At 35.3% G+C, this 144,179-nt stretch overlaps 6 protein-coding genes and 7 long non-coding RNA genes across 13 annotated transcripts; 3 read left to right on the plus strand and 10 right to left on the minus strand.

Moving 5' to 3' along the window:
• Positions 1-3,295: 3,295 nt before the first annotated feature.
• Positions 3,296-4,384, minus strand: LOC130050010 (uncharacterized). The gene is made up of 3 exons (XR_008798370.1): positions 4,274-4,384; positions 3,697-3,971; positions 3,296-3,591 (listed from the first exon to the last, which is right to left on the minus strand). It is a non-coding gene; the product is annotated as an uncharacterized LOC130050010 (long non-coding RNA).
• A 10,808-nt stretch (positions 4,385-15,192) lies between these two features.
• On the minus strand, positions 15,193-16,137 carry LOC130046562 (uncharacterized). Its single transcript, XM_056148316.1, has 3 exons — positions 15,961-16,137; positions 15,376-15,650; positions 15,193-15,278 (listed from the first exon to the last, which is right to left on the minus strand). Exons 1-2 carry the CDS (start codon positions 16,022-16,024, stop codon positions 15,376-15,378), a joined length of 339 nt encoding a protein of 112 aa, XP_056004291.1. The 5' UTR covers positions 16,025-16,137; the 3' UTR covers positions 15,193-15,278.
• Positions 16,138-22,379: 6,242 nt separating this feature from the next.
• On the minus strand, positions 22,380-23,466 carry LOC125656992 (uncharacterized). The gene is made up of 3 exons (XM_048887625.2): positions 23,385-23,466; positions 22,798-23,084; positions 22,380-22,680 (listed from the first exon to the last, which is right to left on the minus strand). The coding sequence occupies exons 1-2, from the start codon at positions 23,446-23,448 to the stop codon at positions 22,798-22,800; spliced, it is 351 nt and encodes a 116-aa protein (XP_048743582.2). The 5' UTR covers positions 23,449-23,466; the 3' UTR covers positions 22,380-22,680.
• Positions 23,467-33,481: 10,015 nt separating this feature from the next.
• Positions 33,482-34,636, minus strand: LOC125657012 (uncharacterized). The gene is made up of 2 exons (XM_056148312.1): positions 34,526-34,636; positions 33,482-34,204 (listed from the first exon to the last, which is right to left on the minus strand). The coding sequence occupies exons 1-2, from the start codon at positions 34,587-34,589 to the stop codon at positions 33,930-33,932; spliced, it is 339 nt and encodes a 112-aa protein (XP_056004287.1). The 5' UTR covers positions 34,590-34,636; the 3' UTR covers positions 33,482-33,929.
• Positions 34,637-44,377: 9,741 nt separating this feature from the next.
• On the minus strand, positions 44,378-46,916 carry LOC130050011 (uncharacterized). Its single transcript, XR_008798380.1, has 2 exons — positions 46,377-46,916; positions 44,378-45,687 (listed from the first exon to the last, which is right to left on the minus strand). It is a non-coding gene; the product is annotated as an uncharacterized LOC130050011 (long non-coding RNA).
• A 3,898-nt stretch (positions 46,917-50,814) lies between these two features.
• On the minus strand, positions 50,815-54,962 carry LOC125657110 (uncharacterized). The gene is made up of 2 exons (XR_007363189.2): positions 54,475-54,962; positions 50,815-51,165 (listed from the first exon to the last, which is right to left on the minus strand). It is a non-coding gene; the product is annotated as an uncharacterized LOC125657110 (long non-coding RNA).
• A 25,661-nt stretch (positions 54,963-80,623) lies between these two features.
• On the minus strand, positions 80,624-84,141 carry LOC130050006 (uncharacterized). Its single transcript, XR_008798362.1, has 2 exons — positions 83,695-84,141; positions 80,624-82,096 (listed from the first exon to the last, which is right to left on the minus strand). It is a non-coding gene; the product is annotated as an uncharacterized LOC130050006 (long non-coding RNA).
• A 2,548-nt stretch (positions 84,142-86,689) lies between these two features.
• On the minus strand, positions 86,690-90,134 carry LOC125657100 (uncharacterized). Its single transcript, XR_007363187.2, has 2 exons — positions 89,994-90,134; positions 86,690-87,659 (listed from the first exon to the last, which is right to left on the minus strand). It is a non-coding gene; the product is annotated as an uncharacterized LOC125657100 (long non-coding RNA).
• Positions 90,135-101,264: 11,130 nt separating this feature from the next.
• On the plus strand, positions 101,265-103,835 carry LOC125656977 (N66 matrix protein-like). The gene is made up of 2 exons (XM_048887606.2): positions 101,265-101,393; positions 103,394-103,835. The coding sequence occupies exons 1-2, from the start codon at positions 101,333-101,335 to the stop codon at positions 103,777-103,779; spliced, it is 447 nt and encodes a 148-aa protein (XP_048743563.2). The 5' UTR covers positions 101,265-101,332; the 3' UTR covers positions 103,780-103,835.
• Positions 103,836-111,249: 7,414 nt separating this feature from the next.
• Positions 111,250-115,090, plus strand: LOC125656882 (putative uncharacterized protein DDB_G0286901). Its single transcript, XM_048887509.2, has 2 exons — positions 111,250-111,371; positions 114,415-115,090. The coding sequence occupies exons 1-2, from the start codon at positions 111,314-111,316 to the stop codon at positions 114,978-114,980; spliced, it is 624 nt and encodes a 207-aa protein (XP_048743466.2). The 5' UTR covers positions 111,250-111,313; the 3' UTR covers positions 114,981-115,090.
• Positions 115,091-120,822: 5,732 nt separating this feature from the next.
• On the minus strand, positions 120,823-122,514 carry LOC125656936 (uncharacterized). The gene is made up of 2 exons (XM_048887557.2): positions 122,331-122,514; positions 120,823-121,432 (listed from the first exon to the last, which is right to left on the minus strand). Exons 1-2 carry the CDS (start codon positions 122,383-122,385, stop codon positions 120,960-120,962), a joined length of 528 nt encoding a protein of 175 aa, XP_048743514.2. The 5' UTR covers positions 122,386-122,514; the 3' UTR covers positions 120,823-120,959.
• A 3,977-nt stretch (positions 122,515-126,491) lies between these two features.
• On the plus strand, positions 126,492-128,426 carry LOC125657092 (uncharacterized). The gene is made up of 2 exons (XR_007363184.2): positions 126,492-126,986; positions 128,077-128,426. It is a non-coding gene; the product is annotated as an uncharacterized LOC125657092 (long non-coding RNA).
• A 12,980-nt stretch (positions 128,427-141,406) lies between these two features.
• On the minus strand, positions 141,407-142,371 carry LOC125657085 (uncharacterized). The gene is made up of 2 exons (XR_007363183.2): positions 142,217-142,371; positions 141,407-141,684 (listed from the first exon to the last, which is right to left on the minus strand). It is a non-coding gene; the product is annotated as an uncharacterized LOC125657085 (long non-coding RNA).
• Between the last annotated feature and the right edge of the window lie 1,808 nt (positions 142,372-144,179).

Consider the following 144,179-nt stretch of genomic DNA (forward strand, 5'->3'; position numbering starts at 1 on the left):
TGGACAGATGACAGACAAAAGGTGATCAGAATAGCTCGCTTAAGCTTTCAGCTCAGGTGAGCTAAAAAGGATTCACATATGTCACATCTACATAATTTTGGGAGATTCAGTGCCTTCTTCTGACGAAGTGCTGAAACGTATTTAGGTTCTGGAGATCGGAAGGAAATATGTAATTCCAGAGTTCACAGAGGTGAGAGGCCGTGTGATTTTGAGCGCGATGCTCTAACCACTCGGCCACGGAGATAGAACGTCGTCGATATATCTAAATGTCACATTGAAGTCCACATCAAGATATTTTTTTCTTCTCATGTAGAAGTTTTTGAATGAATTTTGCTTGATATGAATATAAAACATGTCAGCTAACAAAGGAATACAATTCGTGCCCATTGGAATTCCAACAGACTGTTGAAAGACCTGATCACCAAAGACCACGAAGATATTGTCAATGAGGAACTCCAGCATATTTTTAATATCAACTTCAGAGTACTTGTGCGGGGAATCAGAGTGGTGTTTAACACAGGAATTTTTTGGATGACTAATCACTAGATAGGACTATTTCCTTTTCCATTTTTTTTCACGAAGTAACTGTCTATAATATCAAAAAGTCTAGTCTTTAATTCATCGTGAGGAATGGTCGTGTAAAGTGTTGAAAAGTCATACGTTTTGATGTTGTTGGGTGGTTTTTTTTTTTTAAAGAAAAGCTTTCCGATTTCAAGTTTAATAAAAGTTTTTTAGAATGTTTTAGAATCCACACTTCGTTTACACCACTTCTGGCATATGTAGTAGTACAATATATTTGAAGTTTCTCCTTCACAGCTGTTAATATTTTTGTGAGGAGGAAGGATAGAGGCTTTGTAAAACACTTCCGAGATCCAGCAATGTATCGTTGTTTGTATGAGTTTTTATGAAGTTTGGGAATCTAGCATACATGTAGGTGCGTTAACTCATATTGACTGGGATATTAAATGTGTCTAAAACTGAAGCATGATGTTGAAGAATTTCATCTTCTGAAAGGACAGTTGGTGTTTAAGTACGATTACCATAAGGGGGATTAATGCCAAATTCGTTTAAAATACAGTTGTAATAATGATCCTTACAAACAAAGACAATGATGTTACAAGCTTTGTCAGCTGGAACCAAAACATGGTCCTCATGTCATCTTTCTAGTTGTTTTATCACTTGTGGGTTACTAAACACAGGATAGATGGTACGCGGTTTTGTTTTGATGTGTATAATGCGGGATTGTAATATTCCTTATTTTCTTTTAATCCATTCTGACAATGCATCAAGTTCTTTTTCATATTTAGCCCATCGTCTGGCGTAATCCTCGACAGAATTCATAGCTGAGACGAAGTTCTGTAGCTAATTGAACGACTGATGTTCTCTGTATTTAGTACTTTTTAAAATAAGTGAGTTGAGGTTCTCATATTCAACTATATCAACATCACCAGACATGACATGTTCAACTGGACTATAGTTGAAAGAAGACGAAGAACACGTAGGTGGATTAAATATAAGAATGTATATATCTAGGCACTGCAAAGTGTGTTTAGAATTAAAAATTTTATGCAATAGTAGAAGTATATATGACCCGCGGTGGTTTCAAGAGCCTGTGATTGGCAATATCCATAATCATAGAGTTCAGTCTATATTCTGGTGTTGAATATAATCTCTGTATTTTAAACGACGGCTCAAACACTTCTCTTCATCCAGGCAACGGTTCATATTCTTCAATCGATATAAGTATAGTGGATCCCTCTTTACTTTTGGATTTAAACTAGTGTGTACCTGATGATTTGTGCAGAAGCCATCATTTCCCTATTATTGTTAAAGTAAACAATCCTATCAAAAACCGGAAACTCGACAAAGATAATTGGACATGTTTCTAGGCATTGTATCTACAAGATATCTCGGTTGAAAAGCTTGAAAACCGCCCAGACCCCATTCAAAATTTTACCAAACTTTCATTACAGATACATTATGTAACAAAACACCACAAAATTCTACTAAAATAAAATTTTCAAATCCATGGTTTATAGAAGAATGTCATGAAGCAATTAAAGCTTGCGAAAAGATCACCATCTTATTTAAATCTGAGCAGTTTTTGCATATATCGAGTAACGACTCGTACAACCATTAAACGAAAATCCTGCAAAAGATTTGTTTTGAGTCAAAATTCGCATAGCCCTATGAATAAAGTTTCGAATGCAATAAGGAAAATACAAGGAAACGATTCCGGAAAAAATATCAACTTCTGAAGGTAGGGAATCAAATAATGAAAGGTGAAGATAACGAACAGTGATCAATCTCAACTCTTATAAGCAATACAAAATAGCTCGTTGGGCAAACACGGACTCCTGGACACAGCAGAAGTGGGAGCAGGTCCCTAGGAGGACGAAGCATCCCCTGTCGACCGGTCACAACCGTCGTGACCCCTATATCCTGATCTGGTAAACGGAGTTATCCGTAGTCAAAATCAGTATGCCAAAAACGGCCTAACAATCGGCAAGAAACACGTCAGACAGCATTTGACCCAATGATAGGTTGTATCGACGAACTAGATCGTTATAATCATAGATAAGAAAAATATATCTAACAATATAGCAAATATCATTTCTAAAAACTCATCAAAAGACAAGAGGAGCCCAAATTTAATCTTGAACAAAATGGTTTGAAGAGATAGTAAATGTAGCTTGAAATCATTCAACTACGTGTGCGTTGAAGAATGATTCCAAATGATTTTAAATACTTATAAGCAAACGAGAATTATTTGATTTGAATAAATCAGTTTAGGAGTAATTTTGTTTAAGTTGTTAGCATTAAAGAAACAATGTCGGTTTGTAATTCTTGTAACGAAATTGGAGTAGATGCCCCGTCCCTTCCGTTGTGACTGGAAGATAATACGGTATTGAGTATATCACAGGCAATAATTACGAGTTATTATACCTCTTCAAACAAAGGTTGGGGTATGTTGATTTCACTTTGTCCGCCTGTATATAGACGCTTTTTTGAGAGGTTGTTCATTTATTTCTTACAAAATCAATTTTTTTTATATTACGTAAACCTGTGTGCCTGGTATTTTCAGATTTAAGTCGTTCAACTTTGAGAAAGTTGTGGCCATTTGTAGTTATTTTTCATAATATTTCTATACAAACTGCCAGTATCGCACAAACAACTTTTAGAGTTTCAATAGTTTCACGATAGCTGTCCGTCTTTTCATGCATCCATTTGTTATTGGGACAATAATTGTTTTTACATATTTCGTCCATGTGTATCTCTCTGCTTTTCGTTCAGTCGGCTGTTACTGGGGCGTTGTGAAATGCATCAAAGATATCTGTTTCTGTATTTGAAATGTCGCTTTTCACAACAGATGCTTATAATATACCCAACTATATGTTGCAATCAACCACGTGGGAACATTTGTCCCTTTAGGGCAGGTTTGGTATGGACGTGAGTCATCTTAGAACAAATCATCAAACAGAAGTTATTTTCAGACTTTTATTTTGAACATTTAATTGAACATAATAAATACCGCCCTTAAAATTGAAATAAATAAATAAATAAGAAGATGAAAACTCCACTTATATTGATCTGAAAAAAGGAAGAAAAAAAACATGTCATTAAATTCTACTGCGAAAAAGAATAGCAAAACTTAAATCAATTTTTTTTGGTTAAATATCCCATGCATGTTTTTACCTATTTACGTCCGTATTGGTTACAACCATAGGGCCCACATCCGTGACCACCCCCGTTGATCCTCCCTTGTCCTCCGCCAATATGTCCGCCTCTGGGACCACCTCCGATGATTCTTCCTATTCCACTTCCAATGCCAGCACCGTGTCCTCCTATTCCTCCTTGGCTAGACCACTGCCGACTAGAGCCCCACTGACTTCCGCCTCTACCGATGATGCCACTGCCGATACCACCACCATGTCCAGCTCCAATGTGACCACCGGGAATGTAAGCACCGGCTGCAAGGGAAGGCGTGTAATTTCAAATGAATTTCATTAAAAGTAGTTAAAAATATCAAATGCAAATAAATTTATTAATTGGATAACATTTTACAATCATTCATTTCCACTGCTATATTCACTTTTATCTAATTCATGGAGGGTTAAATTCTGGAATAAACGTGTGCAAGAAAAACATGAAAATGAAATTCTCGTGATTTTTTTTTTCATTTAAGAGTTTGTAGAATATCAAATTTACTTAAACTACTTTACTCAGAGAGAGAGAGAGAGAGAGAGAGAGAGAGAGAGAGAGAGAAACTTACGCTGGTATCCGGCGGAGTACGCCATAGCGACACAGACACTGAGGAGAACGAGAACTCGGATCATGGTTGTTGATTTGTTATGGATCTGACTAACTGTGAGGTGGACATCGAAGTGTTCATGTATTTATACAATTTGAGCACAAAGAAATTTGAATAAATACCTTTAATGCGGTGCATTTTCAGTACATTTTTATTTATAATGAGATGATTAAATACACATATTTCTGCTTAGATTTAACGGATTTGTGTTTTAAAAATGAAATTTCAGGAAATCATTTTAATGAAGAATGAATTTGGAGCCATATCGAATAAACCCTGAATTCAATTACACGCATTTTATGAATTAATTAAAGTGCCAAGTACGATTGCTTCCTTTATTCATTAATATTTTATTTCCCTCCGCAGAGGATCATGACATGACATGCATAATCATAACATTACAAAGATACTAATGGAGTAGATATACAATTAGAAAGAAGTGAAATAATAACAAAGGTATAAATATATGTACATAGTGGTGAGGAAAAATAAATGAATAGATACGTAACATATACAGCCCTTTTTCTGTGTTAATGAATGATATTACTTTGTTGTACAGAGTTACAGAGTTGTGCAGGAGCCTGTATTTCAGCATGCGGAAGGACACATTTGCAGAATTACAATGTTGGGTAAGAGTTTGTCGAGCAAGTAGAATTAAAAACAGACCGTTTTCTGTAACTGCGCATAACTCCATTGTCAACCGTAGGTCTAAGAAACGCATTAAACAAACTTGTGTTTCATTGCGTTTCCGGGTTTGGAAATACATTTACACAAGCTGATTTCATTGCAATTTCTAGGCATATTCCAAAGTGATGATGGTTCTGTAATATTAAACATTAGTCAAAAGAGAAGTCAGGGCCGCACGATAAAAAGGTCTGACGCCGTAGTTTGTGCAGTGATGAGACAGAGGTCCTTAAGATATTGTTACATACCGGTCTATCGGGAAACGACCCATCCCTGTAACCAGCTTTACAAGTGGTCCTCGAGTCCGTACGTATGTTTATGATTTCTATAATATCAGGAATAAAGCCAAACTGAGACCGTGATAAATTATAGATGAATGAATAGCGGCGTGTCAAAACTATTTTCTTTGTAAGAGCAACAGGATTCAAGCGATACAGTCTTCCAAAGAATAATTATAGTTTTCTCGCGTCAATCTCTGCCGCTATCAATATGATATCAAACAAGAGGACCATGGACCACATTGCTCACCTGAATCACCTTGGCCCTGCCATTGTCCAGCTGTTGTAATTTTAAAAGGAATTTTTAGATCAATCTTTATTCTCTTAAAAAAGTTTGATCCCATATTGTAGCCCCAAAGGATCACAACATCACTGAAAAAAAAATCAACATAACACAGGAATGCTCACCAATATGACTAACATGATCTTGTTGTTCTTGATAAGACCAAGTTCATAGATCATAGTATGATACGAAAGACCTTGCCATAAGAAATCTATATACAAAATCTGAAAGTTCTATCTTAAATACTTGAGGATATATTGAATAGGTCAAATATTTCTTAAAAGTAGGTCAAACATCCACGTCAAGGTCACAAGATCGCATCACATGAAAGGTCTTTTCGTAAAGAATGTATATACAAATTATGAAAGCCCTAGATTAAATAGTTCTAAAGTCGTTTTGAAAGATTTTTTTCTAGATCAGCATATAAAACTTTGATCCCCTACTGTGGCCCAACCCTACCCCAACAAACTCTGAATTGCCCAAATTTAGATCTACTCTATGTCAGGAAACTTTCATGTAAATTTCCACTTTTCTGGTCTTGTGGCTTTGGAAAAGAAGATTGTCGCTATATACTCGTTTATAAAACTTTGATCCCCTATTGTGGCCCCACCCTACTTTCGGTGGTTATCATTTTTACGAACGTGAATGTGCATTATATCAGGAAGCTTTCGTGTAAATTTCAACTTTTCTTGCCTAGTGGTTCTGAAGAAGAAGATTTTTAAAGTACGATGTCTTTGGATTGAGAAACTACAAGCTCAGGCCGGAAAGTGTGATTTGCGTCTCTTGTTGCATATGCTTCTGTTATCCTTGTAGAAAGTCTACATTCATGATTGAGAATTATGCCTAAATGATTGTAATTTTCCTCATTAGGAATCAAACATTGGTTTAAAAACCATTGTATCTTCTATCAAATTTGCATTTTTTCGAACAAAATAGTAACACACATAATTTGGTTGCATTATATGTAAATCTAAATCGTCATTTGTTTGAATAAATAGAAGTAGTGTGCAACAATCAATTACAATGCATGAGCATACATGTATACATAAAAGGAAAATTATGAAAATTAGTTAAAATCGCTGTTGAAAACAACTTGTTGAGATTATTTTGTATACTTTTGTCACACATCTTCCTGCATTTCAATTTCAAAACTTGAGGCTGTAACAAGTATTAATTAATCTCTTCATTTTAAATTTCATATGCGTTGTCTCGGCAAGAAGAATTTTTTAAATCTATTCTTTATTCTAAAAGGAAACAAATTTGAATGTGTTACATGTATTGAAATCATCGGTTCATATACATCATACACTAAACGCGATATTTGAGAAACTATTTTTCTAATCTTAATTTTTGTTTATTTTCAGGCAAAAGATCTGACGTTTTGTATCACCTGCATGATAGCAGCAAAAAAGGGCAATATTTCCAATTTCATAGCCGAGGACAGTTTTATATCCACAGCCTTTAGTAACTGGAGGAATGCAACCTCTAAATTCCGGAAACATCGAGATTCGAACTGCCATAAAGAAGCCGTGAAAAAAAGCGAAACTTCCTAGAGAAACAAAAGACATTGGTGAAGTTCTCTCAGCCTGCTACTAAGAGGAGAAAACACACAACAGACATTGGTGATGTTCTCTCAGCCGCCCACTCAGAGGGGAAAACACACAACATACATTGGTGAAGTAATTCTCTCAGCCGCCAACTCAGAGGAGAAAACACACATCAGACATCAGCTGATAACCATTCTACGCAATGTTATGTTTCTTGCAAGACAGGGATTACCACCCTGTGGCCCTGGTAACTTTATTCAACTCCTGAAGCTCCATGGCCAATCGGATCCATCAATTCTCAAGTGGCTGGAGAAGAATGAAGACAAGTTTACATCTGCATCAGGGGTCACGGCGGGTGTGACCGGTCGACAGGGGATGCTTACTCCTCGTAGGCACCTGATCCCACCTCTGGTGTGTCCAGGGGTCCGTGTTTGCCCAACTATCTATTTTGTATTGCTTGTAGGAGTTATGATATTGATCACTGTTCGTTATCTTCACCTTTCATACTACAAGTGATGACTTAAAAGATACTGCGTGACGTAGCTTCTAACATAGTTTAACCGTGAACAAGTTGTGATGTGTCATCCTGACAGTGACATAAATATAGACGACGAGTTCATCGGACTGTACATGGCGCCTTCTATCAACGCTGCAACACTGACTAATGTGACTCTGGATACATTGGGTGAGGATGGACATCTCCTTGAGTAAGTGCAGTGTACAGTGTTAAGATATCACCATCAATATGTCCTTAGGAAAAAGGGTGTTGCTGCTAACATCACCAGCAAAGAGGCAAGGGCTATCTACAGACATTGTTAAGGGCATGTACTCAACCTGACAGTTGGCAATACTGTGAAAAGGTGATGCGTGATTCCCTAGATACTCTGCAAACTCGTTACTCAAACAACTGAAGCGTGAGATGGCACTTAATACACCGGGATTTCGTGTGATGTGCCCAGTACGATGGACTGTTCGAGCTGCCAGTTTGAATAGCAATCTCGAAAACTATTCTGTCCTTCCGTCTTTGTGGGAGACCTGCTACGGGTGCACAGATGATCCTGAAACCCGACCCGGATTATCGGTGTGAAAACTCAGATACAAAGTTTTGACTTTGTCTTTGGAGTATCTCTTGGATACGAGATTTTCTGTCACTGACGGCGTCACACAGACGATCTAAGTCGAACACTGCAAAAGATCTATCAGCTGCTAAAGGTCACCACTGAACAGAACTTTTTTTGACATCACTCGGTGAAATGCATAAGGAGGAGTCCTTCAACACATTCTGGGAATCAATAAACAAGACATTTGAGGATCTGGACGTCAATGAACTTTGCCATGGCGAAGAAAAATTCCTAGTGAGCGATGTGAAACCGGAAATACCCCTCCGGAATTGCAACACCAAAGAAATAGCTTTAAAGGCAGCAGTACGTTGTAGCTTTAGATCTAGCGGTGAACGGTGTCAAGATTCGATTTGATCAGCCAGGCTATCAAGTGTATCGCCATCTAGAAGACGACTCGCTGTGGCGACAAGACACACAAATAAGATATGGATTTTACAGTGATGATTTGGATAAGACATGCATTTCATCGCAACTGGAGACTTTCACAACGCTCGCGGGAAACAGCTTAAGCAATTCATCAACTGTATCCATTTAATATTTAATGAAAGTAGTACTAGTGTCTCAGATGTCTCCAGCTTCCAGGCCTAGAGGTTATAAAACTTTTACCGTACTCATGCTCACACCCAGTCGTGGTGTTTTTTAATACAACACTGAGTAATCTACGAAGCATACTCAAAAATATTCAGCATGTACTCAATTTGAGTATGAGAATGGTTTAATAAAAGTTTTTTAATCTTCACTTTTGAGGATGAATAGGATTTAGAGCACGGAGTTCGAGTTTTAGTATGAAAACATGCTCAGAAAACTTTTATAACCTCCAGGCCAGATGCCTATCCTCCGAGATTGTAACGCTCCTGAGACGTATATTAGCGAAGCAAGTCACTAATGCCACAAGTGAGCGGACATTATCAGCACTGCGCCGAGTAACGACTTATCTACGTGGTACTATGACCCAGGAAAGGCTGAATCATTTGATGATACTGCACACGCAGAGAAAGGCTACAGATAGAATGAACATTTTTTGCAGTCATCAACGACTTTGTATCAGCATGGGATGGACGAAGATTCATTTTGATGCCCTTAAAGCGCAATAAAACAATGTATATAATTTAATGAGACAGAGTTTAATTTGTTTAACTTGCTTAATTGTGCTTATTATGAGTGCGTGACGTTTCACCCTTGGTGTTGAGAGATATAAACACCATATACAGGTGATCATGGAATATTCCTACATAAATGTTGAAAGTTGACGATGGAGAAGCTGAAATATTCCCGTTTATCATAAATTTGAGTTGTAAGTTTCACGTTAATATCTATTTTCAAAAAAAATATCTAAGTATAAAGCAGGAGTGGACGACTCTGGTGTCTTTTATTTCGAGTTCACAGGGGTCTATTGAATCAAGATAGGAAAGAAAATTAGCATTGTTAATATTGTTTGTTTGGTTGGTGGGTTTTTTGTTGTTTTTTGTTTTCCTGTTTTCCGCCACACTCAACAATTTTTCAATTATATGGTGGTGCCCAGTTTTTTTTTATTGGTGGAAGAGAGAACCCAGATACAATGTATCTGGGAAGAGACCACCGACCTTCCGAAAGTAAACTGGGGAACTTTCGCACTTACCGACGCGAGCGGGTTTGAACCCGCGCCGACTAGAGATGAGAGGCCGTGTGATTTAGAGCGTTATGCTCTAACCACTCGGCCACGGAGATAGAACGTCGTCGATATATCTAAATATCGCATTGAAGGCCACATCAAGATATTTTTCCTTCTCACGGAGAAGTTTTTGAATGAATTCTGCTTGATATGAATATAAAACATGTCAGCTAACAAAGGAATACAATTCGTGCCCAATGGAATTCCAACAGACTGTTAGAAGACCTGATCACCAAAGACCACGAAGATATTGTCAATGAGGAACTCCAGCATATTTTATTAATATCAAATTCAGAGTACCTGTGCGTGGAATCAGAGTGGTGTTTAACACAGTAATTTTTTGGATGACAAATCATTAGACATAAATATTTCCTTTTCCATTTTTGTTGAAGAAGCAATTGTCTATAATGTCAAAAAGTCTAGTCTTTAGTTCATCCTGAGGAATGGTCGTGTAAAGTGTTGAAAAGTCATACGTTTTGATGTTGTTGGGCCTTTTTTTTATGAAAAGCTTTCCGATTTCAAGTTTAATTAAAGTTCTTTAGAATGTTTTAGAATTCACACTTCATTTACACCACTTATGGCATATGTAGTGGTACAGTATGTTTGAAGCTTCTCCTTCACAGCTGTTAATATTTTCGTGAGGAGCAAGGATAGAGGCTTGGTAGACCACTTACTAAATAATAATAATAATAGCCTTTATTTATCCAGGATAACACAAATTAGCATATAGCTAGTTTCCATTGTGGTCCTGCATTAAAACGTATACACAAACATAAAATTAACATCTAAAATTAGTATCTAAACATGAATACGATATAAAAAGAAAAGGGAAAAAAATATAGCATAAGACACACCTAATTAGTGATAAAATTATTACCTAAATATGAATGCATGACATAAAAGGAAAGAAGAAAGATCCAGCAATATATCGTTGTTTGTAAGGGTTTTTAGTTCACCTGAGCTGAAAGCTCAAGTGAGCTTTTCTGATCGCCTGTTGTCCGTCGCCTGTCTGTCTGTCCGTCTGTAAAATTTTTACATTTTCGACTTATCCAAAACCACTGGGCCAATTTCAACCACACTTGGCCAAAAGCATCCTTCGGTAAAGGGCTTTCAAGTGTCTTCAAATAAAGACCCATGTCCCTTTCAAAGGGGAGATAATCACAAAAATGCGAAAATAGGATGGGGTCATTTAAAAATCTTCTTCTCAAGAAGCACTGGGCCAGAAAAGCTGAAATTTACATGAAAGCTTCCTGACATAGTGCAGATTCAAATTTGTTCAAATCATGGCCCCTGGGGTTCGGATGGGGCCACAATAGGGGATCAAAGTTTTACATACAAATATATAGAAAAAATCTTTTAAAATCCTCTTCTCAAGAACCACTGAGCCAGAAAAGCTGATATTTACATGAAAGCTTCCTAACCTAGTGCGGATTTAAGTTTGTTCAAATCATGGCAGACAGGGGTTGGATGAGCCACAATAGGGGATCAAAGTTTTACATACAAATATATAGAAAAAATCTTTTAAAATCCTCTTCTCAAGAACCACTGAGCCAGAAAAGCTGATATTTACATGAAAGCTTCCTGATATAGTGCAGATTTAATTTTGTCAAAATCATGGGCCCCAGGGGTTGAATGGGGCCACAATAGGGGATCAAAGTTTCACATACAAATCTATAGAAAAAATCTTCTCAAGAACCACTAAGCCAGGATAGCTGATATCTACATGAAAACTTTCTGACATAGTGCAGATTCAAATTCGTTAAAATCATGGCCCCCGGGGTAAGGATGGGGCCACAAGAGTGGATCAAAATTTTACATACAAATATAGGGAAAATCTTTAAAAATCTTCTTCTCAAGAACCAATGAGCCAGAAGAGCTGAGATTTACATGAAAGCTATCTGAGACAGTGCTGATTCAAGTTTGTACAAATCATGTCCCCCGGAGTGAGGTTGGGACCACCATAGGGGATCAAAGTTTTACATAGAAATATATAGGACAAACCTTTTAAAAATCTTCTTCTCAAGAACCTTTGGGCCAAAGAAGTTGACATTTACATGAAAGCTTTCTGACATAGTGCAGATTCAAGTTTGTAAAAATCATGGCCTCCATGGGTAGGTTGGGGCCACAATAGGGACTAAGGTTTTACATGCACATATATCAAAGTCTTCAGATATGGGCCAAGGTGACTCAGGTGAGCGATGTGGCCTATGAGCCTCTTGTTATGAACTTTCGGAATCTAGCATACGTGCGGTAACTCATATTGACTGGGATATTAAATGTGTCTACAACTGAAGCATGGTGTTGAAGAATTTCATCTTCTGAAAAGACAGTTGGAGTTTAAGTACGATTACCATAAGGGGGATTAATACCAAATTCGTTTAAAATACAGTTATAATAATGATCCTTACAAATAAAGACAATGTTGTTACAAGCTTTGTCAGCTGGAACCAAAACATGGTCCTCATGTCATCTTTCTAGTTGTTTTATCACTTGTGGTTTACTAAACACAGGGTAGATGGTACCCGGTTTTGTTTTGCTGTGTCTAATGCAGGATTTTAATATTCCTTTTATACTTTTAATCCACTCTGACAATATATCAAATGTTTTTTTCATATTTAGCCCATCGTCTGGCATAATCTTTGACATAATTCACAACAGAGTCAAAGTTCTGTCGCCAATTGAAAGACCGATGTTCTCTGTATTTAGTACTATTTAAAATAAGTGATTTGAGGTTCTCATATTCAACTATATCAACATCATCAGAAATGACAAGTTCAGCTGGACTATACGTAGTTGAAAGAAGACAAAGAACAAGTAGGTGTATTAAATATAAGATGGTATATACATGTATCTTGGCACTGCAAAGAGTGTTTATAATTAAATTTGTATGCAATAGTAGAAGTATATTTGTAGAAAATACATAGCGTAGAGTTGGGCTTGAAAGATGTTGGAATACAAGACTTATGACGAAGAATGTTACTTATGTTGATGGCATCTATTCCTTTGTTTGTAAACTTGAGCTTAAGGAACTGGCGGCATGATTCGGGAGAAATATCTTCCATGACCCGCATGGTTTCAAGAGCCTGTGATTGGCAATATCCATAATCATAGAGTTCAGTCTATATTCTGGTATTCAATATAATCTTTCTATTTTAAACGACGGCTCAAACACTTCGCTTCATCCAGGCAACAATTCATATTCTTCAATCGATATAACCATAGTGGATCCCTCTTTACTTTGGATTTAAGGTAGTATGTACCTGATGATTTGTGCGGAAGCTATCATTTCCCTATTATTATTAAAGTAAACAATCCTATCAAAAACCGGAAACTCGACAAAGCTGACTGGACATGTTTCTAGGCTATGTGTCTGCAAGATATCTCGGTTGAAAATTTTGAAAACCTCCCAGACCCCATTCAAAATTTTACCGAACTTTTATTCCAGATACATTATGTAACAAAACACCTTGATAAATTCTACTAAAATAAAATTTTCAAAACCATGGCTTATAGAAGAATGTCATGAAGCAATTAAAGCTCGCAAAAAAGCAAGAAAAATATCCAATAGATCACCATCTTATTTGAATCTGAACAATGTTTTGTATATACATGTATCGAGTAAAGACTCGTAGAACCATAAAACGAAAGTCCTGGAAAATATTTCTTTTGAGTCAAAATTTGCATAGTCCTATAAATAAAGTTTCGAATGCAATAAGGAAAATACCGTATATATTTTTCCGCGTTATCTTTTTGCCACGAATCAGAACCTAAAACAGTATATTAAATTTACACGAATCAAATTTTCGCTATTTCAAAGTCATAGCGAAAATATAAATCACGATTATTTAAACGTATGAATGAACTAGGGGAAAAGCCAGCATTTGTACGTATAAATCTTAATTTTTAATGCAAAGATTCAGTCAGTGCAACAATTTGTAAACACGATTTCTGAATTACTTTCGCAATTGTAATCAAATCTAATATGAATGATATTTCTGCTTCTCTGAATCCATCTCTCACGATTTCGGGTTTTGTTCGCGTGTAATCATAGAGCTTTGTCAGCTATTTCGCTCCAAGTGAATAATTATTTTCAGAGTTTAAAACCGTCATAAACCATGTACCGTTACATGTATGAGTAGCTCAGGTATAATTATACATTGAATGAACAACGAGGCTTACATACCTGATACCCGGCGCTTGTAAAATAAGAGGGAAACAAATCTCACCGAACTCAAAACTTTCACCACATTACATTTACAACTGTATGATAACTCTATTACCAAAAACAAAACCAAAAACTTTGTATCAAAACACCGATTTATTTTCCACGATTCGGAAATTATCGCGAACAAAGCGGAAATTGGATACACGCGGAAAAAACCCTGATATACGATACAAAGAAAAGGTTCCGGAAAAAATATCAACATCTGAAGGTAGGGAATCAAATAATGAAAGGTGAAGATAACGAACAGTGATCAACCTCATAACTCCTACAAGCAATAATAGATAGTTGGGCAAACACGGACCCCTGGACACACCAGAGGTGGGATCAGGTGCCAAGGAGGAGTAAGCATCCCCTGTTGACCGGTCACACCCGCCGTGAGCCCTATATCCTGATCAGGTAAACGGAGTTATCCGCAGTCGAAATCAGTGTGCCAAGAACGGCTTAACAATCGGTACGAAACACGTCAGACAGCATTTGACCCAATGCGAGGTTGTATTGACGAACTAGATCGTTATAACGACCATAGAATTTAAGTAAGTGTAATTATACCCCTTCAAACAAAGGTTGGGGTATGTTGATTCACTTCGTCCGCCTGTCTATAGACGCATTTCTGAGAGGTTGTTCATTTACTTCTTAACAAAATGCATTACCTAAACCTGTGTGCCTGGTATTTTCAGATTAACTCGTTCAAATTTGAGAGAGTTGTGGCCATTTGTAGTTATTGTTCATAAAAAAAATTATACAAACTGCCAGTATCCCACAAACAACTTTTAGAGTTTCAATAGTTTCACGATAGCTGTCCGTCTTTTCATGGATCCATTTGTTATTGGGACAATAATTGGTTTTACCTATTTCGTCCACGTGTATATCTGTTTTTCGTTCATTCGGTTGTGACTGGGGCATTGTCAAATGCATTAAAGATATCTATTTCTGTATTTGAAATGTCGCTTTTCACAACAGATGCTTAAAATATACCCAAATATATGTAGTAACAACCACGTGGGAACATTTGTCCCATTAGGGCAGGTTCAGTATGGACGTGAGTCATCTTGGAATAAATCATCAAACAGAGATTATTTTCAGACTTTTTTTTAATTTTGAACATTTAATTGAACATAATAAATATTACAATTACAATTAAAATAAATAATAAGATGAAAACTCCACTTATATTGATCTGGAAAGAAAAAAAATAATGGCATTAAATTCTAAAGAATAGCAAAACTTAAATCGTTTTTTTTTTTTTTGGTTAAATATCCCATGCATGCTTTTACCTATTTACGTCCGTATTGGTTACAGCCATAGGGCCCACATCCGTGACCACCCCCGTTGATCCTCCCTTGTCCTCCGCCAATATGTCCGCCTCTGGGACCACCTCCGATGATTCTTCCTATTCCACTTCCAATGCCAGCACCGTGTCCTCCTATTCCTCCTTGGCTAGACCACTGCCGACTAGAGCCCCACTGACTTCCGCCTCTACCGATGATGCCACTGCCGATACCACCACCATGTCCAGCTCCAATGTGACCACCGGGAATGTAAGCACCGGCTGCAAGGGAAGCGGTGTAATTTCAAATGAATAATGTCATCAAAAGTAGTGAAAAATTCAAATACAAATAGATGTATTAATGGATACATTTTACAATCACTCATTTCCACTGGTATATTCACTTTTATCTAATTCATAGAGGATTGAATTCTCGGATGCACATGTGCAAGAAAAACATGAAAATGAAATTCCCGTGATTTTTTTTTTTCATTTTAGAGTTTCTAGAATATCAAATTTACTTAAACTACCTTTACTCTGAGAGAGAGAGAGAGAGAGAGAGAGAGAGAGAGAGAGAGAGAGAGAGACTTACGCTGGTATCCGGCGGAGTACGCCATAGCGACACAGACACTGAGGAGAACGAGAACTCGGATCATGGTTGTTGATTTGTTATGGACCTGACTAACTGTGAGGTGGACATCGAAGTGTTCATGTATTTATACAATTTGAGCACAAAGAAATTTGAATAAATACCTTTAATGCGGTGCATTTTCAGTACATTTTTATTTATAATGAGATGATTAAATACACATATTTCTGCTTAGATTTAACGGATTTGTGTTTCAAAAAATGAAATTTCAGGAAATCATTTTAATGAAGAATGAATTTGGAGCCATATCGAATAAACCCTGAATTCAATTACACGCATTTTAAGAATTGATTAAAGTGCCAAGTACTATTGCTTCCTTTATTCATTAATATTTTATTTCCCTACGAAGAGGATCATGACATGTCATGCATAATCATAACATTACAAAAATACTAATGGAGTAGCTATACAATTAAGTGGAAGTAAAATAATAACAAAGGTATAAATATATGTACATAGTGGTGAGGAAAAATAAATGAATAGATAAATGAATAGATAGTAACAGATACAGCCCTTTTCTGTGTTAATGAATGATATTGTTTTGTTGTACAGAGTTGTGGTGTTGTGCAGGGGCCTGTATTTCAGCATCCGGAAGGACACATTTGCAGAATTACAATGTTGGGTAAGAGTTTGTCGAGCAAGTAGAATTAAAAACAGATCGTTTTCTATAAATGCGCATAACTCCATTGTCAACAGTAGGTCTAAGAAACTCACGATGTTTTACCATGGATCTCGAGTGCTGGCAGTGGCTAAGCAAGTGCAACAGGCGTGAAGAAAATACATTCCTAACGGGGTTTTAAGACATTAAGCAAACTTGTGTTTCATTGCGTTTCTGGGTTTGGAAATACATTTACACAAGCTGATTTCATTGCAATTTCTAGGCATATTCCAAAGTGATGATGGTTCTGTAATATTAAACATTAGTCAAAAGAGAAGTCAGGGACGCACGATAAACAGGTCTGTCGCCGTAGTTTGTGCAGTGATGAGACAGAGGTCCTTAAGATCTTTCTAGATGTCGGTCTATCCGGAAACGACCCATTCCTGTAGCCAGTTTTCAACGTGGTCTTTGAGTAGGCACGTATGTATATGATTTCTAAAATTTCAGGAATAAACCCAAACTGAGACCGTGCTAAATTATAGATGAATGAATAACGGCGTGTCAAAACTATTCTTTGTAAGAGCAGCAGGATTCAAGCGATACAGTCTTCCAAAGAATAATAGTTTTATCGCGTCAATCTCTGCCGCTATCAATAGGACATCAAACAAGAGGACCATGGACCACATTGCTCACCTGAATCACCTTGGTCCTACCCTTGTTCAGCTGTTGTGATTTTAAAACGATTTTTTAAATCAATGTTTATTCTCTTTAAAAAGTGTAATCCCATATTGTAGCCCCAACGGATCACAACATCACTGAAAATAAATCAACATAACACAGAAATGCGCACCAATATGACTAACATGATCTTGTTGTTCTCGATAAGACCAAGTTCATAGATCATAGTATGATACCAAAGACCTTGCAATAAGAAATATATATACAAAATATGAAAGCTCTATCTTAAATACTTGAGGAGATATCGAATAGGTTAGATATTTCTTAAAAGTAGCTCAAACATCCAGGTCAAGTTGACAAGATCGCATCACATGGAAGGTCTTTTCGTAAAGAATGGATTTAAAAATTATGAAAGCCCTAGATTAAATAGTTCTAAAGACGTTTTTTAAAGTTTTTTTTCTAGATCAGCATATAACACTTTGATTCCTTACTGTGGCCCAACCCTATCCCAAGGGACTATGAATTGCACAAATTTAGATCTACTCTATGTCAGGAAACTTTCATGTAAATGTCCACTTTTCTGGTCTTGTGGTTTTGGGAAAGGCAATTTTCCCTAAATACTCGTTTATAAAACTTTGATCCCCTATTGTGGCCCCACACTACCCTCGGTTGTAATAATGTTTACAAACTTGAATATGCATTATATCAGGAAAATTTAAATTTTTCTGGACTAGTGGTTCTTGAAAAGATTTTTAAAGATTTCCCCTATTTATTTGTATGTAAAAGTTTGATCCCTATTGTAGCCCCACGATTGTAACAAACTTGAACCTGCACTATATCAGGAAGCTTTCATATAATTCTAAACTTTCCTGGCCCAGTGGTTCTTGAGAAGATTTTTAAAGATTTCCCCTATTTATTTGTATGTAAAAGTTTGATCCCTATTGTAGCCCCACGATTGTAACAAACTTGAACCTGCACTATATCAGGAAGCTTTCATATAATTCTAAACTTTCCTGGCCCAGTGGTTCTTGAGAAGATTTTTAAAGATTTCCCCTATTTATTTGTATGTAAATGTTTGATCCCTATTGTAGCCCCACGATTGTAACAAACTTGAACCTGCACTATTTCAGGAAGCTTTCATATAATTCTAAACTTTCCTGGCCCAGTGGTTCTTGAGAAGATTTTTAAAGATTTCCCCTATTTATTTGTATGTAAAAGTTTGATCCCTATTGTAGCCCCACGATTGTAACAAACTTGAACCTGCACTATTTCAGGAAGCTTTCATATAATTCTAAACTTTCCTGGCCCAGTGGTTCTTGAGAAGATTTTTAAAGATTTCCCCTATATATTTGTATGTAAAAGTTTGATCCCTATTGTAACCCCACGATTGTAACAAACTTGAACCTGCACTATTTCAGGAAACTTTCATATAATTCTAAAGTTGCATGGCCCAGTGGTTCTTGAGAAGAAGATTATTAAAGATTTCCCCTATATATTTGTATGTAAAAATTTGACCCCCTATTGTGGCCCCACCCTACCACCGGGGGCCATGATTGTAACAACCTTGAATGAGCACTATGTCAGAGAGCTTTCTTGTAAATGTAAACTTTCCTGGTCCAGTGGTTCTTGAGAAGATTTTTAAAGATTTTCCCGATATATTTGTATGTAAAAATTTGATCCCCTATTGTGGCCCCACCCTAACCCCCGGTGCCACGATTTTGACAAACTTGAACCTGCACTATGTCAGAAAGTTTTCATGTAAATGTAAACGTTCCTTGCCCAGTGGTTCTTGAGAATATTTTTCAATGACTCCAATCTATTCTTGCATTTTCGTGATTATCTCCCATTTGAAGGGCGCATGGCCCTTCGTTTGAACAAACTTGAATCCCCTTTACCCAAGGATGATTTGTGCTATATGTAAGTGTGGTTGAAATTGGTCCAGTTCTGGAGAAGAAGATGAAAATGTGAAACGTAAACGGACAAAAGACAAAACAGAAAGACAAAGGACAACAAACAAAGGGTGATCAGAATAGCTCACTTGAGCTTTTAGTCACACGATATGCATTCAGGCTGAAGCTCTCTGTTTAAAAGGTAATAATGGGTCAATTTTGAATGTCCGATGGGTATTCTCGAAATAACCACTTTGTCTTGCCGTTTCATTACGATGCTACACGAATTGTTTACTTTGTCGTGAATGGAATAAAGTTTGCTTGTGTCACAAAAATTCCAATAGATTTGCCAAAGATTGATTGTATCTTGCTTAACGTTTCACTCATATGGAGACGTCACAAAGACCGGTGAAGAGCTTCAAATTTAGTCCTTTGATCGGCGCTTACGCCCATTGAACAGTGAGGGTTCTTTAGCGTGCCACACCTACTGTGACACGGGTCATCCGTTTTTAAGGTCATCTCCGATGACCCGTGACATTCACAGCTGATGCCGAGCGTTTGGCGATGGAACTGTCACTACCTGTTTTAACGACTTAGGTCTGTCGCGGCCGGGATTCAAACCCCGGCCTTCCGCATGCGGGGCGAACGCTCTAACCTCTCGGCCACCGCGGCGAGAATTTACATATAGTTTAATGAAATATTTATAATCAGTGTGGGGAGTTTTGAAGTGTACAATATTATCTTGCAGTGCATTTGTCACCGCTTTGTTAGCTTTGGTGTTGCCATAGATACCAATGTGACTCAACTATTTTACCTTGGTTAGTTAAAAGACAATACCGGAGTAAGATACCTCAAATATATGGATGATCAATATTCATGTTGTTTATTGACTGAAGACATGATAGGGAGTCTGAGAATATAGTGAAATGTTTGTCATTAGAAATTTTTATGTATTCAAAGGCAAGCTGAATAGCCTTTGCTTCGGCGGTATAAATTGTTGCTTCATTCGGAGTCGTGCAGAGAACACGTCGTTTGTTATTACTGCAGCAGCAGCGACTTTTTTTTTTGTCTTTTGAACTATCTGTATAGATATCAATTGTAGTATGTTTGGATTGTTTTATGTCGGATAATTTTTGTTTGAAAATAACGGAATTTGTTTCAGATTTTTTGTATTCAGAAAGTGATGTGTCTACTGTGAGTTTTAGTAGTTTCCATGGTCACCGTGGTATTTCAGAAAGTGATGAGGGTTTTACGATGTCCAAACTTAAGTTAGAATCATATATATGTTTTTTTTAACTCGTAGACCGATTGACTTAATACACTTCTTGTTCATGTCGTATAAATGTTCAGACTGAGGATGGAAAACGCAGTTAAATGCAGGATTGTCAATGTTAGCTTTTAATTTAACAATATATTGTAAGGTAAGTTTTATTTTGCGTAGATCGAGAGGTGGTTCGCTGGCCTCAACATACAAACTATCTACAGGAGAGGTTCGGAAAGCTCCTGTGCACAGTCGAAGTCCTTGATGGTGAATTGCATCAAGAGCTTTGATATAGGATGTTCTTGAAGCTCCATACATGTATACTATACAGCCGTAGTCTAGTTTAGACCGGATTAGAGAGCGATACAGATGTAGAAGAGTATTTTTATGTGCTCCCCATTTTGTGTTTGCAACAATTTTAGTATATCAAGAGCTTTTGTACATTTCTCTTTCAGCATTGCTATATAAGGAATAAAAGAAAGTTTATTGTCAAAAATGACACCTAAGAACTTTTTTACAACTTTAAATGGAGTACCATCTACAATGTAATTGTAATTGAGGACCATCGTGGTGTTTCCGTTTAAAACAGAAATGCATGCAGGTTCAGAAAATTTAAAACCATTTACATAAGCCCAATTTTGGATTTTGTTTAGACATAACTAGTTTTCTCCCAATGGAGTTCATGTTTTTAGATTTATAACAGAGAACAAAGTCATCCATGGAAGTCGTTTTAAGAACATCAGCTAGACTGTTTATCTTCAGACTAAATAATGTAACCGATAAAATACTTCCTTGTGGCACACCCACTTCTTGTTCGATATTGTCTGAAAATGTAGATCCTAGGCGAACATTGAAGTGTCTTTCACTTAAAAAATTCTTAATGAAGTTTGGTAAAGGCACTTTAAGGCCTATATCATGGAGATCTTTTAAGATACCGTATTTCCATGTGCTATCGTATGATTTTTCTAAATAAAAAAAATATAGAGACGTCATGCTCTTTGTTAACAAAGGCATCTCGAATATAGGTTTCAAGTCTTACTAACTGATCGATTGTGCTTCGATGTCTTTCGTATCTGTGACTATTTGATTCCCTACCTTTAGGTGTTGATATTTTTTACCGGAACCTTTTCCTTTTATTTTGCTTATCACATTCCAAACTTTATTCATGAGTATGCGAATTTAGATTTGATACATATGTTGTTCAGGATTTTCGTTTACTTATATTTATGGTTCTGCGAGCCTTTGCTCGATATATGCGAAAATTATTCAGATTTAAGAAAGTTGGTGATCTATTGAATAGTCTTTCTGCTTTTTTGCGAGTTTAATTGCTTCACTGCATTCTTCTGTAAACCATGGTTTTTTGATTTTGGTAGAATTTGTCGAGGTTTTAGGTATGCATTTATTTGCTATTTGTAATAAAAATTCAGTAAATTTTTGAATGGGATCTGGGTGGTTTTCAAACTTCAAAACATGGCCATTCAGCTTTGTCGAGTTTCCAGTTTTTAACAGGATTGTTTTCTGGAGGATTATTTGCTTTAACAGTGATAGGGAAATGATCGCTTCCGCACAGATCATCATGTACAGACAGTTTAAATCCAAAAGTAAAGATAGACCAACTATTCTAATATCGATTGAAGAATATGAACCATTTCCTGGGAGAAGATACGTACTTCTGAGAGGTTGTTCATTTACTTCTTAACAAAATGGAAATTTTCTGTACTACGTAAACGTGTGTGTCTGGTATTTTCAGATTAATTCGTTCAACTTTGAGAAAGTTGTGGCCATTTGTAGTTATTTTTCATAATATTTCTATACAAACTGCCAGTATCCTACAAACAAATTTTAGAGTTTCAATAGTTTCACGATAGCTGTCCGTCTTTTCATGCATCCATTTGTTGTTTTTACCTATTTCTTCCACGTGTATATCTCTGCTTTTCGTTCAGTCGGCTGTTACTGGGGCGTTGTGAAATGCATCAAAGATGTCTATTTCTGTATTTGAAATGTCGCTTTTCACAACAGATGCTTATAATATACCCGAATATATGTTGTAATCAACCACGTGGGAACATTTGTCCCATTAGCGCAGGTTTGGTATGGACGCGAGTCATCTTAGAACAAATCATCAAACAGAAGTTATTTTCATACTTTTATTTTGAACATTTGATTGAACATAATAAATACTGCCCTTACAATTGAAATAAATAAATAAATAAGATGAAAACTCCACTTATATTGATCTGAAAATGAAACAAAACACAATGGCATTAAATTCTAACCCGAAAAAGAATAGCAAAACTTAAATCAATGGGTTTTTTTTGTTGCTTAAATATCCCATGCATTATTTTTTTTTTTACCTATTTACGTCCGTATTGGTTACAACCATAGGGCCCACATCCGTGACTACCCCCGTTGATCCTCCCTTGTCCTCCGCCAATATGTCCGCCTCTGGGACCACCTCCGATGATTCTTCCTATTCCACTTCCAATGCCAGCACCGTGTCCTTCTATTCCTCCTTGGCTAGACCACTGCCGACGAGAGCCCCACTGACTTCCGCCGCTACCGATGATGCCACCGATGCCGCCACTGCCGATGCCTCTGGCATTTCCAGCTCCAATGTGACCACCGGGAATGTAAGCACCGGCTGCAATGGAAGAGATGTAATTTCAAATGAATAATGTCATCAAAAATTTCAAATACAAATAGATGTACATTTGTATTTGGATGAAATTTTACAATCACTCATTTTCACTGAATCATTGCTATATTCACATTTATCGTATTCATAAGGATTGAATTCTGGGATGCACATGTGCAACAAAAATATTTAAAGATGAGATTCCTATGTTTTTCATTTTAAAGTATCTAGAATATGAAATTTACTTAAACTACCTTTACTCAGAGAGAGAGAGAGAGAGAGAGAGAGAGAGAGAGAGAAACTTACGCTGGTATCCGGCGGAATACGCCATAGCGACACAGACACTGAGGAGAACGAGAGCTCGGATCATGGTTGTTGCTTTGTTTAAGTCCTGACGAACTGTGATTTGGACATCGAAGTTCTCAAGTATTTATACTATTTGAGCAGAAAGAAATATGAATAAATACCCTTAATCCGGTGCATTTTCAGTACATTTTTACATATTTTTATTTATAAGTTACTTAATAAGATGAGTAAGTACACGTATTTATACACTCATTTAATGGATTTTGTGTTTCATAAAATGAAATTTCAGGAAATTAATTTAATGAGAAATGAATTTGGAGCCATATCGAATAAACCCCGAACTCAATTACACGCATTTTATGAATTAATTAAAGTGCCAATTACTATTGCTTCCTTTATTCATTAATATTTTATTTCCCTCCGCAGAGGATCATGACATGACATGCATAATCATAACATTACAAAGATAGTAATGGAGTAGATATACAATTAGAAAGAAGTGAAATAATAACAAAGGTATAAATATGTGTACATAGTGGAGACAAAAAATAAATGAATTGATACGTAACAGACACAACAATTTTTTATTAATTGTGTATCTGAAGGTTATTACTTTGTTGTGCAGGTGCCTGTAATTCAGCATGCGGAAGGACACAATAGGAGAACTGTAATGCTGAGTAAGAGTTTACCGACCAAGTGGAATCAAAAACAGGTCGTCTTCTGTAAGGGCGCATAACCTGCTGTCAATCATATGTCGTAGAAATTCACGATGTTGCACAATTGATCTCGAGTGCTAGCAGTGGCCAAGCAAGTGCAAGAGGCGGGAACGAACACATTTCTAAAGGATTTTTAACACAACAAGCAAACGTGTGTTTTGTATTTGAATGTAAAACTTATACGGTACCAATTTTGATGCACCAGATGCGCATTTCGACAAATAATGTCTCTTCAGTGATGCTCAACCGAAAATTTTTGAAATCCGAAATAACAGTAAACTTGTAGGCCCTAAGAGCTATCTTAGTGAAAAACAGAGTGACCAAAAAGTGGAGCCCAATTCTTCTAAGGATAAGAGCTATGCACGAGGGAGATAATCCTTAATTTTGAAATAAATTTCTAAATTGTATCACAGCAATTAAATATACATCCATATTTTGAAGCTAGTAACGAAGTACTTAGCTACTGGGCTGTAGAGACCCTCGGGGACTAACAGTCCACCAGCAGAGGCCTCGACCCAGGGGTCATAATGTAAAACTTACACGGTACCAATTTTGATGCACCAGATGCGCATTTCGACAAATAATGTCTCTTCAGTGATGTTCAACAGAAATTTTTGAAATCCGAAATAACAGTAAACTTGTAGGCCCTAAGAGCTATTTGAGGGGAAAACAGAGTGACCAAAAAGTGGAGCCCAATTCTTCTGAGGATAAGAGCTATGCACGAGGAAGATAATCCCTGATTTTGAAATAAATTTTATCACGACAATTAAATATACATCCGTATTTTGAAGCTAGTAACGAAGTACTTAGCTACTGGGCTGTAGAGACCCTCGGGGACTAACAGTCCACCAGCAGAGGCCTCGACCCAGGGGTCATAATGTAAATTGAACTAAGTTTGCAAATAAATTTACACAAGTTGATTTCTGAACGATTTCTAGGCATTTTCCAAAGTGATGATGGTTCTGTAATGTCAATAATTAGTCGAAAGAAAGAGAAGTCGGGGTCACAAGATAAACAAGTCTGACGTTGTAGGTTATGGAGAGATGAAACAGGTCCTTACGATCTTCATCCATGCTGGTTTAGGTTAAAAAATATATATGTGTGTTTATTTTATTTTTTTACTATTAAGTGTATTATTAGCTTACCTGAGCGAATGGCTCAAGTGAGCTTTTTTTATCAAAATTTGTCCGTTGTCTGTCGTTGTAAACTTTTCATATTTTCATCTTCTCCAGAATCACTGTGCCAGTTTCAACCAAACTTGGCATAACGTATTCTTCGGTGAAGGGGGGTCAAGTTTGTTCATGCTCCCTTCAAAGTGGGAGATAATCATAAAAATAGAGCGGGTTTATAATTGTGTTTTCTCAAGAACCACAGGACGAGAAAAGTTGAAATTTACATGAATGCTTCCTCATATATCGGAAATTCAAATTTCTTAATATCGTGATCCCCGGGGGGATGTTGGAGTCACAATAGGGGATCAAAATTGTACATGCGAATAAATAAAGAAAATGTTTAAAAATCTTCTTCGAGATTTACTTGAACAGTTCCTGATATAGAGTAGATTTAAATTTGTTCAGATCATGGCCCCCAGGGGTAGGGTGGGTCCACAATAGGGGATCAAAGTTTTACATGCAGATATGTAGGAAAATCTTCTCCAGAACCACTTGGCCAATCAAACTTGGAACAAATCATCCTTGGGTGAATGGAATTCAAATGTGTTGAATTGAAGAACCATGCGCCTTTAAAAGGGAGATAATCCCGAAAATACAAAATAGGGTGGGGTCATTTAACAAGAGGCCCAAAGGCCTTATCGGTCACCTGAATATTAGTGAAAAGTATCACTACTTCCATGGGCTATGGAATCTAGAAAAAATTTCCTATTCTGAATATCTAAGCTAAATTCTAATGTTTAGCAACAGTATAAACAAGATGTGTTCTTAAAACTTCACTGCCCCCAAAAGTGCATATACTGATGAAAGGCTTTAAATAATAGGTGTATTAACATCATGACTAATCCTAAAGTCATAACCCTGAGTTATGAAATTCACCATTTTTGTACATCCTTTTCTGCTATTCATAAGTATGCATTTAGATTTTATACAGTATCAGCAAACTTACACGTACATAAAATATACTAAGTTTTAAGATATCAAAATCCCTACCCCTGGGATCACCAATTTACTATTTTGGTAAAGGACTACCTGTTCTTTCTAAATTTCTATTTGCTTTCAATTTAGTTATTTAGTGACTTTGCAGTGCCTAGATATACACCATCTTATACGTAATCCACCAACGTGTTCTTGTGCTTCATCTTCTTTCAACTATAGTTCAGCTGGACATGTCATTATTGGTGATGTTGATATACATGTAGTTGAAAATGAGGACCTCAAATCACTTTATCTAAAAGGTCCTAAATACAGAGAACCTCAGTCTTTTAATTGGCGACAGAATTTCATCTTTATTATGAATTCTGTCAAAGATTATGCCAGATGATGGACTAAATATGAAAATGAAGAACTTGATATATTTTCAGAATGGGTTAAAAGCATAAGAGGAATATTACAATCCCGCATTAGACATATTAAAACAAAAGTACGTACCATCTATCCTTCTGTGTTTAGTAAACCAGAAGTGATAAAAGAATTGTTAGATCAGGAATATGCTTTGGTTCCAGCTGACAAAGCTAGTAACAACTTTGCTTGTAGGGCTCATCATTACAACTGTATTTTAAACGAACTTGGCATTAATTCCACTTTTGATAATCGTACTTATACTCCAGCTGCCCTCTCAAAAAGTTGAAATTCTTCAAAATAATGCTTCAGTTTTAGACACATTTAATATACCAGTCAATGGGTCGAATGAATATGAGTTACCATACCTATACTGGATTCCTAAACTACATAAAAACCCTTACAAACAAAGATACATTGCTGGATCCAGTAAGTGCTCTACCAAGCGCCTATCTTTGCTCCTGACGAAAATATTAACAGCTATGAAGGAGAAATTTCAAACTTACTGTGCGACTACATATACCAGAAGTGGTGTTAATCAAATGTGGATTCTTAAATAAATTCTAAAGAACTTTTAGTAAACTTGAAATCGCAAAACTTTCCCCAAATCAATAACATCAAAACCTTTGACTTTTCAACACTATACACGACCATTCCTTACGATAAATGAAAGACTAGACTTTTTGACATCATAGACAGTTGCTTCTTCAACAAAAATGGAAAGGGAAATATTCATATGTAGTGATCAGTCATCCAAAAACTTACTTTGCTAAACACCACTCTGATTCCACGCACAAGTACTCTGACGTTGAAATAAAAAATATGCTAAAGTTCCTCATTGACAATATCTTCGTGGTCTTTGGTGATCAAGTTTTCCAACAGTTTGTTAGAATCCCCATGGGCACGAATTGTGCTCCTTTGTTAGCTTATCTGTTTCTATATTCATATGAGGCAGAATTTATTCAAAAACTTCTACAGGAGAAGAAAAAATAACTTGCTGTGGCATTCAATTCGGCATTTAAATATATCTACGACGCTTTGTCTATTAACAATAACTTTCATTCATATGTCTATTCGATATATCCCTGTGAGCTCGAAATAAAAGACACCACCGAGTCGTCCACTTCTGCTTCATACTTTGATATTATATTGAAAGTAGACATTAACGGTAAACTGGCAACTCAACTGTATGACAAACGGGATGATTTCAGCTTCTCCATCGTCAACTTCCCACATTTATGTAGCAATATTCCATTATTATTTGCATATGGTGTTTATATCTCTCAACTGATTCGATACGCAAGAGCTTGTTCTGCGTATAGTCAGTTTTTAAATCGAGGCAAGCTACTAACAAACAAGTTGTTGGTACAGGGGTTTCAACAGTCTCGATTGAAGTCAGCATTTAGCAAATTCTATGGCCGTTATAACGATCTTGTTCGTCAATACAACCTATCATTGGGTCAAATGCCGTCTAACGTGTTTCATACCGATTGTTAAGCCGTTCTTGGCACACTGATTTTGACTACGGATAACTCCGTTTACCTGATCAGGATATAGGGCTCACGGCGGGTGTGACTGGTCGACAGGGGATGCTTACTCCTCCTAGGCACCTGATCCCACCTCTGGTGTGTCCAGAGTCCGTGTATACCCAACTCTCTATTTTGTATTACTTGTAGGAGTTATAAGATTGATCACTGTTCGTTATATTCCCCTTTCATCAATAGCACTAACGAAGATGTTATTTAAGTGTTTAACACATTAACACTATATACCAAGTTTGGCCCCGCCCTGAGGTCATGAGTGAATAAGTCTCGAGCGGGACGTTAAACAATATACAATCAATCATTCAGAACCCCTACCCCGGGGATCATGAAATTTACAACTGTGGTAGAGGCCTTCCTGCTCTACATCACTATGCATTTAGTTTTTCTTACATGTGTGGTTCTTGAGAAGATGTTTGAAAATTGGGCAGTTTTTGGCCCGCCCCTATGGCCCCAGAGGTGCTTGAGTCCTGACATTTAATATTGATGCCCCCTTGTCCCAATGATGCTTCATACAAAATTTGAAAAGAATTGGACTGGTAGTTATTAAAAAGTTTAAAATGTTCAATTGTTAACGCACGGCGACGGACGACAACCAATTGCAATAAAACTCTTCTCCTCATAAACCACTGGACCAGAAAAGCTTAAATTTATATGAATGCTTCCTGACATAGTGGATATTAAAGATGGTAAAACTCATGACTTCAGGGGTAGGGCGGGGCCACAATAGGGGATCGAAGTTTTACATGCTAATGAATAGGGAATCAAACTTGACACAAAGCATCCTTCGATGAAATTCATCAATATGAAAGATCATACCCGTCTACAAGGGCTTTTGATAATTAATGAATTTGTAGTCAAATTTAATAATTAATTTTGATAATCAATGAATTAAATGAAAGTTGTTTTTTTCTGAACCAAGCTGTTTGTATAATGATAGGTTTCCTCAAGCATGTTTATTGCTAGGAACTGCTGCTCAGGTGAGGGATGTGGCACATAGACCTCTTGTTGCTTGTGTACTTCTTGACAGTTTTAAACAACCGCAGCTAGGGGTGGTGTTATATCGTGGAATTTCCCCACAATTTTACATTCATTGTTCTTTAATTGATTTGTTATGTTCAACGTCTGTAAATTATATGATCTGTATTTTCATCTGTTTATGTATTTTAAACTTTTATGTCCGTCGGATGGTAATGAGGCGATACGTTGATTATTGCGGTCCAATTCAATTCAATGTATTTCGCTCAAACCATGTTAAACGGTACATGAGGTACAATAAATATAATGCAATGTACATGCAAGAAAAATCGTGAGAGGTTCATATATGGAACAATACAGCTTTCTTAGATACCAGAGGGGAACATGAAATACAATGTATGTATAAATAAACATAACAGTAATACGTTTAAGAGGTAGCAGAAGAACAATTACGAAGAACTACAGACAATCTCAAAAACACATTTCTTAATATTTTCATATCTTGAGTTGAAAATGGATTAGAAAACTTCAGAACATTTCAAAAGATTTGTCTATGTGTTTTTTCACACACCTAGAATTAAAAGGACAATGAAAACATGTGATACAATTAAGCACGTATCATCGTTTATAAAAAGAAAAAGGGGGGGGGGGTGACTTCATGATATTGCCTGAAAATTCTTGATAAGTAAATTTAAAAAATCCAAAGCTCGAGAAGGAAGGCGGCAAGGGTTGATCTTTCAGTTCCATTCATCGGTCAAATTGTACATTTCCACAACCATTCACGACTATGCTGTTTTCTTAAAGAGGGGGGGGGGGGGGGTCCTATCTATAGATCTATCTCTGCAAATAAAAATAACCAACTTTGTATGTAATAATAAGAGGGGCAGACCCATTTTTGCTACGAGCCTGGTGATTGTTTTTTCGCTCATTTGAGTAATTGAAGTGCAAGAAGTTGTGTGTGTTGATGTACACAAAGTTTAACTTTCAAGAGATTGAATCACACGCGAAAAAAATATTTTAGCAAAAAATATTACACTAGAGATACTAATTTGAGATAATTAACATGTTTTGTACATTGGCACCTGGTGTACATTTAGCAACAATTAGTTTTGTTCAGTGTGAACCGATAAATTGATAATGTACATGTATCTGTTATTAGGCATATCTTATTGCATGGTGTTGTTGGTTTTTGTGTTTTGGTTGTCGAAAATATTAATAAAAATTAATAATGAAGAATTACTGCTATGCTGAGGACATCCCGATTTTGATCTAAAGAAATCGAGGATTAGTTAATATTTACATACTTTATTACATCATGACCATGAATTGCAAAACCACACAAGGAACGCATATAAATATAATCAGTGACTAAAATATTTTGTTCAATTATACTATTTTTAAGTCATTACACTTCATTCTTAGAAAAATTCCTTAACTGGCAATTGATTGCAATCAAAAATTGTAAAGTTTCTATTTATCCCTTTTATGACACAAAAACCGAGGACCGCAATATGTTTCACACCCTCTGTAATCAGGGGGAAATAACTCGCATAGCATTATGAAAAATGTAGGCCATTCTCGTATCCAAATTGGAGTATATACTCCATCCTTTCCGTTGTGACTGGAACATAATGGGTATTGAGTATACCACAGGCAATAAATAGGAGTTATTATACCCCCTCAAACAAAGGCTGGGGTTTCAATTCGTCCGTCCGCCCGTCTGTAGACGCATTTCTGAAAGGCTGTTCATTCACTTTTTATCAAATTTCGTGCAAATTTTGTGTACTAAGTAAACCTGTGTGCCTGGTATTTTCAGATTGAATTTGTTCAACCTTGAGAAAGTTGTGGCCATTTGTAGTTATTGTTCATAATATTTCTACACATACTGCCAGTATCTTCCTAACAACTTTAAGGGTTTTAATAGTTTCACCATAGCAGTCCGGTGGGGATCCGGGTTAGAATAGGTTCTCAGTACCCAATTGCTTGTCGTAAAGCGTCGACCGTTGGCCTAAATTTTGTTTCCCTTCATCTCCAATAATGACGTCTCCATATCAGGGGAAATTCTCGAGGGGGACGTTGAATAATCAATCAACCATAATAACTGTCCGACTTTCCATCCATACATTTGTTATCGGAACAAAAATTGGTTTTACCCAGAACATGTATGTCCGTGTATATACCTGTCTGCTTTATGTGCAGTCAACTATTGCTGGAACATTGCTGTATAATTGCAATACATTTTCATATATATACATTTTCATCAGTCTGGTTTAAAGCTAGCATTTTGCAAAATGTATGGTCGTTATAATGATCTAGTTTGCCAATACAACCTATCGTTGGGTCAAATGCTGTTTGACGTCTTTCATACTGATTGTTAGGTCGTTCTTGGCACACTGACTTTGAATAAGGTTTACTCCGTTTACCTCATCAAGATATAGAGCCCATGATGGGTGTGACTGGTCGACAGCTGATGCTTACTTCTCCTAGGCACCTGATCCCACCTCTTATATATCCAGGGGTCCGTGTTTCCGAACTCTATATTTTATATTCCTTAACCCTCTCTCTACCGTATCGGTCAATATGACCGATAGCGCGTAAAAACAGGGCTACGCAAAAGGAGTGTCTATAAATCTTTGAAACTAAGGACGTAATATATATGTTTTATATATCATATTTTTGGAAATTTTCTATATTTTTTAACTATGCAAAAATCAATTGAATAAATAAAGCCATTAAATTAAAAAAAGCATTTAAAATGAAAGATGACTTCGTCTAAATATGACGCAACGCTTTGTCGCTAGGCCATTTCCCCCCTCACTATGATTTTTTTTTATTTTCCCTATGAATGCAATATTTTTTATATGTTTGAGAAGCATATATTCCCTGCTTTCAGTACATATAAAAATTATTTTTAATGCCTGGCAAAGTTATAAGAAAATAGCAATTTTTTGCACATATACGTTGTTTTACGATTTTATTTCTCAATGTTTAAACAGATCGGCGTTTTATCTATATTTATATAGGGAAAAGTAAATACATCCTGTAAAAGTAGAGGAAATGTTCTTTTTGATGGACCCTTATTCATATTATAATTCTCGGTAGTTTTTATATTACGATAAAATGAAATTGGGACATGCTGCGCGGTTTTCTTAAAAATTAGCGACAAATCGACGTCGCTAACAGCAATCGACGCGCGTCGCACAATAAAGTGGTGAAAACTATTTGTATTGTCCTCTTTTGGTAAATTCAGTACCTGTTGATACACTAAAACAACATACATACATGTATGAAATAATCAGCCAGGTATCTCTGCTTTTTTTAAAAAACATAAAACCAATATTGGTTTATAACAGTTACACAACCTACATGTAACTTCATAAAACACCTATTGAGAATGTTACATCGGCAGATTGAATTTAAAAAAAGATAAATAAAGTACTTCAAATTCAGATGTAAACGTTATATTTGTTCGGAATAGTAATAATTTTTTTCTCTGCCAAAGAAAGAAAACAAAAAAAAAGTTCGCCTATATATAGCCTGTATACTTTTATTTTTCCGTGATCCGGATCGCGGGCCTCGCGGGGTTTTCTGAAAGTGTGCACGGAGAACACACGTGTTTCCGTTTCAACGAAAACAACACAGCTTCACCGACTGTCACAGCGCACACTTGCATTTTACATCTTTAAAACGACCTGATGTCAGAAGAAGAAGATGCCCTGGATCTCCTGTTGCAGGATGACCCAAACGATCATGCATTCAGTGTAAATACGTACATGTAAGTTGATGTAGCCACATAGGCCGACTAAAAAGGAAAAAAAATGCGGTTTTGTCATGTTATGAAAAATTCACGATTAATTAACCGCGATTTGATGCCATGATTTGTCGTTTCATGATTTGAACTGAAAATTTTCAAATTTTAATTCTTCATTTTTAATGTGTAAAATGCTTAACTAATGTATTTCTAATGGTCAACCAAAATTTGAATGCCAGTTGTCGAGGTAGAGCGTATATACATCACTCACAAATCTTTGTTATGTAAACAAGGCTCGTGTCATGTTTTTGTTTACATAGGTTAAATATACTAGTAAAAGTTTCGCTTAAAGCAAACTTTTTCAAGTTACAAGTTATTTCTGAACACAATTGAATAGTTTTTAGTGTTTGGCACAACTCATTTTGTTTTAAACATGTTATTTTCTATTTTGGTACGAGCTTTGTTTACATCCCTACAAATTGCGAGTGTTGTAACTCAACAACTGATATTCAAATTTAGGTTGACCATTAGAATTACTTTAGTTAAGCGTTGTAAACAATAAAAATGGAAAAATAAAACTTGAAAAATTTCAGCTCAAATCGTGCCCACGCCCCTTTAAAGGAGTTATGAGATTGATCACTGTTCGTTATCTTCACCTTTCACATTTAAGATCTCTATTTCTGTTTAACACTTCTGTATTTGAAATATCACATGTTTAAAATATACCCAAATATATGTAGTAATAAACCACGTGGGAACATTTGTCCCATTAGGGCAGGTCTAGTATGGACGTGAGTAATCTTAGAACAACTCATCAAACAGAGGTTATTTTCAGACTTTTATTTTGAACATTTGATTGTACATTGTAACATTTGAAAAATAAATACTGGCTTTACAATTCAAATAAATAAATAACAAGATGAATTTCCACTTATATTGATCTGGAAAAAAGAAAAAAAAATAGCATTTAATTCTGAAGTGAAAAGAAATAACAAAAATTAAATCAATATTTGTTTGTTGTTTTGCTAAATATTCCACGGATGTTTTACCTATTTACGTCCGTATTGGTTACAACCATAGGGCCCACATCCGTGACCACCCCCGTTGATCCCCCCTTGTCTTCCGCCAATATGTCCGCCTCTGGGACCACCTCCGATGATTCTTCCTATTCCACTTCCAATGCCAGCACCGTGTCCTCCTATTCCTCCTTGGCTAGACCACTGCCGACTAGAGCCCCACTGACTTCCGCCTCTACCGATGATGCCACTGCCGATACCACCACCATGTCCAGCTCCAATGTGACCACCGGGAATGTAAGCACCGGCTGCAAGGGAAGGCGTGTAATTTCAAATGAATAATGTCATCAAAAGTAGTGAAAAATTCAAATACAAATAGATGTATTCGGATAAAATTTTACAATCACTCATTTTCGATGGATGGATTCTTTATTCTGTTTTATCTTAATTCTGAAGGATTGCATTCTGGGATGCACAGGTGCAACAAACATATATGAAAATGGGATTCCTGTGGGTTATTTTTAATTTTGCTTTATCATTTTATCTAAAATATCAAATTTACTTAAACTACCTTTACTCAGAGAGAGAGAGAGAGAGAGAGAGAGAGAGAGAGAGAGAGAGAGACTTACGTTGGTATCCGGCGGAGTACGCCATAGCGACACAGACACTGAGGAGAACGAGAGCTCGGATCATGGTTGTTGCTTTGTTCAAGTCCTGACGAACTGTGATTTGGACATCGAAGTTCTCGAGTATTTATACTATTTGAGCACCAAACAATTTGAATAAATACTTTTAATGCGGTGCATTTTCAGTACATTTTTACATATTTTTATTCATAAGATACTTAATGAGATGATAAAAAACAGGTATTAATGCTCAACGGACTTTGTGTTTCAAAAAATGAAATTTCGGAAAATTAATTTAATGAAAAACGAATTTGGAGCCATATCGAATAAACCCCGAACTCCATTACACGCATTTTATGAATTAATTGGAGTGTCAAGTACGATTGCTTCTTCTTAACCTTCAAATACACTGAACAGAAGTGCAAAATTTGACAGATCGAACTCTCCATGTATCGGCTGATTTTCTCTTCTTATCATTTCTTAAATTTTATTTTGAATTCTTTAAATTTTGCATTCATTTTGTTCATGATGAATTAAAAGTTACATATTTCAATGTCTTTATAAAAGTAAATCATTGCGCAGATTTGAAAAGTAATCATTGAATAACTGAACACTGGACCGACAGAGAAAAAATACCAAAATGATACATTGAGACATTGGTTATAGATAACTATAACAAAGATCACAGAGATGCTTATACTTTATGTAACTTTTCTTAATATACTTGTTTTATAGGCATTTCAAAATACGATGTCAAGTTTAATTCATTGTGTATGTTATGCTGACGGCAAATATTCTTGTTGAAACAAATATATAAAACCATAGATATCAAATGAAAATTTCCCTGGTATCAATATAATAGAAAACGGAAGTTTTCGGCCTGTTGTGACGCCTTATCAAGATGATTGACATCGCGCTACACGGCGTGCGGCCGTAGACCGTTCCGTAACAGGTAAGAGGTTGACAGTTAATGCATAAAAACACCACGCGCTCATAATAGACAAACATAATCAGATACTTCATTAACACACACGACTGTACAGGACAATTTGTCTTCTCCCCTCTGTGATTAAGGTGGTACGCATTAACATGTTAATGTGCACCTTTAACTGTTAAAAGAGTACAAATTCATTTAAATCATTATTTTAAAAATCTACAGAAATAACCTTAGACCTCTAGTACTTTTAAACTCCAATTACAATCTCGGATGCATTAACAGTATCAATAAACTTATTTCACTTCAAGATATACTTCATAGAAATAAAACGTTGATTTAAACCTATGGATTGATGGATTAATTTGACTGATTGGTTGCTGGTGTATATTGCTTCCAATAGTATAGTCATTTCACCTGTCTAATGAAATAAACAAAGAACCATTTCCTCTTATCAGCAAACCATGATATTTTATTTCTTAATAAAACACTGCATGCCCTTTCAGTTTGAAATCTTATATTTACAGAAAGGAAAAAAGTTAAATTACGAATTATAACTACAAGGGAAAAATTAGCTAGTTTTTGTTTGTACATGTATTATGGTGATATATAATTTAAAGCTATGGAAATATTTCACAGGACTTTTATTTATGAATATAATTATGGCAACGGCCTAATTTAGCACCTAGAAATAATTCATGTAAAATCTATCATTTTGTCACTCTTTTGATAGCGAAAATAAGTGGAACGCATTGCAGAACATAGTAATGTTTATTTTGTCAATCTTACAACTGGCCCGTATGTATGAAATATACACATGTATGCAAACTATGTTATCCAATGTGTTGCATGGGTGTCTGCAGAAAGGCAAATGGTTCAATAATGGGCACGTTTTCATCAAAAGTTAAAAAAACCACACCCAAATGTAAGCTGCAATGGATCAATAGGATTATTCGTCTATAAATAACGCAGCAATTAAACACATATCCAAAGAGAACTGTTTAATTGATGTGAAGAGGCAAGGTATTCCAAAATCCCATAGCTGCATTGTCGGAACAGCGTTGTCCGAAGATCTTCGTGTTGATTGATTGATTGATTTTTAATGCCGTTTTGGCAGAATTTCAGCCATTTTACGGCGGTTAACTAACTGAATAATGTTTGGTTGTGAGTGTTTGAGTTTGCCTGACGACCCACAGGTTGTTGGGGGATATAGTACAGTCAAATAGCGATGGATAAGACATGCTTATTATTCTAGGGCTATCCCGTGGAGAACCTTATAAACCTAGAAGAGTACTTTATATTAATTTCTACAGGGAGGTAGTGGGGACCACGTGCCATATCCATAATAAGAACAGCCTAGACATTTATTCTATATATTTAAATCTTGTAATTGAAGTTGTTTCTTTTTTATATCAATAATATGTGCAGTGAATAAAAATAAATTAACTACAAACGACGTGTCCAGTTCACATAGAAAGGTTCGCACCTGAGTTTTATAGCTTTGTGGATTTTTTTGGAAGTATGTTTTTTTATTTCTACAGTGAAGGCAAAACACTTATGTTTAACAAATTAATGATTTGGTTGACTGAATACAAGATATGGATATTCCCGTGTTCTATTTCTAATGAAGAAATCATTCATATTTGCTATATCTAAGTTTCCTTCCTATTTAAGAATGTCCATCGATGTATATATCTATACAAATATTTATATTTCCGATATTTTACCTTTGATATCGTTATCAACTGTAATTATAACCATTACCTCACGGGTTAGTTCGATTGTTCAACCCACAATGCCTGAAATCCAGAGAAAACAAGTAAATCTTGTACCGCAACAAGGCCAGCTTGAAAACTGTAAAATGGTGCCTGTAAGTTCTGATCATCTACTCTCTTGACTTGAATATTCTACATACAACTTGTACTAGTATAAAATAGATACATAAATTTCAATGTCGGAGGAAAAAGAAAATGCAAAAATCTAACCCTACCCAAACAGTTAATCAAAATGTTAGTCAAGTCCATATCAAAGATTCCAGGACTATTACATATGTACGTGGGAAAGAGTTTTGTGAGTTATTCATTGATTTTCTATACGTTCCATATATTTGTTATTCAGTTGCAAAACATTCTTCAAAGTTGTTGCAAAAATGTGACAACCCTGTTGCATCAAGTTGTTCAAATTAAAATGTAAAACTATAAATATTATTGACTATGTGGTTTATCATGTTTCTGATATATAATTTGCTTACCTCAGTGAATGTATTTCTCTCTTGTTAAGAATTACATATGAAAATAAACACGTGGTCTGTACTTCCACATATGATATCTTTGTTTATTTGTTTTACGTCCCTTCGAGAATATTTCAATCATATTGACAAACCTTTCTATCGTCAACTTCCCATATTCATGTAGCAATATTCCATTATCACCTGCATATGGTTTTTGGGAGTTGAACTATGTTCAATCTCCCTGGGTCATCACGCACTTTTCTGCGCAGTAATTTGTATTGATTTGTATAGTGGTCGTCAGCGGGGGTTCTGTGTCAGCTGATTTACTCCTAGGTAAATCAACATAAACTTTTATAAACATCCGCCATTAAATAATCCATGTAACTTTTCTGAATTAATCTAATTTTGATAATTGACATGTAAGTAAATGCAATGATATTGTATTCAAATCAATTTGAATACAAGATTTCGATCAAATTGATACTGATATACATAGAAAAATAAAAGATAAGGTTGAAAATTGTCGTTTGTAGCGCAGCGTCACCTATAAACATTGATAGGGAAACGAACGACAACTGCACACAAGACCTATTGACACCGTGGCGCGAAATATCGAATATGGTGCGAAACCTCAGAAAATGTACAAGAAATAACTCTACAACATTGTGTATGTGTATATATTTGGTTTTTTTTAATGTGATATAAAAAAAATGCTTGATGTTACATGTATATTGAATTAAAACACGTCATTCCCAGTCAACAACTTTCGATCAGGATCGGAATACGAAATAAAATTTCTTATATCCGGTTGCAAAGTGAAACTGCTTCATGCTTCAAGTTATTGAATTACGTAGTAATTGCACGTTACACATTAGAGAACTGTTCCTTTTAATAAAGAAAGTCACAAAATAGATACAAAATGAGTGTACCTTATTCATTACTGTTACCGAGCTTTCGTCGGCGAAAATCTCGAAATGGAGTGTTTCGCTGCGCTTGATGATGGTAAGGTCCACATTTTCTACGTGAGTATTTTGATATTTGTTTATGAATTTTTTGCGCATACATGGTATGTCTCGGCTAGGAATAATGGAAACTTTCTCACCTATGTATGTAAAGACATATTGATCTCTATTTCTATAAATGTAGAACACTTTTATCAAATGACAATGTTTGAAAACGCTTAGAGCCCCGATGTCAGAATTTCCTTTTCCAAAACATCAATATGTCAAATTCATTATCCTTTTCGAATAGTATGTACCATATTTTGTACCAGTTATCCATTTTGAATCCCCTATTACAATGGGATTTTGCTGCACTCTGTAATGTTTGAGTGGATGTCATGAGTGTGTGTCAAACAGAAATTTTAAGAGCATGGGATAAGGTGCTGCCATGTATTACTTCACTATCAAAGTTTAACCCAGTTGCCACAATGTTGAATTTATGCTGCAAAAAGGATTGGAAATTGCTCTGGTCAAAACACATTGTTTATTTGTCTACAGTTTATTTGTCTACAGATGAAAGAGACATGAGGATTCTCCCTCACAAACTGAAAAAAAAATAGTTATGGATCTTGTACATGTATAGTTTATTAATCACTATAGATTTCCAGCATCACAAGTCTGATTCCACTATATGCTTCCCATACTGTCAGGTTCATTCACCCTCTGTTTGAGCCACAGTATAATATCCCAAATACCTTGGCAATAAATAACATTATTTGACTAGTGTTTCATTTTTAGCGGAGTTGCGATGAAGTCAAACTCGGCTTATGATCTGATGAAGTGCCTTTGGGCGGGCAGGCGGGCACGCATCAACGTTTCATTTCCGCACCATAGCTCTTGAGCAAATTATAGGATCTCATTCAAACTTAGATGAATTGTCACCCTCAGTAAGATGTGGAAGCCTATCGATTCTGGGGTCACTAGGTCAAAGGTCAAGGTCACAGTGGCTATAAATAGACTGAAATTTGGAGAAAATTTTGTTTTCCGCACCATACCTCTTGAACGAATCATACGATCTCAATCAAACTTAGATGGATTGTCACCCTCAGTAAGACCAGGAAGCCTATCGATTCTGGGGTCACTAGGTCAAAGGTCAAGGTCACTGGCTATAAATAGACTGAAATTTGGAGAAAATTTTGTTTTCTGCACTATAATTTTTTAACAAATTATAGGATCTCAATTAAACTTAGATGGATTATCGCCCTTGATGAGACAAAGAAGCCTATTGATTTTGGTCAAGGGTTAAAGGTCAAGGTCACAAAGGATTTAAGTCGGCTGAAATTTATGTACGCAAAATTTTGCTCCCTGCTTGATAATTCTTGCAAACTTTTCTGCCGGTTCCCTCTATGCCCATTCCTTGCGCAATTCGGCTTGTGCATCTCCGATGCCGGACGATTTTTAATTTTTTTGCATTTCATTTATTTTGAATTATTATACAATTATTTACCATTCCATTGATCCTCTACAGGACTGTAGTATACTCAGGTGACAGTTTAGCATATTGGACTACCTTTTCAAGTAATGAATCCTTAGAATTAGCTACAACTAGGATTAAACTTTAATGTATATATACAGGGGAAAAAAATTCTTCATAACTGCAAGGCATTGCTAACCATATTGATTTGAATGTTTGGGCCATAATATGTGGTCACATTTTTCATGAGAATATAAAGGGGTGAAATTCTAGAAAACAACAACACGACTTCAGTTACTCGAGGAGCGTTGTGGCCTATGGGCCTTCCATTATCCATGTTTGCTGTTGTAACGCTTTGAAAAACAACAACAGTTGATTTGTATCTAAAATCATGATAATATTCAGTCATTTATCCCCCTACCCTTCCAGTGCTACCTGTTCTAACTGAATTTCCACAATGTTCAACTCCCATGAGTACTTTCAGTACTTTGATTATATCTCTCAACTGCTTCGATATGCAAGAGCTTGTTCTGCGTATAGTCAGTTTTTAAATTGGGGCAAGCTACTGACAAACAAGTTGATGTTACAGGGGTTTCAACAGTCTCATTTAAAGTCCGCATTTCAAAACTTTTACGGTGGTTACAATGATTTAGTTTGCCAACACAACCTATCTTTGTGTCAAATGCTGATGTTATGTTGTAAATAATCATTACCGTGTTACATATACTGAACAGAAAGTTATCAATACTTGGATAATGAAACACGAACATGTCCTTAATCTATTATAGTTGTAGTTTCAATCTATATAATTTATGATAGTAATTTTACATTTACACATCAAACTCACTGGATTATTTTTACAATGAGAGTGAAGGCAGTACACTACGTTGCAGTATGTGAAGTGTGATACATGATTCATCATTAAACTAGTGTGAATTTGTTTTGATCCATTATCAATAAGTGAAGTGAATCATTAGTAAAATGAGTGTTTTCAATGTGCACATTTACAAAACAACAGAAACATATCATTTATGTTCAAGAATTTTGAATAGTCAAACAATCATAAATCAGAAAAAACCAACACGCCAATCATTTTATTAGTAGTTTATACTTTTTGGTGTGCACTAGTACATAAGTGAAGGGAAAAGAAAATTTGAATGTTTTATAATTAATCTGATCAGTAGATATTCAATAAAATCAATTAGATTTGTGGTAGTTCATGATTATATTAATGTGCACATTTACAAAACAACAGAAACATATCAACTATCTGCTTATAATTATCTGACTTTGAAAAACTAAAACCAATTATAAATCAATGGAATCAATCAACGTTTTAAATTTAAAAGATATTTTTAGTGGAGGCACAAAACATTTTAGAGGTTAAATTTAAGGTCAAGCCAAACTTTGGGTTGGAGCCAAATCAGAGGCCACGATTGGGGTCAGGCCAATTTTGAGGACAGACCAATGGGGCCTAGCCAGGTTTTATAGTATACCCAAATCTAGACACATGCTTACAAGTAGCTCTCAGGGCCGTGGCAGTGCGGGTTCTTTAACGTGCCAACGCCTGTCGCAACACGGGACCTCCGTTGGTAAGGTCACATCCGAAAGACGTAATTCTCACTTTAAAAGACGAGCGTTTGGCAAAGGAGCAATCACTCCCTATGTTTATGTTTTGTGTTTGACGCGACCATGGCATGAGCAGGGCTCGAACTTACGATCTTCCGGTTACGAAGCGAACGCTCTGACACTGAGCTTCAGCGATTGATAGGTAAGAATGGATACATCGTCAGAAAACCACGGTCGGTCACACTCCTTGTACCTCCCGTGGGACACAGCGCTGATATTTTCGCATAACTCATTAAAATGTATGACATTAGGTGACCTATCGAGGACCAGTGGGAATCGCCGTAAGTATTCCCGGAACTCAATACTAATGGCAGCGCCCATGAAAGGGTTAGTGTTTTGTTGTGCCACTATCAAAGATATATTTGGCACCCAAATTGGCTGATTATTTTGGCTATTACTTCACTTTCACATGTGCCACCCCCTTTCGGAAATCCTGGATCTGCCACTGGTATGTTCATTATCACTGCTACATGGCACGTGAACAAAATCAGTCGTACATGATGCAATTTAAAAATTGGATGCAAATTAAAATTAAAATATAAGTGAGACATCAGTTGTGTTTACATCAGAGATATGATTGATTGATGTGGTCCGCCACTCTCAACAATTTTTCAGTTATCTGGTGGCGCCCAGTTTTTATTGGTGGATGAGAGAACCCAGAAGAACCTGGGAAGAGAGCACCGACCTTCCGAAAGTAAACTGGGAAACTTTCTCACTTACCGGCGCGAGATATGTAAAGAAGTCATAATTACTGGTTCAAATTGTGCCGACAATACAACTGGAACAATTACGACAGCAATTTAATACGCAAGTAAGTTTAACATACATGTACCTAAATAAAGAGATGAAATACCAAGTCCGTTAAAATACATTGCTCCCGTATGATGAATAAAAGTGGCGAAGCTACGAGAGCTGAACATGTAGACCTGTACATAGACTCGTACGCAGTAGTAAACGCTTGGTGACTCAGGCTTTTCCCCTCCCCTGTCTTTATAGATACAAATACACCCTCCGCGTCAATAATGCAGATAAAGCATCTCGTTAACAGCTTTGTATAACTTGTCCAACTTAAACGTAGTCAAAATCTTCGCTTCGAAAGCATGTTTTTCTATGCTCCCAAACGCTGGATATAAGGGTCTTATTCATTAGTTGAATATCGCAATAAGGAGTAGTAAAGCGATCAATCGGGGTGGGGGGGGGATGGTGGTGGTAAAGGAGTGCGATCGACGGTGAGTTTTCGATGATAGAATGGATATTGCTACATAACTATGGGAAGTCACGAACACGATATCGAAGTCCTCCTGTTTTTTCCATAAAGTTGAGTTGTTAGATGGCCGTTAACATCTACGTTCAATAAAATATCTAAATATGGAGCAGACGTGGAAGACTCTGTGGTGTCTTATTTTTAGTTCACTGGAATATACTAGTATCTGTTAAGTTTTATATCTTTTTATTTATTGACCCTTTTTATGCTTTGGGTAATCATAACTTGTCTGTCCTCCAAGTCTAGATAAACAGTCAGATAGAAATACAGTACAAGAAATGTATAAGTTTTCGTAAAAATAGAAATAATCAAGGATGGATTTTATAAATGGTGAGAAGAGATTAAATAATATCTTTAGTATTCTTAAATAACATTGGAAATTTAAGATCCCATATAGAATATATTCTATAAGTGGGTGTCCCAATATCACCGACATCAGTCAAAGCGAGGATGTTTGAAGTAACAACACATCATGATGAGAGATCTTTCTTTTTAAACCACTTTTTATACATTTGCTGATGTTACCCGCTTGTTGGAATGTTTCAACGACTTACGAACTTATTGTCAATGACTTAAGGCTTACATGAAATGATGTGAATTTGGTTTTATATTTAAAATTAAGCGCCTGGTACCTGTAAAACGGAGGGGTCGTCCTCTGTTTGCGACTTATATAAAATTTTAATGAATTTATTTCACTGTTTCTCTGAATGAATCGTTAGAATATGATATAATGTGTACATTGAAATCAGTTTTAGTCTATAATCGTTGAATCTAGGAAAGAAATTAGCAATATCAATTTATGTCCGGTGTACGGCGAATTGTTTGACAATAATATTGTGTTGTACAGCAACTTGCTGTGTTCATGTAAGCTCGACTGGTAGCAATATTCGGTGTCGGTGATACATGGTGAATATCCCTCCTTTGAAATACAATGCTTCGTGCCTGGTCAAATCCTGTTTGACATATTCTCCTTCGATTATCATCGCTTCTACATGTATAGTGTTATTTTTTATGAATTTAGATATGCATCATGCGTTAAGCTATATTAACGGTTGCTACTTTTATATTGTAAACAGGACTGTTCCGCAGATTTTTTCTTCATTAATAGCCATTAGATTACTAAAACAGATCAATAACTAGAATTTCATCATACAGTACAGACCCATAGGAAACCAATGTCGCACAGTATTAGCAAATAATTATTAAACATTGATATGTCCAGCTAGACTTGAATTATGTTTATATGAAAACATAGATCTGGATTTGACAGTTTTCTTTGACGGCAGTGGCGGACTTAGTTTTAGATTGTTTCTGGAGCCGGAATTTCATTGAATATTTCTTTCTGGGTTTCGTGTTTTGATGATTTTTGTTTGAAGAGATGAATTTTCTTGATGAGATGAAGCCTCCTCTGGAATGGGTGCTACTTAAAGGGTTGATTGTCCAGTTGAACGGGGGTGTCTCCACGATTGTTTGATACACTCTGTTGTTTCCTGCTGGGGCGTGATGAGGGGTATCAATAACAGCTGCAGTTCCCTTTCCTGGTCTCCATTGGAAATTTTACTCTACCTTTTTCATGAAAGGTTCTATCGGTGTGGAAATTCCTCTTTTTCCTCCTCCCCGTACTTTTACTTTTCCTAAGTAGCTCAAATAAAACAATAAACTGACAACTTGTAACAACCCAAGTGAAATGATAGACCCGACTTGTCATAGCCAACTGACTTCACAACGCACTGGATACATACATTTTACTATTCGATGTGCATAATTAATGTTGATATTCAATTCGTAAAAGACGAAAGTTTCCTCAAATGTCTAACGTTAAGACATATCCACAATTGGAGTGAACATTTCTATATTCAACTGATATCAGAAATAGATAAATGCGCTGCATGCAGAATGTATCCTTTCTATAGAAATCATAAAGGAAAAGGTTCTTGTTTCATAATTTATTAGATAATTGACATTCTACATGTAAAAAACCACATAGTGGACCACTGAATCTGAAACAATAAAAAAGAAAACCAGTTCATTAATACACAATATACTTGTGTGAAAAATTGTTCATTCGGAAGTCTACATAGTCGATATTTATACAATCATCTTTCGTGCATCGCATTACTTATTTGCAAAACATAAAAAATAAATGAATTTTTAAAAAAACAACCATATTCCCTTTCATCATCGTGTGCATGTATATGCAAGAAAGGTGAAGATAACCAACAGTGATCAATCTCATAACTCCTCTAAGCAATACAAAACAGAGGGTCGGACAAACACGGACCTCTGTATACACCAGAGGTGGGATCAGGTGTCTAGGAGGAGTAAGCATCCCCTGTCGACCGGTCACACCCGCGGTGAGCCCTATATCTTGATCAGGTAAACGGAGTTATCCATAGTCAAAATCAGTGTGCATGTAAAACCCATATCTGTACAACCGGCTTACCTTTTTCTTCCTCTTCGATTTAATGAAATTTTATCCTAGGTGGTCCTTCATTTCTATCATCCCCTGTATCCCTGCCACGGGTGTCCTCCTAATCGGATATTCCGTCTGTTAACCGGAGGTTGTGGGATGGGATCCACGTGGCATAATGGGGGGAGACATCCGGGGTTGGGCTGTGGATAGGGGTTAGGTTGAGGATAGGGGTTAGGTTGCCATCCACAATCAATTGCCCCAGGAGGACAGTTGGACCAGCCTGTATGTTAGTGTATAAAATGAAGGTGTTCAGCAAATTAAAAAATATAAACATTTTCAAATTTAACGCTGCATTTTATTACAGTAAACAAGTGAAGATAACGAGGAGTGATCAATCAAAGACACAAAATTAAGAGAAGGGCAAACACAGATACCTGGACACACCAGAGATGGGATCAGGTGACTATGAGGAGCAAGACTCCTCTGTTGACTGGTCACACCCGTGAATTATTTTAGAATTACATCTCTAATAATATTTGATTTTAAGATGGGGAAATACACGACCTAATATATTCCACCGTCATCTTCTGAAGAGTTTGAGGATTACAGTATGTTTAAGGAGTTTAATTATAGTTGACAAGCTATGTAAATATCTACATTTCTGTCTTTATGTCTCTCAAGTCAATGAGCTTGTGTATTATTGAAGTAAATAACATATTATTTAATTTGTCTGCACACTAGCTTCTGGTAAAAAAAAAAACAACCACCAAACATTTAATGTTTATATTTTCATGTAGTATCCCCATAGTGTTATTTCTTATCTCCTAAAACATTTCGTGTTATAAACATAAATACGGATATTAATCAAACTATGGTTAATCGCTAAACATCAATTTCTTCATGTTGATAAAAACACGTATCTAATCATCGATGGATTTATATTTATATCTACAAGGAAATCTCACATACCTCGGTATTCCTGACAAGTGACACTGGATTGGAGGCAGATAATACACAGAAGTACGATGGGGAGAGCTCCAGAATCCATAGTTTAATATGTGCGGTAGTGAAAAACAAAAAAAAAATGTAACAAATTTATACCATTTTGAAAGGAAGTAATAATAAAAAATGCTAGAATTTAAAACAAATGCCACTTCAATCATAGGAGTACAAAACAGTTCAAGTTCGGTGCGCATTTTATTTCCTGTCTGATTAACATTGATGTGTTATATGATCCACATACAGATATAGGGGATATAATGTGAAACTTTGATTTTCAGTTTTTAACATACTCATATTATGCATCCTATACTCCAAATATATCGAATTGTATCATGGCATGTTTATATGTACAAATGTATAAATTGTGCATCTACGATTATTTGCCGTTAGTACATGTAAAAAAAGAAGTGTTGTGTTATAATCGATACATGCTAATTAAATTGTACTAACAGAAGAAAAAAAAACTTTTGCGTTACAGTCCCTGAAACGTTCTACTTTACCATTTTTCCGTTCGCTCACCGTGCGCTCTCCGTTTACAGTTTTGCGTTCACCGTTCACTGTCATTCGGAACACCAAAGTCAAAGCATTGATTTTCATAGCAAGGCAAAAATGAAAAAGGAACTTGTGCATAAGAGTGAAAGTATATTAACGATAGTTTGATACGTACAAAATAATTACATTATGTTGATGATAATATTGAAGGATTTCAATATTCAATATATACCTAAAACATATAATTTATTTATCCACGGTTGTACGTTTATTTTTTTTTATTTTTTAAATTGTATTTATGTTTTTTTTTAACGTTATTATAGCTAAAATCCGGAAACTAAACTATATACGGTATTGAATTCATTATTTGATATCTATATGAATTTTCTCAGTCAATGATTCTAAAACGTATATTGTCACCTAATGTTTAATATCTGAATCATACAGGGAGTGATTGATTTTTATCTTGCTTAACGTCTCGGTCGAGAATATTTCACTCATATGGAGACGTCACCATGACCGGTGAAGAGCTTTTAAAAGGCCTATGCTCGGCAATTACGGCCATTGAGCAGTGAGGGTTTTTTAGCGTGTCACACCTACTGTGACACGGGGCGTCTGAAGGTAATCTCCGAGGACCCGTGGCATTCACACTTGATGCCGAGTGTTTAGCAATTAAACAGGGAATTAACAAAATGTAATATAATGTAGTAATATCATGCTTCAATAGTTCTCTTATTCTAATGTCTATTATCTTGGATATCAATTAAAACCAAGTAATATTTTGTGTGTAGCGAGGAGGGGGGTTATTTTGCATCAAGCTCTGAGTTCACCGCTCATTCAACAACTACAATTATTTTTATTTTCATAATGACCGCTTTAAAAACAATCCACTGCACTACACCATATGCTCATGTTAGATATTTCTACACTATGAGTGATAATCATAAGTAATTGGAACATATTTATATGAATTGATATTTTGTTAACAAAAAATAAATAAACTATTAAAAACATATACGAAATCCGGCTTGATTTAAAGTTGCAAATTAGAAACGCTTTAAAATGTTTGTGTTTAGCATGTAAAATATTCAAATAATCCTCAAAACCAGCTGGATTAACTTTTTTGTATTTCGTTGGTCGAGCCATACCCTCTTGAATTTTTTTTTTTTTTAATTTTCCATCCAAAATACTATCGCACACTTTAAATGGTCGGTCACGAACAATATCGAAATTTCGCCCTATATTCTGTATGTAACGGTTAATTGCTGATCTTATAGATTTGAATGAATTTTTGTGATACTCTGTCGATTGCCCCATTAAACTTACTGACCGCTTTTGGTTTGGATTTGGCGTTGCCTCGGCATAAAATTTGCCAATTTATTTGAAAGTTCTTCAGGGTGGATTGTATTAAAATCTACCAGTGCCCCAAATGTTTCCAGAGACCATTCTATGGAGAGAAAAAGTTGGTTTAGAAGTTTTTATTTTGTGCTGTTTTAGTATATTAGGAGAAAATCAACATAATCAATAAATTGTTTTTGAATACCTCAATAGCTTAATTAGTAAAGCACTCATATTATCATGTATGAGGGATTCTGGTGCAATTCCTGATTGGGGTCTATCATGTATTGTGTGTTGATATTTTGAATTTTTAAAAAATGTTTCTTTATAGATTTAGTACAGTTTAGTTGATTTTTGACATAGCAATTTAAGCATTTAGGCCTATACCTTGAAAAGCTTTAACTCCCCACTTTGTGGCTTTCTGTGTAGACAGGGAATGTCTTCTTTCCTGCAACTCTTTCAGTTCTTCCTCAGAAACAGTTTTAAATCTCCTTTTCTCTGCTTCACATGGTTGTGGAACACAAAATTTTTCTGCTTTTTCTATAGAAAAAGCTACAGGTACCTTCATTTCCATATCTGCTGCACGAGTTGAAACAGATGCACATGCATCTTGTAATACTACTTCAGATACCTCATCCATTATCATTTCATTTTGAAAGAGACACCGGAGAACAATCAAGTCATTTTCATCATCATGATCATTATCTGCAACTGGATCACAGAGGTAATCTGTGAAACCATAGCCGAGGTCAAAATTTGCATCCATTTTGCTTGTTTACATGTAGCAGACGACAACAATCACACCAAAACAAATAGTTCCGTGTTTATCATGCTTATATAAAAAAAAAATTAATGAATGATATAGGAAAACAAACAAAACATTTAATTTCTAAGTTATTTTGATTTCATTGTATTTATGCAGATAGGTTTCTAGAAATGCAGAAAAGTAGTTCCGGCAGCTGGTTGTCAAGGGGGTGTGTCCCCATACCAAACCAGGTTATACAAAAATAACCTGCGTTCCAATTGGAAATTGACCAATCAGAGACAAGAATACAATAAGAATTAAATTATATATATATATATATATATATATATATATATATATATATAGGTAAAAAATAAAAAAGATATACGAAGACGTTTAGTAAAGCTTCAGCGCTTTCATTTCAAATCTTCAGAAGCTTTACAAATGTATCTTTTTTATTTTTGACCTATACTTTTACCGATCATTGCGATCTATCTATCGATCTATCTATCATATATCTATCTATCATATACATAGGATTATTGAACATAGATGTATACGGCAACTCTAACAACTCAACTTTAAGGGTGGGTGACCTCAGCTTCTCCATCGTCAACACCCCATATTTACGTAGCAATAATGATCACTTACATATGGTATTTATGTCTCTCACCCAATTCGATACGCAAGAGCTTGTTCGAGGCAGGCTATTGACAAATATGTTGATGTTACAGGGCTTTCAACAGACGAGTCTCGTTTAAAGTCGGCATTTCGCAAATGATATCATGGCCGTTATAAACGATCTGATTTACTATTACAATCTGTCTTTGGGCCGAATGCTGTCTGGCGTGTTTCATATCCATTGTTAGGCCGTTCTTTACATATGATTCACAGTGGGTGTGGCTAGTCGACAGGGGATGACGCCCATGTTTCTTTTGAATGAAAGATAACTTTTCACTGGTTCTAAGGTCGAAACCTGGAACCAATGAAAACTTGGCTACAGTTTTCGTGGCGTAATCTGCCTAGGGTTTGTAGCGAGCGGAGTGGACTGTAAACCCTTATCTTGCGAAAATGTATTGCTGATAAATAACTTGTCACTTTATTGCCCCCCCCCCCACCCGCAACGCGGAAGGGGACATAGAAATACCGGTGTCCGTCCGTCCCACTTCACTTTGTGGACGCAACTCCTCAGAAACCGCTCAACGGAATTTTGTTTATATTTTGTAGGATTGTTAGTCACCATGTGTAGTTGATCATATTACGCCGCCATTTTGATTCAACAATTTTAACAGGAGTTATGGGACTATGTTGAATTTGTACATGCTACACTAAAGGAACACTTTGTGGACGCAACTCCTCAGAAACCGCTCAATGAATTTTGTTCATATTTTGTGGGATTGTTAGTCACTATGTGTAGTTGATCATATTGTGCCACCATTTTCATTCGAGAATTTTACAAGAGTTATGGGAATTTGTTGAATTTGTACATGCTACACTATAGAAACACTTTATGGACGCATCTCCCCCGAAACCGCTCAACGGATTTTGTTCAAATTTTGTAGGATTGTTCGTAACCATATGTAGTTTATCATACTGCGCCGTTATTTTAATTCGAAAATTTTTTACAGGAGTTATGGGACTTTTGTGCTTCAACTATTTTGCGGCGGTGGGGGACATGACTACGTGTAGCGATCTTGTTGAATTGTGTGAAAGTCTATAGTGAAACTCTGCACTACTTCATGGTAAATTTATTAATATTCTTGAAATAAATGCTTATGAACCAGACCACAGGAAAAGATGTGTAGTTCCTGATTAATGACGAACAGTCTGTTACATGCATGTATCCTACCACCATTTCTAGTACGAATGGAAGATTTGTCATTTATTTATTACAGGTAACACTAAAATTTTGGCATAGTAATAAACATTCAGTGCATATGTAGTTGCTATAAATCAGGGACTGGCCCGTCGAAATCTGCTAACCCCTCAATACACCATTCCAATTGTTGTTCCAGTCATTGTTTCTATTGTTCCAGTCATTGTTCCTATTGTTCCAGTCATTGTTCCTATTGTTCCAGTCATTGTTCCAATTGTTCCAGCCATTGTTCCTATTGTTCCAGCCATTGTTCCGATTGTTCCAGTCATTGTTCCGATTTCTTGTGAGCCATCTGCTTCCCCAATCTAAATTGTTACTCAAATCAATTATTAGTATAGATACACCGCACCACTGTATTACACACATACACACAGAGAGAGATAAAGCACTACAATGAACAATGACACAAACAACCAGATTGTCAAATTGTCCGGCCAACCTGTCTCTTCTTCCGGACAAACGAACATGGCCAATACTCACAAAGAATAACAACCAACAACAAAATATACATATATATACACCTTGCATTAAAACTAAATTTACAAAACGTATTTACATCTTTCTCTACATGTTTTTGGGGTCAAAATCAGTATCTAAAGAACGGTCTGAATTGGTATGAATCATGTCAGACAGTATTTCACCCAATGACAGGTTGAATTGTTTGCTTGGCTAAATTAGGCCTATGATCCGGGCTTACGGCCTTTGAGCAGGGAGGGTGCTTTATTGTACCACGACTGCTGTGACACGGGGCCACAGTTTTTGCAGTCTCATCCGAAGGACGCCCCATTTAGTCGCCTCTTACGACAAGCAAGGCCTATTGAGGACCTATTCTAATACGGATCCCCACGGGATATTGTAATGGTAAATTAGATGCCTACTTGCAATTCTCCCTGGTGATTTTTCCTATATATTTGTATTCGAAAAGGCGGCAAGGTGCGTATCGCGGTCAGCGACTACAGAAATTCTCAGCCACCACGCTATTTGCACTGTATTATGTGACCATTATGTTCAATGTCATGATTTTATCAGGTGATATATCACACGAGTTAGTCACCTATGATGACCAGATACATGTAGATGGTTGAAAACCTATGCGCTTGGATAATCACGATATAAAATTCATATATGTTCAACGCCTTGTTTTCATTTTTTTATTTGTTGTAGAACATGTCTTCGCCGAATGTAAAGAGGAAAGCGTTGATATTGTCTGAGAAAATGAAGAGTAATTGATTTGGATAAAAAGGAGGATCTTTTCGTAATAATGCGTAGAATTAAATGTTGGCAAGATACAGAACAGTGTATTGAAAAAGAAACAGAATATCTAAGGGATTTAGAAATGAATGTCGACACAGAAAGAAAACGGCAGTGGTAAATAAATGGAAATACATATGCTGGGAATGGTTTAAAGATGCCACGTCACGTAGAATAAATGTTTAATTAGCATTTGCCTCCGATTTAAACAACGATTCAGAATTGTTTAAGGTACATGTAGCTCCATTCTCAAGTGACTTATCAATATTAATGGTTAAAAGTGGACAAACTGTATTAATTTCCACTCAATATAGTTTAATTTAATTAATAACCAAAGAAAATGTATATGTTGCCACTCGTTTAAAGATGCCAGACATACAAAACAGAAGTATGTGTCAACATCAGAAATCACACATTTTCAGTAAGCAGAATAATAAAAACTTGTTGAAATGACAAAACATCAACAGTTTATCTTTTTAAAAAAACCGCTAATTCATAAATATGTATAGATTGATTGTGAATATTAGGGAAACCAATGTATGATAAACACCCAGTAAAGAAAATTCCAGCATAGGAGTTATTGCCCTTGACAGCATTTTTAAAATCATAAATAATTCATTATCTATGTAAAATATGAACTTTTTCAGTATCAATAGTTTGCCAGAATTTTTTATTTTATCCAGTGAATAAAATTCCTTGGACAGATGTATTTCTATCATGCGCAAAGTTTAATTTATCAAGATTTTTGCAAAAACCAATGACATCACATGAAGATCGATCAACCATAAGTCATCAAAGGGACTTTTAATAGATTTGACTATGAATAAAATATGTTCTTGGTCACTTAAAACAGATTTGACTAATTAATGTTTGTTTTATTATTGCTAGAGCGCACTGAATCTGTAATCTATTTTTCGAATGCATCCATGTAAATTCTTCGGAGTCTGATCAATAGCAGGATCTTCGTATCTGTACTAAAATTGAATCCAATAATATAAAAATAATGCAATTCCATAAAACTTCCTTACTACTTACCAGAAGAACAGCCGAGATGAAAACCTTGATATACATATTTTGAATACCAAAGACGTAGTTTGTTACACATGTATTCAGATATATTTCTTTAAAAGATATAGGAGGCTCGTTCATTACCGGGTATGAAACATGACACGAATGTCTTCGGAATAGTATGTTTAAGAAAATAGCGATATAGAATGGAATGTAAAACTTACAAAACGAAAATGGAATCCAGCAGAAGCAAAGAAACTTTGAAGGAAATAGCATAATAAAGAAAATAATGGTTGAATTTCTTGTACGCTTGACATCATTATTTGAAAAAGTCTCTGATCTAAAAACAAAAATATCGTTTTTGCAATAGTATGAGCGGCATTGAGTTTTCGTTTTCTGGAAAATCAATCCGATTGGTTGTATATTGTTTTACGTCCCTCTCGAGAATATTTCACTCATATGGAGACGTCACCACTGCCGGTGAAGGGCTGCAAAATTTAGGCCTATGCTCAGCGCTTTTGGCCATTGAGCAGGGAGTGATCTTTATTGTGCCACACCTGCTGTGACACGGGACCTCGGTTTTTGCGGTATCATCCGAAGGACCGCCCCAAGGGGTACTGAGGACCTATTCTAACGGAATGAAAATCAATCCGAATTTTTTTTTTTTTTTTTTTTTTTTTTTTTTTACATCAAATCATAAACAATCTTATATATCGATTTGAATGAGATTAGAAACATGGAATTGTAGCATTTGCAAAGGGAATTAGGATTCAGTCGATTAGATAGCAGCTATTTAACGACAAAGAAAACTTTAAGTACATGTACATTGTGCTAGTAGATTGATTTTACTTAGAAAATTCAGTCTGAACCAACTCGTTCAAAACTGGCGTTCGAATGTAAGAATCCGAGGTATATAAGGAGCTTTTGGGACTTTTACAGAGACTCTTGTAGGATTAAGGTATATCATCGGAATACATTTAAACAAAAATGAAAATTAACATTATTAAGTTCACCTTTACAGGCGGATGTCAAAGTAATTCTACTAATTATAAAAGGAATATGGTATTTTGAACGCGAGCAACTCCATCAACAGGTATAGAATACATAGTGCTATAATAGTAGAAAATTTGCCGGTATAGTAAAAGAAAGATACATTTGTAAGTTTATGGAACAGGGTTAGGTGGAATGGGATCGCCTGATAAAAACCTTCACGCGATGAAATAATTACAGAATGAATAAGAAAAAACAATAAAGGTATTAGAGTAATTAGTTCAAATACTAATGTTTTAACGGATTCAGGTCATAGATCGGATTCCTAAACTAAGATACATGTAACATAGTGAACGAAATTTTACCTCTCTGTGCCACTGAGAACCCAAAACAAAGCAGGAGAAATGTTAGAAACAGCAGTCGCATCATTGTTGTCCAAAACTGGAATATCAAGAGTGTGTGTCAAATTTATAGTGGAACAAATGTTAAGTCCAGTTATTTGTTTTTATATGAATTTACGTATATTATTTCATGTCCAACAGCATGTTTACACCAGTTTTGATTGTACATACAGGTATTTTTAAATTGCATGGTGTCATCCTTCATTGTCTTCTAGTACGTTAGGCTTGGTGTCCTCATTGACCTTCTTGTTCAATTGATGATTGCAAGGCTTATTATACTCTCTCCTTCCTCAAACAAATTTTACCAGCTTCCGGATATAACTGGATTTCTTATTTGAGTGGTTTATTGTCTCTTATGTGAGTGGTTTATTGTCGTTCGTGATGTATGTGTTGTTAAATCTTTGTCAATGTTTGGTCAATGAGGCATGTCTGTTCCAAATTCTATACATAAAATCTGGACATTGTTTACTGAAAACAATTTATGAAAATTTCGCAAACAAATATTGATAAAAAGGTAAAAGATAACAAATAGTGGTCAATCTCATAACTCCTATAAAGAATACATAATTGGGGGTAGGGCAAACACGAACCCTGCACACACTAGAGGTGGGGTCAGGTGCCAGGATACGTTTGATGTATTTCGTTCATAATGCCAGGTAAAGATTCCAAGCTACTATGTCTTGAAAAGCGTCAAGATGCTTCATACATACATTAACCGTCATGTCCTGAATATTACTTCATTAGCAATACTAACTATTTCCGAGACCTTTAATGTGCTCCTCTCATTACAGGAATTATCGTTCTTGTCGTCTTTGTCTCATAATTACAAGCAAAATATGATTTATTTCTCTCTCTCAAAATATGATCTCTCTCTCTACCTCTGAAAACGACACAAAATATATGCATAGGCCAAGATGATTATGTGATATTAGATATGATATCAAAGATCTAGATATATACATGTATGTTTACCATATATTTATGCTTGACATCAATAATATATACTTATGTTTTGTCATCTGTATTATATTCACATACATGTATAATAGTGTAAATATGTCATATGGAAATAAATGTTGTAACACGAAAAAAGACTAAGATATGATTGTATATTAGGGCATTTCACTGTTACAGTATATTTCATATCTACACTTATAAATTAACAATTTTTGCCAATAAACTCCGAAACGCTTGCTCCAAAGTTACTGCTTGCACTTTTAATATTGTTTCATATGTGTGGTGAAGTCCGTAAGCTATAATTACCTTACTTGATTAGTAAATATCGTAAAATTAATTAAATTCCTGCTTTCGTTTTCGATAAACTACCTGAAATAGCGAAAATGAAAGTATAGTGGCGGATCTGAGCAAGTTTTCTTTTTCTTTTTTTTTAAACAACAACTTAAACTGAACTTAAAATAATACGATCTGAAGTTAATCCGTTGTTTATCGATACTTGATTTTGATCTTGCAGAAGAAATGATAAATGTTGAATAATAAAATACGCCTGTTCGTTTCTTCAATCCGTGCTTTTAGTTTTGAATTAGCTAAGTTATGGAAATTTCTAGAAGGAAGCGAGGCAACGTCATACCAATCGCACATTCTCGGGCCTTTCCGGCAATGCGATTGGTTTACAATATGATCAGCATAATATTGTGTACGTTTTGACTGGGCCAATATTTATCATTTTATGAAAATTTATAATTATTTTACTGGGATACATCTCATTAAATAACAGACACCCCCTCCCGAGACCAACGATCTGACACATTGATGAATTTTTATATACGATATTCATCTGATATTTTCAATGTTCTTAATTTTTCCTGATTATAGAAATCACTGTTATGACTTTTTGTAATAATTCATTAACAGTAATTGATATGTACAAGCACATGGATAAACACCAAATATATTATTTTATTTTGGTTGAACATGTTTTATGATGACATGGATCTTGAAAGTAAGTAATAAGTCAAAAACTGTCCAATATGCCAGATATCGAATTATCCGGGACTGGTCTGGGAAGTTTGCGCCTTATAACTTAAACATTTTACCGAAATTAGGTTGTACACTTTCTGACAATGTCCAATAAATCAGGTCACTGTTTACAATTACAATATAGCAGTTTTTCTGTTTGTCATTCATATAGTTATCGATGATTGCGTTTGACGAGAAGAGACGATGTGTATTCATAGGTTTGCCCTTAAAATGTCGCAGTGGACAAAAACTACAATCGCAATTCCGAGTTTCGAATATTGAAGTTCATTTTGGGTCTTTGATCCACTATTTCGCATGAGGGATTACGATTGCATTCGTAAAATCGTTACCTAATTTTCAATATGGAGAGATATCATTTATGTTACATAAGGAACATTAATTTTAATATGGAGCTTCAAGTGACTTCCTAATAATCAAGTTTTATTTACTGTATATGATATCAATAAATATAACAGAACTAATGCACGCAATTATTCAAATATTTTTCTTAAACTCGAGAACAAACTGGACACTTTTTAGCTGTTGTAACTAATGGACGCTTCTTTGTTGACTTCACCGGTGTAATAAATTTACCATACAATATGCGTAACCACTCTGCTCTCTTTAGATAATTGTTTGATGAACTCTAGTCAGTGTTTTCTTTAAGGTCTTGATTTCAAGGGCCTGGGCCTTTCCAATTGGAAACAATAGCGACATTCGCTTGAAATTGGGAAAATGTTTCATACATAGAAGTAGGGAGAAAACCAATCCAGAGTGCATTAAGGTATAATTGGACTCCTTCTGACTTTTAATTTGGTCAAATTTTACCTCATTCAAATAAGTAGAGGTCAGAAAATTAGGTTTACTTAACAATTTTGAAACAAAAATTGTAAACTGTGGGCCTGTGAAGAAGATTTATGAACAATTAGGCTACTCTGCTTGATTTGTTTTCATTGTTTGGGAATTTCAAATAAAAACGGGAAAATACCTGCTTTTTAGCATTGGGAATGGGGCCTTATTTCGGCCGAATTTCCTCATCAAGTTTGAGAATACGAAATCTATTATTGTAACTATGATGGGTCAAACAATTTATTGCGTCATCTTATAAACATTCATGAAAATCGAGGGTTTAGCTCATCATGCAGCCACGGTTTGAGGTAGGTTAGGGTCTACCGGACTCGGTAACCGTAGCTAGCAACGATGTTGGTACACTGTAATAATACTTCTTTAAACATCAGCGTTAACCCCGCATGTGGAAAGCCGGGGTTCGAATCTCGGCCGCGACAGACCTAAGTCGTTAAAACAGGTAGTGACAGTTCCATCGCCAAACGTTCGGCATCAATTGTGAATGTCACGGGTCCACGGAGATGATCTTAAAAACGGATGTCCAATGTCGCAGTAGGTGTAGCACGCTAAAGAACCCTCACTGCTCAAATTCTCGAGAGAGACGTTAAAGCAAGAAACAATCAATCAATCTTTAAACATCTGTTATGTATCTTGTTTTTGTTATAAACTGCATAAAATATTCATCGATAAATTTTCAGAATAACTCCCAAATAATTTCCATATTATCGTTGAATTACGAAAAACAGCAAATAACTAATTTAAATATCAAAGCCAAAGTAGAAATCACAATACTTCATTAAAGGGACTGATTCACGATTTTCTCCAAAATTTTCTATTTCACTTTTAATGATCAAATTCTACTTCTAATGTGTTTAAAAGATTTCACAGAAAAATCAAGGTTATACATTATCACAGAAGATTATTTTAGAAAGTTATAATTATTTGTTTTGTAAACAAAGATTGGGGTATGCTATTGTTTACATTTTCAAAAGAAATGGATATTGATCTAAGTTTACTATAAGTGGCGGATTTTAGGGGGCGCGCAGCCGGCGACCCCCCCCCCCCCTAAAATTTTCAAACTTCAGGTAAATCGTGGTATCTTGTTAGAAAAATGTACTAAACGATGTAAGAAGCAATAATTTCTTCCAATTCCGGAGAAATAAATGACAAAATATATTGATTTCTTGAATTACTTTATTGGGAGAACTTAATTTTTTCCAAAACCCCTTAAAATTTTCGTCTTTTTATTAATTTCACCTCATAAAATATGATAGAAAATGGTACTAAAGACTAAATAGGAGATATACTTCAAGCCCTGTAAAATCCAGGAGCTTCGCCCCCTGGGCCCCCACCAGGGCTTTGCCCCCAGACGCCCTGCCTCATAAAGTGGCGCCCCCCCGTAACCGCAATTCCTGGATCCGACCCTGACTATATCTTTCACATTTCAAGCATTTTGGGAGTATAACGTGTCATCTAAAAGTTAAAATTTGTGACTATGCAAAATTAAGACGCTTTACATTAAAAAATCAACATTTCACTTGTTTGTTTGTTTACATAAAAAGACTCGAGTCTTTGTTTTCCCCTTTTAATTGTGTTAGCAACTGAGAGAACAAAGTTATACTTGATGTTATCAGTTCACAACCCGATCTTAAACAATGTAAAAAAAAAAATTGGAGTACATTTCATTACTATAACAGTTTCTAGATTTTTGGTTGTTGAAATATTGTTATAGTTTGGTATAATGCACGTACATGTATTTTCATTTGTTGAAGGAATAAAAATATTGTGAAAACTGTTGTAAAATTCATGATAAGTTAATAAAGCATTTTAATTAATAACTTTAGTTTCGGTCCACTCGTGACTATACAAACTTGGTGAGGTATTAGTTGACCGAAACCGTATAATTATATGTCAAAATAACCAAAAAAAGATAATAATTAAATTCTTGGTTCAGAAATTACGGATGGTAGAGTTATCTTTCTTAAACTAAAAACAACCTAGTACAGTGAATACATATTTTTTGGTCCAAAACATACACCTTCTCTCTTGGCTAAGTTAGAAGCGATACATACATGTATTAAGTGTGTTATGTTAATATAATATAAGAATATATGTTTTACATAATTTTAGTGCAAGTCAGAAAGCTAGATGTTGGCATTCGAGCAAAGCAGTACGATCAAATGATTCATTGTATATCGTTTAACGTTCCACTCGAGAATTTTTCACTCATGCACATAGAGATGTCACCATTGTCGGTGAAGGATTGCAAAATTTAGGCCTACGTTCGGCGTTTACGACCTTTGGGCAGGGAGGGATCTTTATCGTGCCACAGCTGCTGTGACAAGTGGCCTCGAGTTTTTGCAGTGACATCCGAAGGACCGCCCATTTAGTCGCCTCTTACGATAAGCAAAGGGTACTGAGGACCTATTCTAACACAGACTCAAAAGAGGTTTCAACAGTAGGGTAAATATGCTGAGGAAAAGAGAAGGTACACAAGCAACCCACGCAGACAGAATTTATGAAACTAAAAAATAAATGAAAACTACATATTCATTTTAAAAATGGATGGCACACTCACAATTTAGTGAATGCTACACAGCGATACACACTTTATTAATGTCTTATCCCGGTTTTCTTAACTGAAACAGCTCACCGCAGCTTGTTTTTGTTTTGAATGATTTATAACTAGATGCTGTCATGAGACAGTAATACCCGCACGTAAGTGTTTGCCTTTAAATGTACTCTCTTTCCAAATGGCGGACCCAGAGGGGAATCCGGGGATTGGCACCCCCTCCCCTTTCTGTGGGACATCTTTGTAGTTTTTTTGTTTTTTTTTAAATATGATACTGCTAATATTTGTAGGCAATTATTTTTTATGTACAAGTTGAATAAAATATTAACTAGCACTGGGTGACACACGTATATTTATTTTTATCGATTCATTTTTTCTTTCTTTTTTTGATTCCTGGACCCCCCCCCCTTTTTTTTTTATATCGCTGATTCCTATGTTTAACTTGCAAAGAAGCCACAGTGTGATTTGGCTACGTCATTGCATCCTCAGTTCCAAAAGGGGATGAAGAAGTTGACTCAGTAATTTAACAACTAGGCCTAACGCTATTAAAACAAAGAACGTACTTAAAGCCAAACCTCGATATACCAAATCTTCAAAACATGACTGAATTCATCGTTTAAACTTACATTTTCACTACATACCGTTTCGACTGCCTAAGAGAGAGAGAGAGAGAGAGAGAGAGGGGGGGGGGAGGGAGGTGTCAATAAATCGAACTTCTTTCCCTTTTCAAAAGAAAGAAATTGCGTTGTCAATAAAACCGACGGGGCTCATATTACTTCGCATTGGGATGGTTTTAAAGGGCAAGTGACTGTAATCGCAAATGAAAAGTTCCTACCAGAAACAACACAAAAGACATGGGCGGATCCAGGAGGGGGGGGGGGGGGGCAGGGCGACACACTGATAATATATTTACGATATTTTCGTCAGATGCAAGTATCGCTTTTAAAAAGAATTCTTAAAAAGTACATTTGTATATGTAACATAAATTTTTTTTTAAGAAGCAGACAATTTGAAAGTGAAAAGGAAGTGCCAGGAAATGTTCAGAATGCAGGAGTTGCACCATTTACCCTACAGCTTCTGGGGGCCTAGGCCGCCCCCAGCCTACTGGGAGTAACCTCTCTCTCTCTCTCTCTCATTTCTTTGCGATATCAGAAATAGATAGCGAATAGACGTTGTGAAAAGTATCTAAACGATCAAGTGCTGGAACACCCCCCCCCCCCCCCCCCCCACTTAAAAAATTCCTACATCCGCTTCTGTACAAGATATACTTCACAAGAGATATATTCCGGCAGTAACTCGAAAATCCAGGTTTTCTGCAACTCGTCGTAGTTACTTCAGTGTGTAATTTTTACAAGTTTAAATTTTTAGTGAATTACATTCTCAAACAAATGTGATAAAAGTTGATGATCAGCCATCGTCATATTCCACTTTTCCCCTCTCAAAATATAACTATGATCATTTGACCCAGCATGACGTTTTAGTGAGCAAAATATTTACGAAGGTAATGTGACCAGGGTTAAATACTAGATGATATAAAGAGAAGAAATAATGGAGTTTGAATGATATCAATGTTGTTTATCTGTGTTTGAATGCATGATGGTGATCATTGTACATTGATAAAGTGGCTTTTTATAGGATCCGAAACAGTGACATGTGAGAAAGTTGGTTGGCGGGGATTTCTACTTTCACTTTTGAGGATGCAGTAAACGGACGACAGGAGGGGAAGCTGCGCATTTCCTCGTTGGATGATTTGTGTACATGTGTGGACGTGGATGTCATTTCAGTGAGTTCACTTGGATTTGAGAGGCTGAGCAAAGGCACAAAGAAATTGTTTCCTGAGTATAGAGTCTGAACAGAGGATATTGCATCATTCCTGATCAGGCAAGTCTGGCTTGTTCATTTATTTTATTTATCATTTCTTTTTTTGAATTATTTTTTTATTCATTTATTGGTTTACAATATTACAGAAGGTGAAATGTACATGTTTAACTCTTACTGTGTATCATGTATGCGTATTTGTTTTAATTTTCTTTGGTGGGAGGGGGGGGGGGGGCTGTTATCAGTTTGTGTAGAGTGTCAGTTTTGTGTATTGCTTAAAGATCAGTACCAGTGTCCTACTGTTGAACATTGGGCAGATATGTAAATTGGCACTTGGTTGGTTTATGCAGTCCTCCCAGACATTGACAGGGCTTTCCCATGGAGACTGTTTTCCAAGTTATGCGTAGAGTGTCAGTCGTCTATCTGTGTCTCGCAAGTACTTGGTGCAGACAGCTATCATGCTGAATCCCGTGAAGGAAGGGGAGATAGACTTCCTTTGGAATGACGTACATACTCAATGTTGCGTCGCTTGTGGAGACCCACATCTTGAAGAGTGATCTTGACTTTTGACCTTGAACCCATTTTTAAAGGTCAACCACCCAAGACCTTGTGGAGGAGAAAGTGATCTTGACCTTTGACCTTGACCCACTTTCAAGGTCAACAATCCTAGAATATCATGTGACTACTCCTAAAGATGTAGATGAAGCTTTATGATAGAAAACGTAATTTTTCGGCCCCTATTTGCCCCCTGGGGCCAATGTGAAAATTCCAAAACCTTATTGCACATCTACAGGACATTACTATTCAGCTCCCTGAATATCATGTGACTATTCCTAAAGATGTAGATGGAGTTAAAGTGACAAGCTTTGTGATAGAAAACGTCATTTTTCAGCCCCTATTTGCCCCTTAGGGCCAATATGAAAATTCCAAAACCTTATTGCACATCTACAGGACATTACTATTCATCTCCCTGAATATCATGTGACTATTCCTAAAGATGTAGGTGGAGTTTAAGTGACAAGCTTTGTGATAGAAAACGTCATTTTCCGGCCCTTATTTGCCCCCTGGGGCCAATATGAAAATTCCGAAACCTTATTGCACATCTACAGGACATTACTATTCAGCTCCTAGAATATCATGTGACTGCTCCTACAGATGTAGATGGAGTTTAAGTGACAAGCTTTATGTTAGAAAATGTAATTTTTCAGGCCCTATTTGCCCCCTGGAGCCAATATGAACATTCTGAAACCTTATTGCACATCTACAGGACTTTGCTATTCAGCTCCTAGAATATCATTTGGATTGCGCTGTAAATGTGGACACAGTTTTAGTGACAACAACCGGGACAGACGGACGGACGGACCGGGATAAAAAACAATATACCCAAACTTTCTTTAGAAAGTGCGGGTATAACAAGACAATCTGAATGAGAATGAAAATGTCATTTATCAAATATAACAAATGACGAAAAACGGAAAAGTTCACAACCTATTATGGGGAAATCAGCATATAGTACACATTGATTTTGAACACATCACTACTAATTTCCCATACCTACAAACAGTATTGCATAATAATAGTCACTGTTACATAATACAATAAGAGTTCACAGACCATTAAAGAGAAATCGACATGTATTAGATATTTTATTGAACATATATGTTAACGGCATACAAACAACTCAGCTTAATGGCAAACGGATGACTTCAGCTTCCCCATCGTCAACTTTCCATATTTATGTAGCAATATTCCATCATCACCTGCATATGATGTTTATGTCTCTCAGCTGATTCGATACGCAAGAGCTTGTTCTGCGTATGACTATCTTTTAAAAGGAGACATGCTATTGACAAACAAGTTTATGATACAGGGGTTTCAACGGTCTCATTTAAAGTCAGCATTTCGCAAATTATAGTCGTTATAGCGATCTAGTTTGCCGATACATCCTGTGATTAGGTCAAATACTGTCTGACGTGTTTCATACCAATTGTTAGATTGTTCTTTAAACACTGATTTTGACTACGGATTACTCCGTGTACCTGATCAAGATACAGGGCTCACGGCGGATGTGACCGGTCGACAAGGGATGCTTACTCCTCCTTGGGACCTGACCAAACCTCTGGTGTTTCCAGGTGTCCGTGTTTTCCTAATCTTAATCTTTGTATTCTTTATGGGATATATGAGATTGATCACTGTTGGTTTATCTTCGTGGTTTAACAACTCCGCCCACTTCTCATGTTGTACTGGGTAAGGCGGTAACCTGGACAAAGGATCACTTGCTGGTTCACACAAAATATATACCCCGTTATCCAATTCTGTTCTAAAAACCCCAAAGATGTTTTCTTTTATCTGTTAACAAGGCATGGTCAGACTGAAAATGTACACAACGGAGGCATCAGAACAAGACAAGCACATTTGTTATGGATATTTGTGTACTCCCTATTTACAGAGAGGAATGACAGGATGAAAACCTTTGCAAGTGGTTACTGAATTTTGAAGTGTGATGCAAGTCCGAGCTGATTCGTTGTTAGGAATTCATAACTGTGGGTAGATGATGTTTTGTTTTTGATGGATGGTGATGCCAGGGTGAATGATGAGAGTGTCAGTTACAAAAATGTGTATCATAAATTCTTGTATACGTGGACATTTCAAAGTTATTGTAGCAAAGAAAGTGAGAAAAATCGTCGGATCAATCAGATATCGAACCCAGTACCCTCACAGTACTAGATACTAACCACTGAGCGAACCAGTACCCTCACAGTACTAGATACTAACCACTGAGCGAACCAGTACCCTCACAGTACTAGATACTAACCACTGAGCGAACCAGGCCGACGTGCGAAGTATGGAAATATTACTACACTATCGAATTTAAATCCATTTCGGAAATCATGCATCAACTCTTAATATAGAGGAGATGAAAATATAATTTTAGAAAGAAAAAAAATTCTGTAACATCGAGTATGACCTTAAATTTTTTTTCTTGGTTCGACATCGAACTTGTGTGCACAAAATGAAGCAAATCTGAAAACATGAATTTATCACCTACTGCACTATTCTTATGTGGACCTACAGCACACTATGTCATTGGGAAATTATTTATTGTTCTAAAGCAATAAAAGTTCGTGTTACAACTGAAATTAGATCAACTTTATTAGGTAGAAACAGGAAAAAACAAAGCATGTCATGACGTGTGACCTTACAAAAAGTACGACATTCTGATTGTTATGTGTTCAAATAGAGCTTTAGAGTTTTCTCTCTTACACTATGTGCGATTTGTCTCCATTTGATCGTCATTGGTTTTCATAATATTTACTTACTCCAAACACTTTTATAAATGATCTCTCTCCGTATTGAAAATTAGATAATGATAGGCATGATTAGATTTCAAGGTGTGTGGACGTGTTTTTGGGGGCTCCTGATTTTGGGGGATTTTATAAGTGTAAGGTCAAATTATCTTGCGATAATACGTTTTGTGTATGTTAGCTCTTTATAATTGAAGCGATTATAGATACAAATGGGGAAATCTCGTCGTGAGAATCAGGATAAAAAACGCAAAAAAGAAAGTCAAAGTCTTAACAGTTCGGACAATAGTGACAGTAGTACCTTGGCTGTGAGTAGTGTTCTCAGTGAAGTGAACGATGTGCTCTATGGAAGTTCAACGTTGGCAGCTACACCAATTATCGATACAAACAATCGAGAAAATATTACTTCTACACCGTTACCAACCGCAACATTGCAGAATCAACAAAATGTCTCTCTGGTGCAATCGCAAACAAATGATACATGTCCACCATGGGCTAAGGAACTTGTCAACGCTTTCCGTACGTTGGAATCCAAAGTGAACGGTGTGTACAAAAAACTCGAAAAACTTGAAAGTGTTGAAACTAAAGTAGCGAGCATCGGCACAACTATCTCAAATTTTGAATCGGAACTATCCAAGATAAAATCCAGTATAAACTCAAGTCTTCAACAAACAAAGGACATGATTACAACGCTCGGTCTAATGTATTTGCTGGTTTTTGTTGGTTTCTCTTTTATGTAAACTTGTCTTATAACTCTCTTCATGTATGTCCATCCTCTAATATTCACTCCACTTTTCATACTGTATACATCTTTTTTGTTTATACTTTGTAATTGAATATGTATTATGCTGATGAGCCGTAAGGCTTAAAGCCAATAAACAATACAATACGAATGCAATCGTGATTCGTTCCGTGGGGATCCGGGTTAGAATAGGTTAGAATAGGTCCTCAGTACCCCTTGCTTGTCGTGCATGTAAGAGGCGACTAAATGGGGATGAGACCACAAAAACCGGGATCCCGTGTCACAGCAGGTGTGGCACAATAAAGATCCCTCCCTGCTCAAAGGCCGTAGGCGCGGAGCATAGGCCTAAATTTTGCAGCCCTTCACCATATTATATTAACATTTAAATTAAAAATGAGATGACTTTTAATTCCATTCAAGCATAAATTCTGTGTTAGCCTTTTGACATTATGAAATAAATGTGTTGATTCCTCTTAAGTTATGGGTCGTAAACTTCACCCTAGTTTACATTGATTCTGTTTTAATCTTTCTTTCCCGCTGTATCTCTTCATTTTCAACACTAATCCGCAGGATATCGGTAAATGTACGAACTTTCACATGGATTCATCCCAAATGAGGCAAAGTTGTCCCCCACACCGGACTCGTTCGCTTTGGAATTTGATGTGATACATAAATGTCTATCATACCAGATGTAGAACTTAATTCAAATTCAGTTATCTTAAACTTATCTATCCCGTGGGGATCCGGGTTAGAATAGGTCCTCAGTACCCCTTACTTGTCGTAAGAGGCGACTAAATGGGACGGTCCTTCGGATGAAACCGCAAAAACTGAGGTCCCGTGTCACAGCAGGTGTGGCACGATAAATATCCCTCCCTGCTCAATGGCCATAAGCGCCGAGCATAGCCTAAATTTTGCAGCCCTTCACCGGCAGTGGTGACGTCTCCATATGAGTGAAATATTCTCGAGAGGGATGTCAAACAATATTCAATCAATCAATCTTAAACATATCTAATTCGATTAAAAGCACCTTCGATTTAAAAAGGCTATGTTTGGGGGAAATTGCTCTAAAAAATTATTTAATCTTTTACAATGTTGTTTTCAAAGGGGGGGCTTTATTCATTGGGTAGGCTCATCAAATCTTTTCTTAGGGTAACAGCCAGAATAAATTAATATAATTTGAAAGGGGTTCAGTATAGTTATCTTATTTTTTCATCATTAGTGAAACAACATACTGTCACAATCTGGGAGAGGGTGACAAAGCTGGGAAAAGGGATGGTATCAACATGCTTAATATTTTTATTAAAAACTTGATATGCCAAATATTAAGCAAGCACCTGTACGTTAGTACATTCATCCGCAAAATCCACCGTTTTTAAATACATAATAATGCATTAGTATGAGGTATTAATATGAAATGGTGGATTCTGAGGATGGTTTCCTGTTCTTTCTGTAATTTCTGCTTCCCTTGTTCATAATAAGCCTTTTAATTTTATTAAAAAATGTCTGTTTTCCGTTCCGTGTTTTAGCAACACCCCTTATGGCCTTTGAGCAGGGGGGATCTTTATCGTGCCACACCTGCTGCTACACGGGGCCTCGGATTTTACGGTCTTATCCGAAGGAGACCACCCCATTTAATCGCCTCTTGTACGACAAGCAAAGGGTACTGAGGACCTATTCTAACCCGGATCCCCACGGGACTCCACAGAATATAAAGTTCGATGAATTATTAGAGAAATGTAGGCTTGAAATTCTACCAGAGGTAAGGAATGCCTGGAATGGACTTTCAGATGAAGAACAGAAGAGTATTGGAAGACTTAATAACTTTTTCTGTGGTCTACATGCATTAGTGCATTTTGATGAAATAACAGACAAGACCACCCCGGAAGTAGAAGGTCATTTTGAAGGAAACAAGCAGACTTTCCACAAGTCGTTTGTAAAAAGTACAGAGGCATGTGTTCCATGTGTAATAAGAACTACTTGCAAGGCTTTTTCTTTTGGTGGAGATGCCAAAGCTGGTTGCCATAGGCAATTCGTGATATACATTTAGAAGAAACTACAAGACAGTGGTATGCACAGCTTTCCTTTAACACCATTTACATAAAGAAAACTGCTTCAATATACTTTTTCATAATGCAGCTGTGATTTATTTCTTTTTATACCCCCGCAACAAGTTGGGGGGGGGGGGATACTGGAATCGGGTTGTCCGTCTGTCTGTCCGTCCGTCCGTCTGTAGACGCAATGATTTCCGGGCTCTAAAGCATTATCCTTTCCACCTACCGTCACCATATCATATATATGGACTACCCATGGGATGAAGATGTTCCCTATCGAGTTTGGGGTCCAAAGGTCAAGCGCACTGGACATTGAAGTAGCAATATGGTTTCCGGGCTCTAAAGCGTTATCCTTTCCACCTACAGTCACCATATCATACATATGGACTACCCATGGGATGAAGATGTTCGCTATTGATTTTGGGGTCAAAAGGTCACGCGCACTGGACATCGAAGTAGCAATATGGTTTCCGGGCTCTAAAGCGTTATCCTTTCCACCTACCGTCACCATATCATACATATGGACTACCCATGGGATGAAGATGTTCCCTATCGATTTTGGGGTCAAAAGGTCAAAGGTCAAGCACACTGGACATCGAAGTAGCAATATGGTTTCCGGGCTCTAAAGCGTTATCCTTTCCACTTACCGTCACCATATCATACATATGGACTACCCATGGGATGAAGATGTTCCCTATCGATTTTGGGGTCAAAAGGTCAAAGGTCACGCGCACTGGACATCGAAGTAGCAATATGGTTCGGTTTGTCATGTCATTTGTTTTTTACACTCAGAAAAGAGGTAGTTGATACCTATTACCAACACCCTTTGGGAGATTGGGGTAAGCGGGGGGTATTCTTAGTGAGCTTTGCTCACAGTACCTCTTGTTTCACAATGATATGATTGATTGATTGTATTTTGCTTAACGTCTCGCTCAAGAGCTCAGTACCCCTTGCTTGTCGTAGAAGGCGACTAAATGGGGGCAGTCCTTCGGATGAGACCGCAAAAACCGAGGCCCTATGTCACAGCAGGTGTGGCACGATAAAGATCCCTCCATGCTCAAAGGCCACAAGCGCCGAGCATAGGCCGAAATTTTGAAGCCCTTCACCGGCAGTGGTCGTGACGTCTCCATATGAGGGAAATATTCTCGAGAGGGGCGTTAAACAATATTCAATCAATCAATCAATCAGCCTGAATGCATATCTTGTGACTGTTCATTAACTTTAGAATGTCAGTAGTGATTTACACCAATATGAAATAGACTTTTTAATAATGTGCAATCAATGAAAGAACTTTTCACAAATATCGACAATCATACTATTTACAAAAATGCGATTTTTACAGAAAAGATTTAAAACTTTTATAATACAACTGTTTATATACACTAAATGATTTTTATGTGTTTTTAGCTCACCTGATAGCCTAGTCAATTTGAAAATAAACATTGAAGAAATTGCAACAGAAATAAATTCAACTTTATATTGTAGAGCTTTTCAAAGTAAACATTATATGAAAACCTGAAATCTCAACTCACTGCACAGATATGAAAAAAATAATGATGATTTTTAAAAAAAACACCGGAATTTGACAACGGTACTGTTGGGCTGTCGTACTATTTGTTTTGGTGAATCAGTATGACGTCATATACATAATGGATATACTGCACTCTAATCTTTTCGTCTTTTCAATATGCTGATATTTTTTCTCATCATTTTCCGGATTTTAATCAACATGAGGTAAGTTTACTATCAGTCATTTTCCACTTTATTACTGTATTGATTGATGTTTTGCAGTTAAGCTCTAAATATAATGACTTTCCACGATTAGATAATTTGAATAATAAAACAAGCAAATGGTGATATCTACTTGCCTTTTCCACCCCGTATATATTATATAATTTCATAATATCAATTGAATGCTTAAATTCGTGATGATTAATGCATAATATAGGCTTATTGCGATTTTTCTCTGATAAAAAAGCTAATGACGTCATCCCTTTGCAGACGAATTTTTAAAGGATGGAAACCAGTTCGGGCGAGAAATTCGTATTTTAAAAAAAATATTTTATCTTTTAAAAAAACTGGTTAAAACAATATGAATAATTGCATTTCATTTATTATTTAGTATTTAAATTTCCTTGGAACTCCGTTTCAAAGAGTGTAATATCCATTTTAATTGAAAATAATGGATTATTTGAGTTTTGTACATAGACTAGGCCTATATGTCTTTTTCAAGCAATTTTCAAATTTACATTTAATTATTGTTTAATTACTTTGTTTTAGGTCTGTAACAATTTCACGCATATAATATTGTTATCGTCATATAATTTTATCGAATCCATTTATTCTCAGTTGATTATGAAATTTATATTGCTCATTCCATTTAATTTCAGTAACCAAACGCCTACCAACGGGATCAATTGTGTGATTTGCTGTGGAACCGTGAAGCCAAAAGATGCTGTTGTTCTCACTACAAAAGGTAGCGAAAACATTAATCTTGCCAGCCGAGAACGAGGCAAAGAACTGTTCACCAAACCAATGCAAAAGTCGCTGTGAATTCATCCATGCTCACTACATCGAAAAAGAGACTGTTAAACGAAAGAGTGCACACTTGTTATTTTCTAGTGAGTGTGAAGCGACACCATCAAAACTGAGGTCAAACTATTCATTTGATTTTCGTGATGATTGTTTGTTTTGCGGCAAGCAAGTTGTTAGAAAAGGATCTAGAACAAAGTGGTATCCAGTTCGGACACTAGAATTTCAAACCACACTTTTGAAAGTTTGTTAAAAGCGAAACGATGACTGGGGAAGGATAGTAAAGGGTCGAATAGCATCAGTCAGTGATCTGCACGCAGCAGATGCAGTCTACCCCATGTATGCAGTACCAATTTTAGAACCTCGAAAGCAATGCCAAAAAAATTCTCTGCAGATAAAAGTACATGTGAGCAGAATGAAAGCGGTAGACCCTCAACACTGCAATCAGAATTTGATGACATGATTAGCTTTTTGAATGATTCTTATGAGGAGCAAGTAACTGTCAACGACTTAGTCATCAAAATGTAATCACTTTGTGGAGAAAAGGCTTACACGACAAAATGGATGAAACAGAAGTTGAGGGAACACTATGGTGATCGCATTGTTATGTCAGACAAACAAGGACGGAAAGATGTTGTAACATTTCGCAAAACGGCTTCAAGTATCTTGCACAGTTTGTATCTAAAAGGCTTAAATAATGAAAGCGAGGAGGAAGAGAAAATGAAGATAATAAAAACTGCAGCAGAACTTATAAGGAATGACATTTGTGCCCTCGAACTTGATAAAAATATTTATCCAGCTGCTGCAGAAATATCACAGCTTCAAAAGAATTTAGAAATAGTGCCTGAAAGTCTACAGGTTTTTTTTTTAAGATCAATAGTGAAAGAGAAGTCATCCAACTTAAAAACTGCGTCCATAGGACAAGCAATTATACAAGAAACACGACAGCGAGCATTGATTTGTCCCCTGCAACTAGGATTAGGAGTCCAAATGCATCGCCTTTATGGATCACGATTCCTTGTAGATTCTTTGTACAGTCTTGAGTTTTGCTCCTCGTATTCCGAAATCCAGAAGTTTGAAGCATGTGCTGCAGTTGAAGGATCATCTGAAAAGCAAATCCTAGGTGTAAACGACTGTCTCCAATTCGTTGCTGATAACATTGACCACAATACAGACACATTAGATGGCAAACACACGTTCCACGGTAAGGGGATGATATCATGTTTGACTCCAAAACCGAAAGGTTTCTTTGACCGTAGAATATTGAGAAGAGACGTGTCTTCAGATGACATTTCCAATCTTGGAAAAGTCAATATAACTTACTTCAAACATGCTGCTATAATGCCATGTCTAAGATGAAATTTTTGGAACTTCAACATCTTCGTTCTCCAATGCTAGGCTCTATGAAAGTTGACCTCATCATAAAAGCTGCTTGGCCATTGAAATCTCCAATTCCTAGCTGGGCAGGTACAATGCAAACAATCAACAAAGGCGAGGGCAATCTTCAATCCAGTTTTTACCTGTTATTGACATGAACCCGAGTGACCTTTCATGTGTGTATAGTACCTTGAAGTATATCAATGCCGAAGCAAGGACGTATGGAAAAGTACCGATCGTAACATTTGATCAACCGCTTTATTGGAAATCTATAATGATTACTTCAGAAACAGAATTGAAGGACATGATTATCCGTCTCGGGCCATTTCACACTGAAATGAGTTTTTTAGGAAGTATAGGACATATAATGGCAGGGTCAGGTTTTAAGGAGTTGGTGTATGCCCCGAATAGCGTGATGCACATGATGAATGGCAAGGCAGTTTCTAGAGCAGTGAGAGGTTATATGCTGCTTGACATGTCACTCTCTGCGTTACTTTTAGAAAATATCCAGTCAAATTTCCAAGGGCCAGAAGGTTCCTTACAAGCAGCTGTCATGACAACTTATGATGTGTTGATGCAGGGAAACTTGGAAGTAGATGATCTTAATGAAGAAAGAATCGTTCAGTTTCTTGAAGATGAAATCAACAGAAAGAAGTCAATCTTATCTAAGTCGAGAACAGCCACATTATGGATAACGTTCATGGAAATGATATCAGTACTCCGAAAGTTCCTGATTGCTGAACGAACTGGGAATTGGTTGCTCCATCTCGAATCAATTCAAGATATGTTCCCATACTTTGCAGCCACGGGACATAACCTATATGCAAAATCTGCTTATATCTACCTTAACCAAATGCAAGCATCGAAAACAAGCCATCCTGACATCCACGAAATGTTTTGCAAAGGTCATCATATAATTCGAAGGACCAATCGATTTTGGGCAGGAATTTCTACTGATCTGGCAATAGAGCAAATCTTAATGCGAAGCATCAAGTCCAATGGAGGTTTGACTCGCGGCCGTGGTCTTGGAGAAGCGCAAAGAAATATGTGGCTTCTTTCAATGCCAGTTTGTTCTAAGGTTAATGGGGCCATGCAGATTCTCACTAAAACAAAATACCAAGCAAATGATCAACATGTCGAGACATCAAATTCTAGAACTCAGAGGGATTGCAAAGACATAAATATAATCATAGACTATCTTAGAGACCACGATCCTTTTACTCTTGACAATCTTTGCCTCCGCAACATTGAGACTGGCGTAACTGCTGATGAGCATGTTAATGCTGACAAAGCTAGAGAAATTGGCCTGGATATAATACAGGATATGTCAAACAAGCTTGTGACGGAATATTCTTTTAAGCGAAAACACCAAGTCGTACCTCTCAATTCCAAAAAAGCCAACAAAGAAGATACTGATACTCCATGCGTTCAAATAGACCCACAGCTCATGTTTCAGCGTCTAGTGATAGCTGGGGATGGACATTTTACAGACAATGCAGAGTTGTTCAAATTTGAGCTATCGAGTTTACCACCTTCCATGTTTGACAACAATGGCTTTCCACGTGAAGCTTCTAAAGCTGTGTTGGCTGACGTCATTTGAAACGATAAGTGTCTGGCTGACGGTCAAATGGAACAGGATGCCCAGTACGTCTTGGATGGTGGATCGCTTTTACAAAGAATTCCATGGGAGGTGGGGACAACATTTTCAAAATTATATTCAATCTACATTGACCATGTAAAGAGGACTTATCCAGAAGCAATTGTAGTTTTTGATGGATATCCAGATTGTCCAACAATGAAAGATGTTACATACATGCGGAGATCTAAAGGACATAAAACAACAGATGTTTTATTCACGGAGACCATGCCATGCAAGATGAAGAAAGAACCTTTACTAGCCTCAAAAATGCAAAATGAAGGCATTGAGGTACTTCAAGCTGATGACGATGCTGATCTTCTCATAGCGAAAACTGCCCTTGCCTGTGCAGAAAGCAGAATAACAGTTGTTATAGGAGAGGATACTGACATCCTAGTTCTTCTTTGCCATCATTTTCGTGATCATTACAAAGACATTATTTTTCGGTCAGCAAAGCAAACAAGTGGTAAAACCTGTAGAATATGGAATATAAACAGAACCGCAAAGGTGCTTGGTCCAACTACATGCAAACATTTGCCATTTGTTCACGCCATCTCGGGTTGTGACAAAACCTCTCGATTATATGGTATTGGGAAAGGAATGGTGCTTAAGAAATGTATGTCCAGTGGATATTTCAGAGAACAAGCGGATGTTTTCTTTGCAAGTAATTCTGATAAAGATACAGTGATAAAAGCTGGAGAGGAGGCAATTTCGTGCTTGTATGGCGGGATTCCCTGCGAAGGATTACAGACTCTGCGGTGGCGAAAATTTACGTCTAAGGCTGTACAAAACAGATGTACACCGGTCATGGTTCAAACTTTACCTCCCACGCCTGATGCTGCCAGTCACCATAGTCTTCGCTCGTATTTCCAATGTCAGATCTGGCAAGGAGATCAAACTGTGCGTGATGCTACTGAGTGGGGATGGAGAATTGAGAAAAACATGTTTATTCCGATGAAAATGACACTTAAACCTGCTCCTGAACACTTTCTTAACATTATTAAATGTAACTGTAAAACAAATTGTGATTCGAAAAGATGTACTTGTCGTAAATCAGGTTTGGATTGTTCAATGGCTTGTGGTGAATGCCGAGGCATGTGCAGTAATGGCATAAAACAAAATGAGGTAGAAGATGATCTAGAAAATGACACTGTTAACGTAGATTCCTAGTTCAGAATTTGATACCAAATATATTTGCTTATTTCATTTAAAACACATGTAAATGGTAAATCGACAATAAATGCTACAATTTCTCTCGTCTATGTATGCAAAATGAATTGTTGTGATGCACATTGAAAGTAGTATCGTTGAGAAAGACGATTTCATCCAATAAAAATCAACGCCGCATACGATCACACGATTTTCTGTGATATTTCAACAAAATCATATTTAATTGTCCCAAATGATATTTTGTGCAAAGATTTAACTTTTTATGATCTGTAATATCAAAATTTACATTTCAGAATGATAAACCAGTTTGTTCAGAAATATAGTTGACTCTCTTTAAGTAAATGATTGAGAGTTTCCAGTTTTTGGTGATTTTTTGTGCATACAAAACTTCAATTTTGGCCCAAAAATGATGCTTTGGACATGGAATACTATTTTCATCTCTTTAGACATTAATATTCACATTATCATTGATGAATAATAGCGTTCAGAAATATTATTTCGCTCATCATGACTCAATGATGATCATTTTCCGATTTTTTGTGATTTTTTAAACGAAATCATACTTTTTACCCCAAAATCATGATTTGTGCAAAGATTTTTTAGTTCAGGTTTTCAGACATGAAAATATACATGATCAAGAATAAAATTTACTTAAAATGATTTGTGTTGCAATTTCTTAAATGTTGCCTCATTTATTTGCTTAATTTGACTAGGCTATGAGCTAAAAGCTCAAGTGAGCTTTTCTGATCACCCGTATTCCGGCGTCCGTCCGTCTGTAAACTTTTAACATTTTTAACTTCTTCTCAAAAACCACTGGGCCAATTTCAACCAAAGTTGGCACAAAGCATCCTTAGGTAAAGGGAATTCTAAATTGTTAAAATAAAGGGCCAGGCCACCTTCCAAGGGGAGATAATCAAGAAAAGGTAAAAATAGGGTAGGGTCATTAAAAAATCTTCTTAATAACCACTGGGCTAGAAAAGATGAAATTTATAGATAAGCTTTATTAGGTAGTGCAGATTCTAAATTGTTAAAATCATGGCCCCCGGGGGTCGGATGGGGCCACAATAGGGGATCAAAGTTTTACATACAAATATATAGAAAAACTCTTTAAAAATCTTCTCAAGAACCACTGTGCCAGAAAAGCTGAGATTTATATGAAAGCTTCCTGATATAGTGGAGATTCTAAATTGTTAAAATCCTGGCCCCCGGGGGTCGGATGGGGTCACAATAGGGGATCAAAGTTTTATATACAAATATATAGGAAAAATCTTTAAAAATCTTCTTCTCAAGAACCACTGTACCAGAAAAGCTGAGATTTATATGAGAGCTTCCTTATATAGTGCAGAGATTTATATGAAAGCTTCCTGATATAGTGCAGATTCTAAATTGTTAAAATCATGGCCCCCGGGGGTCGGATGGGGCCACAATAGGGAATCAAAGTTTTACATACAAATATATAGGGAAAATCTTTAAAAATCTTCTCAAGAACCACTGTGCCAGAAAAGCTGAGATTTATATGAGAGCTTCCTGATATAGTGCAGATTCTAAATTGTTAAAATCCTGGCCCCCGGAGGTCGGATGGGGCCACAATAGGGGGTCAAAGTTTTACATACAAATACATGTATATAGGAAAAATCTTTAAAAATCCACTGTACCAGAAAAGCTGAGATTTATATGAGAGCTTCCTTATATAGTGCAGAGATTTATATGAAAGCTTCCTGATATAGTGCAGATTCTAAATTGTTAAAATCATGGCCCCCAGGGGTCGGATGGGGCCACAATAGGGGATCAAAGTTTTACATACAAATATATAGGAAAAATCTTCTTCTCAAGAACCACTGTGCCAGAAAAGCTGAGATTTATATGAGATCTTCCTGATATAGCGCATATTCTAAATTGTTAAAATCATGGCCCCATGGGGTCGGATGGGGCCACAATAGGAGATCAAAGTTTTACATACATGTATATAGGAAAAATCTTTAAAAATCTTCTCAAGAACCAGATAAACATGGAAATTGAAGCATTAGTGGAGTCGTCGAGGATTCTTCGCTTCGTCTTTGACGAATTACGTGTAATAACCACCAGTGTACAAGCATCGACGAGGGTACATGTACGTCTTGCAGATAAAAGTGCAGGTTGGTAAAAGCGTAATATATGAGCTAGAGAGATGTACGATACGTTTTTATATTCTCAAATCATTCTAATTGAAAATATATTAATACTTGAAAATAAAAATGGATTATGCATAAAACTTGCTTTGTGTTTATACGAACATACTGGGGGGGATCGGAAAGGGGGGTGAACAAAGATACTACATGTACGTACCTGCAGTGTACAGCTGTATACATATTCAATAAACAAAGCGCATTAAATTTGCCTATCTATATCAGTTACATCACAGATGGGTTAAGATTGTTTAATATTTTAAAATTATTTTATAGATATGCCTTGAATCTGAGGATAAAGGTGTTGTGCATTGTGCAGTCATCATTATTGTGGATGTCTGATGCCAGTATGCCCATAATGGGGCAGTATAAGTGTCGAACTTTATATGGCAGCAAATTTTCAAAGGCAGGTACACAATTTAAAGATAAAAATAATGTCAATACATGTTTGGATCTATATCTATTATGATTATAATAATTATAAGTCTATATGTTGTAAACTTTCTTTCTTTTTAGAAATTTCTTTCTTTATAAACTGTCTTGCTGTTATGCCCTCTGGGCCCAAAATTGGAATAAACTTATCTTCTCTTATCTATACCCAAAGTAGGTAATAAATGGGTTCGAACTGTGAAGATAAAATTTTTACATGTAGATGTATTAGAAATTTTCAGATATAAGAAGGCAATTAAAACTGTTCAATGTAAAATACGCCAGTAGCTGGATAAAACATCCAAAGTCGGCACAGTCAAAGGTCACAACAACATTGGAGGAATTAACTGCATCCTCATTCCACAGGGCAACAGGCCATTTTCAGCAACCCCTGAAATTCTTAATTGAGGCTAAGTGCCCATTTTCAGCTCGAACAATGACAATTAAAGACGTCTGTGCAAATGTTGGGATTTCCCTCTTGGTAAGTCAGCGTTATAGATTGAACAATTATGTGTATGTGTACCTAATACATGTACATTAGCTGTACATATATGTATTCATACATATTATTATGGATGTATCCAAGTTTATTATAACTTTAAAGTAACATTATATAAATGAAATACAAATACTACCTAGGCTTCATTGTGATATTGAACTGCTAATGTTCTTTATAAACTTTACTTGCATCAAGTTTTGAATACTGTAGTACATCTATGTCAAAATAAGTATGCATATTGCAGTATAATACTTTCACCACTAATCAGAGCACTTGTAAATCATGTATATAAAACGAGTTTTCAGCTAGGTTTACATTAGTACTTAATTAATTTCTGTGAATTCTACTGTAAGGGAGATTAGACAGGTTCACTGTATAGAAAGTTTGATTACAATGTTGTATAAATAAATCTGCTTCCTCATGCAAAGTAAACGTCTTTATAGCAAACACCTCAGGCCTCGGTGTAAGTTACCAATTGTCGGTGAAATAAATAGGACAAACACACAGGGTAAAATTAATCGAAACCATAAACATTATAAATCAAATTTAATCACAGACCCAGAAAAGGCTCTTTCTGCTTTTATAAATCTTATTTTAAGCCTAATATATAATAAGACAACTTTTTTCTTCAATAAACCAATTTAGGGTACATCAACCAAAAGGTAATCAACATAGAAGTAAAAAGACAGGGAAAAGTTTAAACCTATACATGTAGCCATATAACAAGTAAAAAGACACAAACTTTATTATAGAAGTTTGTCCAGATGGAGATTTTACTTGTTTGTCGGTGACAATGAAGTTAAAAAATAATAGTATAATCATACCATATTTAATATTATGTAATCATAAACACGCACAAAATAAATTTTCAACACGTATATTATACTAAAGTAAATCAAATAAATATTGTTTGGTGGTTTTTTGTTTGTTTTGTTTTGTTTTTTTGGTTGTTGGGTTTTTTTCCCAAAATTACACAGAGTATTATTTCTCATTTTGAAATATAGTAATATAAGCAGACACCATCGACACCTCGGCGCAACAAACGAAGTGTAGCAAGATCCCTATTTAACAGTCTGCATTATGAATCCCTAGTATGACTTGAGGCGCCCAAGTTATGTATTAATAGTTCTACATGCTAACAATGGCAAGGTTCGTTCGAATTATGGCTGTATGGTTTCAATAAATGACCACGCTATCCTGTGATTCGTCAGAAGGAACCAAAGTTAAACATTTATTGACATCTTTGTGCAACCTCGTCAAAACATTTACACACTCTATCAAGCGAAGTGACGCACTGTTTTATCCTTGTATCGAATTTCTATGTCGGATGTAACATATTCTCATTGTTTGGAAGTCAACACCACACTAACATCAATAGCACAGAATCAGAAACTGGTTACATATATACTTAATACAAATATCAATTAATTTCATAGGTTCAACAGGACAGGACCCTCTCCGCCAAGTCCGTGGGCTACATCTCCGGATCATTGTTGCTTATTTCTTTCCATTATCATAATTATATTTCAGGAGCAGGATAAAAACTATTACACAAAATTATTAACAGTTATGAAGGATTGATTGAATATTGTTTAACGTCCCTCTCGAGAATATTTCACTCATGGAGACGTCACCACTGCCAGTGAAGGGCTGCAAAATTTAGGCGTATGCTCGGCGCTTACGGCCTTTGAGCAGGGAGGGATCTTTATCGTGCCACATCTGCTGTGACACGGGACCTCGGTTTTTGCGGTCTCATCCGTAGGACCGTCCCATTTAGTCGCCTCTTACTACAAGCAGGGGTACTAAGGACCTATTCTCACCCGGATCCCCCGACCAGGTATCGTTTTGTAGACTCTAATTGCCGGTTTTTATGTCTTGAAAATCGTAAACTGTGAAGGAGAAAGCTTCAAACGTATTGTGCCACAACATATGCCATAAGTGGTGTAAATCAAATGTGGATTCTAAAAAATTCTGAAGAAGTTAAGTAAAGGACTAAGACCATGTTTAGCTATATCGGCCCTGTGGTGTGTTAAAAAATAAAGCAGAATTAATTGAAATAAAATTGTTATCATTTGATAATATAATCTTTATACCATCGCGACGTGCCAAGATTTCCCCGCCAAAACGTCAGCTTGTGGAATTCTATACAAGACAAAACCGGTATCGGTCTGGTTTTCTGCAGAAATCTCCACTTTTTTCGAATTTAGTCATATAATTCCTATAAAACACGACCTTCGATCCAGAAACTGACTGTAGTCTATCAAAATCTATCAATACAAATAAATTTTGCACGAACGATTTTTTGGATCGAAAGGTGTGCTGTTGATGAATATCAACTTTGAATTAAATCGAGAGCAATCCGGAATTATTTATTTTTGTGAGAGTTGTGGGTATTTTATTAATTATGTTGCTTTGAAAAATTAAAACAACATACTTATGTGGAGTCTACATCATTTCCATGCAGAATACACCCCTATGTGGTGTTTTTATCAAAAGCTATAGAATTTTGATGCGTAAACAAACGAATCTGCTGTCCGACAAATCGGACCTTCAATGCTATAGAACGTTTTTATTTAGACGACACCAACAGAATTACTAAGATCAAAATGAAAAGAATTTATAGAACATGCATTGATATAACTAAAACTATTGCCGATATGTCGAAAGTATAACGTTAACTAGGGCAAGTAAACATATAAAAGATTTTTAAGGGTGTGACGTCATAGATGTCGTGGCTTAGTGGTAGAGAGCCCGTCCTTCAATCGGGAGATCCGGGTTCAATTCCTACCCGTGTCAATATTTTATTTTATTTTTAATTCATACTGTTAACTACATTTTTCTTGGCGTTATTGAAAAATTAATTTCTTTCAAGACACTGAAGATGAAATTATACCTGAATACAAATAAAAATAACAATCACAGAACACCAAGGAAATATGCAAGGATTACAGATTACATTTTTAAAATTCATTGAAAAAAACCAAACCAAAATACTTTATTTTCGGACTTGATTTTATTTCAAAGAATGAACCAGCAAAAGATAATGGAAAGGAAAGTTTTTCCAATGCATCTAATGTACAGAAGAAAAGTCAGAAAAAATGTGAATCCATTAGCTATTCGTCATTTCCTGCAGAGTAAGAACTTTCTTGTTGAAACCACCACATGCTATATTGTGTAGCAAGTGTAGACATGTGTGTCAGTAAATTCACATCCAACAAAATTGTCACAATCAATCTCGGCCACTTCCTGAGACAAAGTCTCTACAGAGAATTTCAATACCTCTCGACAGAACCAGGCCTGGGGTAATGGTAATTAAATGACAACCAGTTTCAATGTAATGGGGGTGTAATGGACCATTTTTGCATTACAAGTAATGGTAATGTAATGCATACTGTACTGTACATTATTTTTCATTACATTTACACTACTTCAAATATTTGATGATATTTCGAAGATTTAGAATAATTCATTTTATTAGTGATTGACTGAAGCATTTGAAACATTGATGACAATCAAATGCAATGAATAACTTAATAGATATGTTTCCTAACATTGCTGAATATTTTGTGTTCTTATGTTAATGTATAATTAAAAATCATAATACAGAAATAATTTTTCTGCCATTTCTTTAATACCTGACAGTATGTTATGTAAATGTGTAATGTAAATTCACTCTCAAGTAATGTAATACATTATATTTCAAAATAGGAGTAATGGTAATGTGAAATTTTCTAGGTAATGTAAGGCGTTACATTGCTATGTAATTGACCTCAAGCCTGGATAGAACACCTTCTCATGCATATATGCAAGTGCCTTGGACCCAAATTGTCATTTCCTCTTTTGCAAGATTTTCAGCATTTCTTCATAGAGATCATAATTCCAACTGCAAGGTGTCCAAGATGATGAATTCAGACCTGACCAGTGTTTTTGACAATTTGATAACTTTTGACTCTACACTTTTCATCATTCAAAAAGTACATTATGACATTCATAATTCAACCTGCAGATTTTCATTTGAATCATCAAATATGAATTCTTCCAAATAATAACCCCCCCCCCCCCCCAAAAAAAAAAAACCACTTTAAAAACCTCCACAGGTATATTTCAAATGACATAGAAGTGCCATGGGTTAATAAGGGTTAAACTTTAGAGTCGACATGTTTCTTCCAAGCAATATAGTCTTGTTTGGATCCAGTTTTTCCAGTTCTGATATAACTGCCTGATACTGTACAATGTAGGTGTCAATCTGGTCCCCCTATTGTGGGAATCTGTTTCCACATAACTGCTGTATAATCTGGTACCTTGCTATTGGCAGGCACAACAAGGAAGCTATTCCTTCAGTGATGTCCAACACTTATCCGCATGTGTCACTGATGCCACTATCATTGATGAGTAGGAATATGGATTCTTGTCAATCTGATTCATGTCACCCTTGCCATCAATTTTTGCTGTACATATTATATCATCCTGAAATTCAAATTACTCCAGTATTATATCATTATCAAAACTATATCATAAATGAAAGGTGAAGATAACAAACAGTGATCAATCTCATAACTCCTACAAGCAATACAAAATAGATAGTTGGGCAAACACGAACCCCTGTATTATAATATTCATATAAAAGTTGTACTTTCATGCCCTCATGTATTTTCATTGATACAGAATTCAGAAAAATTACATTTATGTATTCGGTGGGAGATTGACATGTCTCCAACTAAACAATAGAGGACAATTTAGTTACATGTACATTTCTGCATAAATAATTATATACACAAACATTTCATTTGAATTTGATTCCCCATCTAATAATTTTTGTTGTAGCTAATGTTGATATATTACATGTATCTTACTTCACAATTATCAGCAAATTCACAAAATATTTTTATCTTTCATGCTCTTTCTTGTGGTAGATGTATGGAAAAATTTAATATTCAATAATATAAAGGAGATAAGCTAACAAAAAAATATATGCTTAAATCATGGTAGTACCCATGAAATTCAACATTCTCTGAGTGATTCTATATCTAATCCCAATGCAGGCATGTAAGTTGTAAGTGTAATTGTTGAAATTAAGTTTGACATGTTTACAATTTATCTTGAAATAAGGCATATTTAAATTATAAAACCAAACTGTTCTTATGATTTTCCTGGCTTAATGGTGCTTTTAAGTATTTAAAAATTATTGAATGTAAAAATCATTCCGACTTTTCTAATCCATGTTTCTGCGTAAGGCCAAAAAATATATATATGTTAATTGGTTTCCACTTTCCCGACTACCCTAATTAAAAATTTCTGTTGACCCTAACACAATTTTTTCTATTCTCACAGATTTTGCAAATGTCATCACTACAACAAGAATATATTTATTGACTAATATGAAGTTATTTATTATGCACTAATACCAGACAGATTCCAAACCACAGAAACAGTTTTTGTTTACAGTAAATTGAAAAAATGTATCGATTCATCATATAACTTTTATTTGATTACTAAATAATCACTAAGTTAAGTTTAAACATAGTAGAATACTCATTCGAAAATTATTCAACCTATAACCCCCCACAGGCCTACATGTTACCCCAGAGACATATATACCATTATGGAAATATACATCTATATACAATTATATGTCTCTTTAACCTATACAAATACTTTTTAGACCATACAATGATACATGGAAAGTTCAAAGTGTGAAGTGAGTCAAACATCATGAAAGAAAATTCAAATAGACCCGAGAAGGTCATGCACTTGGAATTGAAAATGGCATGATCGTGAAACAGCTGATTTTTCTGATCAGCTGATATACATACAATTTTAAATCTTAACAATATATAATTATAATAGATAAACAATAAATATATGTTGACAACAGTTAACAGATTTGTTGTGGGATTTCCAACAGCCCAATGCGTGAATATTATGTGTTTGTCAACACACCACAGGCGCACCATACTATTCGTTCCATGCGACTTGTTTATTATTTTTAAGAGCAATTGGTACACCTATTTGGTTATACAGTTTAACAAGTAGAGGTGAAGTATATTCATATTTCTAAAACTTACGTTGAAATGCGATGAGTACATCCTCTGCAACTTCCACGAACAGCACAAACAGGCTAACGGCGCGGCGTGTGAAAATGGCCGAATGAAGGCAGGATTGAAAAATATGGTGTGCCATTCGGGCTATAAGTAAAATAACCTTATTGCGTATTTTGAAAGAAAATTTCTTTTTCAAGATTTTATTATATATTAAACAGCTCATTGCATAATTATGTTTTACAATACGTTACCACTTCTAATAATATATAGCGACGTTGTATGACGCAATCTTACAAAGTAGAGCAAATTATAGGATTTATACTAGTAATGTAAACCTAAAAATAGTGTTCTTTCACGAACTCTACATATAAAAACCAGTACATTATAGGAAAAGAACATGTTAGAGAATATTTCTAACAAAAAATTATTCACTTTGGACGTTAGGCCGAATTTTGATAAACATGGTCTTAGTCCTTTAAAATCACAAAATTTTTCTCAAATCAACAACATCAAAACGTTTCACTTTTCAACACTTTACGCGACCACTCCTTACGATTAATTAAATACGAGACTTTTTGACATCATAGACAGTTACTTCTTCAACAAAAATGCAAAAAGGAAATATTAATATCTAATGATACATGTAAGTCATCCAAAACAGATAGATAGATATCGGCGACGTTTTATCTATTAACAATAATCATTTTCATTCATATGTCGATTCAATATATCCCAGTGATCTCGAAATAAAAGATATCACAGATTCCTCCACATCGGCTTCGTACTTGGAAATTTATTGAAATTAGATATAATTAACAGATTAACGGCAAATTAACAACTCAACTTTATGACAAACGTGATGATTTCAGCTTCTCCATCGTCAACTCACCGCCGTGGTGTGCTAGAGGTTAGAGCGTTCGACCCGCATGCGGAAGGCTGGGGTTAGAATCCCGGCCGCAACAGACCTACATGTAATTCGTTAAAACAAGTAGTGACAGTTCCATCGCCAAACGCTCGTCATCGGGTGTGAATGTTATGACCTTAAAAACGGATGTCCCGTGTCACTTGAGGTGTGGCACGCTAAAGATCCCTCAACACTTCGCCGCGAGTTACGTCCCTTTGTGGGGTCAGACAAAGGTCAATCGGTGAAAAACCAAGTTTTCCTTCTTTACCTTACCAAATATAAGATGTTATTACTTTGAGTTTTAGCCAATTACCAAGTTTTAATACAAGTTAATGGGTTGCCCCAATCTGGAGTATATTGTCAGGGCCGTAAATTACATGGAGGCGGAGGAGGCAGCTGCCTCCTCCAACTTTTGAGCCAAAAAAAATTAAAATTTAAAGTTCATTAGAATTTATGTTGTTTCCAATAACTAAGAACATGATACCTCCCTTAAAAAGCATTCCAAATCTTTCTTTTAGAATGAGTTAGTCAAGTAACATCTTAGAAGGCCCTAGAATCAAGGATTTTGCACGAAACGTGTTCAGTGTGCACAAAATGTGCTCAGCGTTTGGGGGCCTGGGCGGCCCCCAGACCCCCGCCTAATTTCCTGCCTCCTCCAAATTGAAGGTTAATTTACGGCCCTGATTGTAGTTGACTGCAATTGATGGAAAAATAACAGATGTCAAAGCTACAGATAGGAAAATTACAAAGGCCAACGTAGGGAAATACGATTTTTATCCGGAAGATGGCGGACAAGGGACGTAACTTTCGCGAAGTGTTGATACGTGTATACTTAAGCCCTTTACCGATCTTGTGAAGTCTCCATATGAGTGAAAAATTCTCTCGAGAGACGTTGATAAGATACAATCAATCAATCAATTCAATATAAATAAATACTATAAACTTTCCCATTCTATATAGCAAAATTCCATTATCACCTGCCGGATATTACTCTACAGGTGGACCTGTCATAGCCAAAGCGATTCTAATAATCGGTATTCAAGGTACTTCACCCAACCAAGTGAGATGAATTGTGCAATGTTTTAAAAGAAAAGGTTAAGATAACGAACAGTGATCAATCTCATAACCCCTATAAGGAATATAAAATTGAGAGTAGGGCAAACACGGATCCCTGGACACACCAGAGGTGGGATCGGGTGTCTAGGAGGAGTAAGCATCCCTGTCGACCGGTCACATCCGTCGTGAGTCCTATATCTTGATCAGATAAACGGAGCAATCCCAAAAGGAAATGTTGTTATGGTTAAAGTATTAATGACAAATTTATTTTTAATCCGCAAAATTGAAGATGACAAGAACGCAGTAATTTGTAAATCGTTAAATAATTAAAGACATTCACCCACAAGATGAAACAATCATATATATACAAAATATGAATGGGTGAAATCTCACATTAGTCCGAAATATCTGACGTTTTCCTGGCTTTTTTGTGATTTTGATATTTACCGTGACGTTTTCCTGGCACGGTAAATATCAAAATAAAAAGAAGCCAGGAAAACATCAGATATTTCGGACTAATTTCATATATGCTAGGGGTTATCACAGTACATACCATTTAAAAGGTGTGGTACTATTTGAAATTCAAATGCGAAATGTTGAATAAATACCAGTATTTTAGGAATTTTGATAACGTGAAAGGTGAAGATAACGAACAGTGATCAATCTCATAACTCCCACAAGCAATACAAAATAGATAGCTGGACAAACACGGACCCCTGGACACACCAGAGGCGGGACCAGGTGCCCAGGAGGAGTAAGCATCCCCTGTCGACCGGTCACACCCGCTGTGAACCCTATATCCTGACCAGGTAAACGGAGTTATCCGTAGTCAAAATCAGTGTGTCAAAAACGGCCTAACAATCGGTATGAAACACGTCAGACAGCATTTGACCCAATGGTAGGTTGTATTGACGAACTAGATCGTTATAACGACCATAGAATTTGTGAAATGCTGACTTCATTGGAGACTGTTGAAATTTAGGAATTTAAATCTTTGTTCATGAACATAGAACTTTTGTATGTTTTATATTTTCACCCAAACAAAACACTAATAGTAAAGATAATATTAAAATGTTTATTCAAATGAATCAAACATTACATTTCTATAATAATTAACTATAGTAGCAAGGGTTTTACATTACTATTCATAGTTACATGTAATTAGATATCCAAGTTTTTACAATAGGTAATCAAATTATCCAAGTTTTAACAATAGTTAAACAAATATCAAAATATCCAAGTTTTTGACAATAGTTAATCATAAAAAGATGAAAGTTTGAACGATGGTGGAATCGTAATATTAGTCAATCATAATAACCTAGTTATAACAATGATCAATCATGATAAGCAAGTTTAATACCCAAGTTTTAACATGATTTACGTTTTAACAATAGTTATCCTAATATCCAAGTTAATCATAATATCCAAGTTTTAACAACAATAAGTCATAATATCCAGATTTTTAATATAGTCAATGAAAATATTCAAAAGTTTTTTGATAGTAAATCAATCGTTTTAATCGGGGTTTTTTTTCTACTACTAATGGAAAAGATAATGAAAAATATTACCAACCGTTTTTCAATTTTTTTATCTCGTGTACATGGATTGTTTTTAAACAGGAAATAAAAACATTACTGTTTTTATATGTTTTACAATAGATAACAGTATTTTAAAGTGTTTACTGTAGAAAATAAAAGTATGACAAATTTTACAAAGGTAAGCTATAATAATATACATGTATAGCGAAATATTGTTTGTGATAAAATACACATTTACAGGAAGTACAATTATATTTGTAATTTTTATATATTTGTTAAACAGCATACAAAAGGAGGAACAAATCTATACAATCCCACAGTTTTGCTAGTCTTTCATGCCATGTTTCAGTCTAACAAGTGTTGGATGTGGGATAGTGAGCATCAATCGGACCACCATGGGTTCCAGCCATTGTTAAAGTCTCTGTCCCAGCCATTGTTAAAATCTCGGTCACGGTTCCAGCCATTGTTCCAATCTATGTCACGGTTCCATCCTAAAACAGAATCATATGCATGCAGATAACAAAAAGTTACGTTATACATGTTCGTGATATGTATATAGAGTACCATTTTAATTTTTTTATTTGTATATTTCATATGCTGTTTTTCATCCCACTGGATATTTTTTCACTCAAATAGAAACGTCACGAGGTGAAGCGTCATATTTTGACCACTGCATGACGTTTACGGTCGTAGCAGTGAAGGACATTTAGCGCGTCAACGCCTATCGTGACACTGGATCTTCTTTTTTAAGTGACTGTCATATCCGAAAACTCTATTTCTCACGTCTAAATGCTGAGCACTTAGCGAGGAAACATTAAAACAGAAAAATAAAACATGTACATTACGTGAATATGTAGTACAAAATAATACATGTACATTACGTGAATATGTAGTACAAAATAATACATGTACAGTACGTGAATATGTAGTACAAAATAATACATGTACATTACGTGAATATGTAGTACAAAATAATACATGTACATTACGTGAATATGTAGTACAAAATAATACATGTACATTACGTGAATATGTAGTACAAAATGATACATGTACAGTACGTGAATATGTAGTACAAAACAATACATGTACATTACGTGAATATGTAGTACAAAATAATACATGTACATTACGTGAATATGTAGTACAAAATAATACATGTACATCACGTGAATATGTAGTACAAAACAATACATGTACATTACGTGAATATGTAGTACAAAATAATACATGTACAGTACGTGAATATGTAGTACAAAATAATACATGTACATTACGTGAATATGTAGTACAAAATAATACATGTACATTACGTGAATATCTAGTACAAAATGATACATGTACAGTACGTGAATATGTAGTACAAAATAATACATGTACAGTACGTGAATATGTAGTACAAAATAATACATGTACATTATGTGTATATGTAGTACAAAATAATACATGTACATTATGTGTATATGTAGTACAAAATAATACATGTACATTATGTGTACATACAGTACAAAATAATACATGTACATTACGTGAATATGTTGTACAAAATAATGCCTGTACATTATGTGTACATGCAAAATAAAACGTGTACATGCAGTACAAAATGAAACGTGTACATTACAATGTGTATACAGTACACAAAAAACTTGTACAGTGATGATTCTGTGAAGTTTCCAAAAGATCTGAAATTGGCTTGGGGTCGAGGGGGGGCGCCTTAAGGCCCCCTTGTGGGGTACAGGGGCAAAGCCCCTGCTGTACAAATTTAGGTTTCTGCAAGCCTAAAAATGTGTGACAAAGAGTGAAAATGAGTACCGATTTCCATGGGTCCATGAAATTCAACACCAGATAATTACCAAAACATCACAGAATGTATCAAAAACACCAATGCATCATTAAACTACACCTATAGGATGTTAGATCATATTCACATATTACCATCTATATTGATAGAAAATTGAATGATTTATGTCTAGTATTTCAGACTGCATTTTTCGGCGGCGGCGTTGGTCAAGAGGACGGTTATGTCATATTAATTCATTTCATAAAATTTATTTGCATTGCAACCAGAACTTCTGGAAGAGGTAAAACGATATATTTCACTATTACAATAAAATTGAATACGCTATGTCTAATAAAGTTTCTATAAATAGCACGACAATTGTGGAGCGTCTACATGTTGTTGAAAAAACAATACCAACAAAACTTGGAGAATGTATGTAATTATGATCTAACACCTTGCAGATGCTTTATCAATGATACATTGGTGTTTTCGGCACTTTTGGGGGGTGTTTTCGGTGTTTCCGATAATTCGATGGACAGGATTTCCATGTCCTTGTTACATAATACACATCTCGCAATCCCTTCATGTAGATCAATAGTCTTTCTAACGTTCTCAGATATTTTCTCCCCTTTGTCATCCCACTATAACCATTGTCAATTCCAATTGTAGGAGGTATTGGATTTTTGAACGATATTCCATAGAGAAATTTGCTTTAAAAATGTAAATTTAAACGAACAGTGATTAATCTCATAACTCCTATAAGCAATACAAAATAGATAGTCGGGCAAACACGGACCCCTGGATACACCAGAGATGGGATCAGGTGCCTAGGAGGAGTAAGCATCCCCTGTCGACCGGTCACACCCGCCGTGAACCCTATATCCTGATCAGGTAAACGGAGTTATCCGTAGATGTGAGTATATATAACACAGAAAGTAATACGGTTGGCGCTTCTCTGTAAACAGCTTTCGATCTATCTGCAAAATTTTGGCAGGTGCGCCTTAAAGTGGTTTGGTTTTTTACATCTACATGACAAAGAACTTACCAAACTGAGCAAAGGAAAATCCAATGCAGATGCATACAAAGAACAAAACTAGGATAATTCCTCTTATCATGTCGGATAGAAAGCAGAGTACCAACTCAAAAATTGATCAAGGGTCTGGATTGGGTTTTATACAGAAGCCTCAGCTACGTGATGATTGAAAGGTGACCTTAACTGTAGTCACGACACATGTTGAACAAGCTGTTTACATAATGTTTTTATGTTTAGTGAACAAATACCAGCTGCAGCTAAACATGATTGATCATGTGCATGGAGTTCAAGTAAGACAACTCTTAGTACAAACCAGTGATCGAAATAACTGGTAAAGTTAAATTGATTATCTACTCTAAATTGATGCATACAAGATTTCTAATGTTTAAATGTCATATTGACATCATGATTGGGCTTGCTTTCGATGTAAAACAAGTCGTAAGACAAATGATTATTTCCCGTTAAATATCAATGATAAATCTTAGTTATGAAATTACGATTGATCTGTACATAATTTTCGTAGTTGAATATCAATTGTAAAAGACAAAATAAAAAAGACGCAATATACAGGGTGTAATATAATAATGATTTCAACAGTAAAAGCAAATCGTGATTCAACATATGAATATGCACGACACAAGAATGTTAAAGTTTGGAATTTACTCTCTTGTAACATTGACAATTTGAGGCTTGAAATTGTTCACGATTTTAGCCGTTGTCATTCCATTGTATAACCTTGATTAATTATTTGTCATTCATATATATCCGTCCTCGTCTTCTCACTACTGCAGTGTACTAGCTGTGTTGAGTAGTTATTGGATTTATACTTTAAATACACTTATAAACGTTAAGGAATCATCTACAGTTTCCAAATGTAACTGTTTTACATTTGTATACTCTACTTTCACTATCATATTCGTTGAACACCATTTTTCATTGTCAAAGAAACATGTTCGCCTTCTTCAAGAAGAGGGGATGCATGATCAACAAAATTGTAATTGTTGGTCGACGATATTCATTACCCACAAAATCGATGAAACCACAACATTTTTGGTACTCTGAATTTAAAAAAAAATGTCAATGGTGTATGAAAAGTACACGTGTGATTTACGGTAATTCAATTCATTTCAAGTCGGAATATTGTGATTACGATTTTTGAACCAGAACAGAGAGTGAAAAGGTCTTTTAAAATCTTAATTTTATGACAATGTTAGGTCACAGTTTGTTGCGCTTTACATCATAAATATTCTACAAATTCAAATTGAAATATGCACTTTGTAATCATGTCTGACAGAAATCATTTGTTTAAGAATTTCAATTAACCTCCTTACCACAGTTACATGTAGAAGTGATAAGCCTGTCAAATATTGTCAAGGAAATATAACAAACAGTTCATAAAGCAAAGTTCTTGAAGTTACAGTATATTTAATGAATCTTAATGGTAATATATACATACCTACGGAGGGGTTAATCCAATTCTGTTTTGGATTCATGACCTTGATTTGTTGTTGCTACCCACCCTTTTTTATGGGCAGACAATATTTTTATGCTAGTCTTTTTACATATGTGTACTATGTATGTAATAGGGGGTCATCTTGTTAGACCCCTTATCGGATGTTTTTATTTTGTGTATATATGTTCTCTTTCTCAATGTTAATTTTATAGATGTATGTAACTGTAACAGGGTGTCATCTAGTCATTTGCAGCATATGATCGTAATTTTTACTTGGTTTTAATAACCCCCTGTACTGTATATACTTTTCGTCATTACTAATTAAATGACATTCTCTATTCTCAAACTTGTTTTGATTTTTTCTGATTTGAGCAAAAAACAAGTGCAGTCCACTTGGCTAGTGCTTTTGAGCTAAGGATCATAAATATCATGAGATTAGAAGAGGTTACATCCCACTGTACAAACATGATACTATGTAGTTTGTAAGTTGATATATTTCATCAATGATTATGATTACATCACAATTACAACTTTGTAGGGAAAAAGTGAAAACATGACATAGGAGGGTCGTTCTTGTTTAAAAACGGCACCATAGATTGCACACCACTGTTACATGTAGTTACCGTGTTCAAAAGTATATCGGGTTGATGTAACCTAGATGTTCAAACGTGAGACGAGTCTTGTCGTCTACATCTATGAAGTTCAACTAGCTATATTTTTCCAACAGTAGCCGTTCAAATGGCTGCTTTGATAAGAACCTTACTCCGTATGCCTGATCAAGATATAGGGCTCACGGCGGGTGTGACCGGTTGACAGGGGATGCTTACTCCTCCTAGGCACCCGATCTCATCTCTGGCATATCCAGCGGTCCGTGTTCGCCCAACTCTTAATTTTGTGTTCTTTATAGGTGTTATGAGATTTATCACTGTTCGTTATCTTCACCTTTTCATTATAACACTTAAAGGAATAGTTATACCCTCCACAACAAGTTGTGTGTGTGTGTGTGTGTGTGGTGGTGGTGGGGGGGGGTATACTGGAATCGGGTTGTCCGTCCGTCCGTCTGTAGACGCAATGGTTTCCGGGCTCTAAAGCATTATCCTTTCCACCTACAGTCACCATATCATACATACGGACTACCCATGGGATGAAGATGTTCCCTATCGATTTTGGGGTCAAAGGTCAAGCGCACTGGACATCGAAGTAGCAATATGGTTTCCGGGCTCTAAAGCGTTATCCTTTCCACCTACAGTCACCATATCATACATACGGACTACCCATGGGATGAAGATGTTCCCTATCGATTTTGGGGTCCAAAGGTCAAGTGTACTGGACATCGAAGTAGCAATATGGTTTCCGGGCTCTAAAGCGTTATCCTTTCCACCTACAGTCACCATATTATATATATGGACTACCCATGGGATGAAGATGTTCCCTTTCGATTTTGGGGTCAAAAGGTCTAAGGTCAAGCGCACTGGACATCGAAGTAGCAATATGGTTTCCATTTAAATTCTTTAACGGCATTTTTCATCGCATGGAACACCCTTTGGGAGATTGGGGTAAGCAGGGGGTATTCTTAGTGAGCATTGCTCACAGTACCTCTTGTTTTGTTTTGCACCTTTGATAGAAGTATTTTAGAAACATCTTTTAATTAATTGCAAAACATAATTGACACGAGTCTGTTACATTCCTGTTTTATGAGAAAATTGGTATGGATACTTGGTTAAAGTAGGTATCATCCCTGATGACTTTCAAAATCATTAACATGAAGATCAAAATCACTCTATGTAGATGAAATTATTTAGCGAATAAAGTGGGTAAGAACATAGTTGGTTTCGAATCTTTCTGATTTGTACACTATACCTCTCGCTTTATCTATGAAACTGCACAATGTGTTCTTTGTAACATGCAAAAATGAAGAAAACATAATTGGGATTTTACACTTAAAATCATCAACATCGAGCAGTTCTCTGTAAAAACATTAATTCATCTCCGAGTTACAGAACATACTATGATATTTATAATCTTTAAATTGTGAAGGAATACCACAGTATGACTGGATTTCATTCCTTACTTTTGATTTTACTTTTTCTATATATCGAATGCACAAAGAAAGACAATCGTCACCGACAAATGACAGATTCGTCAGTAAGAGTTATCCTGAGAAGAATGTCCAGGTACTTGGTCTCCCGTTGATATGAATTTCTGTAGACATATTGAAGTATCACAAAGTATTAAATTGGTTAATTAATTTGATCCTTAATCACATGTAGGTTGTGGTACTTGGATATCACATTTCAAGTAGTATGTCCGACTGATCGAGCGTGTTTTATTAAGTTTGATATGTAATTTAAACAACTGTCACATAGTTTATCTTAATTTAATGTAGAAAGAGTTTTAAAAAATGTTTCTTTTCCACATGTGATTAATGTCTTTGTCCTCTCTGAATAGGAAAGAACGGTTTGACAGTTTACTTGTTCGTGTATGTTGTTGGTTCATTTTAGTGCTCAGTGGCGTAGCTACACAGTAGGCACTGTATGCACGTGCTTACAAATATTTTCGTTAAATATTTATTACATATTACGAAAAATGCTCCCCAGATCCCCTGCTTACAAATATTTCAAACCTAGCTACGCCACTGGTACTTCATGTGATTTTTTCGCTTGAACCTGTATCTACTTTACAGACATGAAAGTGCGTACCATCTGTCCTTCTGTGTTTAGTAAACCAGAGGTGATAAAGAATTAGATGAAAAGTGAATATAACGAACATTGATCAATCTCATAAATCTCGTAAAGAATACAAAATTAAGAGAAGGGCAAACACGGACCCCTGGACACACCAGAGATAGGATCAGGTGTTTAGGAGGAGTAAGTATCGTCTATTGGCCGGTCACATTTATCTTGATCAGGTAAACAGTAAGCCACAGTCCAAATCAGTATGTAAAGAACGACCTAACAGTTGGTATGAAACACGCTAGACAGCATTCAACCTAACTACGGGTTGTATTTGCAAATAAAATCATTGTAACAGCCATATAATTTGTGAAATGCTGTCACGTTTGTGTAAAACAGTGTTACTTCTTATACTTATGTACATTTTACGACTTGTTGAGATTGATTAAGTCTGTATATTATACTAAACTCTGGATACTTTATATCTTAAATTGCTAGATCTGCATGGTCAAATACAACAGCGTAATTTTTCAAAGCGAAGAAAACATACTCTATTAGCAACAATCTTACATTTGAACCAGGCTAAGCTTAATATTTTTAAAAATAGACGATCACATAAAGTGTATACACATCTCAAACACATACGTGTGTGTGTGTGGAGAGAGAGAGGGAGGGGGAGGTTTATAGACGTAATTGTAATTCCATTTATTTATATAAGCGTTTACGTCATTTGTGCTGATAATACGCAGCGTTACACAGAGAACAAACATAACGCACGTTAGACCAATAAGAAAATCCTCGCACACCTTTATGTATTATTTTACTGAAGCACGATGTATGCTAAAATTTACATTTAACTCTTATACATGTACATACGTTAAATTCAGACGTGATTATTTGAAGGTAATTGTAATATTTCATTCCCTAGTATTCTCGGTGTTAGACTTTCAAAAAGTTGTTTTGTTTGTTTGTTTGGTTACTTGTTTGTTTTACGTCCCAGCAAGAAATTTTCACTCATATTGAGACGTCACCAGCTGTAGGTGAAGTATTATAAATTTAGACCTATGCTTAGCGTTCAGGATCGTAGCAGCGAGGGTTCTTTAACGTGCCAACGCCTGCCTCGACGTCCGTCTATAGGTGATTCTCACTTCTAAACGCCGAGCGTTAATCACTACCCATGTTTGTGTCTTAGGTTTGAGGCGGTCATGGCACGAGCGGGGCTTGAGCTCATGTCCTCCTGGTTACGAAGCGAATGCTTTACTACTGAGCTACCGCATCTGGTCAAAACGTTGTAACAGTCATAGAATATCTGTGAATTATTTCTTCAATATAATTCTTCGGATTATTATTGTAATTTCCGTTATTGTTTAGTGTTGCATTTTGATGTCATTGTAAATTATTGTCAAATGAACCAAATCATAGCAATTTCCAAAATCATGTAAATGTGCATAAACGAAAGAGTAGAATCTGAAAAACAAACGCTGTCTTACATTACATGTGTTTGTTTGTCCATCTCTCTATTTTGCATTATTTATTAGAGTTATGAGACTGATCACTGTTCATTGTCTTCGCCTTTCATGTATTACAAATTTAACAGTTATTTAAAAGCTCTTTTTGTAAACAAAAAAGGCTGGGGAAAATCTTATTCATGACGTAGTAATGCTTAATTCAAGACACCTATAGAACAGAGAAATTGTTTGGGCCTTTTTATGTACGCAATCGTACCTTGTTCGTTAAATAGCGGTCTTCCTTTGTTGTGTCGTTGTTCTGTGTCCGCAGTGATGTCTTTAACTCATCATCATTTAGTCGTAAATATAATTTGTTTTGTACTATTCAATATGTGCCATAATTAGGTAATGATACATACAGAATGAAGTATTTTTAGATTATGGAATGTTGAAATATAACCAATATTGACCTCATTTGATTATAATGAATGGCCTTAAATAGACATTTCAAAAATAGACAAAAAGCACCTCCCAGGCTATGTTAATCACCATAAAGCATTTTCAGCCATTTTGAATCCGTGTGAAACCAGGATTTGGTTTTTAGAATACACTTATAGTCAAGCATCCGGATTTTGTTGCATTGTAATCATACACGTTCCTCTCAATTATTCTAATAGAATAATGGTTAGATTGCTCGCTTCGCAACTGGGAATTCCCGAGTTCAATCCCAGGCGTCTGCGCAAAATCGAATACAAAAGTCTTATACATGTACATCTTCCGGACGATACCTTCAAAACCGATACGATCATAGCCCAAATGCCAGATATTACGAATTCGCGACATTGTGTTTTACCTATACTTTTTGTTGTTACGACTTATTAGTGAAATATCGATCATTCGATTGCGCAAATTGTATACTAGCACAAGAAGAAATAGGAACTATATTATTTCAAAAATTTAAAAGACGATTTCCTGACAGGGGAAATCCTACAAATCTGACCTATTAAACTCATCAAACCGCTGTTAATAAATTCGTTAAAATATCTAAATGCTAGAAATTAAACGCTTTATATATATACATAGGACTGTCGGACATAAAGAAACACGCCGATACACCCAATAGGATTGACCAGGAAATTGTTTAAAAAATTTGTTTTGTTCGGATATTCTAAAACAAATTCACATTGAATGTTGTCAAGAGAAAGACAGGGAAACAGTTGTGTGATTAAAGACAAAAGAGAAATCAGCTGTCGTGATTATTGCCGGTACAGCTGTTTAGTGACGTTTCCTTGTTCTTTGTAAACGCCGAGTTTGTAAACATTTCACGTCGTAGATTCGATTTATACGCAGTTTTCCTCCATTAACAAATTAATTTTTTTCCGATGAAGCATTTAATTAGCTTACTCTTTCTTAGTATGCACTGTATATATAAGTTTGAAATCAATTTTCAATAAAAATAGAATTATACTATATGATTTTAATTAGTTACTGTTAATTTAAGGAATACCTACAATGGCTCCGGTCATTTCAAAGCCAAATATTTTCTGTTAAAAACAAGAGGCCAACAGGCTTTTCTGTCACCTGAGTAATATTAAGTTAAAAATATCACTAGTCCAAAGGACCATAAAATCTAGAAAAATCAATCCTGTTCTACATACTAATATTCAGCAACAGTATAAAACAAGATGTATTATTATACTTTCATGTAAAATACTCGAAACTGATTGGTCGAGAAGCATTTGAAAAAACATATTGTTACCCTCCGAGAACAGAAAGCACGCCCTCCAGGGTGATAGTATCTAGCAAATGGTAACAGTACTTGACAACGGGTGATGTTATAAATCAAAGTACTGAAAGACGGGGTCAAATTATTCAATGCATAACTTTCTGAAATGGTGCAGTAATGCTAATATGACAATTCATATGAAAACTCTCCAGACAAATACTTTAATCAGAGATAGGTCTTGAATTGCAGATTTACGTACAACTTTCTATTCGTGTTTTTGATATAAGAGAAGAAGTGTTCAAAATTGAAATTTTCTTGAAGTCTGTTCCTTTTTTATGGTTTTGAGGCCAAAACGAATATCTAAACGAATGCTTGTATTGTGACCTCCTAGTCTTATGTCCAGTTTTGTTTAATCAATATGATCCAGAACTCGATATTCTTGGTTATCATTTCCCCGAGGTAGTTCCTTCCTTATTAAACCTCAATATTCTTGGTTTGTATCTTATAGTGTGAGGGTCACCATTTTAACTTGGGCACTTAGCTCTTCAGCTATTTATAGCTAATTCAAGTGCTGAACTCTTGTGAAAAAGCATGAATGCTATAATAAAGTAAATGAAAAGAAATATAGATAAAGGTATGGAACAAAGTTTACTATGTCAACAGAACAGAAATATATCATATGATAATTGACATATGACAGTATATGTTTAATAGCTTATTTTTTATGGACCAACATAATGAAACCTAATGTTAAAGATAAAATTGATAATGACATACTTTGGAATTGCACAATACAACCTGTCAATAACACATGAAAGGTTAAAATCAAGTGGATATGTAAACACTCCCAATTCTTTCTTTAGTAAAGAAAATTTTCTAAATTACCAAAACTGTAAACAAGAACATGTAAATTGTAAACATTGTAACAAAATTGGTAACATAGTAATTTCAAATTTTTTGACACACGTTAGGACTAGAAGTTTCCTATGCAATAAAAGATAGTCAATCATAAATATACAAGTCCACAAGCCAGACATCTTTTTGTAAATAATATAATATAAAAAGCCGTAAATTATATAATTTCAAAATATTATGCATCAAAGATGCGTATGGCCGAGTTGTAGTTTGGAAAATTAAGCACGCTTGCATTCACGAAGTAAAAACATACATGCACGTATCTTATATAGTTTATAAGTATGAAGCTTTGAATTGCCGCAATAGGTATTTAATGTAATAATGACCTTGACCTTTGGATTTCAAAAGCAACATGAATCTTGAATGTCATCAGGATTTGAAGTCTGATAAACATGCACCAGCAAGTAAAAGTTAGAGGCAATCTCAAATCTACAGTATATAGTGAAAAAGAGACTTTGACCTCAAAATAAATAAGAAAAACGTCCAAAAGAACTCGCCTGCACAGTTGTCGGGGGGTAATATTGTTGATTTGCATTAAAACTATTTTTTGCGTGCATAGAATAAATAACACGACAAACTCCGGATACATTCGCATAGTCTTGGGTTTCTTCTGTTAAAAAAGACCGGATGTAAACAAAGTAAGAATATATAGTTGAATGAAAACAACAATCGTTTCTTTTTGAAAGATAATTCACATTCATCTAATAAATCAATAAAAAATATAAAAAAAATAAAAAGATTGTTTTTTTCAAAATATTAATCTTATATTTTTCAAATCTCTGTACAAAATTATCAGCGCAATTTATGCACTCTTTTCTTCCACGTAGATTCAATTCATGTGTTCTTGGCACGGCTTCCGTTTTGAGGCCTCGACTGACAGTAAACTAATAGACGGGGTCACGTGACCCCGTCTAAGAAATTATCATATGCGTCAAATTTATGCGCGTACAGTTCGCCGTAGATTGTTAGACGACGTCATGTGAGCGTTTGTAATAAACATGAATACCCACATCGATATACGAAAAATCGCATGACAGTGATTGATCAAATGTCAAAAGACGCAAGTCTTTCTGCTTTGTTGTTTATATAACATTCAGTATAATAAAACAAATATTGCATGTAGTTGAGGGTAGCATTGAAAATTTTCACCCCTCGAAAAACCATTGTCAACCGAGGCTACGCTTACAACTCAAATACCTTCCAATGTGCTTAAATTGATGTAAGACTTTCTTTACATAACATAGAATATGTAACATTAACACGATATGACTAATTTGGACCCATCCTAGTGTCCAAACCCTGAGTATGTGAAATCACAATTTTGGTATATTCTTCTCTGCTTTTCCTAGATATGCATTTAGCTTTTATGCTGTATCAACAAACTTAAAGAAGTCTTTCAAATCATAAACAACTGATAAAGACAATGATCACTATAATCATTTTGGCCCCCACCCTGGAACCAAAACCCTTACTCCCTGAGATAATGGGATTCGTAATTTTGGTATAAAAAAATACCCATTAGTTTCAATTCAGTATAAAGAGCATTAAAGAAGTGTTTTACACATAAACGCTATACACCAAGTTTGGCCCCGTCCTGGGATCAGAACCTCTACCTCGGGGATTATGAAATTTACAATGGTAAAGACTTTCTGCTCTTCGTGAATATGCATTCACTTTTTGTTAAGATGTGCAGCTGTAGAGAAGAAGATTTTTGAAAATTGGTTAATTGTTCGCAGTATTTACTCCTCCCCTAAGGCCCCAGGGATGAAGCAGACCTCAAGTTTGAAATTGATGTCACGACTGTTCCAAAGATGCTTCCCATTGAATTTGAAGATAATTAAGATGGTTGTTATCAAGAACAAGTTAAAAATGTTCAGTTTTTAACACATTTAATCACTGCAAATTTTGGCCCCACCCTGATACCTAAACCCTACCATGGGGTCATGAAATTTTGAACTTTGGTAACGGGCTACCTGCTCATTTTAAATATCCGTATAGTTTCAATTTAGTGTCAATAACATCAAAGATCCTTTTTAAATAATGTTTACATATAAATACTAATATTAGATTTGGCCTTGCCCTGGAGTGAGAACCTCTACCCCAGAGATCATGAAATTTACGAATTAAATGTGGAAGAGACCTTCCAGCTCTAGATGACTTTACAATTAGTTTTCCTTACAAACATGCTGTTGTAGAAAAAATGTTTGAAAATTGGTCAATTTTTGACGGGTGCAGATATCCTGAAATTTACAATTTATGTCCCCCTTGGATGCTTCAAACCAAATTTGAAAAGAATTTGAATTGCAGTTATCAAGAAGTTATAAATGTTCAATTGTTAACGTGCGTCGGACAACGCATGACGAAGGACACAGACCAATTGCAATAGGTCACCTAAATGCACTGAAGCCACAACATAATTCGAGTTTGCTCTACTCCATTCGAATTGAAGACGGAACTGCAATGTCCATTACGTGTACCTTATGAATCATTTATGTTTGTGACCAATTATATCTTAACCAGATTATTTGTTGAAGGTATCCTTAATTATAACTTGATGTATACTGTTAGAGTGACTATTTGAAATAAATCAAACTGTAATTTACTTCACATACATAGATCAACAGGATGACTGGGAAAGTATAATTGCGATAAAGCAAGATAGTTATTGTTCTTAATCAAGGTTTTATCCTTATAAGTACACATATCTTATGAATTAAAAATTATTTACACCTAGTTAATCCTAGAACCCCACCTACATTTAATCACTATGGAGATATTTCTAATCACGTTATTTGAAGTGTAGAGGATGTCTTATAACAAGTGTTACAACTAAGTACATTTAGGAAAGTGTTGTGGAATCCCATCTCTCAATCATCTCTCGTCTTGGATGTTTGTAGTTCTCATAAAACTGGCAAATTATCTTGTAAACAACTTAAAAATCAATGGACATCAATGAACATGTAATCAGGTAAACATTTGTTTAACGTTGATGATACATTATGTATTACACGATTTGAGAGAAAACTCAAGCCTATATAAACCTTTACCCTGAACGCATTCATTGTCTCCCCTTCCAATCCACTGGTGTTTACTTACTACCATTTTCCAGAACCCTACCTTCTCTCATAAAATCGACAATGTCACGATCTTTGTGCATTCTTGCCCTCACATTTGGATTTTCAAGCGCTCTTTTTGATGGTAAGTAGTAATACTTTAAAGCGTTAAGTTATAAATTCTTTCTTCATCCTAACCAGGTGCGTCTTTCCACGCAATGCGTACGTGCTTCAGTGACTTCATCTGAAAGCTTAAAGATTTTGTGTGACCATGACTGATGTTCAGAACAGCTGGGAAGCAAGTACTGACCAACACATAACCGAGACAGAATACTGATAAATAAGTTGATATTACAGGGGTTACAAAAATAAGCATTTCTCAAATTCTATAATTGTCATTATAACGATCTGATTATCCAAATCAACCTGTCATTGGGTCAAATGCTGTCTGATGTGTTTCATATCAAATGTAAGATCTTTCTTTAAAAACTAATTTTGACTACGGATTACTCCATTCACGTGATCAAAATATAGGGCTCACGGCGGGTGTGACCGGTCGACAGGGGATGTTTACTCCTCCTAGGCAGCTGACCCCAACTCTGGGATGTCCAAGGGTCCGTGTTTGCCCAGCTCTCTTATTTTGTTTTGTATTCCTTTTGGGAGTTGAGATTAATCACTGTTCGTTATCTGTAACCTTTTATGTATGTAGATAAAAAATGGAAATATTTTGAAATAAATTGAATCAAATGAAGTTTAAAAATTGCCTTGTTTCAGAAAATAATATGTGAACAAAAATATAATGCTACATTGTATAACACAGAGAATTGGTCAAATTAAATTTGAAATTCTACGAAAAAGATCATTTTCCTTCACATTTTAGAATATTATAATTATTATGTAGTTATAAATATTTCTAAATAAAATTTTCCAGAATTGCATTTAATGTTTACAGTATTATAGAATGTTGATGAGTAAATTTTTTCTTTTGTTTTTCTTTTTAGATTATTATTTTTATTCGCATAAACAAATAGCTCAAAATTCGACCTGCTAAAAATACATCCTAACAAAAATTGAATCTTTAATGAAAAACATCATATCCATCATAAAACTAGTGTACATCTTATCTCACTCATAGCTGTCTCTACAAGGTAACAGCTAGTGTGAACATGGTGTAGTTTGTAAGTCTAGCTTAAGCAATGTACGGCAATTTACAACGAAAAGGTTAATTAACAGCAATATTAGAAGAGAACTTGCTTATCTAATCATTGCGCCTTGAATATCAAATAGAAAAGCACTTCGTGTAGTAACTGTAATGACAGCGAACCAGTGACCTTTTGCGGTGTTCGTCGTTATTTTTAGAGACAGTGCACTATTCCTGGGACATTTACCTCGGCTTTTATCCTTGTTCATTATGTCAACTCAAATTAATGCAAATTTAAAACAAAGCTCATTATCATTATTGGTTTTATAGAATATGCTGTGAACAGTTGGTTTTGTCAGTGAATATCAAATGTTTGAAACAATATACAAATAACAATCCACTCAGTTACCGATATTTTATGTCATTATTAAAAATTCGTCATTTCTATTCAGTGAATGTTACATGTACATGTATGTTTCTATTTACCTGTACATGTATACCAGCTCAAACTAACTACGTTAAAAGCATTGTAATAATTGCTTCATTATGAATTCGACGAGCCGTATTTTGATTATAAATATAGTGAGTGCAAAGCCACTTTAAAGAATAATGAGAATGAATTACGATTTTCGACATTTCACAATACCGAAAATATTTAATTTAGCACGACTTTCTGACGAATTTTTTCAATCCTCTGATCAGAAAGACAGATATTGGATAAATACAAGCGTGGACATTGTAGTTCTGAAGTTTTTATAGCATGAATACATCACAATGTAACTACTAGGGTTATCACCTTTGGAGGCATACTAGCATAAACATTAAGAACATATGAAATGTCAAATGTAAACGATACGTTCAAACTATCACATAAGCTTTACATCACTATTTTTGGACATCTACATGTATTCTTATAAAAAGAAAGAATACTAATTTTCAAATGATTCTTAACTTTGTCACATCTATAAATCAAAATCTGTTACAACTGTTTTTCTTTATTATAGGAAGAAATAGAAATGGTTTAAACGGTATGAACAACGGCTTGAATGGTTTGAACAGTAACGGCTTGAATGGTTTGAACAGTAACGGAATGAATGGTTTGAACAGGAATGGATTCAACGACAACTGGATGAATGGCCTGAACGCGAACAACTGGATGAATGGCCTGAACGCGAACAACTGGATGAATGGCCTGAACGGGAACAACTGGATGAATAATCTTAATGGCAATAACTGGATGAATGGCCTGAACGGGAACAACTGGATGAATGGCCTGAACGGGAACAACTGGATGAATGGCCTGAATAGCAATGGTCTTAATGGATTAAACAACGGGTTGAACGGTGGATCCCTAATGAATACTGGGCGTGGGAGAACCATGTACGGATAGACGGATTGAACCGTTTGAAGCCATAGATAGAAGAAAAATAAAAGTTCTCAATTTGATTTTGTGTTTTAAATATACATATAGCAGAAGCAGAAAATTGTTAATATATGTTTCATATGCATCAATGACGAAGTTCGATGAACATATTGACAAAGGGGTTAAAAACAACAACAAAAGAAAGAAAGATATGTGGGTAGTGTTTGAAAGTAAGAATTTTTACTTTCATTTTCAGCGATTTTGCATAAATATGTATGGGCCTTTGTGTAGAAAAATAACTTTTGCATACTCTCCATTGATGTTTAAAGAAAATATTTCAATACATGTATTCAGGATTGAAATATGTCTAATCATAACCCGACATAATTACATGACATCGTACCATTTGTACGCAAATATTCAAAATGTCTTTTCCCCCCTGACTATTGACTGGATATTGGGTTTTGAAATGTCATGTAAAATGTTTCACTCAGTCCATATCAAATGTTTGTTTTGGAAGGTCCACTCCGACTGCCCGTGAGCTGCATTAGGATAAGTACTACATGGATACATTTGTACTATTTCTAATTCAGTAAGATGTTACGGTGTTTTACTGTAATTGTATATGTGTGAATCTGGGTAGGTGGGGATATGTGTATAGGAAGACGTGTGTCCCCACGGCCGAACAGGGTTCTAGATCTATCAATTATCAATGCTCTCTCTCTCTCTCTCTCTCTCTCTCTCTCTCTCTCTCTCTCTCTCTCTCAATAAGAATGATGTTTTGTGTTAAATTAACCTCGCACGAAAATATATACTTTGTTTAATATAAATGTAGTAATACATTACACGAAATTCACAGTGTAATTCGTTGTGCCTTTTTAAAACTACCCAATCCTTGATGACCGGCGGCTTATCATTGATCACCACACAGGTAAAATTGGGGGGGGGGGGGGGGGGGGGGGCGTTAACTTAAAGTTGGGTCTTTAAGAGAAGCTGTCAGTAATCATGGAGAATTTTGTTGGAAAGTGCAAAAATAATTTATTGAAAAATTGTACAATTTTATGCAGTGTTATTGATAAAATCATTGAAAATGCATTTGTGAGTCACTTAAACTCAAATAACAGAGTTATTGATCACTTTGTTGTTACCATGGTAACAAGGACAAAGTCCTTGAAAAAACAGTGAAATATACCTCTTTAAAGTCCAAAATAAATACAATTAAGATTATAAGATGCATATTTTTGACCGGGTTGCACGAAGTGCAAATCCGGTCTATAGTATGGTGAAGTGCGGGCGGGCGGGCGGTTGGGGAAATTTTGTGAAATCAACTCCTCCTACAGTTTTTTATGTGCAACCTTGAAACTTTGCAGAAAGTAAGTATATATATTGAAGTTATACACTAGGTTTTTTGAAGTCTGACCTTTGTCGAATATGGGCGCTACAGCAAAAAGTTGTTACTAAAAATAGAGTTCAACTTGAAAAAGGTAAATGAGATTATCTTTTGTGGTTAAATTTAGTTGCACTACCTCTGAGGAAAAATTCAATTATATATGAATGTCAAATTTCCTGGGCATGAGTTGTAAATTTGCAATATAAATAGAGAAATTCTGTTTCTTTATCATATAATCATATTCAAGCACCTGAAGTTATTGTTCATTTTAGTTATTATTACTTAATATTACATATATCAGCAGTGCTCCAAGTTGCGAGTAAAACGGTCGCATTTGCGACCAGAAAAGCAATTTTGCGACTAGAGATTATAATTAAGTCGCATTTTCGCGAGTGAAGAAAATTTGGGCAACCAGTAAAATTTTAGAATCGGGGATCGGAAGTCTGAATAAATATTTTTAGTCTCGGTCAAAACAATCAAGATGGCGGGAAAACGAGGTTTAGAGCACTTTGGATTTATCAATAGTAAAAAACAGAAGCCTCAGCCTTGTACATGTAACAAAGAAATTCAAGAATCACACGGGGAAAGTTCTGCATCAAAAGATGGCGTAGCAATGTCTAAAGAGAAATGCAAAAGTAAAGGAAGAACCCCAGTCCTGAAATGGCGGAGGAAATTTTCGTGATGGCAAAATGTTTTGCAGAATTTGTGAGGCCAATAAGCCAGCAACGTCCACAATTTCTAGACATCCATTGTCCTATTTCGCCACGACCGAGTGTACATCTTTCAAACGTGGAAATGTGACTATTCACGGTAACAGTAAGATACATGTCGTTGTCCGTGACTGCATTATTAGCAGTAAGTCGAGCGGGGCAACAGATAACTACCACCAAATAAATCCCTACCCAAATTATTTACTCTAAATATTGCAACCCGGCCAATTGAGTCTTTGACCCATTTTTTTAGTTTAAGATAAATGAAAAAGGCTTATATAAAATTTTGTTGAAATAAGAAATTTAAATATCTCAGCGTAAAATGGTTTCCATGGCAACCAACATATCTTGCATTGTATACAGTCAAAAATTCATTAAAACAATATATTTTGAGCTAACTTTTTTCAGAAACGCAACACAATCAGACAAGGTCTTTCATATAGAAAGAAATAACAAATGTTAGATTTTTATTCAAAAAAATAAAATCAGTTAAACAACTTTTAGTTTTTTGTTACTGACCTGACCAAAAACACCTTTTTTTTTCATGTTCAGCTGCATTTTCGAAAATCTATCTAATTCGAAATCTCTATGAAGTGTATTGTTTTATTACATTTAAAATATGTATGTGTTCTAAAATATATGAATTACAGAATTTGTAATTGGAAAACGTGTGTGCTATACTCATAGCCAAATAATGATATAGGAATGGGATATTTGTTAAGAGGATCTATCAACAAAATACCCCCCCCCCCCTTCTTCCTTCTCATCAGAACAACAATCCACATCATTACCTATACAATATTTTGAAATACGAATTGCATTAAATTAGAAATTACATTGACCATTTGATAGACGATAAATTATTTCAGTGAGAATGAAATACTTTGAATACACAAAAAGTGCGTCACAATGCATGTTGAGTATGACGCAATATGAGGTGAAAGTGTGACGTCTTGTTATCAAAGTTTTTCTTATTTTCTATTAACCATCTACCTTATTTTTGGCATTTTTTCTGTGTTTGTTTGTTTACTATACATCTACAATACCCATTTCCCATGTTATCATGACATGCTATGTGATACATGATACATGTATTCTATCTTCATCCTTTTGAATTATGTATTGATTTTTATATTGTCAATATTTATCATACATATTGTATATATACTCATGTCCATCATTATACATACATGTAATCACCTTGTACCTTATTGGAGAAGGCTTATATAGGCTGCAAGCCTGCTGCCTAATCCATTTATGTTTCATACATAATAAAATATTGTTTAAATTCAAATTAAAGTGTGACGTCAGCATTGATACTGATTGAGTGTAGAAATGATTTAGATATTTCTGTTAGGCAGATCTTTGTTTTTTAAAGAGAAACAAGTGTTCTACAATAGATATACTTCGAATCTTATTTACCGGTGTTTACTTTTAATTTACTATTTGTCATTGAGACAGTTTGTATGAATTTGGAATGATTACATGAATTCTAACTTAATTTACAGAAAAATAGGCAAATCTCTACATCACCTTTCAAATTTCCTGTTAAATGAATTCCTAATGACCATCCAGAATTTTTTATGATGTCTGCTAAGTGATATTCATTCATTTCTTCCTTTAATTCTAGAGAGTTCGCATCAAGGGGGATAATAGGTGTGTAAAATAGTAGGCACTAGAGTAGAGTTTTGAGGGGTTTTACAAAAAAGGGTAAATTGTTTAACTGTTTTTATTTACTATATTGGTAGTATAAATAGCTGTCTTAAAAATGGCATGTAGAATTAATGTCAGTCCTGCTGCGTTTCAGAGCAAATAGTGTCTGAAATGAAGTCATAAATGCTCTTTTTACCTTAATTTATGACTTATTTTTAAGAATAAGCAAGAAAATACACATTTTTTTAATCACAAGTACAATAATCTAAGTGCTTTCTTGAATTTCCATTCACTGTACATTGTTGGGAAATTGTTTTATTAGAAATATTTGTGAAAAGATTAAAAACTCAACATCTAATGATTTAACTGTAGGTACGGTCCGTTGCCATGGAAACACGATGCATGGTTCCAGTAATTTTCACTTTTTTAACATTTACTATCACCATACACAATAGTGTGAGAGTTTCGTTCAGATTTGTGATTTTTGCACTTTCCACTTTTTTAAAGACAATTCTCAATTGTTACTGACAGCTTCTCGTAAAATAATCATCTTCCTTGTGTACAATCAGTAATCTTGATAGATGAATTAACAATACATTGAATAAATGAAAGGCAAACAAAAAAAAAAAAAAAACAAACAAAAAAACCAACAAACAAAAACATGATGAATAAATCCATAACGGAATACATTATTTTAAATACAGAAAAAACCCGTAAGCCGAATTTTTTAATGATAAAATCGGGGGAGATAACTCGCATTTGTTTACGGTACAAAACCGACCAATATTTTTAACAAATGTTACCGCGACGGGGACAGGTAACTGATAGTCATCCCGCGATGAGAACGCGGTTTACCTGAGTTACCTCTAGATTACTGCGTAAGATTTTTCCCATCGCGGGAACGCGGAAAACAAGAGATCCGCGTTGTCCGTACTGTAATTACCTGGTATATGCATCTTAAAGCATTTAGAAAAATCGACGTATTTTTTGGAACTTTGAGCGTTGCTTAGTTATAGTTTTCATCTATTATTATAAGCAAGAGCATTGCAGTTGAACCAATTGACTTTTGATTTATGTTCTGTTTTTAAGGGCAAACCTGTTCAAGTATAACATAAGAACTCAAGCTTGTTTAACTTAGAAGGACCCATTCACCATATCAACTGACAGGCGTGTGTTTAAGAACTTTAAATTAAAAGAACGCAATGCAACGATTATTAGATATATGCCCTCAACAAAACTATAAAAATAAAAAGAACAAACATTCTAAGACATACAAAATATACGTGTATTTGTTTATCAATATTTCATGATCACCTGCATATGGTTTTTAAGTCTCCCAACTGATTCCATACGCGAGAGCATGTTCTGCATATGATTAATTTTCAAATCTAGGCAGGTTAGTAACTAAGTCAACGTTATAGAGGTTTCATCAGTCTCGTTTAAAGTCAACACTTCGCAAATTCTATGGTCGTTATGTTAATGTAATTTGCAACTACAAGCTATCACTAAGTAAAATGGAAGCTGGCGTTTCATACCAATTTAAAATACGGATTCGACTATGGATTACTCCGTTTATCTGTTCAAGATATAGGGCCCATGGCAGATGTGGCCTGTTAACAGAGGATGCTTACTTCTCTTAGGTACCTGATCCTACCTTCTGGTACATATGTATGTAATGTATGTCCAGGGATCTGTGTTTGCCCTTCTCTTAATTTCCTTTTATTTTAACATGTCGGATTTATGATATTGTTCACTGTTTGTTATCTTCACTTGTTCATTTGAGCGAGCCCACTGAAATAAATGTTGTGTTCACAATGGATAAAATAATTCTTTTTTATTTTGGATGTCGTGATCATGAAAGCTTTTTCTGGAATTCTCAATATATTTGTTAATTTGTCTTTGAAAAGTAAGGCAGGTGCACGTCATATTACCACAGCTATTTTTACATATTGCACCTTGAATATTAAACAGAAACACGATATGTACTACTTCTAAATGAAAGTGACCTAGGTCGTTAATTTTAGTAATAGTATAGCTATTCAAGGGCCATTTCCTTATGCTTCATAATTTCAAATTGATGCAAATTATAAACAAGGTTTATAATTGGTTTTATAAACAATGAATTTTCAGGAATATTTATAAAATCATGCGCGCATTTGTTTGGAAATTATGCTACATTGATATTTCAAGATCTACGAAATTAGAATTTCCTTCAAAATTTGTTATCATTGGTTAAAATTCTATAAATGTTCAAATGAGGATTAAACATGATGTTACTTTTTTCTTTTGAATAATGATATTTATTATCAATGGCAGAGATGAAAAGCAACTGGCACTGAATATGATAAGCACAAATGGATCTAAAATTTTACGGGCGTATAATGTCAATCCTTAATTTTCATAGGGAATCAATTTTCATGAATTTCGTTGGCACCCCCTTCCAAATGAATTCAACAGTGCATTTTTCATTCATATGATATTCTAATATACAGAAACTATATTACTAAATTACATCCAAATGAAAGAGCAAATATTTGGCAGTCGACGAAAATTTGATCACCACGAATTTAGATGACACCATATTATTGATGCTCTAATTAAGTGTAAAAATCTATAGCATCTTTTTGTGTGTATTATTTTCAATTTTGTTATTTTGAAAATATTACTTAAAACAGGATTTTCTGTGCGCTGTTACCTATATTTCAAGAAAGGAAATACGTGAATTTTTGCAACAGTAATTTCTCTATACTGAACACTTTAATAAAAATCAGTGGATTTTATTAAAGCTCGTGTTTATTATCATATTTTAGCCATCAATATATTTTGGTTGATCTGTTCAAGTATAAAGCAAATTAAAACAACACATTAAAAAAAATTGCAGAATAGTTTGTATGGGTTTAGTTATTATTGAAATAGCATATTTGTCATAATTTGCTTTTCTGCAACCATACAGTCACTTATTCTACAGATCGATGTCCATATTAAATTTGAAATTCACTACAATATGATAAAATGGAAAACTTCTAAACATCCCTATATATTTCCTTGAAAGTGATACATGGCGGGTATAAGTCATTGAATTACATCGCTGGAAAGTCCCTTTGGGCTGATGGCCTTTTTTATGCACCACTTTTGTTTCCAATAAAGATTGATATGTATTCTATAGCATTATCACATCTGTGTTTTGTAAAAATATTGTGGCTGGGAGACCACTGTTGTGTAATAATTTATTGACCTGCATTTCTAGTCAAGAAACAGTTTATATGTCAACAATATCTTTGATGCTGGTTTGTCTCCCAGCCAATTCTTTTATTATTTTATGATTTACATTTTCTCGTCATTTAAATAAATGACAACTTTTACACTTCAACATGTTTTCTGTTATGATATTTGGAAACAAACAAAGCTGCTATGTTGCCTTGGATAATCAGTGAGGTTTTAACATAAATATTTTTATTTTGGATTTTTTTTTTCGCGTATTCACTGACCTTTGCGTGTTTAGAGAGTGTCTACAAACACGTTACAACTAAAGACATTCCAGATTGATTCGCACAACTGCATGAATGCATCCTTTAGGCATGCTTGTTTCGTAATTCTTAGTAAGGTATTGTCAAAGTCAACGTCTAACACCTTTCAAATCCATGTAATTAATCTAGCATATGTTTTGCTTTCAAGTTGCGTTATGTTTTACACAATTCGAGAAAAAACCAAAGCCTATATAAACCTTTCAATATGAAAATATCGCTGGTTCTCCTCCCCGATCCACTGGTTCCAACTGACTGCGATCCTTTTCACCCGAAAACCAACAATGTCAAGCTTTTTGTATCTTCTTTTCGTATTCGGAGTCTCAAGTGCTCTGTATAATGGTAAGTGGTGCTGTCAAGGTTAATAATATGCGAGGGTTTTGCATTTTATCACTGGCAAATCTGTAGTTTTTCATTTGAATTACCATTTACGTGGTGCTGAACCTTTTCATATTATAAGCTATTGTTCTTTTTTCTTGAATTATTGTACTGACATGTACTGCATATGGTGTTTTATATATCTCAACTGATTCGATACGCAAGAGCTTGTTTCGCGTATAATCAGTTTTTAAATCGAGACAGGCTACCGACAAACAAGTTAATGTTACAGTGGTTTTTATCAGTCTCGTTTAAAGTCATTTATTTCACAAATTCTATGGTTGTTATAACGATGTAGATTGCCAATACAGCCTGTCATTCGTCAAATGCTGTCGGATGTGTTTCATACCAATTGTTAGACCATTCTTATTACACTGATTCTGACTATGGAGTACTCCGTTTTCCTGATCAAGACCGGTCGACAGGGGATAGTTATTTCTCCCAGGCATCTGATCCCAGCTCTGGTATCTCTAGGGGTCCGTAGTTACCGAACTCTCTATTTTGTATTGCTTATAGGAGTGTTGAGATTGATCACTATTCGATATCTTCGCCTGTCATTGGGCTCACACCGGGTGTGGCCAGTCAACAGGGAATGCTTACTCCTAGGCAGCTGATCCCACCTTTGATATATCTAGGGGTCTGTATTTGCCCAACTCTCTCTTTTGCATTCCTTATAGGACTAATGAGATTGGCCACTGCTCGTAATCTTCACCTTTTCGCAAAATTCGAAAACCATACCATTTTGTTGCGACTACCGCCCAAAATAAATGCATTGAAAACAAATGCATTCTTTGAACACTGGATTGAGGTTTTTTGTGCATGTGGTTCTGTGTTTTATTCTGGTTTTGTTTTTAATTTTGTTGTTGGTCTTTCTTGTTTGTTTTTTTTTGTTTGTTTTTTTTTTGCAGTATGGATGTTTTAGTTACTGAATATCAAATCTTACCATTTATTTTTAAATGAAGTAAATGTGTATCTTTGGTATTAACAACGCATTTTATTTTGAATATTCACTACATGAATATTTAGATTTTATATTTCAACGTGCACGAAATAATCAATTTTGTCTTAGAAGATTTCAATTTCTAAGTGATTGTTTATGTTAACACGTTACCCCTATGTATTTATTCGTCTTTTGAATCACAAGTGTTCTTTATTATCGCCTGATACCAACATAACTACGATGAAGGCGATGAGAGTGTTGCAAAAGGAACTGAATGTGTTACACTTCGATGAACTGTGACATCGTGTAATATCCAATTTGCGTGCATTATTTTTACATTTATTTGAAAATGAAACAGGATTTGGTATAAGGTAAATGACCTTAGTTGAGATAGAAATGAACATGAGTGAATGATGAAATGGACTTAACACTAATATTACCCTTTAACCAAGATATAACTGGTTGTCCTCCCCGATTTACTGGTTCAAGCCAGCTGCGATGATTTTCGTCCTAAAATCAACAATATCAAGATTTTTATATCTTTTTCGTTTTTGTAGTTTCAAAAACTCTTTTTATGGTACAATATGTGGTGGTTAAAAAGCACAACAATATGTAGCGTTTTTGTGCATCTCATTTCTCTCAAAAGAAATGCATCCAGCGTATTGGCCATATTAAAGCTTACCGTGACATATGATCCCAGATTATATGGTCGTGTATGGAAGCTAACTTTTGGATTTAAAGCCTAGCGGTTTGCAAAGAAACAATAACTGCCTATTTGGACGCGGCCGCAGGGATCTAGGATCAAACCGGATGCGAATGAACGACCGATGAGACAACATAAAGTATTTTTGTTATGATCAGATCTATATCTCGGTAAGTTATAGATTTCAAGAGGGATCTTTGCTACAATTTCTGTCCTCGTTAAACTATTGATTTCAAGAGAGATCTTTGCTACAATTTCTGTCCATAACTATTGAATCGAAGGATCAAAAGAAAGATTATGTCGCTGATAAATCAGAGATGTTATGACCTCATTGACCTTTTCTCATCACGATGAATTTATTTTCTGTGTTTGTTATCAATCTAAAGTAAAAATGTTTATTTCAGTAATAAACCTGATGTAATTCTGTCAAGCAAAGATGGAGAATTATCATTCAAACATACGGCTATTGTAATATTATGTTTTAAATATACATTTGCTTCGAATCATTATCCAGGCAATAGAAATACGTACAGGAAGTGGTTATATTCAGGTATAAGTCTCGGTGATAAATTCTGTGAATGAAGCTTTGCTTTGGAGTCTGAGGTCATTTGGAGTCATGGTGTTTTTATCAGAAGAAATTTATATAACAGAATTAGTTTCACATAGATTATCAACAGATAATGTTATATACAGCACAAAGACTTCACAAAACTTCAAAGGTGTTTTAAATTTGTATCAGTTTCACAAATGTTTTCACATGTGTAAATGGCGAGTGACAGAGTTGTCCTAACTGCTATTACGATCATACATATACCGTATAAGCAGAATATTTATCGAGGATTTCATTTTGGCATTATTAGCGAGAGAGACGAGGTCGTTAAAATTTAATATCGCTAACAATTTATTCCATATCGGAGGTAACAGTTATCTTTCTTGGATTATGAAGTCGCTAAAATTAGTTCTTGCTAAATATACCCATTATCATTGAAAAATCGCTAGATTTGTGTTTCGCTAACATTTCACTTATACCGTATACAACATAAAGCTGTGTCTAATTCGAAGTTGAAAGGACTGACATTTTCTCATGAAAGCCTGTCTCATGATCCCAAAATACCCCACCCCATATCTTCAATCTGTAACTCAAGTCCCCTTAGCTTTCACGTCCAAACTAATCCTCTGAGTACTTTTCATTTGTTCAAATATACTGGTAGATATATACAGTATCTATAATAAAAATTGACTTTCCTTTCTTATTTTCTACTACATCATTCAATGCACAGAAAACTTTAATACTTTGAGTTTGTAAACATGTTATTTGTACCTGTTGAATCTGTATATTGTCGAACAATTTTGTTGTATTTTAGGAAGAAATAGAAACCGCTTAAACAGAATAGACAGCAATGGTTTGAACGGTAATGGAAGGAATAGTGTTGAAAACAGTGGGTTGAACAACAATGTCTTCAACAGAAATGGCTTCAACAGCAATCGCTTTAACAATGGCTTCAACAACAATGGTTTTAATAGCAATGGCTTCAACAACAATGGATTCAACAGTAATGGCTTCAACGATAGATTTAACAACAATAATTTGAACAACAACAACAATGGTTTTATTAATGGCAACGGTTTCAACAACAATGGATTCAACAATAATGGCTTCAACAACAATGCCTTCAACAACAATGGCTTCAACAACAATGGCTTCAACAGAAATGGCTTCAACAACAATGGCTTCAACAGAAATGGCTTCAACAACAATGGTTTCAATAGCAATGGCTTCAACAGAAATGTCTTCAACAACAATGGCTTCAACAACAATGGCTTCAACAGAAATGGCTTCAACAACAATGGATTTAATGGCAATGGTTTCAACTCTAACAGCGCCATCAAAAGTCCTGGTGGTGTGCGTGAGAGAATCATGTACGGCTAAATGAATGACTAAATTTTGAGAGGCAATCTAGCAAATAATAAATCTTATGAATGTATTCAAAACATGAAATGAATTCGTACATTTGATTATATTTTCTTGAAATTGGATGATATTGCACGATGAATGTAAGCTTCATTACCCATAGGCGTAGTTTGGGTTCGAATATTACCGAGGCAGGGGGTCTGGGGGGCTGCGCCCCCCAGAAGCTATCGACATTTTAACAACGTAAAAGGAGTTGTTGTTTTTTTTACCGAGGCAGCTACCTCGGTTGCCTCAATGGAAGCTACGCCACTGTTACCGGTATGTTAACCTACAGAACACAAACATTCCCTCGTTATACACCTACATGTAAGCTGTTATGAGATTATGATGATTTCAACTTCTCCATCGTCAACTTCCCATATTTATGTAGCAATATTCCATTATCACCTGCATATGATGTTTATATCTCTTAAATGACTCGATACTCAAGAGCTTGTTCTGCGTATGATTAGTTTTTAAATCAAAGCAGGCTACTGACAAACAAGTTGATGTGACAGGGGATTTAACAAGTCTCAATTAATGTATGCATTTCCCATTTTCTGTGGTCGTTATAATGATCTAGTTTGGCAATACAAGCTAAGATTGGGTCAAATGCTGTCTGACATATTTCATACCGATTGTTAGGCTGTTCTTGGCACACTGATTTTGACTACGGATTACTCCGTTTATCTAATCAAGATATAGCGCTCACGGCGGGTGTGACAGGTCGACAGGGGATGCTTACTCCTAGGCACGTGATTCCATCTCCGATATATCCAGGGGTCCGTGTTTACCTAATTTTCCATGATGTATTACTTATGAAAGTTTTGTGATTCATCACTGTTCGTTATCTTCACCTTCCATGTGCAATAAGTTTGCGGAATTGTATTGACGCCCCGAGTGGCAGATAGGGTGGAAAACGACAAACGAAAACCTGGTGTCATGTGCAACAAGAATATATTTGCTTCAAGAGCTCGAATCTCGACCATTTTAAAGATACCCAGTACTTTAACAATAAAAAATGATGGGGATTGGGATGACCCGGGATCCTTGCCCATTAGATTATATCAGGATATGGGGCTCACGGCGGGTGTGACCGGTCAACAGGGGATGCTTACTCCTCCTAGGCACCTGATCCCACCTCTGGTGTGTCCAGGGGTCGGTGTTTGCCCAACTATCTATTTTGTATTGCTTGTAGGAGTTATGAGATTGATCACTGTTCGTTATCTTCACCTTGCATTATTCAATGCATCTTGATACATGTATGTGCAGTATGAATGCATATATGGTTTAGGGGTCAAGACCTCAATTGTTTTAAATATATTTCAACAATCAAAAGATAGGGTTTGAGATGACCCAAGGACACTTACCCAAGAGAATATTCAATGTATCGTGACATATGCAGCAAGAATATATATTGTATATGGTATGGTTGTATAGTAACTATTGTGGTTTCTTTGTCAATTACACAAGTGTGACGGGGAATATATTTAAAGGCAAGCACTTGCGTGTAGGTATTACTGTCTTATGACAGCATCTAGTATAAATTATATAACAATATTTCCAAATAACAACTTGTATACTTGTATTGCTAGACTTGAATATCATTTGATGCATAAAAAATTAAGATAACGAACAGTTATCCGTAGTCAATGGATATACCAGAGGTGGGAAATATGTCATAAATCTTGAAAACCTGAAGATAATGAACAGTTTTCAATCTCGTGTTTGCTATAAAGAATACCAAATTAAGAGTAAAGCAAACATGGACCCATGGACATACCAAAGGTGATATCAGGTGCCTGGGAGGAGTAAGCATTCCCTGCTGAACAGTCATATTCGCCGTGACATGTATATCCTGATCAGGTAAACGCAGTAATGTAAAGAGAGCATGGTATTTATTATCATGTATAAGCTGTTTTAAGCAATCATTAAGACTGATGCTCACATTTTCGTTGTTACCTGGCTCAAGAAGAAGAAATTACTTAATGGTCTGTGGGTAACTGTACATCAACTGTACATGCCTGGAAATGCACACTTTTAGTGGAGACGAGAAAGTGGATTTTAAAACAGTTAAGATGACATTTTCTTGCCTAAATCATCTTTTCATATTTTGTCTGTTTCATTCTTATCTGAGAGAGAGAGAGAGAGAGAGAGAGAGAGAGAGAGAGAGAGAGAGAGCTTATATACAAATTGTTTATTGTGAATTCTATTAACCCTTTCTCTACCGTACCGGTCAATTTGACCGGTGGCGCGTAAAACAGGACTACGCAAAAAGAGTGCCTCTAAATCTCTGAAACTACGGGCATAAGATACATGTATATGATCTATATATCATATTTTTGGAAATGTTCTCTATTTTTTAACTATGTAAATACCAATTAATAAGTAAAGCCATTAGATTAACAAAAGCATTTAAAGTGAAGGATGGCTTCGTCTAAATATGACGCAACGCTTTTTTTTAATTATCATTTTCCTTATGAATTCAATATTTTTTATATTTTTGAAAAGCATATATTCCCTGCTTTTTGAAGATATAAAAATTATTTTTGATGCCTGGCAAAGTTATAAGAAAATAGCAATTTTTTGCACAGGTACGTTTTCTTACGATTTTATTTCTCAATGTTTAAACAGATCGGCATTTTACCTATATTCATATATGGAAATAGGGAAAAGTAAATACAGCCTGTAAAAGTAGAGGAAATTTCATGTTTGATGGGCCTTTATTCGTGTTATAATTCTCGGTAGTTTTTATATTAATTTGAACATTAGATTAATATATAAGTAGCTTTGCCCTTCAACAACTTTCTGTTTTGTATACTTGTGTAATTTCTGTTCAGTGTTGCACATAATTACATTGCTACGCATACCTGTATGCCTCAACTATCGCGCGCTCTCTTTGAATGTACGTTCTAGATGGTTCCACATAAAACAAAAACATACATACGCATCACACAATACAATCAATGTATCATATGATAAACTTATCCTATGTATTCTGACTGAAAATGTATAAATTACTACAGAAAGCCTTCAGTGCAAAAAATACGGTTAAGGGAACTGTAAATTTGTGGTATTGAAATATTTTTTGCAAACCTCAAATATTAGATAACTGATCATGATAAAATGATTTTAATAATTATTATATTCCTGCATATATTTGACAATGCCATTTTGCGGTGAAACCACGTATGATGTTCGTCCGGCATTGTTTATGACAAATCTGACAGTTTGATGAACCCCAACTTATCCTCGATCTGATCTCCAAGAACAAATAATCGCCGAAAAATATGTTCATTTATCTAAAGGCGTATTTCATTTATTCGTATTTCATTTATGTCTGGACCAGAATTTGATGGAAATCGTAGCATGATTTCGAACTATACCTTTACCCAAAACTTATTTTGACGGAGTTTTACCAATTAGAAATGTTTATTTTCATTTATATCTTGATGTTATATATCCCAGTAAACTTGAAATAAAAGACAAGACAGGATTTTCTATATCTGCTTCATATTTGAATATTTATTGAACATAGATTTTAACGGCAAACTGAAAACACAACTTTATGATAAACGGGATGGGATGACTTCAGCTTTTCCATAGTCAACTTCCCATATTTATGTAGCAATATTCCATTATCATATATAACTGGTGTTTATGTCTCTCCACTGATTCGATACGCGAGACCATGGTCTGCGTATGATCAGTATTTTACAAGTTTCCTTTCCAAAGACGAGATTCTTCCAAAATCATGTTTTATTACAGTCTGTTCTTTTACCGTGTACAATGAAGTAAATAGAAAGATTACCGTCATGTACTTTCCATCAATAACAGCATTACAAACTCAAAAGGTTATGAAACATTTCAACCATGTAAACCCAGTCCGTCTCGCAAGGCAGACGGTATGAACCAATTTTTCTAAATACAACTTTCCGGAGTGCACAGGTACAATATAGCGATAAAATGATATCCGCATTTATATAAGCAAAGAAATTTACCCAAATATCCATTTTCTTTTCTTATAAAAAAAAAAATGTAACGCCAATATTTCTCTCTCACTTTTTCATTTTATTTTATTCGTTTTTAGCACAATTAACGACGTTCATTATTTACAATAAATGAGCCTTCAATACGTGTAAGTTACAATAAACATGTCTCAACATGCGTATAAGTTACAATTAACATGTCTCAACATGTGTATAAGTTACAATTAACATGTCTCAACATGTGTATAAGTTACAATTAACATGTCTCAACATGTGTATAAGTTACAATTAACATGTCTAAACATGCATATAAGTTACAATTAACATGTCTAAACATGTGTATAAGTTACAATAAACATGTCTCAACATGCGTATAAGTTACAATAAACATGTCTAACCATGCGTATAAGTTACAATTAACATGTCTAAACATGCGTATAAGTTACAATTAACATGTCTAAACATGTGTATAAGTTACAATTAACATGTCTAAACATTTGTATAAGTTACAATTAACATGTCTAAACATGCGTATAGGTTACAATAAACATGTCTAAGCATGCATATAAGTTACAATAAACATATCTAAACATGCGTTTCAGTTACAATAAACATGTCTAAACATCCGTTTCAGTTACAATAAACATGTCTAAACATGCGTATAAGTTACGATAAACATATCTCAACATGCGTATAAGTTACAATAAACATGTCTCAACATGCGTATAAGTTACAATTAACATGTCTAAACATGTGTATAAGTTACAATTAACATGTCTAAACATGTGTATAAGTTACAATAAACATGTCTAAACATGCGTATAAGTTACAATTAACATGTCTAAACATGTGTATAAGTTACAATTAACATGTCTAAACATGTGTATAAGTTACAATTAACATGTCTAAACATGTGTATAAGTTACAATAAACATGTCTAAACATGTGTATAAGTTACAATAAACATGTCTAAACATGCGTATAAGTTACAATTAACATGTCTAAACATGTGTATAAGTTACAATTAACATGTCTAAACATGTGTATAAGTTACAATTAACATGTCTAAACATGTCTATAAGTTACAATAAACATGTCTAAACATGCGTATAAGTTACAATTAACATGTCTAAACATGTGTATAAGTTACAATTAACATGTCTAAACATGTGTATAAGTTACAATTAACATGTCTAAACATGTGTATAAGTTACAATTAACATGTCTAAACATGTCTATAAGTTACAATAAACATGTCTCAACATGCGTATAAGTTACAATTAACATGTCTAAACATGCGTATAAGTTACAATTAACATGTCTAAACATGTGTATAAGTTACAATTAACATGTCAAAACATGTGTATAAGTTACAATAAACATGTCTCAACATGCGTATAAGTTACAATTAACATGTCTCAACATGTGTATAAGTTACAATTAACATGTCTAAACATGCATATAAGTTACAATTAACATGTCTAAACATGTGTATAAGTTACAATTAACATGTCTAAACATGTGTATAAGTTACAATTAACATGTCTAAACATGTGTATAAGTTACAATTAACATGTCTAAACATGTGTTTCAGTTACAATTAACATGTCTAAACATGCGTTTCAGTTACAATAAACATGTCTAAATATGAGTATAAGTTACAATAAACATGTCTAAACATGTGTATAAGTTACAATAAACATGTCTAAACATGCGTTTCATTTACAATAAACATGTCTAAACATGTTTATAAGTTACAATAAACATGTCTAAACATGTGTATAAGTTACAATAAACATGTGTATAAGTTACAATAAACATGTGTATAAGTTACAATAAACATGTCTAATCATGCGTATAAGTTACAATAAACATGTCTAAACATGCGTTTCAATTACAATAAACATGTCTAGAGATACAGACATGTTCCCTGTGCAAATGATGTTTCATTCGCCTTCACTGAATTATCTTAGTATCGTAGTTTTGGCGGATTTCTCTCAGAGATTTGAGAAACATCACAAAGTTTTATGCCAAGCAATGAATTCAGTAACATTTCGACTAAATTTAAAACCTCCTTCACCAATGGTGGCAGTTCTGGCAGGTACTCAGTGATCAGCTTTTGTAGGATTTCCAACAATTCACGTAGAACATTTCTCCAGTCCGGAAGCATCACGTTGAGAAGTGAAACCACCTTTCCTGTAATTTCTCTCAGACCGGATATTGCCGACTGCAGAATTCGTGAGATCTGATTCAGTAAGATATTCGCGAAAGGCAGTAACTGTTTCAGCAGAGTGGCAACCCGTTCCATTATCTCCAGAAATGTTGATTGAAGATTTGCTTGAGAAGGTATGGAAGGCCATGACAGCATGGAACGAAAGGATGGATTTAAACTCCGACTATAATATGGAGGATGAACACCGCCAAGGCCTTTCATAGCATTATCTATAGATATATGAATTCATAATGATGAATGTAAAATGAAAAGTTTTAAAACAATAATTTTCTCACACAACAGGGGATGCTTACTCTTTCTAGGCACATGATCCTACCTCCGGTATATCCAGGGGTCCTCGTTTACCGAACTCTCTATTTTGTATTCCTTATAGGATTATTGAGATTGATAATTGTTCGTTATCCCCATCTTTCATACAATATGTACAACGTACATGTAGTTATTGAATTTATAAATTGGAAGGCATAAGCTATGGATATACAAATGTACCAGAGGTGTGATTAGGTGCCTAGGAGGAGTAAGCTCCCCTGTCGACCGGTTACACGTTTAAGAAATCAGTGATTTTCATATACACACTCTAATCTCTCTGATCCTTATTGGATAAATGTTTAATCGTTGTTAGTATATACCATAATGATTGCGCCACATCTTCAGAAAATTATTTCTCTTTTTATCTCATAAGTTCAAACGCTCATTAGAACCAATTGGGCATTTTGTCTTGTATGTGTCGACCTACATTAATTAGTACATGTACATCTTCCCTGCTTCTTAAAGTTTAATCTAGTGACACGCGTTACAGAGTATATCAACAAAATATTAGAATAAAAGCTAAATCATGTTTTTCTAAGGAAATAGAGTCCAAAACAATAGAGATAATTTGCTGGAGTTAAACATGTATATGGAAGTGTGCTCACACCAATATATTTAATCTTTTAACATTATAGAAAATTTAAAAGTCCCTTATTCTTTTTAAGGAATTGTGTGCTATTACTTATTACAATCAAACTAATCCAAAAAAATATATGGAAATATGCATCCATTTTTTGTAGCAAGTGCCCTTAATTTGTGAAATTTTCACATCATAGAAAATCTTTAAATAATACGTACTTTGAGGAATAACCAATGCACTGCAAAACAACAGGATAATAAATCCCAACATCATTATTAGGAATGAATTCAAAGATATCACATCCGTTTTCCTTGCGTTTCTTCCAAATGTAGCAGTGTTATGTACTGTTTTCCGAGGATGTGAGAGTTGTACCCACCAGATAATAAATGTGTTTAAATCCAGTTATTTTAAAAAAAAAAAACAATTTTAAACGCAATCTAATAAATCACAAAAATAAGGGGGAAAGTTAAATGCCGTTGGCGGGAGCAAGAAAGTTAATTGATAATATTATAGCATCTAATTAAATATACTGATCACATCACATCGGCAGTAATTTTACGGTGATTTAAAATTGAACTCCTAAATGTTAGGAGCCATTCATCTTCGTCCTGTGACATGTTTGAGAACGATGGATGTTTTCTAGCCCTGTATCTGACATAATGAAGTTACATGTACCTTGCCCTTTGCAAAGGCGGATCCAGAGGGTTGGGGGGTGGGGGGTTCAAGGGGTCCGGATACATAAGACGACACACTGATATAAATTTACGATATTTTCGTCAGATATAAGTATCACTTAAAGAATTCTATATCTAACATAAAAGTTTGTTTAAGAAGTAGGCAATTTGAAAGTGAAAAAGAAGTGCCAAGAAATGCTCAGAATTCAGGATTTTGCACCATTTACCCCAGACCCCCAGCCTCTTGGGAATACCCTTTAAATCAACTTTTTTTTTTATTTCAAAGCGCAGTCAGATTTGAGTATGACTAGAACTCTGAAAACTGGTAGTAAATAGATAAAACATCTTCATGTATAAAACTATCTCAAAATCTCCCCCTGGGATGTTATGTACACAAGCAAAGGGTGTAAATGGGGTTGGGATGGAAGTTGTGAAAAGTATCTAAAAGATTAAGTGCTGCACCCCCCTTTCACAAATTCCTGGATCCGCCTATGCTTTGTATGACAAAACGATGATACCTTTAAGTTACACATTAGGTGACAGAAGTATGTAGTCAAAGACTTTATCTGATAGACCTTAGTATACAACAGAACTATAATTAAACATCCGATAGAACGATATTGTATTACCCTATATGTGACTGGAAGATGTTGCCTTGCCCTTTTCTAATGGGGTTATGTGGACTTACCATTTATAAGACGAGGGATGTTGTTTTACTTTTTTATTTGACAGAGCTTAGTTACATGTACCTTACCTTTAATATGAGAGAACTGTATTGCAGCATTCTTTATTTCACAGAACGATGTAGTCGGACAGTTCATTTACAGAACTATGTTTGTCTTATACCTTTTTTGATTGATTGTATCTTGTTAAAAGTTTCTTTCGAGAAGTTTTCACTCATATGGAGACGTCACCAATACCGGTGAAGGGCTTCAAATACCCTTTTTGGAAAAAAAAAATGTGTCGTAAGACCCCATATATGACAGAACGATGTTGTTTTTACCCCTTTTCTGACAGAGTTAAAAGTTTTGTCTTATCCTTTATATCGCAGAAAGATGCTGCCTTACTCTTCACGTTACATGTAATTATACACAGTTTAAGGTCTGTGTTGTACCTAGATGAAGTGTCAATAATATAATAATAATAATGATGTTGGCGCCAGGGGGTCCTTTTGTGGGAGGAAACCGGAGTACTCGGAGGACACCCACGTGTACGAGTGGGCGACCACCATACCCTCTCACATACAACCACTGCCGATCACGGGGATCGAATTCGGTCTATCGGATATCTAGACCTTAAAAACGGAGGTCACGTGTCACGGTACAGGTAGGCGTTGTCACGATAAAGTTCCCTCACTTCTTCGGAAGTAAGTGTCATGCATGCTTTGTGGCCCTTCACGTACAAGAGGCGACGTCTCTACATATTGAAACTTTCTCCTATGGGAAGTAAATTACCTACATACAAACAAAAGAAAAGGGTTTAGAAATAGTTCCGAATTACAGCAACGGGGGACTAATAATCAGCATTCATAAAACAAAGTAATATCTTCTGAACCTTCTCCATTTTGAATTTATTACGTTAGCTATAAAATGTCACAAAACAGTACAGTTACTAGAACAAAAGTGAAAATTTTCTTTGTATCCTGTTTTTTAAAAAAAAATTCCAGCCTTTTAACTTACAAGTTAAATCACAGTGCTGATACTATATACACATTTTTTCACATTGTATTTCAGTGCCATAGATATTAAAAGTCCCCAGGATACAATTAATCTCCCGCCTAAATATGAACAAGTGAAAATAACGAACAGTGATCAATCCCCTAATTCCTACACAGAATTAAGAGTAGGGTAAACACGATCCCCTGGACACATCAGAAAAGAGATCGGTGCTTAGGAGGAGTAAGCGCCCCCTGTTGACTAGTCGTATCCACCATGAACCCTATATTTTGATCAGATAAACGGAGTAAAATGGCCTGGAAATTGTAGGTAGTTTCGGCTGCTTTCACCATTATCTTCAATTAAATTAATTAAGATTTTGCTGTCGTAATTGAGGGCAGTCTTTAAAATACACTCAACTGTCTGTTATGTTTGGAAAAAAACTATCAATATAATCCTAAATACAGATTTCATCGGTCAAATGCGAGGAATAATTTTCATAAACAAAATATATATTTATAAACATTCTGGATTGCGAAATTACTAACCCAAGAATCATAAATTGGCATTACCGACTGTCGTCATCGGCCAGGGGTCATGACCTCTCTACCTTTATATGCAAGTCTCATTCAGCAGATAATTTGAGAGTTGATCAGCAGTAATAAATTACCATATTTTGTTTTGAAATACGTTACGTATCTAAAACAAACTTAGAGGTGCATGAGCCTTAATGGTCACCTGACTTCGCACATGTTTTACTCTTTAGAAATTACATGTATTGTGTTAACTGTGTACATTTTATACCTTTCTATTTCATACTTTGTATTAGATGATAGATATATCAGTAATACTTTCATACATGATTGAGAATTTAGAATTACTTTATAGATGAATAAATCTAATCACATCACATCCTGATTAGGATATAGGGCTCACGGCGGGTGTGACCGGTCAACAGGGGATACTTACTCCTCCTAGGCACCTGATCCCACCTCTGGTGTGTCCAGGGGTCCATCTTTGCCCAACTATCTATTTTGTATTGCTTGTAGGAGTTATGAGATTGATCACTGTTCGTTATTTTCACCTTGCATCACAGTGAACTGCAATTTTCTATTTGAATTATAAAACGGCAAATGAATTTTAAAAGTCCATTGCTCGTTGTAGGTAATCATGTCAACAGTGTGTCTGTCTGATGTCCAAGAGTGAAAATGTTCTAAAATACATTGCATTTTCAACATACATGTATGATCAACTAAGCCCCACCCTGAGACCTGAACTCTGCACACAGGGCAGTAAGTTTCACATCGCTCATTATGATCATTCAAACAGTTTGTCTGCTTGGTTTCCAGGAGTAAGAAGATTTTATATTGCATTGTCAATACATAAAGTATATTACTAATCTAGTACCACCCTGGTACCTGAACCCCAGTGTCATGAATTTTTGTTTATTTTAGTTTTATTTTTGTAATCATGCAAACACTGTGCCTTCTTGATATTCAGAAATAAGATTTATTTCTAATCTATATTTAATGCCATTTTCCATATTTGACAAGCTTAACCCACCCTACAACCTGGCCCCTGAACCCAGGGTTCATGAATTTCAAAGTTTTTGTATACAACTCATTGCTCATTATAATAATTCCAACAGTTTGAGTGTTTGATGTCCAAAAGTAAAAAGATTATATAAGATATATAGGAGTTATGAGATTGATCACTTCGTTATTTTCATCTTTTCATACAATGCATTTTCAATATATGACCTACTAAACCCCACTCAGGGACATGAACCCTGAACCCAGGGTTTATGAATTTCACATACGGACAAATACTATGAAATCATAAGTTTTCGAAAATTAAACGAAGTTTAAGTGTATTGTGACAAATAGCTCGTCGAATTTGAATTTAAAGTACATGGAGTTCAAACTTAAGGGAAATTTTATCAAAACTATCCACTGAAATGAAGTTTGTAAAGCAAAAGATAAATACATCATACATATTCATGATTATTCTATTGCAAAACCAAATCTGATAACAAATGTCCATTAACCAAGCTCTTTGAACTTCAAGCTCTATGAAGTAAGTTGACTTTTCTATTTTTAACAGAATGGACTTGAAATAAACAACTGCTGTACCCATTACAAGCGTCACCACGCAACAGGTTCAGCTAGCTGCACAGAATTCAAAATTCAGTTGAAAGCAATTTGCATTAGTGGAGGAAAATGATTAAAAACTTAATGATCAAATGACAATAATCTGGTATTGTGGCGGAAAGGGCAGCAGTAAACTGTTCGATTCTGATTGAAAGTGACCTGTGACAATAAATTTATGAGAAACATATTCACTAACCGTTGACATTGTAGTCATGTGTAATTAATCCTTTTCCGGATACAACGAGTGCACCCAAATCGCGATTCTGCTTATATATAACGATGTTACAGACTGCGTTTAATTCCAAGGAAACAGATTTCACGACAAACAACCATGTATGCACTTCTCAAAACCGCTCTTCTTCTTGTGCTTTTTGTTGCAAACACTTTATCTCAAGGTGAGTAGCTTGCTTAAAGAACATTTTTATAGTTTTGTTGAAAATATTTTTATAATGTTGGTACATGTATCTGGAAATAGTTACCAGTTCTAAAATGTTTCAAGAATTCGTAGCTACTTAGTTTCTCTTGGGCTGTATGAATGCAATTAATTACATACTGCATTGTTCGTGCGGTCCAATGTTTCACGGGTAACCCTAATTTCACCGGTTCGTGGGAATTTTGCAGGCAACTTCATTCCTAAAATCAATCTATGCTAACTGGTTAATTGATCTATGCTAACTGGTTAATTGATAATTAAGACAAAATGCATAGAGAAAACGAATGTAAGAAATAAGTGGCGCTTTCCGTCGTCTTGGACTGCCGTTTGTTTACTTTATATGATGTATAATAATGATTAAATTCAAGTAATTCTTTTCCTGAAATAAACTATACAATTATTATCTTTATCAAATCAATAGTGTGCAAAATGAATAACGTTATTTACAGATACATTATACAATCGAGAGAGAAAATCTTCCTATAAAATGAAACTTAAAATTGTGTATCAGTGTTTGTGATGTAATTTCGTGGGTAAGGGTGACCCATGAAATACACGAACGTTGACTCCCCACAAACAATGATGATATGATTCTGCACTAATTCTTTTGCTTGCTGTATATAATGATTCCTATCGTTTAGGGTTTTCTTTAATATTATTCCATTTAAGACGGTTTCAGTGTCAAAAGCTAAGAGTTTTCTAAACAGAGATTCATGCTTCATGCACATTTGATTTAAAATTTGATTAGGTTGTGAGCATTGTTATGGCACGGTATGTAACAACAAAACTGTTAATTACCGTAGCATGAATGCCGACGCTAAAGCATTATGGATAGAATATGTCATGCTGCCTTATTCCTTCAAATACGGTTAAAATTGTTACTTTGTTGTTGATTTGAGGGTGTTTTTCAGGGGTGGGGGGTAGTGTTTGTTTTTGTTTTGGTTTTTTAATTCTGCATTTCCACGTACTGTTGTCGAAACACCTATTTATAGGAATTATGAGATTGATCTATCACTGTTCGTTATCTCCACTTTCTCGTCATCATTTTGTAGGCGTTAATAACTGGAACAACAGGAACAGACCCTGGAATAACAATCGTAATGGATGGAATAACAATCGTAATAGGTGGAATAATAATCGTAATGGATGGAATAATGGATGGAACGCTAATAATAGACCGTGGTGACCAGGACGAAAATGTTCATTGACAACTATGAGAGATTATACATAAGAAAACTACCAAAGCCTTTGTATAAGAAAATGGAGGCTTGTGTCATAAAAAGAATGGCTGTGATAATCTATACCGAAAACTCTTAGTGGTACAATAGAATTGTGATGTGGTGTTTGACTCACATCACGTAACAGTGAGTTTTGTAATAAACTAATTTTGAAAGATACCTAATCATTGTGTTTTGTCTTCCGTATTTTGTTAGAAACAGTCAAACATTAATGAGTTGCTTTCATGAGAAGTAAGAGGAAATTTATTTAAGCTGCTTGACATAATACAAGATTTTTTTTATTCTTGTGACATCGAATTACCATTACCACCACCCCTGATTTATTTCTTGCGACAATCGTGTAATATTCGCATGAAAATGTAATAATTATGCTGCATTGAACTCTGAAGACATGGAGGAATAACAAAACTTGTCTAACATTATTTTGTTTATGTAACCAGTGGCTTGCTCATCATTCTTTCATGGTATGAAATATGATTGAAAAGGGAGACAAAGTCAATAAAATTAAACATTAGGTTTGTCTATTTATTCTATTTCGTTTGACGTCGAATGACAAAAAGTATTCTTAGAAAACCGCATTTTACTGAATCTAACCTTTTCGAGTTTCATGTTTAACGACCGAACTTTCTTGTTAAACCATTATGACAAGGTGGTATTGTTTAAAAGTTACCATGAAGTCTGTATCAGACTATTTCTTAAAGTCAACAACGCATGACCAGGAAAACAAACGACAGAATGAAAACAATGGTAATTCTGTCATGCAATATAATAATAATAATAATAATAATAATATTTATAGCCTTTATTTATCCAGGATAACACAAATTAGCATATACATATAGCTAGTTTCCATTGTGGTCCTGCATTAAAACATATACAAAAACATAAAATTAACATCTAAAATTAGTATCTAAACATGAATACGACATAAAAGGAAAAAGGGGAAAATATAGCATAAGACACACCTAATTAGTGATAAAATTATTACCTAAATATGAATACATGTACATGACATAAAAGGAAAGAAGAAGAAATAGCATAAGACACACGCACACACAGTGCCATACCACAACTACATAATGTGTTTTGTATAAGCCAAAGTTACTTTCTATCATCTTTTGCATAGAAATTCTAAATATAGTGTTTGACCATCAGTCGGGTTGGAAAGTATAGCCTGCCCAAGACTGTTTATTTCTTAGGCGGGCGGGATGAAATTTCATGAATGGGCGGTCAGGCTAATTTGAACCACCAGCGTACAAAAGCAAATGTCACAAATAAACTATTAGTAAAGACAATAAACATCACAAGACTGGCAGATTTTGAACAGGGCTGACTACATTTGAAAGTAGCCAGCCCTTGACTTAATGTCTCCTAGAGCCAATGAACAAACTGAAAGCATCGAGCAGAAAAGTATAATCCTCTTCATGTTCCGACGTTAGAAATATTGACAAGGATGTTGCTTTGTTTTAGGCAGGCAAAACCCAACAACAAGTATAATCCTCTTGAATAATAGTGGCATAACCACGGCTAGATAAAAAAAAAAACCCGGAAAGTTTGGTTATAATGAAAATTTAAAATGAAGTATTATTTGAATTCGGAATAATATTTCAGGAGGAAAGCATTAACAAGGTACATGTATCATTTGAATTCGGAATGATTTTCCAAAAAGGAAATTTTCATATTTACTAAGTACTATAACAGAGTTCAACTGTACGCTGTTAAATTTCTCAATTTTGCAAAATGATTACGACGATTTTTATTGCACGGTAACCGAAAGTATGTTTACATTAAATTGATTATAATCACTGGTCAAATAACAATCATTGATATCTTTAAAATCGCAAACCTCAAAATTCCGTTGAAGACAAGCAATTGATTTTATATTTTACTTTGTGGTATTTCGACAAGAACATATAATATAGTAAACTAAAACATAATCTTTCTTTAATATTATAAAATCACGTGAATTCGTGTCTATTTTTCCATTTTTGTCTCGGGGAGGACCCCGACCCTCCCTCTGACGACCCCCTTCCGTATCTAACCCCCACCCCATTTGGCACTTCGTGCTACTACCTCACATTAGATGACAAATAAACAGAAAGAAATGCATCTATATATACATTACTGGTATCTTGGATTATCGAAACCTAGATTTGATTGATGTTTGCATTACAAGACTGATCAAGTCTAGATGATTTCCTACACCATATTTTGCACGAAAATCACGTGAATATTTCATGGAAATATCGTGCTTTGACTGTTTTACTTCTTCTCAAGTGAAAAATTTATATGAAATTCATACGAAGTTTGTATGAGAAACACATGAGCCACTTTTCCGTGTGTGTAGCAACGTTTTGGAAACAGTTGTTGCGTAGACGACACATGTATATGTATTGGTCTGAGAAATCTATGCTGTACACTGTGCCTTTGTTTTCTTTGCTATACATTTTTAATAATGAATTTTGATACTGAAAAAAGTATAATTGAATAATGAAAACGAATATAATGAAAAGAAAAGGATGTGATCTGAATACTCTTTCGTATGGTACAATGTACATGTGTTAGCATTTCTGTTGCATTATCCAGGAAAGATGGGACGAAACCCCCCCCCCCCCCCCCCCCCACAATTCCCTCAGATCCGCCACTGCACTCTACTAATCAATGAACAATATTCCATAGACGAAGACAGTAAGATGAAAAACACATAATACCGGTAGATCTCTATCTGTGCAACAAACCAAATTACTGTTCTTGTGCAATGAAGTTAGAAATAGTTGATGCTGGACTTGAAAAATCAGCTCCAAGTCATAGCGAGGCAATACAGAGAAAAGTTATTATCGTTGATGATTTAAAATCAAATAGAAGGCAAAGACCTTTATCCATGTATAGTCTCTGATTGACTAAAACATCTAGTTCACATTTTCAGTGTACATGTAGTATACGAGAAAGACTGGGAATTGTCCACGGCCCACTTGTTCATTATCTCACAGAATGGGCAGTGTTCTGTCTTTCTCATACTTAGATCTTAACATAATGGACACTCATACGTAAACATGTCCGACAAGGTCATAAGAGAAATGGATGCTCTCTTTCTTTGATATTAGATTCAGTCCTAAAATTTATCAGTACCTGGCTAATGTACTTGTGGTAGCTGGCTACTATTTTCTCACTTTAATTATCTGGCTACTAGTAGTCTCGCTCGAGAATCTTTCACTCATATGGAGACGTCACCAAGACCGGTGAAGGGCTTCAAATTTAGGCCTATGCTCGGCGCTTATGGCCATTGAGCAGTGAGGGTTCTTAAGCGTGCCACACCTACTGTGACACGGGTCATCCGTTTTAAGGTCATCTCCGAGGACCCGTGACATTCACACTTGATGCCGAACGTTTGGCGATGGAACTGTCACTACCTGTTTTAACGACTTAGGTCTGTCGCGGCCGGGATTCGAACCCTCCGGCCTTCCGCATGCGGGGCGAACGCTCTAACCTCTCGGTCACCGCGGCGGTTCCTCCCTATAGAATATTTAAAGTTAAAATCAAAATTTGAGAGGAGGAATTTCTATTGGATGCTGGAGTTGTAAATGATCACGATGCACTTTATGTTTCAAAGTTGCTTCTTTGGTTCCAACATTTTCATAGCGATGTACAATATATTTATTTCCATAGTTTTAATTTTATTGCGATGTACACGATGTCTCTGTAATTTCTATAATTTCCATAATCTGTAGTTGGAACATTTTTATGTCTTAAAATCCTGAGAAAGGTCACCGAAGCTAGTTTTTGCTGTATTAGATATAAACATAAGGCAACTTGAGTATGAAAATTGTCATTCATTCAAATGACGAACTAGATAACAAACTACTAACAAGGGGATCCGACTCACAAACAATCCACTGAAAATGTCACTGAAATGGAGAAAGAAAATAAACAATGACAAAATAATTCAATATGTCTGATCCCCCAAATTTGTTATAATTACAAGATCTGTCACAGTTACGAGATCTGTTATAGTTACAAGATATGTTAAGTTACAAGATATGTCATAGTTACAAGATCTATCATAGTTACTAGATTTGTTATAGTTATAAGATCTGTTATAGTTACGAGATCGGTTATAGTTACGAGATATGTTATAGTTAAGAGATCGCTTATAGTTACGAGATATGTTATAGTTACGAGATCGGTTATAGTTACGAGATATGTTATAGTTACGAGATCTGTTATAGTTACGAGATCTGTTATAGTTACGAGATATGTTATAGTTACGAGATCTGGTATAGTTACGAGATCTGATCTGGTGAGATGTCTTGTAATTGTGAAATTTGTGTAAGTTACATGATCTGTTACACGAGATCACATAAGACACTGTGTTATAATAGCAATATAAACTGGTCAGATCCTCCTGAAATTGGATGGCATCAGCGGGCCATCTGATGTGAACACAATCATTCCAATCATGATTTCATGTCATTATACAACTTTAACACAGCTGTTTTCCTCAGCCAATGATTTAAGGACGCCCATCTCATTATTATCAATAAATTTCACAGAATTGATGTGAAATCTAGATATAAAAACACATTTGATGTGTCAGTTTCTAGGCAACAGAGGAAAAAATACAGTCCCTGAAACGTTCTACTTTACCATTTTTCCGTTCGCTCACCGTTCGTTCACCGTTCGCTCACCGTGCGTTCACCGTTCGTTCAGCGTGCGTTCACCGTGCGCTCTCCGTTCACAGTTTTGCGTTCAGCGTGCGCTCACCGTTCATTCACCGTTCACAAAGCGTTAAGCGTGCGCTCACCGTTCGTTCATCGTTCAGTCTTTTCATTGCCATTCGGAACACCAAAGTGAAAGGACCAATCTTGATAGCAAGGCGAAAATGAAAATTGAACGTGTGTATAAGAGTGGAAGGAGACTTTCTTACTATATCAGAAATTTAATTTTGAAGTACAGAATGTCAGGATTATCCACTGTGAATGCCGAAAGGTTCATTTGAGCTTTTGTTAAAAACAATTCTAAATGAGAGACGAATATAAGAGCTTGTCGTTATGAATTTAACCCAAGTACAAAAAATAAGGCAGTTTCAGGTAATGAAAACCTCTTCCCCTTTGTTCACGATTTAGCATTTCCAAGTTCGGGCACAAATTATTATAATTATTTTGCATTGCTTGACAAGAGTTTTAAACAAGTCACCCCCCTTACTTTGAAAAATTAAAATAAACAAACGATGCTACATATTGTACGATCTAACTGCAATCTACATGTATGGTCACATCAATAATAAAAATAGAAAGTTTTGTACTTACATGTACATATGCATAAATTCTAGGATTATTTCCTCGGGTCGATGTAGCTGCGACAAATGAATGACACAAAATGTAAGTAGGAATATTTAATACTGTTTGGAGGACTTCTGTAGAACTCGTACTCCAGGAGAACCCGTACCCAGGAGAACTCGTACCCAGAAATTTGGGTACGAGTTCTCCTGGAGAAGTCGTACCCATCAATATCTGGGTACGAGTTCTCCTGGAGAAAAACTTTGTCATTTTATCAAATAGAAATGTGGGTACGAGTTCTCCTAAAGAAAAACTTGTCAATTGTATTGTAAAAATCTGGGTACGAGTTCTCTCGGAGAAAAAACTTTGTCATTTCTGTCATAAAAATCTTGGTACGAGTTCTCCTGGTGAAAAACTTCATTTTTTCATATAAATCTGGGTACGAGTTTTCCTCCATGTACCGGAGAATAGAGGTACGCTATAAAATACAATAAAATAAGTATATTTGCACACAAACGCATACATAAAGCCACATGGGTATCACCAGACCATGTAACAGAAAACCAAATAGATCATTTCTGCATCAACAAGAAATTTAGAAGATCGCTTCAATAAGTTATGCCTGTAGTTTTTCCATTACACACCTTTTTTGTGGACAGGCAGGTTGTGTTGTTTAGATAACAGATTAGTTGATTCTCATATAATTTTATGTGATGTTTGTTGGGGGTCATGTTTTTGGCCCCCATATATTTTTATGTTAGATTTTCCTGGGGGTCAGGTTGCATAATACTTATCCAAAGACGTTTACCAATGTTTTCTAGTCTTTTCTGACCCCCATTATTTTGTCAAGTTTCATTTTCGTCATTTTATTAATAAATGACATTTTTTCAATTCAACACTGTGTTACTGGTTCTGCCTGTCATGCCAAAAACAAGCCTAGTATACTTGGCAAGGTAAAGCTGAGGCTAACGGAACATAAAGACGTTTGTGTCAAGAGAGGCGCAGATGCTGCATCAGACCATCATCTATTGGTAGGCAAAAATATAAATGAAGCTAAGAAAAGTATTCACCATGAAAAATCCAAAGGTGAAGTACAATGTCAACTTCCTGAAAGACAAATCAACAAAAGATCAGTTCAATATCACGTTGTCAAATAAATTTGAATCACTAGAAGAACTTGAGAATATTGAAGATCAGTGGAGTCAGATTAAGGAAGTGATAACCAGCACATGTGAAGAAACCCTTGGCAAGAAAACATACACACAAAAAGAGTGGATAACACAGAAACTCTCAAAAAGATCCAAGTGAGAAAACAGAGAAAAGAGACAATAAACTGCAGCAGAACAAGGAGAGAAAAAGCAACAGCTCAAGAAAATTACAACAAAGCCCACAAAGAGGTTAGGCAGAGTACAAGAAAAGACAAAAGAACTTTTGTAGAAAATCTAGCTGCACAGGCAGAAGAAGCTGCTAGGATGAGAAATATGAAGGACCTGTATGATATCACAAAAAAACTTGCAGACCGTTTTAGACAAACAAGCCAAAAGATTAAAGACAAAAATGGAAAAGTTCTAACCAGAACAGAGGAACAGTTAGCAAGATGGGCAGAACATTTTAAAGAACTTCTAAACAGACCACCGCCTGACATAACACCAGATATTAACAAAGCCAACGAAGAACTTAAAGTCAACCTTCACCCTCCATCCAAAATTGAAATAAAACAGGCAATTAAAAAGTTAAAATCAGCCAAATCTTCTGGCCCAGACAACATTCCTCCAGAAGCTCTAAAAGCAAATCCAGATCTTACAGCAAATATCCTTCACAAGATCTTCAACAGCGTATGGAAAGACGAGGAAATGCCTCAAGACTGGAACAGCGGCCATCTAATTAAGCTGCCCAAGAAAAGAAATCTTAAAGAATGTAAAAACTACAGAGGCATTGTACTACTATCAGTAGTTGCAAAAGTGCTAAACAGAATCATCCTAACAAGACTCTTGAAGGCCATAGACGAGAAGCTCAGAGACCAACAAGCAGAAAAGATCGATCATGCACAAACCAAATAGCAACACTGAGAATAATCATAGAACAATCTCTAGAATGGAACACCTCCCTATTTCTCAACTTTGTAGACTTCGAGAAAGCTTTTGACAGTTTAGATAGAGAAGTTTTATGGAATCTAATGGCACACTATGGAATACCACAAAAGTTCATTAACATCATCAGGAACTCCTATAACAACATGAAATGTAGAGTTATACATGAAGGTCAACTTACAGAAAGTTTTGATGTCAAGACTGGAGTCAAGCAAGGTTGTTTGCTATCTCCTTTTCTCTTCCTCCTGGCAATTGACTTTATCATGAGAGAAACAACTGAAGTGAAAAGAAATGGAATCCAATGGACAATGTGGCAACAACTGGATGACCTGGATTTTGCTGATGACATTGCCCTCATCTCCAGTACCCAACAACAAATGCAAGACAAAACATCTCTTCTAGCAGCAACAACAGTTAAACTAGGATTGAAACCTAATGAAAGCAAGACAAAAATTATGAAAATTAATGCAAAGAGTAAACAGCCTATCAAAATAAGGGATACCATCCTGGAAGAAGTTGAGGAGTTTACTTAACTAGGAAGCATTGTGAATGGAGGTACCGATGCTGATGTTAAGACCAAATAAACAAGGATAGGGTCATCTTCAACATTCTGGGGAAGTATGGAATGCAAAGAACATCTCGAGAAACACTAAAATCAAGATTTTTAATTCATTTGTAAAGTCTGTGCTTCTGTGTCGGGCAGAAACATGGAGAACAACAAATGCCACGATTTCAAAAATTCAAAGATTCATCAATTACTGCCTGCGCAGAATAATGAACATCAGATGGTTTGATAAAGTAAGAAACGAGGATCTTTGGAAAATAGCAAATCAAGCCCCCATACATTGTAGATATCCAAATCAAAAAAAGCAAATGGTCATGGATTGGACACACACTGCGAAAACCATCAAGCAGCATCACAAAACAAGCCCTCAAATGGACCCCCAAGGAAAAAGAAACAGAGGAAGACCAAGGAGCAGCTGGCGCAGAGTTACGGAGGCAGAATTAAAAGAGCAAGGCTACACCTGGAACTCAGCAGAAAGATTAGCGCCAAACAGAGTCAGATGGAGGGAGTTCGTCAATGGCCTATGCTCCCTAGAGGAGCAAAGGGCTAAGTAAGTAAGTAATAAAATACAATATCGCAGGTTTAAAATTGGTGTTTAATTGCAATAATCATACTAATTATCGTCTCAAGCCAAATAGCAATTCAAATGAAAAAACAAAACAAGTATGATAATTGTATTTACTTTTTTTATTCAATTGAAGGGATAGTCATAGTTAATTATGTATAATGAGATAAACTCGTATCAAAATTTTGATTACTATATAATGACAAACTTTTTCTCCAGGAGAACTCTTACCAGAATTTCTATGACAAAAAAGACATAGTTTTTCTCCAGGAGAATCCATTTAATAAAGTGCTTAATATTTTTCTCTCCGTAACTAGATTTTCATTAAAAAAAATTCTCCAGGAGAACTCGTTCCCAGATTTTTATGATAGAAATGACAAAGTTTTTCTCCAGGAGAACTCGTACCCAGATTTATCAGATAAAATGACAAAGTTTTTTTTCTCTCCGGGAGAACTCGTACCCAGATTTTTATAACAGATATAACAAAGTTTTTCTCTAGGAGAACTCGTACCCAGATTTTTATGATACAATTGAGAAGTTTTATTCTAGGAGAACTCGTACCCACATTTCTATTTCTTAAAATGACAAAGTTTTTCTCCAGGAGAACTCGTACCCAGATATTAATGGGTACGACTTCTCTTGGAGAACTCGTACCCGGGTACGACTTCTCCAGAAGAACTCGTACACGAATTTCTTGGTACGAGTTCTCCTGGGTACGGGTTCTCCTGGGTACGAGTTCTCCTGATACCGTTAGGAGTGTTGAGGTGTTGATACAGGGTATACCGGCCGTATTGTTTGTTTACTGCATCTATCTTGACTCCTTTCGGGGGTGTTTGTTAATTACAGGTATCCCAAACGATCGAGCTCGTAAAGTTTGAAGCCATACATGAACACCAGTTAATTCTGGATGTCACTACAGATGTAGACTATAGTGTTTTCCTTTTCACATGCATTGTTTATATATTATACATGTACCCATGCATTAAATGTATCTGTACATGTAATGGTATACACAATGTATGTATACGAAATTTGCTTTTGTTTGTGTATAACTGTTGCGTGTACAATTTGCGATAATTTCATGAAATATATACATGTATACTTGGTACTTGTACAAAAATATATTACATTGAATATATCCAGAACTGTAAAATATGCTGTATCACTATTCCGGTTTGCGATAATTTCATGAAATATATACATGTATACTTGGTACTTGTACAAAAATATATTACATTGAATATATCCAGAACTGTAAAATATGCTGTATCATGATTCCGGTTTATTTCATTTTTTATTAATTGATGAAATATACATGTACATGTATTTTATTACTTGATTATGAAATAAGTAAAATCCCAGGAAAAAATCCGAAACATTCCGAGTAAATAGATCATTTTGCGTTCAGCGTTCGCTCACCGTTCACTTTGCGCTCACTGTTCACTTTGCACTCACCGTTCACCAAATTGCGTCCACCGTTCGCTCTGCGTTCGTTCACCGTTCACTCACCGTGCGTTCACCGTTCGCTCACCGTTCAAGTGGGAAAGAAGAACATTTCAGGAACCTGTCCCACACCATCGGACAATTGAAATATACACTATATTTATCTCTATGTATGTTTCCATTGTTTTCACGTTCGATTCTCGTAAATCAAATTCAAAAGTCGAAATTATGTTGAATTTGGGAATCTTATGGATATCACGTTTCAAAATGACGTAAATATGAATACAATTTGTATGAAACATAACAGAGTGAAATAAAATTTTGAAAAACAATCTTAATCACCGTGGCCAAACATCATTTGGATTCAACTTTCCTACGCAGGATACAATCGTGCTTTTAACGCAGAGTACATATGTTCAACCAACCCCTACGATAATTTACTATGGACAGAGTAGATGTCCGTGAGGAGGGGTTTAAAAGTGGCCCATATTTTCTTTATACAGGTAATTTTTAATGATTATATAGCCTATCAGATGACGCAATGGATTCTGGTTTGAATGATTAATAGAATTCGGTAATATCCCTTACAACTTGCTCAAACACTTCAACAGAGATACAAAATTTTGTGTAAATTGGTCTCAGTCATTCGTTTTCTTCATCTTTTTTTTTTAGAAAACAGAAATAAAACCACCTAAACCCAATTACATCTGCGAAAAGTCAACATCATTACAAATGTATACTATAAACGTCAGGAAGAAATCTTCCAAATAATTTAATAAACAAACGTTGATATCAATACTTTCAACAAAAACGTACAAAATTTCTTTTCTTAATTCATTTAAGGTAGCTCATTACACTAAAATTTTATTTAATGGCTCGTTAAAACACCTCTTATGAAGTATGATTTCACCATCGAAGAAGTGATACAAGCTCTCGAGTATTTTATATGATTTTTTTGTGATTTTCTCCCGGAACGATAAAAAGGGTGTTTTGTTTGCAGATAAGAGATTCTCGAGTCCGAATTTCGCTGTGATTTGGTGCATGATATGAATATCTAATAAAACATGCCTAAAAGATTCAGATATAAACGTTCTAATTTGTTAGAGAAAAATATTCATGAAAATTTAAGATGTTATTTGTAAATATTTTTTAAATCTACGTATAAAATCTTCAAATAACATATCAGTTAGAAAAGAGATATATCGAAGAAATATATTATAAAAAGAAATAATTGAAACGAAATGACCACATTTTAGATATAATCACTATTTTCAAACTGGAGAAAAAAGTACCGATCCCGATCAAAATTGATAGATATTACTAAAATAATCATATTGTTGCTAATTGTATGCACTGTTGATCAAGAAATTAGTTTCCTTTATAAAGTCGTTAATTTGTAAACAATTTTACATCAAGGGAATGTAGTTTTCTGCTTACAATGTTCTCTATAGTTACTTTTTTTATAATTCCAATCGGGCTTGGTTCAAAGATATTTCTGAATTTTGACTATTTCATTTCAATTTTTTTTTAAAAATATGTTTCTCTGATATATCTTTTTTCTAAACGATATGTTTTTTTTTTTGAAGATTTTATCCGTAGATTAAAAAAATATTAGCAAATAACGTTTTCAATTTTCATGAATATTGTTTATTTAAAAAATTTGAATGTCTATCTTAGTCTTTTAGGCATGTTTTCTTAGATATTCATATTATGCATCAAATCACAGCGAAATTTGGACTCCAGAGTATCTTATTTGCAAACAAAGTACCTGTTTATCATTCCGGGATAAATCACAAAAATTTCCCATAAAATACTTGAGAGCTTGTATCACTTTTTCGATGGTGAAATCATACTTCATAAGAGGTGTTTTAACAAGCCATTAAATAAAAATTTAGTGTAATGAGCTACTTTAAGAAATGCATTTTATTTCTGAAAATTAGCATGTAACCAGCGCTTCAAGAAAATTGTACCGACGTGAAGTGCTGCAGGTCACATATGTATCCTCGTGTAGTTTCTTATGTTTACATTCTGTTTCCAATTCTGTTGGAAATCTTAGCTAATAAAACAGACGTATTATATTTATCAAGATTCATACGCGCACTGTTCACACCTACATGTACAGCGTATTAATGAGGAAATAGCTTTCATTATAATTTGTAAAGATAGCAAAGGCAAAAACATTGGATATGTAAATATTATATTTGAACTCTTATTGTATTTCATGCTTTTTAATCAGCATAGACCAGTCAATCTATCAGCATAGACCAATCAATCAATCAATCGGTATAGACCAAACAATCAATCGGTATAGACCAGTCAATCAATCGGTATAGACCAGTCAATCTATCAGCATAGGCCAGTCAATAAATCAGTATAGACCAGTCAATCAATCGATATAGACCAATCAATCAATCGGTATAGACCAGTCAATCAATCGGTATAGACCAGTCAATCAATCGGTATAGACCAGTCAATCAATCGGTATAGACCAGTCAATCAATCGGTATAGACCAGTCAATCAATCGGTATAGACCAATCAATCAATCGGTATAGACCAGTCAATCAATCGGTATAGACCAGTCAATCAATCGGTATAGACCAGTCAATCTATCAGCATAGACCAGTCAATCAATCGGCATAGACCAGTCAATCAATCGGTATAGACCAGTCAATCAATCGGTATAGACCAGTCAATCAATCGATATAGACCAGTCAATCAATCAGTATAGACCAGTCAATCAATCGGTATAGACCAGTCAATCAATCGGTATAGACCAGTCAATCTATCAGTATAGACCAGTCAATCAATCGGTATAGACCAGTCAGTCTATCAGCATAGACCAGTCAATCAATCGATATAGACCAGTCAATCAATCGGTATAGACCAGTCAATCAATCGGTATACACCAGTTAATCAATAGGTATAGACCAGTCAATCAATCAGTATAGACCAGTCAATCAATCGGTATAGACCAGTCAATCAATCAGTATAGACCAGTCAATCAATCGGTATAGACCAGTCAATCAATCGGTATAGACCAGTCAATCAATCGGTATAGACCAGTCAATCAATCGGTATAGACCAGTCAATCAATCGATATAGACCAGTCAATCAATCAGTATAGAATTATTTCTGCATCACAAAGCGGTGTACACGCACAACATGACTGACTTCGACTTCCATTGTAATATCAACGAAATACTCTATGTTTTTATATTTTATTTTTACAACAATCCCCAAGAGATCAACATAGTTAAAACTTCAGACTCAGTCCATCCATTCAGCGCTTTAGGCATGTCTGTACAACTTTAGTTATAACTAAATACTGTTCTACCACCAATTGTTATTATTCCACCCATTGTTGTTGTTCCACCAATCGTTGTTGTTCCACCCATTGTTGTTGTTCCACCAATTGTTGTTGTTCCACCCATTGTTGTTGTTCCAGAAATTGTTGTTATTGTTGCATATCCAAGGTGGGCAACCTTATGTATGAAATAATGACAATGCTTTCATTGCGTTGTTTGAAAATCTCCAAAGAAATTGCAATCTATATTCAAACTTCAAAACAAACTACAATGACCTCAAATAACCTTTTCATCAATTTCATCAATCCTAATGTGAACAATTTGAAACACTGAATAGATTCACTCTTGCAGTCCTACACTGGCAATGGTGACGTCTCCATATGAGTGAAATATTCTCAAGAGGGACGTTAAACAATATACAATCAATCACTTTATATGAAAATCTTTATTCATCTAAACTCTGAATTTTCGAAATAAAATTTTATCTATTTCTGCATTTCTGTACTGCTCTAAAAGATTTCTATACATGTACGCCGAAGGAAAACATGGGTCTTAGTTCAGAAAAAAATTCCTTATTTTGGAGATTTTTATTTTCCTGCGGGTCATTGTGATAATACATGTACCTTTAAGTCATTGAACACTGAAATTTCGGGGGTTTTTTTGTTTGGGGGGGGGGGGTGAAATAGGGGTAAATAAAGAGTGCACTTACCCTGACAGGTCACAACAGCTAAACATAGAGCGAGGAGCAGAAAGACGCGCAGCATGTTGAGAATTCCTTAGGCAGAGGCTTCTAGCAAACGCTGCTTCGATGTCTTTTCAAGAGCAACCTGCTCTTGCATTCTCAAATTTATCAGTATTTATAGAGATTCCCCAAAAAATAACTTATGAATTATTCATGAAACTTTGAATGTTTTCTGGTTTTAATTAGCATTTACATCATTAATCATTTTATTGATGATGGTTTCTAAATTAATTTTTGTTAGAATTAAATACGTGATACACATATTTGATTTCCTCCTTATGGAGTCTTTTAAAGTATCTAAATAAATCACAAGTAACACATGGGCTTGAGGAAAATTGACTCACTGAATGACCTGGGTTTTCGTCATCATGTTATGGTGAGAGAAACTTCACCTTTTTTCTGGCAAGGGAAAACATCACAATGGAACAAAGAATTTTCTGTCTGTTGTGTTCGTCGGTCTAATTCTTGATGTTGATGTGTTATTTTACAGGGCCTACCTGTTATATTCAGTAGCATGCAATATGTTTGTTTTATATTCAGCCGTTCCAAACAGCACTAAACAAATGATGAAACATATTCATTTCATGTTCAATAATATATAATATTCATATTTGAGTTATGAAAAGAATGCTATTGGACTGTTATTCTTCCGAAATTTTGTTTCCATTATCTCATGACAAATTCTTTGATATTCCCCACTTCACTTGTCTAGGACCGGAAGCTCGTGTTTACATGTAGATCCAGTAGGTGAATAATTATACAAAACACTGTGCATAAGCATAAAAATGTCATTAATCAAATTTTAAAAAAATAAACTAAAATGAATAGATGTGAGTGATGAGATCAGTGTATGTGTGTGCGTGCGCGCGTGTGTGTGTGCGTGCGTGCGTGCGTTTTTATTCGTGTGATCGTGCCGTATTTCCAAGTTCTATAGACTTCTCTGTGCTGAGTATCCGGGCGCATGATTGTTAACCCGGTGCTTAGGGATTGGCAGAGAAAAAGATGTGAAACTGTTCTACCAGATTGTTAAGAAGGTACTGCACATCTCATGTTAATTTCCCTAAAGGTGTTGCATGAAAGATCGATAGAATTAAGTTATTCAAATAATATGATAAAACCAATTGAAACTTATGTGTTGATTCAAATCAGTAAAAAAATATAGCCAAAATAATTCGAGTTTTAATTCAAGCAATGCACGATTTATATGATTTTAGCGTTGAAATGGAGGGGTGTCCCCGAATTTCAGAAAAACTGCCTCCGTGAAACAAAATAAATTTAGCATGAATATGTTCTTCGAGTTTTCTACTAAAAGAACTATCGCTTTCAAATTTTGTTTCACGGGGGAATGTTTTGTAAAATTAAAAAAATCGAAACGACTTCACTGATATTATTTTCAACTTCACCTGTACGTTAATTTTCCATAGAAATATATGGTCCACTGCGTGGTTCATTGGGTAAGGTCGTCGTTATGTAAAAATGTGTTCTTTTTTAAAACGTCTGGGTTCGAATCCCTCACGAACACAATTCTTATTTCATATTACGTTTTCCATCTAGATTTTTTTCTTAATTGAAACACACTTCTAGTTTTTATAGATGTTTCAGGTCAAATCTCTGTTCGTTACAATGAGTTTCCAACCTGGATACTGTACAGTTTGTGAATGGGACTCGCTGTAAACACGCCGAATGCAGCATGCAATACCACAGGCACCTGAAGGGTGGATAGGCCTTATACAATGCACATACCCCCACCCCACCCCGAAATAACAAAAATTAATATAGAACCAAAATTTATTTAAAATATGTGATTTCCCCTATGCTATGTACATTATATAAGGCCTATATATGGTGTCCGGATAGGGCCATTTGCAAAAGCAAGACTGCGCGTTAGTCACAACACGCCGTCACGCCAACAAGCAACGCGCGCTCACGC

This window comes from Ostrea edulis, chromosome 1, assembly GCF_947568905.1.
Source record: "Ostrea edulis chromosome 1, xbOstEdul1.1, whole genome shotgun sequence".
Lineage (NCBI taxonomy): Eukaryota > Metazoa > Mollusca > Bivalvia > Ostreida > Ostreidae > Ostrea > Ostrea edulis.

Coding starts and splice junctions, on each gene's coding strand:
- LOC130046562 (XM_056148316.1), bottom strand. CDS start 16,024: ATGATCCGAGTTCTCGTTCTCCTCAGTGTCTGTGTCGCTATGGCGTAC. Junction 15,651..15,960: donor GTACTCCGCCGGATACCAGC/GTAAGTCTCTCT, acceptor CTTCCCTTGCAG/CCGGTGCTTACATTCCCGGT.
- LOC125656992 (XM_048887625.2), bottom strand. CDS start 23,448: ATGATCCGAGCTCTCGTTCTCCTCAGTGTCTGTGTCGCTATGGCGTAT. Junction 23,085..23,384: donor GTATTCCGCCGGATACCAGC/GTAAGTTTCTCT, acceptor CTTCCATTGCAG/CCGGTGCTTACATTCCCGGT.
- LOC125656936 (XM_048887557.2), bottom strand. CDS start 122,385: ATGATGTTGGGATTTATTATCCTGTTGTTTTGCAGTGCATTGGTTATT. Junction 121,433..122,330: donor TGCATTGGTTATTCCTCAAA/GTACGTATTATT, acceptor ATATATCTATAG/ATAATGCTATGAAAGGCCTT.
- LOC125656977 (XM_048887606.2), top strand. CDS start 101,333: ATGTCACGATCTTTGTGCATTCTTGCCCTCACATTTGGATTTTCAAGC. Junction 101,394..103,393: donor TTCAAGCGCTCTTTTTGATG/GTAAGTAGTAAT, acceptor TCTTTATTATAG/GAAGAAATAGAAATGGTTTA.
- LOC125657012 (XM_056148312.1), bottom strand. CDS start 34,589: ATGATCCGAGCTCTCGTTCTCCTCAGTGTCTGTGTCGCTATGGCGTAC. Junction 34,205..34,525: donor GTACTCCGCCGGATACCAAC/GTAAGTCTCTCT, acceptor CTTCCCTTGCAG/CCGGTGCTTACATTCCCGGT.
- LOC125656882 (XM_048887509.2), top strand. CDS start 111,314: ATGTCAAGCTTTTTGTATCTTCTTTTCGTATTCGGAGTCTCAAGTGCT. Junction 111,372..114,414: donor CTCAAGTGCTCTGTATAATG/GTAAGTGGTGCT, acceptor GTTGTATTTTAG/GAAGAAATAGAAACCGCTTA.